The sequence below is a fragment of the Rhipicephalus sanguineus genome, chromosome 7 (genome assembly GCF_013339695.2).
Source record: "Rhipicephalus sanguineus isolate Rsan-2018 chromosome 7, BIME_Rsan_1.4, whole genome shotgun sequence".
Taxonomy (NCBI): Eukaryota; Metazoa; Arthropoda; class Arachnida; order Ixodida; family Ixodidae; genus Rhipicephalus; species Rhipicephalus sanguineus.
The window spans coordinates 54,843,910-54,988,088 of NC_051182.1; the positions used below are offsets into that span (position 1 = coordinate 54,843,910).

The window sequence follows — 144,179 nt, forward strand, 5'->3', positions numbered from 1 at the left end:
GCCGCAATCCAGAGGCCGCCCTGTAGTGTTGCCCTACATTCACCGCACTTCTCACAATCTGAAGAAGGTTGCGGGCAGGCACGATGTGCCGATGGTTTTTTCAGCCCCGCGCAAGCTGCCAAAGCTCTGCCCGAAAATTTTTTCGGCTAAGAAGAGTCATGAAGTGTGTGGCATGAAGCACGAAATGCCTTATGTAGCCTGCGCGGTTGGTGTCGTCTATGAGATTCCGCTTTCATGTGGAAAGTCTTATGTCGGGCAGACCGGCAAGTGCATTAACCTGCGTGCAAGGGCACATGAATTGACCATAATTAATAAAGAGAACGCGCATTTACCAACGCATGTCCGACATTGCATGTGCGCACCGAATTTACGAGCGATCCGAGTTTTGGCCGAAGCCAAGATAGCACCGCACGGTAACTTTTGGAAGCCTATTTTATCTCAAATAGAGGAAACGAGTGTGTTAGCCAGCCTGCTGTTTCCTTATTGAATGGTGACAAGAGATTCTTGCGTGGCTTGTTGTGATCTGACAGTGAAAAGCGATTAGCGTTGTGACTGATGGCATATATTGTTGACAACGAAAATTAAAGTTAGTTGAAAGTTTGCGCTCGTCCTTGTCTCCTGAGTCCGTGTTTTTATGTGTGTGGGCATCAATATTCTTTCCTTGCAAGTATGAACCAACTCGCCCAGCAGGAAGTTTTATTGGAGGCAAAACTTTATCAGATTGGCAGTGTGAGCTGTCGGTGCACGGAACACATAATGTTATTCGATAACAAATACCGACAACGAGAGCAGCATTCGACGAATGTCCATAATTCAGCTTAAAGGTAATTTCGTCCGAGGAAAGGAATACCACGACAACTTCGATGACATGCAGGGCTCTTTGAATGACGGCTCGGGCAGTGCGTAATCCCGAGAAGTGATTGTTCATGTGACGTAGCTGTTTGGGAAAACGATCGCAACGGGAAGTGATCACCTTCTTCAGAGTGCGGCAGTGTTTCTATCTAATCACAGATAATTCAGCTTCAGTGTGTTAACATGGGCGCCTACCGTGACGGCGTCTGCGTGCAGTTCAATTTCGTTCGGAGGAAACATAGTAAGTCTCGAAATATTCGTTGATAACACACCCCATGCCTCTGGAACTGCAAGTACGAATTTTCCTGTCGTAGGTGAGTTTTCGGCGGTGTAGCATTGGAGGAATGAATCGGCGACGTTAAAGCGACCACATCAGCGTGGACAGATTCGTCCAAGACTCGCAGGTGGGCCCGGAGCAGAGTCAGCAGGAATGGATGCACATGGACGTAGTTTGAGGCGCCTGCACTATCCAGGTGGCAGGTGGCATTGGCGAGCGATGTAGCCGGGGACGTCACACGAGAACCGTCCGAGGCGATTATCACGTGTTCCTCATTTATTGCCGGCAGCCGCACAGTGGGCTGAATACGGACCGGTAACCGGACGTGCAGGTGGTTGTGACGTATAAACGGTGCCAGTCGCTTCATGGGGTGCCTAAACTGCTTTATGTGTGAAACTAAAGCTAAAAGGTCGGTGCGGCCACGGCACAAGTCCAAAGATGAAAGATCCACTGCACCTTGAACCGGACAAAGTGTAGAAGCGCGCTGCCTGTGCAGCATATAAGAATCCAGGCAGAGCACGTGTACGTCATCCACGGTCTGAAGATTCTTCGTAGCAAGCATCAGGCTAGTCGACAAGCATGCACAATGAGATAGCACATTTACGATGTTGTTTGTTATGCACCTTCGAAACGGCAATTCCATCTCTGATGTCTGGGCAATTTCAACTTGCCCAGGCATCAATTCTTCTGATGTAGTTTGCGAACGTCTCATCGTTTTTTGTGCCCTGCCACGCACGTGCTGCATAGCTGAAAGCCGGCGCACGGCACGACGTCGAAATATCGCCGTTAAGATTGTCGTGAAATCCGACCTGGTGGTGAGATCGGTTTGATGCACGCTGCACCTTAGGTCGCGACGTCGGTTATGTAAAAGTTGGCATTTGTAAGCTTGTAGCTGGCGTTCCATTTATTACAAGCACTCGCCAATCCATATACAGTTCACATCCAGTTTTACACCTCGTGGCCATCTGTTACGCTAAATATGGGTGGATGGCGCTGCCGGACTGCATCAGGAGGAAGTTAGCCGCAGCTGCGGCATCGGGAGCGGTCTGGAACTGTGCCTGATGTTTCATCACGAATAGTTGTGGTACTATCCAGCTGCACAGTTGCACGATGATCCCCAGAAGACTCGAGCACTTCCATCACTTAAAACGGTGTTGTTTTGCTGGTAGGAGTCGACACAGCTGAACACGGGTTTGCCAACAGCAACGGCGAACTAGACGAGGAAGTTTGTTTGTTTGTAGCCTATCCATATTGGCACATATCCACTGAGGGGAATGGGCCAGCAAGACGTATTGGTGACCTATTAATGATAATTACATTAATGTTTACCTCCCTATTATTGAAGTAGAAAAGAAAATACTAAGATAAAGAGCAATAAAGTGAGAGAGGAAAAGAAAGGAAGGAGAAAAGTGCTTTCACAAAAACGGAAGTCTGAAATTTTAATCCGACCAGACAGCTGAGTTTACCAGACCCGATCAAATTCGACTGTATGTCGTGCGTTTACTCACATTTTATAATTATTGCACGAGACTTTTTTCTAGTATTCCTTAAAGTAGACACTATGTTGGAATACGTTTAGTGGCCAGATGGAAATGACACGCAGCACGGAAAACAGCGATGGCACTTCATCGTCCTCCTCTTCCCACTTCCTCAAGTCTTGTGCCCACTGTCACTATTAAAAGTTTGCAGTAATTACGTATCTTCCAATCGTCTGTTCCATGAAAAGTGACGACCTGCACAAACAAAATGGGGGGACACCCACTAATCGATGTCTGGAGGTACGTTATTGACATTTCTTTAACAGCGCCGCTGTTTATACCGACCGTATGCAGAGCGAATAGAAAAGTATCATCATCATGAACCGCCACGCGCTCTCTTCGTCCTCTTTTCTTGTCCTCTTCTTCATCTTCTGCTTCACTACCAGAACACAAGCGCAGATTGGACCGGCGTGGAATTCAATAATTCTGATGGGCGCGAGAACAAGTACCGAGAGAAAGAGAAATTCTTAGCCATCCGGGATCACCACCCGCGCACCCGCGGTCGCAAGGCGAGCGTAATAACCACTCGGCTGTCCAGGCAAGCGAGTAGAGCGCCGCATAGCCTTGGATGGTATAGTACAGCAAGGAGGTGGCAAAGGAAAGTGAGGGTGAGGAGAAAATATATGTGGGTGTGGAGGAGGGGAGAGAGTAGTGCATAGCATAGAAAGAAACAGAAAGTGCGAAATAGGAAATAAAAGAACATGACGAAAGCAGAATATGAAAGAGAGAAAAAGAGAGAATCAAAGACAGAGATAAAAAGACATAGAAAGAAACACAAAGCGAGAAATCGAGAGAGAAAGAAGGGCAAAAAGAGACCGAAAAGACAGAAACTGAGAAATCAGAGAAAACAAAGAAAGAGAGGAAGAAGAAAAAATAAAAAAAAATAACGGGAAACGAAGACCGCCTCGCTCCGCACTTCCTTCAGGCTTGGAACCACTATTGCGAAGCGGCACTAGTGCGAAGTGCGATGCTGACACACAATATCTGTTTTGGAAACTTGAGCCTGTCAAGCTTTCTCCCCCTTGTGAGCTTCCTGCCAAGTGCATGTTTCGCTTCAGATCCCTCGCGGCGTTCTAAACACTGTGCTGTTTACCGTTAATTAAGTAAATATTTCACTTATATGGCTGCCACAATGTCAATATCACATGAATGTACCATGCAACAATGTCGAAAAAAAATGCGTAGGTAGACATTCCATAACTCATATACCACCGTGATTGACGGCGGTTTTCAGCACTCTCAAACTTGTAGTAGTGCTAATGAATATGGAAATAAAGGATTTATCTAAACGGTCAATATTTGTCCGTAAACATGGTAAAACACCCACGGTGCATTTATGTGATAACCGTCAGTAGCTTTCCGCGCATCAACGCCTTTCAAGTGCGGAGTGATATGATGCTTGAGCATGGAAGTTGAAGTTTGACGGAGGCAGTTAAAAAGATATCAACATTTTAATCCTCTATGAATACGCAGTCACAAATATGATACTGCTCAGCACAACAATGGCAAAATGTGGTTACGTTATTATGGCGGTGAAGAGTTCAGCGGCCAGTACACCAAAGAAAATTGATAGCGATAGAGGCTAGCACAGAAGCCTGAAACATGATGCGTCTGCGATGCGCTCAGGCATTTCTACCTGTGTAATGAGACAATCAAGCGCTATCACTTGCGCTCATGTAAGTTCCAGATTTTACTTATATGTTCGCCTTGTGCATCGAATCTAAGGCAAAGGATTTGAAAATACTCCAGGAGGTTTTGATATCTGCAGGTGTGGTATGCTCCGGGAGATAACACGTGCAACAGGCCTCCATCAGTGAAACACGCTCAAATGAAGAAAGGAGAGTGAGATAAGTGTATAGATATGTTCAACTTCGTGGTAAAAGTTCTTTGATAACTAGCTCAGAAAGAGATGCCTTCTTGTATTGTATAGTTTAGCTGTACAAGAATAAAGGTTTCGGCACACAAAGCTTCGTTTTTCCCTCATGTCACCCACCCTCGATATATTTTCAATAACGTGCCTCTGTTCACGCGTCTAAAAGGTATGTCCCTCATTGAGTTGTTTTCATGCACTGCTACAAATATCGTTCATTCCAGCTTGCGTAAATAGAGACTACAGTGAGGCAGCAGATATGTCACTGTGTATACGCACCTGTTGCAAGGCTTAGCAGCGTACCGAGGAGAACTGTGAGAACAACTCCGATGAATGAGATCCAAAAGAAAGATATCCGGTACAGTGGAAACACAATGGCACTACAACAAAAAGAAGGCCACGTGAAAAATACACTGCCTTCAGCAATACCTCTTTAGCGTATGTGCTTAACAGCAGAAATGGTATACACAGATAGCCACCCCTGCGTAAAGCATCGTCTGAGAAGTTTGAAACAGAGGCAAGCATGCGGAACACGTGATATAATCCGCGCGTTTTATTCTTAAATTGGCGAGGCTACGAAAACAGGCGAAGGCTATATGTTTTAAACAGATTGATTTCCAAGGCCCCGCTTTGTCAATATAAAACTTGTTGCAGTTGCTTACACGGTTTTGGAAACAATTTTTTTTTGTCTACTAGCGCCAAGCTGTCTGTATCATACCTCCCAATGTTCAATGGGAGCAAGTGTTGCAGATACCGGAAGTGACCACGTGGATCACGGCGATGGGCTCATGTGAAGCCAACCTTGCCTCTTATTTTTCTTTGATAAATACTGTGATTATGGGTGCCAAGTGTATTGAGCTCAAAAGGGCCATGTAGTGCTAATTTGATTTTTGATAGCAGCTGATAGTGTAGCACATGTGAACTAGACAAGTCGCCTTCCTGTTTTGCATGCGATTTTATTGTCCTTCGCTGACATTGGGAAATGTGTTAAGTGAAGACCTTTTGTTAAGCGGCCTAATATAACTATCGATGACCATACTACAGGCAGCCAGGACGCCTTTTGTATGGTCATCCATGAGTCCACTAATATGGGCAGCGGAAGTAAGAGAATGATGTTCGCCACACGTTTCTATTTCCTGCATGGTGTGCTTTGAACATCAATTCCTCTTCAAGAGACATGTCTTCTGTAATTACAGAGCATCACAGAAATGTGGTATCACTAAAACAGCGCCCCAACCTAACGACAGCAGCACTTCTGCCCGATCCACGCGTTCTTTGATCTCATCTTTGTTTCAGCTAGAATGTCTAAAGTGACAGCAATACCAGCATTATGTCGGTGAACTCTAGTCCCGCAAGAACTGGACTTCATCCGCGAATCATTAAGCTCTGCAATATGCTACTGTAGGTTGGGCTACCTCTGGAAATAGGCACGTGGACAAAGGAAGATGGGCCGGTCCCCTCCCCCACAATTATTTCTCTTTGCGCTGCGTTCTGACGATAACGGCCTCAGTGCGAGGGGGCCGCAAAGAGAGGAGAGGTCCCTGCGGTGACACTTGGCACCCGTAAGGGAGAGCTCTGCACACGCGTGCGCATCTACAACACCGTTCACTTAAGCGCGCGCAAACAAGGATAAAGGGAGGTGATGACAAATCTCAGTTGGGAGTAAGCGCTTGTGTTGTCATCACCTCCCTTTGTCCTTGTTTGCGCGCGCTTAAGTGAACCGTGTTGTAGATGCATACGAGTGTGCAGAGCTCTCCCTTACGGGTGCCAAGTCTCACCGCAGAGACCTCTCCTCTCTTTGCGGCCCCCTCGCACTGAGGCCGTTATAGTCAGAACGCAGCGCAAAGAGAAATAATTGTGGGGGAGGAGACCGGCCCCCTCTTCCTTTGTGCACGTGCCCATTTCCAGAGGTAGCACAACCTTTAGTAGCATATTGCAGAGCTTAATGATTCGCGGATGAAGTCCAGTTCTTGCGGGACTAGAGCTCACCGGTATAATGCTGGTATTGCTGTCACATTGGGCATTCGGTGATGAAAAACCAACTAGACCGAAAATCACTGCTCCGTGGGTGTCTACAACCTAGCGATACCGACCTGGAGACCAACGCAACCTGGTACACTGGCACAGTAGTGCTGTCACTCTTGATGGTGCCGTTGATAGCCTCGGGGCACCGCTCCAGCGTCCCGGGAATCAAGGGCGAACGCCCAACACCACTGAGCCCCCTTCCCAAGGCATGCCACAATTGCAGTACGCAGACGATCAAGCTCGCCCAGGCGGCACCCTGTATAGACATGGTTAAAACAGTGCTAATAGCTGCAGTTCACTTTTCAAAGTAGATAAACTTCAATTATGTGGTGTGCAGTTATTTAAATATTCAAACATTAGCACACACGTGTCAAATTGTTCTACTCGGTGAGAAAATTTTAATGGTGAGTATTCCGCCGAAACCTCGACTGAAAGTGATACCAGGTTTATTTCTAAATCTCCAAGTTCATTCTAATATTACGTGCGTGAGCATTTCTATGTATGATCAACGAGAAAACTGTGCCTCCGTCAGACAATTATTGTCATAAAAAATGAACTGTACAACCACGCTTGCAGAAGCTGAATATAGTGAAATATGTGAATGAATTGTGTCGCAATGCGAACCACATGTGCACTTTCCATGAGGACCAGGCAGAATGTAGCGGCACTGCAATGTTGTGGGCACTGAATCCACAACATTGAATTACGCGCTCAATGCTCTACCAACTGACATATGACACAGCTCGCTTCCCTGTTCAGTTTGGTGGGTATTTCTCTGCGTGTAACCCCTGGAAATGTTAGTCTGCGCCATACGCGCCATAGGTCGGCAGACTCACTCAAAGTCGACTCACTCAGACTCAGATCGGACCGTGAGTCTGGATGAGTAACATTTTGGTGAGTCAGTCCGAGTGCGCCCGGTTAAGAAAAATTTTAGTCAGTCCGATTGAACCCTAAGCGCAAAATATAACTCTTGAGTGAGTCCGAGTCAGCTACATCCTTTGTTGCCGACTTATTATCTACTCCTCTTCGGCATTATTGGCAGCCTTATAACGGCTTACGTTCACACTTAAGTCTATCCACATATATCTCAGCACACTAGCATTCATGCGCCACCTCAGTATTTATTGACCAGAGGCGTGAGTTAGAAAACGGGGTGCCATGACCTCCCGCCGAGAGAGAGAGAGAGAAATAACTTTATTTATCCCATCTTAAGGGAAAGGGGCTGCGAGATGAAGGCGAGGGATCCTACTCGCGGTAGGCCTCCTCTACCACCTCAGCCCACATCAGGATAGCCTCCTGAAGTGCGGGGTTGTAGCTGCGCATGACAGCCTCCCACAGCTCCTGACTACATAATTATTTACCAAGGCTCCGGGGAGGGGAGTGACGTTTGCATTGTCACATAATGTAAATAAGGTCCGCTCGCCTGACAGAACAAAATTTGCAGTGGAAATCAGGGCGCATCCTCGGGTAAATTTTGAGGCGTAAGGCAGGGGAAAGAAAAGAGCGGGTTTGTAGTCTACGCCATAGAACCTCGCGGCTGCGTGAGGACCGACGTAGTAAAGGCGGGAGAGTTTGGTGACCTAGGCGGTGATGCCCGCAAATGTCGTGGTACGTAACCATTCTCTCTTTAGAGGTAAATGCCGGAGGAAGATTATTGGTTTCTGAAGCGTCCCCTGGCCTAGCCTGCGCTCGCATCGTAAAAGCTCGAGCGCTTGCATGAGCCGCCTCATTACCAATTAGGCCTGCGTGAGCTGGTGTCCAGATAAATATAACAAGTTGGGATGTCGCATTACGAGAGAGAATGGCTAGGGCTGTCCAACGAACCCTACCCGCTCCGAAGTTGTACATGGCAGTTTTTGAGTCACTTACAATGAGAGACGAATTAGCTATTGTTGCGGCGAGTGCCACCGCGGCCTCCTCCGCCTGCTCAAAAGACGAGGCTCGAATGGATGCTACCGTTACAACAGTGCCAGTGGAGTGTTTCTCTTTGCGCTGCGTTCTGACGATAACCCTTCCTATAAGCCGTGTTGTGTGGTCTACGCTCGCAGCAACCGTTTGAAGTTTGTAGGTGTTCAGTTTGTTAGATTGAATGTGCATGCCTAGTACACGTATTTTGTCTACAATGAGAACTTGCTTCCCATTCAGGTTTATCTGAATGCTGGATCTGTCGCGCTTATTAGCTGAGATAAGTAACAGCTCAGATTTAGCTGGCGAGCACTCGAGGTTCATAAGTCCAGCTGTCGTAGCCACCGCATCTGCGGCCTCTTGTAAGCTATCTTGAATGTAGCCATCGGATTCTCCCTTCATCCATATGGTAATGTCATCTGCATATAAAGAATATTGAAGATCCGGTATGTGGGCCAGCGACTCAGAAATAGACCGCATGGCTATGTTAAAGAGGAACGGTGAGAGCACAGATCCCTGAGGTGTGCCAAAGCTACCTAGGGTGATTGGGGGCGAATTTTGGTCATTGAGACTAATGATAGCCGTGCGGTTGGTAAGGAATTCATGGATATAGTCACACATTTGCTTGCCACAGTTAATCTTGTCTTATTCGCGTAAGATATAGCCATGATCTGTATTGTTGAACACAGAGCGAAGGTCGAGCCTCAGGATGGCTTGGGTGTCTTTACTACCACTGGGAGTAAGGATGTCATGTTTGAGCCTCAGCATGATATCTTGGCAAGAGAGCGATTGGCGAAAGCCAATCATCTCTGGTGGGAATAGCCGATTGTCTTCTGTGTACTTATTTAAGTGATTAAGAATGACAAGTTCGAGAGCTTTGCCCAAACATGACGTTAGGAAAATTGGCCTAAGGTTAGCTATGTCTGAGGGCTTATTAGGTTTAGGAATAAAGATTACCCTGGCGGATTTCCCTGAGTTCGGAAGGGAGCTGTTATTGAAGCAGTGATTATAGTAATCTGTAAGGGCGGAGATCGATTTGTCGTCCAGATTTCGAAGTAATCTATTAGTTACATTATCGATACCCGGGGCAGATGTAGTTTTAAGAGAACATGGGGCATGTCGAACTTCTGTCTCCGTTATTGGGGCGTCGAGAAGTTCACTGTCCTCGCCTTTATAATCTAATTGCTCGTGAGTTGTAGTGAGGGAGAGGTGCAATTGTGCAAGCTCTTGAAAAAGATGGGGAATGTTGTCATTGTGTTCGTGCAATAACCGAGTGATGCATTGACTGTGATGAGCGTGGAATGCCGAGGGGTCGAGCAAATGTCTCAGCAATTGCCAAGTCTTCTTACTACTGAGATTATCGTGCATGCTCTCGCACATTTGACCCCATTGTTGATTGACTAGTTGGGTCGCATATGCATGTATGTCCTGATCGAGTCTAGATACACGGATGCGAATGCTGTGGTAGTGACGCTGTCTTTCCAGCGTTTTAGTAGAGATTCCTTCGCTTCCCACATGTGGGATAGTTTGGCATCAACTGTTCGGAACGGGGTATCAAATGGCATAGTTCTTGTGCGTTTGTCAACGTCTGCTTGGAGTTGGCTGATCCACTTTTGTAAATCATCTATAGAACCGGGAGCATTATTCGCGCGAGTTTGCCGAAATTTGTCCCAATCCGTAAGTTTGGGAGGTTGGGTGTTAAAGGGCTTGTGAAAGAAAGTAAAAGAGGTATGAATGACGTAGTGATCACTACCGAAATTGGTTTGAAGGTTTTCCCATTTAGCTACGTTACCCCGAGAGGTGAGGGTGAGATCTGGTGATGTGTCTTTCGAGACGCTATTTCCTAAGCGGGTAGATATGTCAAAGTCATTGTGCAGGGTGGTGATCTTGTATATGGGTCCACAAAGCTCGCGTCCTTTAGGTGTGGATGTTGTGAACCCACAGCTGATTTGGAGAATTGAAATCGCCAACAATGAGGAGCGGATTTCTACGGGCTTCCTTTTAGCACGAGCAAAAAGCACGGTAAACCTGTACTGTTTCGAGTTCAGACTGCTGTAAATATTAAGGAGCTAAGTGGGAGCCGACCTGGTCTTTTTAGGAAGTATTTCTACGAAGTCATTATCAATGTCGATACCATCAAAATAAGTACAAGTAACGGTTAAGTGTTTTGGGGCTAGAATTGCGGTATTGGGACGTTCGCATCTTGTGCATTGGAATGTATTGTAACCAGGGAATTTAATACGACCATGCGTTTCTTGTAGATCAATGACTGCAGGTGGTTGTGTGAGATTTGCTATGTATTGTTGCAGACTAGCTTCCTTTTTCGAAAAGCCCCTGCAGTTCCACTGCCACACAACTATTTCGGAGCGCTTAGGGGACGCGGCCATGCAATCGGTCAAGTCTTTCGATAATTTGACTGAATCGATCATCAACGTGGTTAAATCTCTCGTCAAACTGGCTAAATTTGGCGCTTACATGGGCGCTGAGGTCATGAACGATAGAGGTAAGGGACTCAAGCTTAGCTTCTACGGAATCCATGCGTTTTTCAACGGCCTCAAAGCGATTGTTAGAGTTGCGAATGTGTGCTGCCATTTTACGACTCAGCTTATCGTGTTCTTCCCAAGCATCTCTACCATCATCGCTAGATTTGCGCTTTGTGGAGTTGCCGATAGTGGGAGGAGGAGAAGTGTCCATGGTAGTGGACTGATCGTCATTCTCGCGGATCGAGGGAGTTGTTCTATTGGGTTGTTTATCAGTAGCGAGTTGAGGAGCCGGAACGGTTGTGGAGAGAGACGCGTTTGTGCAGAGCGAAGAGGTTTGGAGGTCGTGAATCTGTTTACGCAGGGCACGATTTTTTCCTTAATCTGTTGTAGGAGGGCATAGATGGGGGTATCGGGAAGTTTAGCGTTAAGTGAGCTGTGGGAAGCTACCGAGAGCCAGCCTACCTGAGGAGGGCTTGATTTGTTGCTGGGGGGAGCAGCTGGCAAGGAGGGCCAGTCGTCTTCTTGCTTCTTCTTAGAAGGAGGTCCCTGCTTCTTGGTTGGAAGAGGCGGTTTGGTCTTGGGTGAAGGAGGCGTCTTGTCGACTTTGGAGGATGGTGTTTTGGGCTTATACCGTAGTGCACACTGAACGGATCCAGTCTCATGGCTTCCACTGCACAGAACGCACTTCGGAATGCATACATGGTCAGGCGGAGGATCCAGAGTTCCACATTTACGGCATCTCTCCTATTTATGCGTAGGGCACACATCTGGCCGATGTCCAACAGTCCAAGAGCGAGTGCAGGCTTCCATCCTTTGTCGGAAAGGCTTGCACCGGAGCATTGCCATTTCATATTTGACCCAATAAGGAACCTTCGTTCCCAAAAAAGTCACGAGGACTGCGTCAGAAGTTTTCCCCATTCGTCTGGCTTCCAGAAAATGCATTTCTGGGTTGCACTCACGAAGCATAGGAAGAATATCTTTTTCGTAGATAACTTCTCCCAGGCATACCCTGTCGATGTAGATGATGCCTTTGCATGTCTCGGAGTTTGGAACGCTGTAGGAGGCGACTTCGTGGTCTTGGCCGTTGACCATGAGCGACTTTATGGCGAGATATTTCGTCAGGCGGTCATAGCTCTCCGTACTGAGGGTAACTGTGTTGGTGGTGGGGTTGATAGTAACGACGTCCAGACGCAGCTCCATGGTGGCTGGAAGACTGGCCGCCGTAAAGAGTAGCTTAGAAAGTTGGAAGTGACTGAAGCGGGAGGCGTTGAAACCTCCTCGAATGCGAAAAATAGCCTTGTGGGAACCTTCGGGTAACTTGGGAGGTCTCACTTTGTTTTTCCTGGAGATCACTTGTTGCCATACAGCAGCTTTGGCAGTGACAGCGATGGCGTCCTTACGAAGTGAGTCTTGATATGCGGCGTCGTAGATGTGCGTTTGTCGCCATTTGAGGATCTCCTCCGGGGAAAGGTCCTCCCCTTCTACCACCTCAACCTGGCTCATGACGCACGAGCCGTGCAACGCCTACGGCGTCGGAGAGCCACCAAGCTCTCGTAGGCGCGGAACCACAGAAGTCAATAAAACGCGTTCTCTTGCACAGATCTTTGCAAAAGATGTCTCAAAACGTAGGATACAGCTTCACATATCTCGTGCAAAAACATCACAAGGTTATCACAAAAAAGATGGGAGTTACACGCGAAAACTCACTGAGCTGAAGAAACACGGCCACGCGCGTCGACGGCACCTTGCGTTCCTACTCTCCCGCCGAGAACTTTTTCATGGGAAGTTTCCGATAAAAATTTCTCGTCTGAGTCGCGTATTTCATAAAGTTGTCCTTACTGAAATGATATATGATAAAGTTGATATAAGATATATGATGGTAACTCGTATTTGAAGGTACAAGATCAAAAGGCGTATCGTAGAGCACCGATTATGTGAGAAAAAGCTAGCTTTAGGCCAATGGACTCCTGAGTCGACTCAATCAGGCTCACTTAGACTCAGGTCAATCCGTGAGTATGAGTGAGTCCGCCTAAATTCAATCATTGATAGTGAGTGATGTGATTTCGTTCATTCATAGCAAGGGTCTTGTACCGGCGGACACATGGCGTGCGCAGGGTTCCCCATCAGGGGTGGGGGTGAAGGTTCGTCGTACCGCCCCCCCTACTAAGTCAATGTACGAGGAAGATTTTGCGCTCCCCTCCTCTTAGGTGATTGGGGGTCAATGTATGGATCAAAATTTGCCGCCCCCCTTAGGTGATTAGGGGAGCGGCCGCCAGCCTCCCCCCCCCCCCCTGTGCGAACGCCTATGGGCGGACATAATGCATTAGGGTAGCATACGAGGTTTTATTGTTGAGCTGCCATCTCACGCAAAGTTCACATGCCTCGTGGTGCCATCAGGCAAAAACAGTGTTCCACATTCGATTCCTTAGTTACGTGTGGCGTTGGCTGAGACTCCCATAGATTACACGTACACAAATACACAGCGAGTTGATCGGGGAAGCTCCTTTCGTTGTAGCTCAATTGGTAGGGCATATGACAAGAAATTGAAGGTAGCGAGTTCGCATCCCACAATTGGAAATTGTGATTTTTTGTGTAATTCAACTCCTTTCAATTTGTGTTAAATACACAACAGCTAAATAAAAGAATTAATGTCTCGTAATATTACTTTGGTCAGTGTTTCTAGGAATAATTCGGTTGTGCCTAACAAAGAAGCGATCGCCTCGGCGAAAGATCCCCACCTTTCGTACACCGTTTTTTGCAAACCTAACTGTACCTAGTCTCGGTAACGCAGCCGTAAGAGCTACACTGTGAATTAAGAGGGCTAGAAAAACTGCTTTACATTTACATACTCCTGTTTCCTTGTTATCACTTGCTACATCATTATTGATTAAGATGTGTTTCAGGTCATCAGTCATGACACATGTCTCTGGAATCCTGCTCAATGAAGTGTAACTACACTTGCATGCTGCCAAAGAATGACCATGCTGTAACTTCTGCATAAAGTAGTACCTTAGAAGCCATTGATAAGCAATTCAATTGCCCGTATACGAACCTTTGCATTGACCCAAGGAGAAGACATGGCCAGTAGCACAAGTCCAGCGAAAGGTCCTGAAGCGCTAGAGTACATGGACATAAACAACTGCGGAGGAACAACGATATTCAGTGCATCGCATCAGGTGAGACGCGCGAAGAGGACAACTTAGATCAGCGTACTCATACTCACTTTGGCAGCTGCTCCAATGTACGGCACTGCGACAGCAAACAGCGTCATCAGAGTACCACTGAAAAACGCTGGAACACGCGGTTTTCGTCAGTAAGCTGGGATCACTAACAATGAACGCGTAAACGAACAATTCCATGCTTTGAAAGAGGGTAAATATCGCGAGGAGATCGCGACTACTCCTCCGTTTATTTCAATAGAAATTTCATAAGCGATTCCTGTTCCGATTATCAATTTTAAGTGATTTTATGAATTTAAGAACTGTACTTTTTCAACATAATCATGGCATTTGATGCGGGAGGCCAATAAACTTGTGAAGTAATACACAACAATATAGCACTTATTTGCTTAGGCAACTAGCTACGTTGACATCTAATTTCTCTGAACTGCTATTAGAACTCTACGCAAAAAACATAGATAACTCTTGACGAACTTTGTCGCTCAAGTACAAATTTTCATTGAGGTAATACAAAACAGCGAAATACTTATCTCTATTAATGCCATCCCAAACGTGCCTAAGGTAAACAAGGATTCAGTTGGAAGTTACAAAGAACGCGCACGGCATTTGTTCTCAATGTCTCGCATAACGGTAGCTGCCCGGGTCCCAATAAGCTTCGTATACGAGAGCTGCCCAGATGCCCGGTCAGTTTCAGATACAGGATTCGACGGGACACTAGTTGTCCTCGCATAGAAGCTTACACCGCTGCCACTGTAAGCTGGCACATACTCTGGTATCACCTTTCCGAAGTCACTCCCGGTGTTATTTCGACTACCGCGGGGCGATTTTCCGAATGAAGTCTGTGGTTCATACCTCCCAGGTGGTCTTACCCGCCGGGAAGAGGTAATATCGCGGAGACTTCTTGTGGGAGCTGCTGTTACTCCACCGGTCACCCACGCCTACGCTGTCACCTAACCCAGGCCGCATCTCTGTAGACCATTCGGTGGTGCCTGTGCTCAGCTGCAATAAAGCCCATGCTATTGGGCTTCATTGCCTAGATCGAATTCGCTGGAGCTACCTTCAATCAGTTGGCTATTATTTCACGAGACCACCGAACTATTATTCTTAGCACTACGGTCCCTACCATAGTGTAGTTCTTACGTGCATCGCTGAAACTGAACTCAATTTATAGTTTTAGTTGTTTAATGCATTTGGAGTAATTTCGAATAAAAACAAATCCGTATTAATCTTTACACTGCAGTAGGTCTAACTACCCTCTCGATATTTACGTTCCGAAGAATAAAAATAAAGCTTTGATTCATTTTTCCTAGCATGTAGCCTCAATAAACGTTACACTGTATATTCAATAATACACCCAACAGTTTTATAGGGGACGTGGCATATGAAAATATTCGGTATTTCAGAAAAAGCGGGCACATTTCTGGAAAGGTGCGACAGATTTGTTCTTAACATTTAACACTATACCTTAAAGCATTGCTTCCGATTGCTGCTTAATAAAAATGTTGCGCTGTGAATGCCTGAATATACACTTAGCAGTGAAGTTGGGATTACATGGCACGCGTTGATAATCATCAGTGCATGGCTGTTGGCGAGTAAGGGCGGATATTCAAGCATGACAGCGTAGCAGCCGCAAATATCAAAACTTCAACGTCAGAAGACTGTGGCAACGCAAGCCCACAATCCGACTCTGGTTGTTCGCAAAACCTCAGGAAAGAAATAAACCAGTTCCTTATAGTCATCACCTCATCACCTCAAGCGCGGAGCCGAACTGCTGACTCCAATGATGCTGTGCGGTAATAATTGCTTGTATCACACAAAAGTCAATTTAATTGTATCTTTGAAGCCCGAATTTGTCAAGACGTATCTGTTTAACCATAAATCGTGTATCATTTGCGGTTGGCATTTTCAACAGTAGAACATAAAATTTGACACGTAAGGACAGGCCTAGCACCCTGCAATGTATCCTACTACAAAAACAGCGCCCCCAGAACAAAGCGCTGTTGTTATATCATGGTTTTCATCGGAAGCAGTAGTGCATTTTGCGCGGCGTCTTAATTCCGGCACATATATGTGGTGAATGCCAACCCTGAAACATGTACGAAGCAGATACCTACCTAAAAGTCGCATCACGACTAGTGCTTTTCGTTCGTTCAGGATGACGAAAGGCGTGACTATATCGGTGTAGAAGACAGCCGCGTGAGAGTTTACAATCGATGACACTGTACTAGAAAGAAACAAAGAACACACGATGAAATACGTACTCACCTTTTAGCTAAAGACCATATAAATATACGCAATTTCCAAAGCGCGAAAGTTCAACACTAGGCGTTGATGTTGATCTGAAATCCTTTCATGTCTTATTTATTGCTTTCAAGCGAGGGCGAGGGGCATCAGGGCTACATGTGTTCCAAGCTGTTTGCCATTAAAATTGCGCACTCCTGTTTGGTCTACATAATCTGGCAAGAAAAGGGTTCTCGCTTAAGTACGGATATGCTCTTTGTAATCATTTACATTAGATGTGTTTGAAAAGCGATTATTGCGTAAAGAAATATTTGCAGCTGAGGTCCAGCAGGCAGCGGTTTGTTTGAACTATGAGGGAAAAAGATATGGCAAGTCGCAGGCATTTTGGGCATTTTTGTGCCGCATTTCTTGTCTTGGAACTAAGCGTTATGAGGCAGATCGGCCTAAATGGACTAATTATGTGCATATTGTGACCTTACCAGGCACGTCGACTACAATGGCGTATAAGGGTCGCATACCTTTGGACATAACGTGGGCACTCATAAGTGCACAGGGTCACCTTTATCGATACGAAGTGCTCGCTACGTTGCGACAATGCATTTACCATAAGCAGTGCTTACCGGTGATTGCTCCGGGTACGGGCAACGCTTGAATATAGCTTGTTGAGTCATACAAGTACATGTGTAATGTTAATTAACGCGCAAGCTTTAACAGGGCTCTGCAAAACATCTTGAACATGGCAAGAAAACGCTGCTGATCTGTGTTTGAGGATCCTGTGAACACGCGAGCTAAACAGCATATCGCGGCGGGCGGCAAGCAATTTAGCAATAGCTTCAAAGTGACCTTGAGCGCACTCTCTTCTCTCAGCAAATCACACCATAGAATGACCAGACAACAGCATTGTAGGAGGAAGAACGTGGCTCCTGACTGATTTGATCACTCCTGTGTTGTATACCTACCTTTGCCGCAACGGGGTACCGCCAGGTCTGCGCGCCGCTCTTTTAGTGTTCAAATTTCTCACTATAGAATTGCACTTGCGCTCTCGTGATCAGGCTGAAACTGAGCAGGCAAGCTTAAAAAAGGTGCTCAATGTCATGACGCGCTGCCTCAGCTTTTCGGCGCTTTGTCCGCCGTTGCTCCGCGCAAAGTTGGTTCAGAAAAAAAGGCGCTTGTTCCCTTCTGGCTGCTAATCTTCAGCAGGTCCATCCTTTCATTTGGGCAGTCTCTGCCGACGCCCCCAATCTCCGCGCTCTGAAAGTTGCGGCTCGAGTTGTCGAAGGAAGCGACATAGAACGCGACGTGTTTCATCGCTGATATTTGTGTTTTTACTTCTGAAGGCTTGTTGGCGTTGGCGACCATTGTAGGAGGCACACTCGCGCTTGGATATGCGCATACGGTACCTCTATGTTTAATTCAAATTATTACACGAATCTTCAAACCACCATGCAGGACTACGAAACGGTGAGCATTGCTTTCAGTACCAGTTGAATATTATGTCCCGGTTCAACGTAAGCAGACCACCGAGACGTTGTGTCCGAGAACCGACGGCGTGTTTTTATGCAGCAGCCAAGAGCAAAGACATAAACAAAATCACGTCGTCTTCTTTGGTCAATGTCCCTTTTCATGAGACAATGGGCGGCCGTGCAAGTATGGGCGAAATTTCATAACTGCCCACACCACGGCGAGGCATTCTTTTTCAGTTGTCGAGTAGTTTGCTTCTGTGCGTGACAGAGTTCTGCTTCCGTAAGCGATCACTCTTTTCTCGTCGTCCTGGCGCTGCACAAGCACAGCTCCGAGGCCAACATTGCTGGCGTCAGTATGGAGCACTGTAGGGGCTGTCTCATCAAAATGGGCAAGCACGGGGGTCGTGTGTAGACGTTGCCGCAAGTCATCGAAAGCAGCTTCCTGGTCGTCGCCCCAAACAAATGCAACGTCATCCCTCGTGAGGCGAGTTAAAGGCGACGCAATGCGCGCAAAATCTGGAATAAACCGCCCATAATATGCGCAGAGACTCAGAAAACGCCTGACTGCCTTTTTATCTGATGGTGTCGGAAATTGTGCGACAGCGGCAACTTTTTCGGGATCTGGACGAACTCCTGCGTAACTGACGACATGGCCAAGAAACTGTAGTTCCTCAAAGCAGAAGTGACACTTCTCCGGCTTGAGCGTCAGGCCTGCGGCCCGTATGGCCTGCAAGACCGCCTGCAATCGTTCGAGGTGTTCGTCAAACGTTGCAGAAAACACAATGACGTCGTCAAGGTATACTAGGCAGGTTCTCCATTTAAGCCCAGAGAGCACGGTATCCATGAGACACTGCAAAGTAGCAGGCGCAGAGCACAAGCCAAATGGTAAGACCTTAAATTCGGACAGTCCGTCCGGCGTCACGAAAGCGGTTTTTTCACGATCCCTGGGGTCGACTTCAATTTGCCAATATCCACTCTAAGTCCATAGAAGAGAAGTAACGTGCGTTTCGAAGCCTGTCGAGCGAATCATCTATGCGGGGAAGCGGGTACACGTCTTTTTTTGTCACCTGATTTAAATTTCGACAGTCCACACAGAAACGCAGTCTGCCGTCCTTCTTCTTGACTAGAACAACAGGTGACGCCCAAGGGCTTTTAGACGGTTGAATCACGTCGTCTTCAAGCATTTTTGTTACCTGCTGTTCTATCGCTTCTCGTTCTTTCGAAGCCACACCGTACGGATTTTGATGGATTGGTCTAGCCGTGTCCTCTGTGAGGATTCGGTGCTTGGTCAAGGACGTCCGGCCAACTTTCGTGGTCGACGCAAAACAATCGTGGAACTCGGCTAGCAGCGCAAGGAGGCGTTCCCGCTGTTGCTGAGTTAAAGTAGGCTTGACGTCAAGGTTAGGTGCTAGGTCATGTGGGTCTTGTGTAGGCGTTGCTTCGAGTGCTGAAAAGCAGTCACAAACATCTGCTATCTCGTCAAAATATGCCCAGCACCTCCACCAGTGTCGCGGTTCAACGTAAGCAGACCACCGAGACGTTGAGTCCGAGAACCGACGGCGTGTTTTTATCCAGCAGCCAAGAGCAAAGACATAAACAAAATCACGTCGTCTTCTTTGGTCAGTGTCCCTATTCACGGGACTGTTTGCGCGCACATCGTCTTCGTTCTCTGTCTATTTCGAGCGCGGTATTATTTCTTTGAACACCAGCGCTTTTCCTTTCGGATCAGGCTGACACTTTCTCTGTATTTGTGACACATAAGAACCTATGCTCAAGGCTTCGTCCCTGTAGCCGTAAAGTACTGGTTTTGATGGCGCATATGAATCGCCCATGAATTGAGCTATGTTCTTTAATAGATATACGTGGGCTTGCATGAAGGAAGAGTGGTTAAGGCTACATCAACTACTCTATTCGTAACTTCAATGTTTCATAATTTTTCCCAACCGGTGTTCTAAAGTATGCAGGCATATGCAAGCATGCGGGAGTTTTTATATTTCGCCCCAAAATAAATGCGACCCTGAACGCCAGGCCTCAAAAGTGCGCACTTGCGCTTGGTAGCTTAGCGGCATCGCCGCTACCGCACCACGGCAGTGAGGTGCCAGAGTGAATTAGAAAAAGAGGTGCTTTGTGACGTGGCGGCTTTCCGCGAGATCTGTACTGGAGGTAGCTTGGTGTGCGGACAGTGAGGATGTTTTATTGGATCAGCATAGATTACGAGCGGTAGCTTAGTAGCAGCTACCATGCTCCCTGCAGACTCCTCATAAGGTCAGGTCAGTATTATGACCAAGAGTGGTGACGTTCTGTGAGGCGCGCTCTGTCGATGAACCTGCTTGTTTGAGCAAGACATAGCACGACGTTTTCAGTGGGAAGTAAATGTTTACAAAAGGTTTATTTCCAATGGGTGCACGAGACGCATCGTGTGCTTAACCAAAAATCTTGTACCAATGTTTTGCGCACCATATTGGTGTGCAAGTGCACAATATTTCTTTTGGGTAAAGTTTTTTCTTTCAACAGCGAAGTTGTTTAGGAAATATTTCCTTGTGAGACGCGAGCGAAACACTATCATATGAACGGGTATGTGCCACAGAAATTGGGTAAATCCCAGTACTCACCACTGGTCCACTATAATGTTCCGTGTGAGTCTATCGCAGGAAATTATCACCTTAACGGGCATGTGCCACAGGAATGCTGCGAAGCGACGGCGGCGCCCGAAGACCCGAAGTGATGGAAGGCCACGCCAACGACGACGTGCCCGTAGATATATGAGAGGTGCGAGCGCTTGGTTTCAGCGCTAGTTTCTCTCTCAGGAGTTTCGACATCCGCGTCGTGTGTGTGACTGTCTGTGATTTAACTCGAATCTATCTGCGCTGAGAATCAACGTACAAGCAACGCAGCATCACGTAACTAAAGCCTAGAAACAGCCTAGAAGCAACCTAGCAACAACCTGCATACCCTAGCTAAGGCCAAGAAACAACCTAGAAACCTCGAGATTAGTCGTCAAAATCGTCCTGTTTCGTTGTTTCAAGCCTTGCGCGCCTTAGTGCAAGCTTCGCCAACGTTCTTACTCGTAATTTTATATCAAGACCATGGTTTAGCTCTATCCGCGCAATGAAGTCATAATTAAACGAGGAGAATGATAGTCTCTAACCTCGTGGAGGCACCCAGCAGACCGGCGAGAAACAGGCCACGAAGCATTGTGACATCAGAGAGGCTGTTTCGTAGAAAGTAGGGAACAATCTGAAAGAAAACGCCGGCACTGACATATGTAATACTTCAGATCCCAAGAGCATCTAATTGGTAACTTGGGGATCTTACCTGTCTTCTACAGGTCCTAATTGAATGTTTAACTTACCTGAATGGTAATATACGTTAGGCAACCTTCAAAAAATGTCTTTGTGAATTTTGCTGCGACTATTGCGTTGGCACGTAGGCTAAGCTAATACTGAGCCAGAGAGACACGGTGCAGGGTCCCCAAAGACAAGCTATGCTGGTGATGTGTGGACACACAGCCCAGGTGTAAAACACAAGTGTGGCGATGGCGTTCACAGACGAAAAGAAGAAAATGCGAAACGAATGGTCAAGTTACTTCCTTTACAAATATATTTATATGCAAAACGACCATGGGCATTTGAGGCGCGCCGTTGTGGCGGGCTGCAGAAATTTCTAGCACCTTGGTTTATTTCGCATGCACCTAAATCTAAGTACACGGGTCTCTAGCATTTTACGTCCATCAAAATGAAGCTCCTTCACACCATTGTATACATTTTGTCTTCAGACTAAAGCAATGGTGAACGCTGCGTCCTTGGATGCATACCAAAAAACGTGAACAACATCGGTAACACGGCAAAGGCATCCAGGACACTGCGCCGGCCAGGAAGCGCACAAGGGAGCTTTTCAAACAAGTGTATCGTGATCTCCGAAACAATACCCTACCACAGTGAAAGAAGAAAGCAAATCCAATACTGATTGCTGGCGGGCCAGTCGGTAAATACTGAGCGAGAAAGACAGCACACCTAGACGGGGCAAAAAAATTAAAAGCACACATACACAGCGTTTCTTTTGGTTTTCTTTGTCCCGTCTCCGGCAGGCCGTTTTTCACAATCGGATGAAAATGATGCGCAGAGATCGTTTTAATGACTATTTTGGTCATTTCGTCGTTGTTACTTTTCACGTCGCCGCAATGACGGCACTAGTCGAGGCGGGACACATACTTCTCGCTGAAGCACGGATATGGAAAGACAGGGTCACATAAGAAAGAAGCGTCAAGATTTAAAGCAGATGAGCCGAGCGGGTTGGGGGCAGACTTCGTTAATATGGCCGACAAACATAATAAATGTGTCTTCAGATCATAGCCCCGATGGAAACGTCGTTATTGAGAATCAAGAGATCAAGCGCGACGTTGTGCCTTAAGTAAAAAAAAAAGTTTTTTTTCGAAATATGCACTCAAGCTAAAACAAAATTTGCGTGGGGCAACACCTGTCATTACTTCCTTGAAATCTATGCCGAGTTGGAAATAAGAACGCAGGCTTATGTTCGTTTCAAATCATATTTCTATACATATAAACGATAATGTTTTAATGTATTGATATTGCGTTTATTTATCTGCGTAATGATAAGCTGCTAGTGTAGCTACTTGAGAATGCCAGAACAATGACACTTTTTGACCGAATGCGACCGCTTTTGCAAGCTTCGAGCAACAAGTCCAGCCGTTGGTCCATGCCACACTGTACCGCGACAGCATCCGAGCACAACATAAGCGAGTTAAAAGCATCACCGCATTGTTGGAGCTACCTGCGCCGACATTTAACTCCACGCCGGCGGTGCAATAGAAACCAACAAGCTGAATTTTCCATGATAGAGTCGGCCACGCCTGTTCGATGAGGTGGCGCACCTTGAGGCTTATAATTTGGAGTTTCAGTGATCTGCGAGATATAACGGGATCGAATGGGCACCATCTCGGAGTCTCCTGGTTGGATTAATATTGTGACGCGTTGAGGCGAAAGCGCTTACAACCTGGGTGCCGCCATGCTACAACCGTTCTGCTGGTCTGCTGATGCTCCCGTAACCACATCCTGATGCGTGATACGGCGTAGGGGACGTTCTCGTTTTACCGTTGCGCCATATCTACTTGCTAATCGGTGTTGTCGTCTTTAGTAGGTACAAGAAAAACGCTAGGCCTGCGCTGAAACCGCAGCACAGTCACAGCGAAAGCTGGAAGAGCGGCGTTTCTAGAGCCCGTTCTAAGCTGCCTTGGGGCTACCCATACAAGTTCACTAGAAAGGCACCCACTACGCCATAAATCACAATTTTTGTGAACTTGGGAAGCACCTATTAAGCCATTATTCGTCATTCTGCGGAGAAGCGAGGCACGAGCTACACGTCTGTAAGGTATTATGTGCCCTTTCTTGACGCGAAGACTGATGACGATGAAGAATTATGGCTCAGCCCTTTGTAATGGGTTGGCCGCTTTAAGCGGCCCACCATTTATGCAATTTGCGTTGGGTGACGCCCGTTCGCTATTTCCATCTCCCGTCAATCTGTATAACATACGTTGACGTGGGAGAGAGACGAGTGGGGGGGGGGGGCGAAGAACTTTACTGAGACCCCGAGGAAATGGATCATGCGCTTATGGGCTTCCTTGGCAACCAATACAAGTGCACTTGCGAGGAACCCACTACGCTATAAATCATTGTAATTTTACTGAGACCCAGAGGAAATAGATCATGCACTTATGGGCTTCCTTGGCAACCAATACAAGAGCACTTGCGAGGAACCCATTAATCATTCTAATTTTTGAGAAGTAGGGCAGCGGGCACTGTGCCATTTTTCGTCATTCTACGGAGAGCCGTCGTACCTGCTAAATGCATGTAAGACATTATGCGCACTTTGTGGATGCTGTGCCTGATGACGATGAAGAATTATGGCGGATCCCTTTGTAATGGGTTGGAAGCATTCAACAACCTACTCGTTGCGCAATTCGCATTGTGTGATGCCTTGTTACAGAATTCGCGTTGTGCGACGTTTGGTGCTTATTTCACTCTTCTATCACGCTATACTGCATATGCTGTGGTTCATTCCCGACATGAAGCCTGTTTAGGACCTTTTTGCAAGGCAGTTTCAAGCACCGGCATGGCTCAGAGGTTGAATACTGGGCTCCCACGCAGAGAGCCCAGATTCGAACCTCGTTCCATCCTGGAATCTTGTTTCGTTTTTTTTCCTTATTTCGAGCGATAGTGGTTACGGACACCGGCGGCGGAGGCGGCAGTGGCGGACAAGTACGGCGCCAAAAACGGCCGGTGAAATGATCTCATAACAGCTTTCGCTGTAAAACATATCGCCATGTCTCTACAGTGCTGCTTCCTTCTTCCTGTGGCAGTCGAGGTTTCCGTTCACTTGTGATGCATCGTGATCTCGTTGTAGCATCAGATCCGTCAATATCTTAGAGCTCACGTGACAGCACATCTGCTTGCACCGGACTTCCTCAGATTCTCCCAGTTCACAATGCCCGTCACCTAAAGACAAATCTGTCGACTTCCTCACTGAGTCACTGCTGCGCATAAGCGGAAGAAAATTTTGATACTCGCTTTTTTGTTCAGACGTGCATTTCTCTTTTCGGTGATTTCCTATTAAGTACCATGACTCGGCGGCTGCCACCGAGAGTTTATAAAACTGTGGTTTACGGGTATTTACAGGATCCTGGGCTGCAACTCCTTGAATTCAGTTGGTTAATACGCTGGTCCACTGCGATGAGCTGTTTTCTGACAGCGCAGATTGTTGAGAGAGAAAACGATAAACAAAGTGGTTTTGAGAATGCGACCAACTTTGTCCAAATGCGTCATGGCGCTGTTCAGGTAGTGAAGAAATGAAAGGAGCCTGGGCGTACAAAGTATATAACTTGGCGAGCTTTCCTTCGGGACCATCCAGAGAGTTTTCCCAAGGGCTGAAAGAATTAGTAGAAGCCGAATGCTTCACTGCACGAAACCCGAAAATTTGACTTATATTTAGCTTGAATGTAGTGCTGACAAGAAATCAATATTTTCACGGACAAAAGACCTTGTATCGACACAGGTCTGTCTTCTGAAAAGCGTGCGGCCTATGACGATGAAGAATTATGGCTGAGGACTTTTGTAGTGGGTGGGAAGCTTTCAACGAAACACTCGTTGCAGAATTCACATTGTGTGACGCCTGATTGTTATTTTACTCTTCAGCAACGCTATATTACATATGTTAACGTGATTCCTTGCTCGACGTGACGCCTGCATAGGGTATTTTTCGCAAAGGAGTTTCAAGCGCGAGCTTGGCTTTGTCGTAGAATGCCTGACTGCCATGCAGAGGCCCGAAATTCAAATCCAATCTGATCCTGGATATTTTTCAGATGAGAAGCAGCTTTTGGTCGGGGCTGTGGCCGCAGTTCAATTGTTGACCGTCCGCTTTCTACCACCTAGCATTGCCATCTGAGTGCGCGCTCGCGCCAATGAGAAGTCTTCTTCCTCTTGTTCTTCGACCGCCTAGATGATGATACGTGAAGAGCACTTTAGGGGCCCAGGCTGCCGTATGCTGTCCTAGCTTGGCGTAACGCAGACAGAAGCACGTGTGCTGGAACACACGAGCGCGTTCGGGCCTGTGTAAGGGGCTGGGTAAGATGCTGTGGCCTCTCCCCCGTACACTCTCTCAGCGATCACGTGATGACGTCGGGAAACGAGGTTCTGCAGACGCGCGATGCACCCGCGTGGCGTGCTCCAACAAGAGTTCGGGACGAGTAACAGCATCAGCAACTACAGTGAATTTATGGTGTGCTCCACTTTCAAGGACGCGTTAACATCGGGCAAGGTACCCGTGATAAACGCAATTTTAAGTCGACCCATGCGCTGCTTCGCATCCATACACGGTTCCCTTTAGTGGGAGATGGTGTAATTTTTAAACGCGAAGCATTTCGTAGCGAACCTTTGGCACTTTGAGCGTTTCTTTCTTTCTTTATATCTGTCTATCTATCTATCTATCTATCTATCTATCTATCTATCTATCTATCTATCTATCTATCTATCTATCTATCTATCTATCTATCTATCTATCTATCTATCTATCTATCTATCTACTCCTAGACTTTGTCTCTCCTGGCCGTTTCAATAATACGATGTATACCAAAATTGGTATGGCATAACATGACTGCATGGCGAATATAAATGGCGGGTTGCAACGTGAAAATTATGATGTGCATGTCCTGAACGGCATGATATACATAACACGGTCCTGGTGTTCTTGCGGCTGTTTTGTTAACTTGATGTATACCAAAATTGGTAAGGCGAGACAAGAGTCTATGACGAACATATGTGCCAGGCTCTAAAGGGGAAATCGTGACGCGCATGCCACGTACAGCATGATTTGCATGACAGGGTGTCGGGCGCTCGGGACCGTTTGATTAAATGAGTGTATACCAAAATTGAATTGACGAGACAATTCTGTATTACGTACATGTGAGAGGTGGTAACAAAAAATCATAACATGTATGTCACGTACGGTATGACTTGCATGCCACCTTCATGGTGCGCTCACTGCCATTTTACTTGCTTGATATTCGTCTAAATTGCTATTACGTGACGTAACTGTATGACCAGCATAAATGACAGGTTGTAACAAGAAAGTCACGATATGCCTGTCATGTGCAGCATCACTTACATGCCCCGCTCATTGTATGCTTGCGGCCGTTTCGTTAGGCTGGTATAAAACAATATGATATTGAGTGACGTGACTGTATGAACATAAACGGCAGGTTGTAACATAAAAATGATGACATACATGTCATCATTTACAGCATAACTTACATGTCCCGCTCATGATGCGCTCGCGGCAACGTCGCTCGCTTTCAACAATGATTTTTTTGCATTTATATAGCATCGCGCTTTTATTAGAGGACATTTCCTTAGAATATTTTTATATTTATCGCTCCTTAGCGCGTAGGTAAAATGCAGAAATTTCTAGAATATTGGAAATTTACAATTATAGATCAAATGAAAAAAATATTTATATAGAACTATCCATGAAACTTGCTCTCTTCTAATTTTTTGTTTTGCTTGTGTGTAAGGCATAGGGTATAAAATAAAATCCTGAATTTTGCACGAACGCTACTTTGACATTTGAGGAGACGTGTGCGGCACCCTAAGGTGATCGAAGAAAAAGTAATCCCCAACGCGCTTACAATTAAGAAGCATAACTTTGTCCATTAATGTTTAATGAAGTAATTTTTGCTTTCATCGAGAAAACGTTTTTGAAATTTCGTCGCACCATTGCATTCTGTTGTTATGGGGGGAGTACAAACAAACTGAATTTGCTGCTTAAAAAAGAGGTAGGGTATTCGAAACACATGGTTTTCGGTTCCTTTTGTTAGTGCTTTAATTTGTATAGCACGTATAAAGGTGTTAATAAACAGAGGTAAAAATATAACAACGCCATTAGCTTAGATGCCACAATTCCCTCAATAATGACTCGCGTTACTTTATTCACTGCTTACGTACCCCGGACGCGGTGGCGGCGGACAACTACACCACAAAAATCGGCCGTTGTGATCTGATGACCGTTTTAAGAGACTGAAAAATCCTAGACGAGACTGAAAAATCCTAGTTAAACAAAAAGTCACAGTTTCGCCGCAAGGGCGAAGCAATGAATGCAATAGCAAGAAAAGTGGCCCGCGATGGAGAAACATCTACCCCCCGGCAGCAACTACCGCACGAGCAGATAGCGGAAAGGCAAGGTTCTCCCTGCGTCAAACATTAGAAGAAGCAAGCGAGCTGGCCAACGACTTTTAAGTACGCTCGCCGTTACCTACCTGAAGGATCTGCGCTTTGTGGCGTAGTGGTTAGCGCCACGCGTTGCTGAGCGAGAGATTACTGGTTCGATTCCGCGCTTCAGAAGCATTTTTCTTAATTATTTTTCTTTGGAACTTTCCCATATATATATATATATATATATATATATGTATATATACTTTTACATATACGGTGCATGACGGCGGCTGCAGAAGTGAGCCGAGATTGTCTATATAATTGCTATTCCAATATTCTGCTACCTGCAACCGCCAAAATAAGGGTGCGAAAAAGAGCTTGGCATTTTCCGCCTCCACGTCACTCACGGATGAAGTAAGGAACGCGTGAAGACGCGTCGCGTTGTCACATCGTGCAGATTTCGTTGCGGCATACATACATGAACTTCGCGTGCATCCACTACAAATGGCCACGCTCACCCCTACTTTCTCCGGTTTACATGAACGTTGACACTCAACTTATTCTCAGGCTAGTTGGTTCTCAGAGCGCCATGCAACAAGTAACCCGAGTAATTATAGGAGAATTGGGGCGTCTCAGCCAATGCCATTGTTATATATTTACCTCTATTTATTATCACTTTAACATGTCATGTAAAATATGAAGTACTAACAACAGGAATTGAAAACCACATGCCACGGATACACTACCTCTTTTTTTACGCAGCAAATTCAGCTTGTACCCCCCCCCATAACAAAATAATGTAATCGTGGGGCCAAACTTAGAAAATATTTTTCTCGAATAAACAAAAACTGCTTTGACTGAGCTTTCTGTGGATAAAGTTGTTATGCTTCTCAATCGCATGCACTTTTTGGTTTTTTCTTACCACCTGAGGGGGCTACAGACGTATCAACAGATGTCAAAGCAGCGTTTTACAAAGTTTGGCATTTTATTTTGCAGCGTATGCACCACACATAGTCAAAACAAAATTTTTTCAATGTGGTACGTTTTATGGACAGTTGTATAAAACAATTTGTGCACTTGATCTAGAATTGTGTTTTGTAAAAAAACAATTCGCGAAAACGCTAAAATTCTCTCAATTTTACTCACCCGAAAAGCGTAAAGCTGTTCTAAGGAACTGTCCTATAATAAAAGCACGGTGCTCGAAAATTGCAAAAAAAAAACAAGTATTGAAAGAATGCGTGAAACGGTCGATCTATAGGGATTTTTTTCGCACCTGGTTTCCCATCACTTCGCGAGGTTCCAATCGCGCTCACGAGCCCAAATAATTTTTGCCGTTCAATATATTTTCAGGAAATACTGTGCAACGATTGTGTATATGTGTGTTTTTTTCTGAAATATTTTGCGAGAAATTGATATTCGTATAGCGCCGCGGCTTGGGACAGTTGGCATGGAATGACCCACTTTGAGCTTTCATATTAGTGATAATATATCGTAGAGTTTCGGCGTCATGATTGTAGTAGTCATGTGTTAGCCGCATGCTAAGCTTAAATCGCGATATTTTATAGGCAGATCATGAGACATAAGTGGCAATGTTGCTGCCCAGCACACCGCCGAACCAAGACACATCTTCTCACGTGATATTCAAAGGATATCACCTTAAACATCAACGCTGTCGTCTAGGCAATGTAGCGACAATATTTCCCATGGCATGCATCATTCGCAGAGTCAATAGAGACGTTCCTGTGGCAAACGTTGCATGAAAGATGAAATTCGGCGTAGTAATAACTACCAGAAGCCTTCGTTCAGCACGCAGCACCTTGATATTTCTGTATCAGCGCCTGACGAACAGATGTCAGTTAAAGATAAGATCTGTGGGCATTTGCAGTTGGGAACGCTGCTAACTTCGTTGCATGATCATAGCAGTTGGATAATCTTTTTCTCCTTACAAAACCACCCTCAGTGCACGATGTACGTGCCATATCTTCACGCAAACGTGCCCTGCCGGGGCACAGCCACCAACTTCTTTCAGAATCGATAAAAGGAAAAGCGACTAACTAATATCGTTTTCCATCCAGCACTCACTCTCTCTATGTCAAACGTAAGAGTTCAGAGGTCGCCTTCTTATGAGAAAAACGTTCTACGTACTTGCGTAGGCCATCCATTAAATGTTCCTACTACATGATAGGACGCCCCACACAAGCGTCAGGGTACAGGTTACAGCGTGACTCACCTGGTCTGGATTTCTAATGGCACCTGATTGGAGTGGGTCGCAATCCCTGTACCAGAAGATCAAGGATAATGCAGCGAGATCAATAATAACAAAGAAAACGATAACTGAAACTGCGCTTGCCACTACGATCCTGGAAGAGGAGAGAAAACGTGCTTGTAGAATGTAATATGGCTTATATGTTTTCTACGGTAAGAGGGCGTTGTAAAACCGCAGGCTACGTACCTTTTTGCATCCTTCATCGTTCTCGCTGCCATGAACCTTTGAAAAGCCATCTGGTCAAATCCTGTGCGTACGAGGGCATAAGGAATGCCCCCAACAAGGCCGCTCCAAACATTCTCGTCACTTGTCAGGTCCAGATCCGTTCTGCGCTTTCAGACATTGCGGAGTGGAGGAGCAAGGCATGTAACAGCTGGCACGATGTCAGACCAGAGTCGCATACGCACTCACTACTTATAAATCCATAGCAGGACAGCCGGGCATATTTTCAACCCCACTTTATGTTACACATCAGTTCTGCAGAAGCCCGCAAAATGATGCAATATTCATCAAAGCAAAAAAAGAACTCCCGCCCACCTGTTAATGGCACGTAGCTACAACAAAAATACCGAATGATATTCCCAAAATATAATCTTTGGAATTAACGAAAATTTGCGATTCACATTCAATGCTATGCTCTCAATTCAGTTTCAGTTTCAGTTTATTCATTCAAAATACAGAATTCGTAAATAGTAGTATGCAGACGAGGGTCCCAAAGTCGAGCGACTGCAGTGGGACCCTCGGTTAACAATAACATTAAAAGGATTTATTATAACAGCATGTAAAATACGCAACCCAAGTGAAAATAAACAGTGAACTTACAAAAAAAGAACAACAAGTAAACAAAAAAGCATCCTGTATGCGACACAAAAACATAGTAATAAGATATACAAGTAAACATAATCACACCATAAGAGAAAATCCTAACTTTGCAAAAACATTCCAATTCCATGCACGTTGACATAACAAATAATTATCGTTGTGAACCTAGTTATGCAAGATGAAGTGTTTAAGTTCATGTTTGAATGCATGAAAAGATGATGATGATTTTAGTTATAGGGCAGGTTATTCCACAATTTAATGACCGCGAAGGCGGACGTCACTTTGCCATAGTTGGTGTTACATTTAGGTAAAAGGAAGTTGTGACTGTGGGCGAATCTAGTTCTATTGGTGTTAGTGAGTAAACTAGGATCGATCAAATCAAACACAAGCTGTTTGTTAAGTTGTTTGAATAACATTATGATTAAGTGAAAATTAAACAAGCCAGACACAGTAAGAATACAGTTAGCCTGAAGGAGTGGGGTGGCATTAGAATAAAATGAACTGTTGGTAATAATGCGAATGGCCTGATTCTGAATGTACTGTACGGACGAAATATGAGTGTTATATGTATTTGATTGGCGAACTTCAAATAAGGGTCTAATTTTACGCCCAGAAAACACACACAGTTAGACGCAGGAATAAAATTATTGTCAATGGACACTTGTGGTATGAAAGGTAACATTTTTTGTGATGTTTTAAAAACCATGAACTGAGTTTTGAGCGGGTTTAAAATTAAATTGTTTAAGCGACACCATTCAATGACATTAGTCAGTTCCTTGTTCAGCATATTGATCAGAGTAGGTAATGATTTATGTGAGATGGAAATTGTCGTATCATCAGCGTAAAGAATAACTTTAGAATCATCAAGGCAGTCAGGCAAATCATTAATATAGATACAAAACAGTAAGGTTCCAAGAATAGAACCCTGTGGTACCCCTTGATTAATTATTTTAACATTAGAACTAACACCCCCGATGCAGACTGATTGTTCACGATCAAGAAGGTAATTTTTGATGAAGGTCAAGGACGGACCAGTGATACCCAATGATTCTAATTTGCTAAATAAAATATTATGACTAATGGTATCAAAGGCTTTCGTGAAATCAAGAAATACAGACCCTGCGAAATTACCGTTGTCGATAGACGATTTCAAGAAATCTGTTAATGATAGCAATGCTAAATTCGTAGAACTACCAGCACGAAAACCGAATTGACAAGGCTTTAGCAACTTAAATTTATTGAGGTACTTGTTAATACGTTTCAAAAATAATTTTTCAATGAGTTTGCTGATGGAAGACAAAATAGAAATAGGGCGGTAGTTACGGACATCTGTCGTATCACCTTTTTTGTGTACTGGGATTAACTTGGCTTTTTTCAGTGAGCTCGGAAATGTACCATGTTTAAAAATGACATTAATTATATTGCTTAAGACTTTTGAGATGTCTGAGATGTTAAGACTTCTGAGATGAATTCATTGATTAGTTCTCACAATGCCTCTTGTGATCCTCACAGTTAGCCGAGATCGTAGATAGAGCTCTTTTGAAAGCATTTAGTTGAGGTTTCGAATCAAGGGTCAGGATTAATTTTTCGTTGTGTGGAAGGGTTCCAAGATATTCCCAAGGTGTTTCGTTGTAGCTTCATCCTACAGATTGCTGAATGACAACCTATTGCTTTATACCTCTCAATTCCTGCGAATTCTTTGCCGGTTCTTGAGACATGTTGATCACTGAACCGGAGCATCTGCTGAACACATTGAAAAAAATGACATAAGAGCGCGTTTTTCCCCTCTTTCCTTACCTGAATGTCAGTCTATGTGTGGTGAACAAAAATTTCCTTCTGTGCTAACAGTTTTAAAGAGAAAACGAGCTTCCACACAATGAAGTTGGCTCATTTCCGCATTGTATGCTATGTTAAGGCGTTTATTGACGGCGGGATTGACGGCGACGATGCACAACGACAGAGCACAGACTCGCAGACTCGCACAAGCACGAGGGGCGTGCTCTCCGAGAAGAGGCGAAGAGGGCGACCTTCTAGGAGGCGCTCGAGAGGACGACCCATTAGAGCGTTCCAATGCTCCTATACAATTACCCCGGGTACAAAAAGGGAGCCGCCTGGCGACCTAACAGCTGGTCACTATGAGCGGGTCATGGTAGGGCTTGAGGCGCACCACGTTGACAATGTCGCGCCCTCGGCGGCGCATGTCCGAAGATGGTTCAATAGGTTCACTCAGGTAGGTGACCGGCGATGTGCGTTCGACGACACGGTAGGGGCCTTCGTATTTGGGTAGTAGTTTGGAAGAGAGGCCAGTTGCAGTGGTAGGAACCGAGAGCCATACGAGCGCTCCAGGGAGGAACGTGGCTGCAGAAGTGTTGGTGGCACTGCGAATGCTCTTCTGCCGCTCTTGGTCCTGCGTACTAAAGGTCTTGGCAAGCTCGTGACACTCCTCAGCAAGTCTGGTTGTGGCAGAAATAGGCACACTCAGATCGATCCGGCTTGTATGGAAGGATTGTGTCGATTGTGTGCCACGGGTGCCTGCCGTACAATAAGAAAAAGGGTGAAAAACCAGTGGTGATTTGTGGGGCGGTATTGTAGGCGTAGGTGACGAAAGGCAGAATCAAATCCCAATTTATGTGATCGGCGACGACGTACATCGAGAGCATGTCGCCGAGCGCGCGGTTAAACCGTTCGGTGAGGCCATTCGTCTGCGGGAGGTAAGCAGTAGTTTTGCGGTGAACAACGTTGCACTCTTTGAGGATGGCTTCGACGACTTCCGGCAGGAAGACACGGCCTCGATCGCTGAGCAGCTCCTGGGGTGGACCGTAGTAGTTTACGCTTTCACCGTAAACTACTACAGCTACCAGAAGGGTTTGTTTAATCATTTAACATGGACGTTAGTCGTCGGGATGGAGATGTACCACCAATCATCAAAGTGGGAGCATACACGTTAGACGGCGCCATTAACTGCCAGACATCAATATACATTGTGCAAACTCTCTCATATCAATGTACAGTAAGCATTCAGTTACTTCTGTAAGGGCACGCTTTACTTTCGTGTTATTCCAATTCCTATGACGGAGGGCTGCTGCAGCAAGACGGTGAGATGGGCTAGTTGGTGAACATTCATGTTGAAGCACAAACATTCGTGTTGCTGCTGCTGAAAAACATTTATTTACAGATGTTATTTACAGGGAGGGTGGGAGCGGTCCTTAAGGGGCCGCCCCGTACAAACACTAGGTGGGCTCCCTCTTACGGGAGCCCATTGGCGATGGCCGCTGCCCGGGCCCGCTCGACCAAGGCCTGTTGGGCCGTCAGGTCAGAGCAGCCGAGCAGGGCTTCCTCCCAGTCCTCCCGCGGGATCAACCGTGTTTTTTTGCTTCATCGCATCAGTGTGAAAGTCCAGCTTTATAAAATATTTATCAAAACTAGAGACCTTTCAAGGCTATCGGAATACAAGGCATATATAAATAAATTGAACAAGGATATAAGAGCTGCCAAGACGCAGTATTAGGCGGACATTTTACAGCGCAGCAGTGGCCGTAGCGACGCTCTCTGGCGGCAGCTATCCACTCTTCTACATCCTGGATGTAAAAGTGAAATACCTAATAAAATGATTTGCAACGGAACCGAAACGAGTGGTCCTTCACTTGCTAATTCTTTCAATAAGTCTTTCCTAGCGCATTCCCAGTCCAGTGGTAGTAGAGACGCATTAAAATTTATTTCACCGAGTGCCCATGGCAGTGTTTTTCTTTCTTCTGTTCATAGCCATGAAGTGGCCACCATATTTCGTAGCCTTAAAAACAGCACTTCGTTGGATGGAGACGAATTACTTGTATTGCTTGTTAAACATGTTATCGACCTCATTGCAGCCCCACTGACCCACATTTTTAACCTTTCCCTTACGACTGCCACTTTCCCTGTTCAAATGCAAGTCGCTAAGGTCATCCCGGTTTTCAAGAAAGGTGATAATAATAACGTTGCTAACTATAGGCCGATATCGCTACTTCCTGTTTTCCCAAGGGCTTAGAAAAAGCTTTTTTAACACGTCTATACAGTTTCATTGAGCGGCGCCATTTAAACACGGTTTCAGGAAAAATGGGTCGACTGAAACTGCGTTACTGGCGCAGAAAGAATTCATTCTTCGAAACTTTGAAGAAAGACGCCTAGTACTTGCCCTTTTTATTGATTTCAAGAAAGCCTTCGGTAGTTTACATCATAAAATACTTCTTGCCAAACTTGAAAACTATGGGATTCGAGGACGTGCCGCTGGACTCGCGAACTCGTATTTGGCGCATCGAAATCAATATGTTAAAGTTAATGGGAACTCATCAGAAACGCTAGGTATTACCTCAGGTGTGCCGCAGGGAAGTATACTGGAGCCTTTTCTGTTTAATTTATACATTAACGACATCGTCAATATTCATGATGACTCAATATATGTTATATATGCGGATGACACCAGTGTATTTTTCAGCGGTAAAAATCCTGACGAACTGATAAGAAAATCTAACGAAATGCTTACCACACTGGAAGGCTGGTCGAAACTGAATGCGCTAGAAGTTAATGCAGCCAAAACGAAAGCGGTCATTTTTCCGCCCTAAGGGTAAAGCTGTATCATTTTGTTAACCTTTGACTTATAGCTCCAGAAACATAGAAATCGTAGCAGCCTTTAAAACCCTTGGCGTTTGGTTTACGGAAAAGCTGCTGTGGGATGTGCATGTCAACCACGTGTGTTCAGCTGTCTCGCGTTCTGTTGGTCTCTTAACCGCAATAACTGCGTTCTTCCAACTAATATAAAATTGTTGCTTTTCAAATCGTTGCGTATGTCCCAAGTGAATTATTGCCAAATTGTATGGGGCACTGGCACGCACACAAACTTAAGGAAGCTCTACGTCCTACAAAAGAAAGCTTTACGCATCATTTATAACTTAGCCAGAGATCACCCTTCTGCACAGCTCTTCCGAGCTGCCGATATCCCAACGGTTTTTAATACGTATAACTTACGCCTTGTTCTTAGATATAATTATGAAATAAAGAACAATATTCCAATGCTTGCAGATTTGGCAGCGTTAGCTGAATACCCTTCTTCGTATCCCTTACGGCTCATGAGAAAGTACGAAACAAGAAGACCACGCACAAATTACGGGGCCCAGATGCTAAGAGTAACTTTGCCCTCTCTGTTAAATCTTTTATCGCAAAATGATTTTGATATTTCTTGTTGCAGGCCTGCGCTTCATGCTTTTTTCGTGAGCTGATACCTAAATTGTCAGCTTTGAACTTATCTTTGATGTATGCTTTCATTGCGTGCACCTGTTGCGTTCTTTTTTGTGTGAATATGTTCATGAATAATGTATGCTCTCTGCGTGTTTATACTTATGTACGACAGTTTTAAATGCGAAGCATTTCTTAGCCAACTTCTGCGACTTTGAGCGTATCTATCTATCTATCTATCTATCTATCTATCTATCTATCTATCTATCTATCTATCTATCTATCTATCTATCTATCTATCTATCTATCTATCTATCTATCTATCTATCTATCTATCTATCTAGCCGCCTACGACTTTATGCTCTCCTGGTCGCTTGGTTAATCGAATGTACACCAAAATTTGTATGGCGTAACATGACTGTATGACGAACATAAATAATAAGTCATAACATGAAAATCATGACACGCATGTCATGTACAGCATGATTTACATGCCACGCTCATGGTGCGCTGGCGGCTGTTTCGCTAGCTTGATATAGACCAAAATTGGTATCTTGCGACGTGATTGTGTGACGAGCATAAATGACACGAGTTTACATGAAAATCATGACACGCATGTCATGTACAGCATGACTTACGTGCCACGCTCATGGTGCGCTGGCAGCCGTTTCGCTAGCTTGATCTACCCAGAAATCGGTAGTGCGTGACGTGACTATGTGACGAACATAAATAACACACGAGTTAACATGAAAATCATGACACGCATGTCATGTACAGCATGACTTACATGCCACGCTCATGGTGCGCTGGCGGCCGTTTCGCTAGCCTTATGTACACCAAAATTGGTATCTTGTGACGTGACTGTGTGACGAACATAGATGACATGAGTTAACATGAAAGTCATGACACACGTGTCATGTACAGCATCACTTACGTGCCACGCTCATGGCGCGCTGGCGGTCGTTTCGCTAGCTTGATCTACCCCGAAGTTGGTATTGCGCGACGTTACTGTGTGCCGAACATAAATAATAGGAGTTAACACGAAAACCATGGCACGCATTTTCCTCAGTGACATACAAGACGATGTATGCAGCTCTTTGCTGGCTGCTTCGCACTACATCGATTCCCACAATGCGTGGAATCTGCCGGATTTTTTGTATACCGTCATTGCATGCTGAAGTGTAATCGGCTGGGAAGACTAGTCAAGCTCACAGGAGCTTTTACTTCCCATGCTCTCTTCTTCCTGAAGTGGAAAATAAAACGATTGATTGATTGATTGATTGATTGATTGATTGATTGATTGATTGATTGATTGATTGATTGATTGATTGATTGATTGATTGACCGGCCTCGCTCAAACGCGTCAGAACATGCCGAAGGCGTTGAAGATGCGTGGAGAAGTCCGGAGCGAAAACCACGACGTCGTCGAGGTAACACAAGCACGTGTGCCATTTCAAGTTGCGCAGAACGGTGTCCATCATGCGCTCGAAGGTCGCGGGCGCATTACACAGACCAAACGGCATGACGTTGAACTCGTACAAGCCGTCGGGCGTGACAAAGGCTGCCTTCGGTCGAGCGTCATCCGCCATGGGTACTTGCCAGTACCCCGAGCCTAAATCAAGAGACGAAAAGAATTCGGCTCCTTGCAGGCTGTCAGTCGCGTCGTCGATTCGCGGCAGCGGATAAACATCCTTGCGAGTGATCTTGTTGAGCCGTCGGTAGTCCACACAGAACCGCACGGAACCGTCCTTCTTCGCAACGAGAACAACGGGAGAGGCCCATGGGCTGTCCGAGGGTCGAATAACATCGCGGCGAAGCATATCGTCCACTTGCTCGTTAATGACCCGGCGTTCTGCGGGAGACACGCGATATGGACGTTGCCGCAGTGGTGGTTGGGCGCCGGTGTCGATGCGATGCGTAACAGCGGAAGTGCGGCCGAGAGAAGTTTGCCCGACATCGAAAGAAGAACGAAATTCTTCCAGCAGGCACAGAAGTTGGGAACGCTGGACCGATGTGAGGTCATCAGCAATGGAGGACCTAAACACATCAGCAGGTGACGAATCGGACGCGGAAACAGCACTGAGCGTACCGGAACTGGGACAGTTCGTGTCATCGGGTGCGTCCATAACTTGTGAGTCTTCGAGGGGTTCCACTCTGCCAAGACATTCCCCTCGCACCAACGTAACAATGTATGGAGATGGGTTGTTAACAAAAATAGCGGTGCTGCCCTGAGTGACTTGGACGGTCGCGAAAGGTACCAGCAAGCCTCTCCTTGTGCAAACGTGGTCAGATGGCGAAATGAGCGCAATGGTGTCGGAGAGACCGGCGCAGTCGGTTGACACAGCCATCGACGAGTTTGGAGGCACTTTGGTATCGTCTTTGACGAGGATCTTGCTCGATACCGATGAAGTGTCCGCCGGCGTCAAATCTGAGAACGGGAAGAGTTCGATTTCGGCTGGTGCGCAATGGAATAGGGCGTCATGGCGGGAGAGAAAATCCCATCCCAGGATGACGTCGTGAGAGCATGCAGCAATTATGATGAACTCAACGTCGTACAGTACGTCCTGAATGACGACGCGAGCTGTGCGTATTGCTGTAGGATGACTACTCTGGGAGCTGGCTGTACGAAGAGACATCCCTGAAAGTGGCGTCCTCACTTTTCGTAGTAATCGGCTCAATTTTTGGTCGATAACGGATACGGCTGCTCCGGCGTCGACAAGGGCAGATGCAGGAACACCGTCGACAAACACGTCTATCACATTCGGTGGGCTTCGCTGAGGGCTTTCGCAGTTCGATAGCGTCGGAGCCCTTGCCTCGTGTACTGCGACGACTAGTTTACCTGGTCACGTGAGACAGGACGTGGCGGCATCGGCGATAGTGAGCGACGTCGTGGAGACGGTGGCCGTTGGGTAGATGTTGCGGGGCACTCGAAGCAGATGGGGCGGTTGTCATAAGTGCGCCAGCGGTTCGCGGGTCCCATCCATGTACGCATAACGGGATGGACGAGACGGCGGCTGATATGAGGCGCTCGAGAGGACGACCGAGGCGCTCGGGAGGACGACCCATTAGAGCGTTCCAATGCTCCTCTACAACTATAACAACCATTTTAAAGTGGTACCTACACGCTGTAGATTTGCTCAGAATCACTTTTGTGCTCTTTCTCTCTCGACTGCAGCTGTAACTTTCTAGCGTACTGCTTAGTTGCATGAGTACCAACCGAAACAGAGAGCTAGGAGTGAGCTATCGCACTGCCCTGAAAAAATTTTGGATTACATTCAACTGCCTCTCAGCACGACAATTACCCTGAGAGCCATACATTCTCCGTATAGAAGCGCAAAAATTAATGCAGTGATTCTGCTAAGCCCGTAACAAGTCAATTTCCAGGTAACTTAGCGACTTCTTACGGTATGTAGCGAACATACCGCTCAGTGTGTTAATCTCTTTGTAACTCTTCGTCACGTCTTGGAGGCGCTGATTCAGTGGCACCTAATTGCACATATTAAGAGCATACGGAGTAGCGACGGTTTCCCGACGGAATGTGATACCCGTCGAATTGCACTAATCTGTGCGATATGAAACAGTTGGCGGCCGACGCAGCACGTGCCAGTAGATCCATGTCGGCGAGTAATGCGGTTAACGCTTCGGATGATAATTTATTTTCACTGTTATAAGACAGAAAAGAAAGTAAAATGGAAAGTTGTCCAACTTCTTGAGCTCGATCTTCGTTTAGCGTAGGCTTCATACTTACCGGGTTAGTGTAAGGTAAAACATGACGCACCCTCATCTTGCGTATGAAATGTAACCCTATCGAAAAAAAAGGGTTTCCAATGCCTCCCAGTGCCTTTGAGCGCACTGGGAGGCACTGGAAACGCTTTATAGTGTGTCCCAGTGTACTACAGAGCGCGGGGAGGCGCTGGGGCACACTATACAGCGTGGCCAGTGCCGCCCAGTGCGCGTAAAGACGCTGGGAACACTGCACCCAGTGGCCCAGTGTCTTACAGCGCACTGGGAGGCCCGATCCAAGCTGTAAGGTGTCTGCCCGCGCACTGGGAAGCCTGGCAACACATTGGAGAAAACTTGCGCGCTGGGTGGAAATCGTATAAATTTGGTATTGGGTCGCGAGAAGTCCAAAGAAAAACTTATCGAATATTTTCAAAATATTATTCCATTCTGTGTCCTACACATATCTAGCTTTAGTTTCAGTTAAGCGATGGACGTACGTATGCGCTAAAGCAAATCATCTGTCGAGCGCGCGCGCTTTTTCTGAAGTGTGTGATCGAGTGTCGCGAAAGTCGTTCCATGTAACTGCATCGACAGAACTTATCATTCGCAACACAATATGACATTCGTATCAGCCTGATAATAACATCAACCTACTCTACCAGTCAGCCTTTCCATATGGGCTCGTACCGCTGAAAGCTTCACCATGGCCGCACGTCACGGGCAACAGTGAGCTACTGTAACGCGCAATCTCGGCGTTTTTAGCTTCTGATTTGTGTAACCGAAAGTGCAAATATGGCCTCGTTTCACACAGATATGATCGAAACTACGTTTGAACGGTTATTAGATTCTTCGTAATTGAATATCCACGTTCTACACAGCGATCGTGGCGCACGGAGTACAGCTCTAAGCCTAATGATTGGTTCGCCTAGGGTGAACTACTGTGGCTGTATGTTACGCGGAACGTAAACAAAAAGGACGGCAAATATTTTTAAACGGATGACGAAAACTAAGTGTTCAGTGTGCAGGTCAGATGCACACTGTTTTTTACAAAGGTACGACCAGGTGCTGAGCGAGTCAGTGCGATCGCCGCAACACATCTGTTGTTACGCTGGTATTTTTTTGCGGCAAAACGTGCCAGATAGACGTCCTGATCCTAGGCAGCATATAACAAAGAAATTAACTATCTTCTGTTAGGTTCTCACGAGCACGAAGAAACTGAAATGTGTTTCTAATCCAGAAAAAATGAAAATACGGCACACGGAAGTAGTTATAACATGAACAAAAACGAGACTGACTCTCGTCTTCATAAAGAAAGAAAAAGAAAGAGGTGCGGCGTAGCAGTAACATGTCAGACTCAGGATGCATGGTTCGCCGAGGGGGTGGGTTCGACTCCCGCTCGCTCGTTTTTTTATATGTTTTTTTGTGGCAGTGCTCGTGTTTCAGCACTAATTACGACCTGGGTATGACCACAGTTTTTATAAACAATTTAAAAGCCAGATTTCGGCCCGTAACGGGTGTCCCAGTGTGCAGCGCGCCAGCATCCAGCGTGCCTCGTGCAGCGTGCCGGCATCCCCGTACCCAGCGCCACACTGGTCCAATAATCATGTATGGCACTGCGACAGTGCCACTGGGTTTCCCAATAGGGAAGTGGCAGCATTTCAGCTAATGTTCTCGTAGTCGGATGACCAAATGTTGTGAATGTGATATCATAAGAGGGCTGACCAATATTCCAAGTTAAAAAAAATCCAATTTTGTCACGGAATTATGCAAACATATCAGACATAGTACGCTTTCAAATACGTCAAAACCGAAGGCCACAGTGTCACAGCTCTTGTCAGTCAGATTATGTGAAAAGCGTCTTATTGACAGCGAACGTTCCTGTAAACAGCATGTAGATCATTCCTGTAAAAAAGCAGAGTGAAACACTATTATGAAATTATTGAAATTATGAGCCAAATTCATGAATGCCATCGAGGTATACCTTACTGGCGACATTAAAAATAAAACGAGCAGCTGAAGTGAATTACCAGCTAAATCTTGTTCTACGAAACATTTTGAATAAAGCCTCCATCAAAACAGGAGCACAACGATCTTTATGCAACCCACGAACCCTTCTTCAGAACGCAGCGCTTTTAACGTTGGCTAACCCGACACGCGGGTATCGGAGCAAGTGGGCCGTTAAGCATCAACTTCAGGATGATGGCTACATGTCAAAGTAATACAAGGCCAAACAAGTGCGCATTTTGGCCTCTAAAAGGGCATGTTACTTTCAGCAAGTCTTGCAATCTTTCAAAACATTTACGTTTTCTGTTCATATAAAGAATTGGCCGCCATCCCGCCTTGTGAAAGTGAATGTCCAGCGAAGCTGGCTCAAACACCCCAAGTTCCGATGGGAGGGAGCGGGGACTATGTTTTACTATTACTTTAGAGTAATGGTAATGATATTAACTCTGCGGTCTCTTTAGTAGACCCTGATTGGGCCCGCGACAACTCTCATCAAGACGCATTTGTTGCCTTTGTCGAGCATTGCATTAACTCTGTTTTTTGGTGTCTTTAATCGCCGTGGCCTACCCTTGGCAGCTTTCCGTGGTCTACGCTTGGCAACTGACTGGATTCCAAGAGAAGGCAAACGCGCGAAGGGGAGAGAGAAAGTTGGGTGGACAGATGGGATTAAGAAGTTTGCGGGTCTAACGTGGCAGCAGAAAGCACATGGCCGGGTTGATTGGCAGAACATGGGACATGTCCTTGCCTTGCAGTGGGCGTAGTCAGGCTGATGATAATGATGATGATGATGACCCCTGGAAGACTTATAATGAATTGAATGAGTTGCTGGACGGGTCTTCCTTTTGCGTATGAAAGCGGGAAACACACGCGGGAAGAAGAAAGGGCCGTTTGACGCTATTCGAAGCCCTCGTGTCAAAAGCCAAGCCTCTGCAACCTAATCTCTGTTGGGAGCACCCGGAAGTGTGTTCCCATTGTTCACAGGCGTCTCATCTGCAGCTTGTGGTTTTGATGATCTTTTGTGCTTTTCTATATTGAAACGTATACTGACTTCTGTGCAGCGTACCTGGTTGCAAAGAAAGATATCCCATTTACCTAGAATTGCTAAAGGGGTCCTAAACCACCCAGAGGTCGAAATTTAGTTGGGGCGTTGCAGTTGTGCACTAGTCTACAGTGAGCGCGTTCGTCGGCTCGTCTGTCCACCTCTCCGAATTCCCTTCTTCGGCGTCAGAGGTGAAAACACAAGCGCGCGCATCTGCTAGCAGAGCAGCACGAGCGCGCGAGCGTCTGTTGATGGTTTAGGGGCCTGGCGTTTTGTTTTCCACCCACGGAGACGGAACCGTTGAGGTTAGAGGTATACAGCTTACCTGTAAGACTGCGCACCACGTGTTCTTACCTAAATTCTCTAAATAGCGCGCTTGGGGTTCTTGCACAAGGAGTATTTGCATTATCAGAATGTAAATGTGCCTAATATGATCTTACACACTAAGAGTTATGTTCACATACTTTGGAACAGTTATGGTCACATACTTTGGTCACATACTAATACATGGCTACGTACTTTGGAAATGATATACCTCATCAACACTTCACATTACTGATGGCAGGTACAACACTTAGGAGCGGCTGGCGATGTGAGTAACTCTCCATTCTAGACTAATGAAACAATGCCAAACTGAGCACGACTGAACATGAGGTAGACAGGACGAGCGCTTCTTTGATTTGCCTCGTCTGAGGTTCTATTTATATCGGCGAGGTTTCCTTATTTTAATGCGCCTTACGAATTGGTTCAATATGCTACCTTTATTAAACAGGCCCCTCAGAAACGCCATATCTGTGTACGTTGCCATGAAAAAAAGCAGCAGCAGGATATGACGCTGATACTGTGTTTCTGCCGAACATATGGTAACACAGCCAATATTCATGGCAGCCTTAGTTTGTTCACCGGAAAACCTATCCAGGTGTAGTAAGAGACTATGTGTGTTAAGAGACTATAACCCACAAGAGAGTATGCCGAACCAGAGACGATGACGACGGTGTGCGCGAGCGAGACGCTCGCGAAGCTCGAGAGCGGCAGAACGTCGCCGGGCTGAAAGAACGCGGCCAGGCAGCCAGAGCGCCGGTCGTTGGGCCGAGAGAAAAAGGGACCGAGCTGGTGCGACCAGGCCAGCCGGGATGAGCTTGCTGTGTCCCGGGAACGAGCAAGCGTGCGGGCCAGGAGCCGAGATCGTGGCCTCGGTGCCACGTACAGGCGGTTCCGGCCCAACCTGAGCTGACCCCGCTCTGGAGCCGAGATCGTGGCCTCGGTGCCACGCCCAAACTGACCTTTTCCCTAGCCGAGATCGTGGCCGTGGTGCCACGTCCGAGTCGGCCGTCGTCAGCGTGGGCCTGTATGTTCCGCGACGAGCAGGCGGTCGTATGTTTGTACACCTCCGCACCATGCACCTGTCCGCTTCGTGCTGGCATCATCGCTACCTGACTGCGGTATGTGAGTGACGTTCGACGGGCCTAGACGTCAGGACGCGCCGATCCTCTCGCGTGTAGGTTAAAACTCTGAGATTTAGGACTTTAAAGGATATCTGTATTGTTCAGTGAGACAAAGCGTGTGTAATTGTTTGTGTGTAATTGTGCGAGTGTCAAGTCGATAAATGTGTTTCTTGTTCGTGCCTTCGTTTCCCTGCATCTGAGGGCCCAAGAACCACCACATTTGGCGAGCCTGCCAGGATGGCACATTAATATTACAGCCATTACTCAGATGCGGGGCTAAGCCATGGACAAGGAAAAGTTTATTGCACTTGGCCGAGAACTAGGGCTTGAGAAGGCTGAGCTTAGAGAATGGGTGGACAAAGAATGCGCACTAGCTCGCGATGAACGCGCACGTGAACGAGAGGAAGCTAAAGAAAGCTCTGAGCGGCAACGCCTACTTCAGGAACAAGAGCCCAAGATTTTGGAGCTGAAGCTTAAACTACAGGAAAGCGCGGGACGACAGTCAGCCGAGGCTAATGAACCAGGGAGAGCTACCTCGAGCGTCACCACGAGCACTACACGTGAACCGGAAGTATATAGCCCTCATAAACTGATACCGCCCTTTGACGAAACACGGGACGATCTCGACGCCTACCTACAGCGGTTTGAGCGGGTCGCGACATGTCAAGGGTGGCCCCGTGAAAAATGGGCTTTGTCATTGAGTTTATGCTTGACTGGAGAGGCTCTGACTGTGATAGGCCGGTTGGAATTGACAGCTGCGTTAGATTATGACCAGTTAAAAGCGGCGCTACTGCAGCGGTTTCGGTACACTGCAGAAGGCTATCGGGAGAAATTTCGCAAAGCGAAACCCGAAGATAATGAGTCCGGCCTGCAGTATGCTTCTCGGCTTGCTGGTTATTTTGACCATTGGTTGGAGCTATCAAAATCCGACAAGACCTTTAATGGCCTTAGAGACCTGATTATCGCCGAGCAATTCATGGAGAGTTGTCTTCCGTCTCTGAGAGTGTTTCTGAAGGAGAGGAACTGCCGAACGTTGCAGGAGATAGCGCAGACTTCGGACAACTTTATGGATGCTCAGTCACTGATCAATCTGGGCAAGGAACGCGCATGTAGAGAAACGGGTCCGACCACATCTCCAAGGATGGAGCTCGCAAGGAAGACGCCTCGGGCGGACGACCGTTGTTTTCTGTGCGATAAAAAAGGGCACAGAGCAGCTGATTGCTGGTCGCGCACGAAAGCATGTCCGCCAGTGCATCACGATAGTGACAAGTATTTCGCCGATAGAGGAGACAGATGTGAAGCATCTTGCGTGATAACAGGTGAAAGAAACCATGAAAAAGCAGCAGGGAATGCAAAATGCGTCATTCTGAAAGATGGAGAAAAGATCCCGGTTGTCAACACTGCAGTCAGCCGCAGTGTTTTATCTAGGAAAATTGAGAACGTGCCCACTGTGGAAGGGTTTATGGATAAACGCCCAGTTACCGTACTGCGCGATACTGGCTGCGATACGGTCATAGTGCGACAGGCATTAGTTCCAAAGGAAAAATTGACCGGTACGTATCGGCCGGTACTCTTCCTTGACCGCACAGTGCGTAATCTACCAGAAGCTGTGGTTTTCCTGGATACACCAATTTTTAAGGGAGAAGTTCGTGCTCACTGCCTACGAGACTCACTTTATGATGTTGTCGTTGGAAACATCAAGGGAGCCGTGCCATTGGACACCACGAGAGTGATGGCAACCCGGACTACCAATCCCAGTAGCAGCGCAGACATCGAGGAAAAGACGCCTAAAACCCCTACACATCGTCGTAGTAGGCGACAAGACCAGGTCACCGTAAGTCGCGTCGCGAACCTACTACGTGCACCTAGGCCCGAACACAGTGACAGCAGTCCATCTGCAGCAACCAGCGGTGCTCAGACGGCATGCGCGAAGAGATGGCAAGCAACGGCACCTCCATCTGGATCGTCGCAGCTATCGACCTCGCCGTGGCCGAATTCGCGACCGGATTCGACACGTTACCGCGGTACACCTACCCCACAAGATGAGGCATTGTTGCCTCTGGACACGACGCCCAGGGTACCACAACGTCGTCGACCCAGGCAACACTCCTACTTCGAGGAATGCAATACCGGCCGCCTCAATCAATCTCGTCCGGGGTATCTTACGCTCCGCAGTGATGGCACGGACAGCCTCAGTGCACAGATGGATCAATCGCCATCATCGCCTCAGGCGCCGCTACAACCACCACGTTCCCAGAGTCACTTTCAACGTCACAAGACTAAGACGTACAACGACGTGACAACAATACTCACTGACGACGACTACCGGTGACGGTGACTATCTGGAGTGTGGTGTCGTCGCTATGCAAAGAGACAACTAGACATCTACGCTGTGAATCGTGCATTGTGTGTGTGTGGTGTGCGTCGGCGCGTGTTTATTCACCAGAGCCGGCAGTCTGTGCGTGCCTCGTTGTGACGTGTACGCGGTACGCTGGTGTATAAAACCGTATATGCCACCGCCGGCCGTATCAAACGTGCGATTAGCGCGTTTTATCTTCCGTGTCAGAGTGTGCCGGGCAAGTGATCAACAATGTTTGTGTAGTAATAGAAGGCTTGCAATCTTGTCATTCTTATTCTTTGCATATGCCCGGTGATTTCTTTTGCTGTGTTCCGTTGCGTCGCGTTCGTACTAACGTTATCCGCGGCACAACGTACTGAAAGTGGGGGGAAGTGTAGTAAGACACTATGTGTGTTAAGAGACTATAACCCACAAGAGAGTATGCCGAACCAGAGACGACGACGACGGTGTGCGCGAGCGAGACGCTCGCGAAGCTCGAGAGCGGCAGAACGTCGCCGGGCTGAAAGAACGCGGCCAGGCAGCCAGAGCGCCGGTCGTTGGGCCGAGAGAAAAAGGGACCGAGCTGGTGCGACCAGGCCAGCCGGGACGAGCTTGCTGTGTCCCGGGAACGAGCAAGCGTGCGGGCCAGGAGCCGAGATCGTGGCCTCGGTGCCACGTACAGGCGGTTCCGGCCCAACCTGAGCTGACCCCGTTCTGGAGCCGAGATCGTGGCCTCGGTGCCACGCCCAAACTGACCTTTTCCCGAGCCGAGATCGTGGCCGTGGTGCCACGTCCGAGTCGGCCGTCGTCAGCGTGGGCCTGTATGTTCCGCGACGAGCAGGTCGTCGTATGTTTGTACACCTCCGCACCATGCACCTGTCCGCTTCGTGCTGGCATCATCGCTACCTGACTGCGGTATGTGAGTGACGTTCGACGGGCCTAGACGTCAGGACGCGCCGATCCTCTCGCGTGTAGGTTAAAACTCTGAGATTTAGGACTTTAAAAGATATCTGTATTGTTCAGTGAGACAAAGCGTGTGTAATTGTGTGTGTGTAATTGTGCGAGTGTCAAGTCGATAAATGTGTTTCTTGTTCGTGCCTTGGTTTCCCTGCATCTGAGGGCCCAAGAACCACCACACCAGGTGTTCGTACGGGTGCCGAATTTTGCCAATTTAATATGCATGCATTTATTTCGTTTGCATTGGTAACTGGCACGTTTCCTCTAGAATTTAAGCCTCTATTGCCAAACCGAGTTCATAAACGCGGTGGTATGAGGAGCATGTAAAGGCGTTGGCCAGTATCCGTACTAGCCACGTTACCTAGCATATGTCCAGGTGGTATTCACGACAAATAGTTTAGCATTATTTATTATGTAAGTACGTGTAGTTATTGAATGATGTGGCCTACAAAAAATAGGTATATCATACGATCATCTACTGTAACTGCAAAGAATTCAAAGCACGGACAAAAGGAATAACACTATAGTTGGTACTGCACATTGCGGAAATAAACTGAATGCGAAATAAACCAAGATAGACGACAGAATTTCTTCAGTTTGTTCAGTGCACAATGATCCGCTCATTACGTACAATGACCAGAAAACTAGAACAGGACAGGCATCACCACAGCGACTAGCCTACTATTTGTCGAGTGAGTTGGTACAGCTGCCCCTCGGTAAACCTTGTTGTAATATATTTGTAATTCATGAAAGATGAATCATATCCTCGTTATCGCGGCGGGGGCCGAGAACTTACTTTGAGTGCTTTAAATTTATAATACACCTCATAGAATCGTAATCTGTAAGACAGCGAAATTATGCGCTAAAATAAACTGTGACGTATACAAAACTGCGGCACAGGCTTCCATTGCAGTGATGCTGTTCAGAAGCGTTTACTTATGGTTTTGGCTTCATAGTGAAATTTCATGTATAAGCATGAGTCGACGCACGCGCGCACACACACGCACACGTACGCACACAAACGTGCAGGCGAGGCATGTTCAGATTCACGTGAACTTGGAATTGTGATTTGGACCTTTTATTTCTTTTATTTATTTTCAATACTGTCGACCCCAGTCATGGAGTCATTACAGTGGGCATATTGTACATTGTATTCATTCATAACGAGCAAAGAATAACATTCCAAGTAACATACGGGTTCACTTACACTATTGGCAAACAACAACGAAATACTAGGAACAATGAATTTTCTGTATTGACAAACAAGGCGATATTCGTACCAAAATTTGTTATACACTGTTATGAAAATATATGGATATGTAGCGCATTTTTATTATCGGCAGATCCATCGCTATCTACAAGTGCGTCCGACAAACCATTCCGCATTTTATTTGCGTAAGGAAAAAAAAGAGAGACTGAAACCAGAGGCATCAATTTGAAACGCGCCAAATTTTTCGGTATGCATATCAGAGAGAAGGACAAATGACGGTGACAGAATCAATAATATGCGCAGTTTCTAGCAGCAAACTCAGGAGACTGCTGACTTGCGCATACTAACCCAGGTATTTGAGCGATGGATTAAATGAATTTAAATTTTTCTTTTCTTTTTCCTTCCATCCCTTCATTTTACCAGACAGAGGCGAAAAGTTAAGCCTGGCCAAGTACTGTCTGGCCTGCCACAGTGCACTGTGCCAAAAAAAAGAAAGCAAAAAGGAAAGAGGAAAATAACAAAGTATGTGAAGCATTGACACACTATTGTAGGTTACGCATGGTTTCTAACACTGCGGTGAATGCGGATAGTGTGTCGGCATTAGTAGCATTTGCCTTCAGTTTATTCCATTTGCGTATTGTTAGTGGGAAAAACGATTTTCGAAAAACGTCGCCTTTTGATGAATATTCTTTCAGACTGTATTTGTGCTTATGTCAGGTAGGGCGCGACTGTGAAAATGTGACGTACTTAGAGACATCTACCTTGTAGTGGCCATGTAACAACTGGTACGAGAACCTCAGGCGCGCCTCTTTTGCCCTAGTATCTAGTTTAACAATGCCAGATGAAGCCAGAAGGTTAGTGGGTGACTCCCTCTGACGTCCATGCAATGCATGGACGTCAGAGGGAGCGCTTCATTGCAGTGTTTCTTTTAGTGTCTGGCCTTTATGAAAAATGTAGATTTTGAGCGTTTTTCGATTCATCTATTGCAGCAAAGACAATCAACTCTATTTTCTGAAGCCACGGCAGTGAAGGATAGTACCATACACCTCAGCGATTGTGGCCTATTAGGAACCAAATTTTCTTAATTGTTTCCTTAGCCGCTGTTCTTACCTGAGTATGTAGTCTGTAGCATTCAAATCACTCAACGGCCTGAGCGCAGGGTTGACATTGTCAGAATCGTAGAGGACCTTCCCTATGATGATTAGGGGTGAGGCAAACATCACCAAAGCCTGGACACAGTCTGCCCAAACAACACCACGGAGGCCACCCTGTGATGTATGAAAGGCACCTCCAATTAGTACGCGCGACATTCACAATGATAGGATATGCAAACATGCACACAAGAAAGAAGTCAAGGCACCACAAACGCCGCCTAACTACTGAAGAGGAGCACAGCGGCGGAAAAGAAAGAAGACACGAAAACTTATCGGCGCATGCCCAGAAATATGAGAACTTATCAATCCTGCATGCGTGGGGGTCTACGTGAAAGTTAACTATTAATGCATTTGATTTTTTGTATGCAAGTTAATCGGTGGTTGACTCACCCATGCGCTACGCTATTATCGATATATCATGCCTCAACATTTACATATTGAAGGTGAAGGTAGAAGTTGAAGTCTATTGCCACATGGTTACAATACATGTATAAACAGGAAGGATGATAGGATAAAAGCGGCATATAGGCAGCTTGACTGGTCCCACCACCCCGTACGATAACAGCAGCAACATGACAAGTATTCATATTTGTTGAAATATCAACATAGAAATACACAAAGCAAAGCGATAAACATCAGCAGAAACACATTTTCAAGAAACACAAAAGCTTGACATTCATAATATTAGTTGACGCACTGCGTTTTTAGGAACATGACGTATGTTTTCATCGCATAGTTTATATTTATTTAGTTTGGAGGGAAGACAGTAGGAATGTGTTTGAAGACCATAGTTTGTGCGTGGTCGCGGAACTGCCCAATGTTCGGTGTGTCGGTTTAAGCGAGATGATTGGTTGGTTAACAGGTTTGCCATGTTCCTCATATGAGTAGTACCCTGAGCCGTTTCACGTTTAAAAGAACACATAAGCTGATACTCATATAGAAGGTCTACTCGGATGATTTTGAACTTCAGAAAAACAGATCATGCGTATGTTCATTCTAGGGTACATCAGCAACAGCCCGTAAGGCTTGCTTCTGCAGTATGACTAGATGACCTAGTGATTGTTTTGTGCCGTTTGACCAAACGAGGTGACAATAGCGCTTCTTTGTTGCTGTGCTGGTAGAAAACTGCGCATTCATCGAATTTCGGTGCGCACTTACAATCTGGGCAAGGTAACAATAGCTTAGAAGGTAAGCCTCTGGTTAGCGATCTCTTGTGTTCTAGTAGTCTCTGGTGAACACAGCTCGCAGTCTGTCCTTTGTAGAAGCGGCCGCAGCTAAAAGGAACCTTATACACAACACCCCTAGGGCAATCAGTGAATTTTCGGTGTGTTATAAGAAACAAATATCAGCTGGCTTCTTGTCTATTAATCGTTCATCCTTTCTCTGCACATTTTCTATTACTGTTCATTCTTTCTTTGCACCTAGCATGTTGGCAACTGTAAAAACTGCATCAACGCAGTATCTACTTCTCACTTTCTTTAGCCTGTGAGATTCGCATTGAATACGAGGAATACCTACGACACGCTTCTTCCTATTGCTTTTTGCAACCATTCTCCACACCCGTGTGTTCAGATTTAGCTGCACGTTAACGAAAGAGAGATGGGCGCGATTCATTAGGAGCCCGCGGTTAGGCGTGCTCATAATCGTATCGTGGTTTGGCAGTGAAAACGCAGGAATTATTATTACCCATATAATGTATTCAATTACTTAAATTTAGCATTGGAAACACTAAATGCACGATAGAAGGGACGCCTTAAAAATCACCAACCATGTGCTGTAAAAGAGAGCGAAAGTACTGCAAGGGCGAACCACATATTTGGTACTTTCGCCGCACGTTCCCCTGCTGAATACAATATGACACTTTCGACATCTAGCCGTCGCGGTTGCATTTTTTTCATGGGTCCTAAGCGCCAAGACGTCTCAGCACCAAGTGTGTCGAATTTAGATGTTGAGGAGCGCCGCAAGATGCACAGTATTTCTAAGCACTCGGATAAGGAGTCCGCTAATCCCATGTAGTTTACGACGTAATTTAAGGGAGGAGGCAGTAATTCCTTACGCTGTCGGCATAATGCTAAAATGCTTTAACTCTAAGACCAAAACACGCAGTAAGAGATGTGCATGCAAATATGAACAGACTGCCAAGTACTTTAAAGGGGCCCTGCAACACCTTTCTGAGTTATATTGGAATAGTCTCATGATTGACAAATGACTCTTCAAGAGTCACATGCCGCAAAAATTTTTCGAATCCGTCAAGTCTAACTGGTGTTACCAAGCCGGGCTCCTTCCGTAGACCAGCTTGTACGGCGTCATTTCCGTCGTTTCTTGCATGGCCGTGTTGTATGCGAAGGTCACATACGGAAGGATGGCATCCCACGTCTTGTGTTCGACGTCGACATACATGACCAGGATGTCGGCGATGGTCTTGTTTAGCCGCTCGGTGAGGCCATTGGTCTGTGGGTGGTACGCTGTGGTCCGGCGGTGGCTTGTTTGGCTGTATCTCAGTATTGCCTGAGTTAGGTCAGCAGTAAACGCCGTACCTCTGTCGGTGATGAGGACCTCTGGGGCGCCATGACGCAGGAGGATGTTCTCAACAAAGAACTTCGCTACCTCGGCGGCACTGCCTCTAGATAGGGCCCTTGTCTCGGCGTAGCGGGTGAGGTAGTCGGTAGCTACGACGATCCATTTGTTTCCGGTATTGGGCGTCGGGAACGGCCCCAGTAAGTCCTCCCCAATTTGCTGGAACGGCCGTCGAGGTGGCTCGATAGGCTGCAGAAGTCCGGCTGGCCTAGTCGGCGGTGTCTTGCGTCGCTGACAGTCCCGGCAGGTCTTGACGTAGCGAGTTACGTCGGCGACAAGGCGCGGCCAGTAGTACTTTTCCTGTATTCTTGCGAGCGTGCGAGAAACACCCAGGTGTCCAGACGTCGGGTCGTCATGCAGAGCCTGGAGGACCTCTGATCGCAATGTCGAGGGCACTACGAGAAGGGAATCGGCTCGAAGCGGCGAGAAGTTCTTCTTAAGGAGAACACCGTTGCGCAAGAAAAACGACGTCAGTCCTCGCGTGAATACCTTGGGAACAACGGTTGTCCTGCCCTCGAGGTATTCCACAAGGCCCCTGAGTTCTGGGTCCGCTCGCTGTCGTTCGGCGAAGTCTTCGGCACTTATGGTTCCCAAGAAGCAGTCATCCTCCGTGTCGTCCTACGGCGGTGGGTTGACGGGGGCGCGGTACAGGCAGTCAGCGTCGGAGTGTTTTCTTCCGGACTTGTAAACGACGGTTATGTCAAATTCTTGAAGTCGTAGGCTCCACCGTGCGAGGCGACCTGAAGGGTCCTTCAAGTTAGCTAGCCAACACAAGGCGTGGTGGTCGCTCACAACTTTGAAGGGCCGGCCGTAGAGGTAAGGGCGAAACTTTGATGTAGCCCAGACGATGGCCAGGCACTCCTTTTCTGTTGTGGAGTAGTTTATTTCTGCCTTTGATAGCGACCGGCTAGCATAACTGATCACCCTTTCGAATCCGTCGGTCTTTTGCACAAGGACGGCGCCGAGTCCTACGCTGCTTGCGTCGGTGTGGATTTCCGTATCGGCGTATTCGTCGAAATGCGCAAGTATGGGAGGCGTCTGCAGGCGTCGTTTCAGTTCTTGAAATGCTTGAACTTGCGACGTTTCCCACCTGAATTCGACGTCGGCCTTCGTGAGTTGCGTCAGTGGCTCGGCGATCCGTGAAAATTCCTTGACGATACGTCTGTAATAGGCGCACAAGCCGAGAAAACGGCGTACGGCCTTCTTGTCGGTGGGCGTCGGGAAGTCTGCGATGGCAGCTCTTTTCCGCGGGTCCGGGCGAACACCATCCTTACTGATTACGTGACCCAAGAACAAGAGCTCCTCGTACGAGAAGCGGCACTTTTCAGGCTTCAAGGTGAGTCCGGAGGTCTTGATTGCTTGAAGTACAACTTCAAGGCGCCGAAGGTGTACGTCGAAGTTTGAGTAAAACACAACGACGTCGTCCAAGTACACGAGACACGTCTGCCACTTCAAGCCGGCCAGTACTGTATCCATAACCCGTTGAAAAGTCGCAGGTGCCGAGCAAAGACGAAAGGGCATGACCTTGAACTCGAACAGGCCGTCTGGTGTTATAAAAGCAGTCTTTTCTCGGTCTCTCTCGTCGACTTCTATTTGCCAGTAACCGGTCTTGAGGTCCATCGACGAAAAGTACTTTGCGTTGTGTAATCGATCCAGGGTGTCGTCTATCCAGGGAAGGGGATACACGTCCTTCTTCGTGACTTTGTTCAGGCGACGATAATCGACGCAAAAACGTAGAGTCCCATCCTTCTTCTTCACTAGCACCATCGGGGATGCCCACGGACTCTTCGACGGCTGGATGATGTCGTCGCGTAGCATTTCGTCGACCTGTTTCTTCACGGCCTCGCGTTCTCGCGTCGAAACTCTGTACGGGCTCTGACGGAGTGGTCTGGGGCTTTCCTCTGTTATGATGCGATGTTTTGCCACGGGAGTCCGCCGAATTCTTGACGACGACGAAAAGCAGTCCTTGTATTGCAAGAGCAGGGTTTTGAGCTGTTCTTGTTTGTGCTTCTGAAGGCTGGGATTGATGTCGAAAGCTGGTTGCGGTGCTTTATTCGTCGGAGTAGGCTCGGGAGAATCGGTGAGGCCGAAAGCATTGCTGGCTTCTACGATTTCTTCGATGTAGGCGACCGTCGTGCCTTTGCTCACGTGCTTGTACTCGTTGCTGAAATTTGTGAGCATAACTGTTGCTTTCCCTGCCCGCAGCTCTGCTACTCCTCTTGCGACGCAAAATTTGCGGTTAATCAAGTGGTGCTGGTCGCCTTCAACAACGCCTTCCAGGTCTGCTGATTTCTGAGTGCCGACGGAAATGATGACGCTGGAGCGAGGGGGAATGGTGACCTGGTCTTCCAGCAAATTCAAGGCGTGCTTTCTTGGCGGAGTGTGCGGCGGCAGTGCCTTTTCCGTGGACAGTGTTATTGACTTAGACCTCAGGTCGATGATTGCACCATGAAGGCCTAAGAAGTCCATACCAAGGATGACATCTCTCGAGCAACGCGGCAGGATTACGAAGTTCGCGGGATAAATCCGGTTGTTAACGGTGAGTCTCGCTGTGCAGATTCCCTCCGGGGTTACCAGGTGACCTCCAGCTGTCCGGATTTCGGGGCCTTCCCAGGCTGTCCTAACTTTCTTCAGCTTCGTGGCGAACGGTCCACTGATGACAGAATAGTCGGCTCCGGTGTCGACGAGGGCTGTGACGCTGTGGCCGTCGATAAGAACGTCGAGGTCGCTAGTTCGTCGTCTTGCGTTGCAGTTAGGTCGTGGCGTCGGGTCACGGCTACGTCGGTTTGTTCCGCTGCTTCCACGTTGCGTCGTCAGGTCTACTTCGGTCCGCGAGGTTTCGTCGTCAGGGGTTCGCGTCGTGTCCTGAAGCCTTCGTCGTGGCGGTGGCGTCGGCAGCGGAGGGTCTTCGGTATTTCGTCGTACAGCAACCGCACCTCCATCGGTTGCTGCCCTTAGTTTTCCGGATGCGGGCTAGGTGACCGGCCCCTGGTTGGGCCAGTGTATGGTAGGCGTTGGGGAGAGGCGTAGCGGCCTGGCGACGGCGATCGGGAAGGTCCTCGGGGGGTCCACTGCGCTCCTGCCAGGTAGTCGGCGATGTCACGTGGTCGTTCCCCCTGCTGTGGACGCGGCGCGTCGACGGCGAACCCACGCAGTCCCATCTGTCGATAATGGCAGCGGCGGTAGGTGTGGCCGGCTTCTCCGCAGTGGTAGCAGAGTGGACGATGGTCGGGGGCGCGCCAAACGTCGGTCTTCCTCGGCGCGTATCGCTGACCGGCTGGCGGGCGGTATGACGTCGGCGGTGGCGGCGGTGGCGCCTGGCGGCGGAACTGCTGGGGCGGCGCGGCGTCTTGACGTGGGCGAGGAGGGGGGGCGTTGCGTCGGGCTGCAGCAGCATAGCTCATTGCTTGCAGCTGCGGCGGTGCCGGTTGAGGAACACCCAGTGATTGTTGGATTTCCTCGCGTACAACGTCCGCAATCGACGTCTCTTCGGGCTGTGTAAAAGGTGCGAGCTTTCGCAGCTCCTCTCGCACGATGGCTCGTATGGTTTCGCGCAAGTCGTCGGAGCCGAGGGCGCGAACTGCTGCGCTGTCTTGGAATGCGCGGCGATTGTACTGCCGAGTGCGCATCTCGAGCGTCTTCTCGATTGTTGTTGCCTCCGCGAGGAATTCTTGGATGGTCTTGGGTGGGTTTCTGATTAGTCCCGCGAACAGCTCCTGCTTGATTCCTCGCATGAGGAAGCGAACTTTCTTCTCCTAGGGCATCTCAGGGTCTGCGTGGCGGAAGAGTCTCGTCATTTCTTCTGTGAAGAGTGCCACGTTTTCGTTTGGCAGCTGCACGCGGGTTTCGAGCAGAGCCTCGGCCCTCTCCTTGCGGACAACGCTGGTGAATGTTGCCAGGAACCTGCTGCGAAAAACGTCCCATGTTGTCAGGGTTCGCTCTTGGTTCTCGAACCATGTTCTAGCTGCGTCCTCCAAGGCGAAGAAGACATGCTATAGCTTGTCTTCACTGGTCCAGGAATTGAAAAGGGCGACTCGGTCGTAGGCTTCCAGCCAGCTTTCCGGGTCTTCGAACGACGATCCGCGGAAGGTGCGCGGCTCCTTGGGCTGGCGAAAAAGGATTGGCGCAGGCTGCGCGTGGTCGGTCATCGTCTCTGTGGTCGATGTTGAGATCTGCGGCTGCCTGGCGTTTTCGGGAAGGAGCCCGTGCTCTGGCTGCAGTCCCTTCTGCCTGCGGCTTGTTCGACGATCCGGGACTTCCTTGCCGTCGTCCTCGTCGCGGCTTGGGCTTGGGTCAGCGCTCCGTGGTGGCGTCCGGATCATGAAGCAGCACCTCCACCAGATGTCACGTGATCGTGACGTCGAAGAAGACAGCAGTCGGCGTTTGCAGGATGAAACTGTTTATTTGGCCGAACTTGTGGCCGGAAAATCAGAACTAGAACTACACCAATACACGCTGTACAATGATAGCGGCGAACAGGGCGTCGTCCGTCGATCAATTGACAAGCGGTCAAGCGCGTCGGCTTTTATACAGGTGCTATGGAACTTTCCCGCAATATCGCTGGTGGCGGCGTTATCTCTCGACAACGCTGGAACATTCACGTGCGGCGCGCAATCTTAACAAAACGATCTACCAGAATCGTGAAGCTTCTCGAACACTGCTTCGGGGCCAGCGTCGAGCGTTGATAACCGTCCTTGCTGGTCAAACTCGAACACATCAAAATAAAAGCATAAGCGGGCGTGGCAATATATAACAGGTGTGATTTTTGGAACATGTCACGTGACAAGTGTTACGTGAGAATCATTGCTTGCCACGCCAGAAAAGTCTGTGCACGTGTTCTGGCAGCAAAGCAGAAGATAAAGAGGAGGACGGATTACGTGCCGGTTCATGATGATGACAATTTTTATGCGCCACTAACGGGGATTCTCCAAGCTTAAACAGCTCTGCTTTTAAAAGAAACAGAGGTACCAGCGCACGTAATTGTATTAAGGCCACAAAAGCGCAAAAGCGGGCGTATACACAAGCGGCTTGGGGATCTCGAGCCCTAAAATTCCCTATTAGAGAATTTTAGTGGCGGGACCCCAAAGTGCCTTGCGTACGTATGCCCCTTACGTTCCTTTGTATAGTCCATGGGTGCGGCTGAGAGTACAAGGCAACGTAAGAGGGTGAATAAGGAAGCGGCTTGGAGTCCCCGGCACTAAAACTCTCTGAAAAGAGAGAAAAAAAAACTCACAAGGTCCCTTATGCATTCGCCTAGGACCACTCGAAAGCGAAAGCCGTCTTCCTTTTCTTCACCTGATGCATTGTTCCTCACCCCCCCCCCCTCGAAAGCTTGTGTGACCTAACATTGTTTTGCACTGCCTCCAAGATCGGAGGCACTGCAATCTTTCTACGCCACATCTGGTCATGTGCTGACGTCATCGCGTGAAGTCACGTTATTCGACGTCATGATGATGTCACAATCTTTGGTCGTATGGTCACGTCGTTACGTGATGACTTTTGACATCCCTCGTGTTGACGCCGCCGACGCGGGACGCCGATGCCGCGGATGTCGGCGGTCAATTTTCGCGCTTGCTGAGGCATCTAAGGTCTTCGTCAGAGCAGGTGCAGGGCCCCCAGTAGGCGCGTGTTAAATGAAAACAATACCTCGTTCGCCTAGTCTGATAGCGGTCATCCTGTTGGTTTACGAAATCATTTTTCTGCTCAACTTCTTCGCGCTCTATCCTAATCACGAAATTTCATCGATCACATAAGGGCCCCTTGCAATAGTGGAAGCGCTTCCCGCACGAGCACAGACATCGTGCACTATACGTGCATGACTAAAAAGCGTAAGGCACATTCGCTTAGCACAGAGGCGCAGATTAATTTACATGCGCGAAATAAACGTGAAACTGGTAGCATGTACACAAGCGGCAACACAGCGGTAAATGACACCATAGGCTAACAGCCACGGAAACGCGGACCACATAACGTACAACACATGCCAGTTAACCGCTGTAGCTTACGCGCGGCGGCACTAACCTGCGATATCGAAATAAATCTTCCCCTCACAGCATCACGGTAACATCCCAAGCTCGTGCTCGGAACGCGCAATAAATTACGTAAATGCAACACATCACGCTTGGCACTTACAGCGTGATCGCTGCAAAATTTCACTCTGCCCAAGCTATCGAAACGCGAACCATAAAACTCCTCTTTTTCAGCGTGACAAAACTATTTTTAAAGTTTGTGCGCCTGAGAGGGCCCCATTGCACAACAAATATTAAGTTTGTGTTAATCGTACGCTGTTCATATTACCAGTAATATTCAAGCTAAATACTCAAGTACGTATCTCGCATAGCACGGAACAGTCGGTCGGGGTCCATTTGCAGCGTCTGATGTTTCTGATCTAAAGGCGTCGTCGCTTCTTTTCCTTCGGAAGCATAAAAAGGCGGAAACCCTCCGCGCTGCTGTTTGAACAGCCAACCGCGCAACAGCAGCCCATCGCACGCAACAAATTCATGCTTGAATGCGAGGAGCAGTCGCCATGAATACGCGCAGCTTCGCACAAGAGCTTCGTAAAATAACGCGCGCTCCTCAGCGACCGTGTAAGTGCGGCGCGCCGGCGTCTCTCCGTCGCGGCAGCGCCGCACTCCGCGCCGCGCTGTCGCCACTGCCGCCCGCCGCCGTCGGCGAGTAGAGAGGGTTTACGTCACGAGAAGAGGGCGGCGCTGGGGCGGTGCTTGGAGAGCGGCGAGATGAAACAATCGCCAAACTCTCCCGAAGGGTATATATGGCTCTGGAGCGGCGGAGCTCATCGCATCGTGTATCGCGCGTGCTTGAAAACTGCGAGTCGGTTTGGTAATGTTGGGTGTGCACCTCGAACTGCCGCAGTGTTTTCATAGCTCTGCCAACCATGGACGCAATCCTGCGTGCGCGTGTGGAACGAATGAGAGCTGAGATGGGTTTCGACCCACACTCCGATACACCGCCTCGTCGCACTGCTCGCGCTTGAATCGTTTCCCCCACGGCAAAGCTGTGCACCCTTCTCCCAGTGGCGGTACTTCGATGCTGTTTGCTCTTCGAAAGCGGGCGCACAGCGAGTGCGGGCTGACAAAAACGCCAGGCCTGCGCTGAAACCGCAGCACAGTCACGGCGAAAGCTGGAAGAGCGGCGTTTCTAGAGCACGTTAAGCTCTCTTGGGGCTACAATACAAGTACACTAGAAAGGTACCCACTACGCCATAAATCACAATTTATGTGAAGTTGGGAAGCACCTCCTAAGCCATTATTCGTCATTCTACGGAGAAGCGAGGCACCAGCTACACGTCTGTAAGGCATTATGAGCACTTTGTTGACGCGACGACTGATGACGATGAAGAATTATGGCTCAGCTTTTTGTAATGGGTTGGAATCTTTAAACGGCCCACCAGTTATGTAATTTCCATTGGGTGACGCCCGGTCACTATTTCCCTCTCCCGTCATGCTGTATAACATACGTTGACGTGGGAGAGAGACGGGGGGGGGGGCGAAGAACTTTTCTGAGACCCCGAGGAAATGGATCATGCGCTTATGGGCTTCCTTGGCAACCAATAGAAGTGCATTTGCGAGGAACCCACTACGCTATAAATCGGTATAATTTTACTGAGACCCCGAGGAAGTGGATCATGCGCTTATGGGCTTCCTTGGCAACCAATACAAGTGCACTTGTGAGGAACCCATTACGCTATAAATCATTGTAATTTTTGAGAAGTAGGCAGCAGGCACTGTGCCATTTTTCGTCATTCTACTGAGAGCGTTGGTACCTGCTATACGCATGTAAGGCATTATGCGCACTTTGTTGATGCTGTGCCTGATGACGATGAAGAATTATGGCAGAGTCCTTTGTAATGGGTTAGAAGCATTCAACAACCTACCCGTTGCGCAATTCGCATTGTGTGACGCCTGATTACAGAATTCGCGTTGTGCGACGCTTGGTGCTTATTTTACGCTTCTACCACGCTATATTGCATATGCTAATGTGGTTCCTTCCCGACATGAAGCCTGTATAGGACCTTTTTGCAAAGCAGTTTCAAGCACCGGCGTGGCTCAGAGGTTTAATACTGGGCTCCCACGCAGAGGGCCCAGGTTCGAACCTCGTTCCATCCTGGAATTTTTTTCTTATTTCGTTTTCTTTTTCTTATTTCGAGCGATACTGGTTACGGACACCGGCGGCGGCGGCAGCGGCGGCGGCGGACAACTACGGCGACAAAAAACGGCCGGTGAAATGATCTCATAACAGCTTTCGATGTAAAAAGTGCTAAAGACTAGAAGAAAGGATCGTGGGGCATCGGGCCGGTGCGGACCCATCCCCCGGCTGTTTGCAGCTACCGTGAAAGTGCGAGTCTGCTTGGTTGCTGTGTCGCGGTTTCTCGGGAACGTGAGACTACGAGGAGGATACGCCGAGGTACGGCTCGATGACATACTGAACAGACAGTGAACGGGACTCTCGCCATACAGCGAAGACAGGTATCCTAAACTAGCCAGCGCCAGCATTGTTATCCGAGAAATGCTGCACCCCTGCCTCGGTCGGTCGTGAGAACGTGCCGACGATGCAGTTTCCAGCTGACGAGGCAACACTCGAACGGCTGCCACTCTCAACAGAAACGGGCTATGTTCAAAAGCACAGAAATATTCATGATTTCGGCACTGCGCATGGAGAAGAAAACGCAACCACGCAACTACGAGCAGACGAGCTGTCGGTGAGACCGGAAGTGCTAATATTAATGTTTGTTCGGTGTTTTAGCGGCATAACACAATATAAACATACATATTATCAACTTATTGAACTCAAAATTAACAACGAAGGTAATAATGAGGCTGTTATCGTGATTATAACATCACTCAATGGTGGAACTGCGACAATCTCGTCATATATTGCGCACTAATACATCATTTGTCAAGAGAAGAGGGAGCGATTTTCAGGTGATTTTCAGAATTTATTATAAATTCCAGGCCGCTCGCTTCGCTCTATTTGGCTCGCGTGTTCTCGGGAGCCTCGACTACCGATTGGCAGCGCTTTTTGACCATGCTCAAAAAGTGTTGCAGGGCTCCTTTAAAAATTTTCTACGAAGTTTTATGAATACGCCATCTTGATAGAGTCACACTAGTTTTGCATAACATGCTTGATCGCTTGTCAAAAGGCCAAAATTAAAAAAAAGAACTTTCAAACATTTAGAGTTACATGGTGAAATAAACGAACAAAGTTAACGAACGGTAATGAGCGTACGACGGTAAAATTAAAGACAATATTATTCTCAAACAATAATGAGTGATACATTTCTAAAGTGAAATTCTACCTATATTTCCTGCAAAATTGTTTGACCGAACTTGGAAGTAGGTGCGTTTATTTTTTTCTTACTTTCGCTAAAGTAGTACATCAGTAAGTGATGAGTTCGTTACCAGAGCCGTGTAGACTGTGCCCGCCAATCCAATAGATATGTTGGCGTACAGCAGTGGTATTGAAAACACTGAAAAGGAAAAAAAATTTCGCCATCGCATAAGGCAAGTGATGAAAACCATAGATTACGTAATGGCCAAAGTGCCTACATGCTTGCTTCATTCAAACATCTCTAAATAATCTATGGTGCTCAGCATCACAGCTACACAGATACACAAATACACAGCTACACTAACGGAAATTTCTTGAACACGAGTGTTCAAGATATTTTCATCTCTTCAAACTTTCATCTTCTTCTGGACTTCTGCCTAATTCGGAGTAAGGCTTACAAAACTAATGCCTATTTACCTGCTAAAAGAATTGTAGAGCTCGCCTGAAACACGTATTGTACCAACTATTCAAAACGCCTTTTGAAATATGAAAAGAAGGATGTAAATTCTAGTGAGTACTTCGATCAGATATCTACAATTACGCCGTTATTAGCGGTACGATTAGTGGTTAAAATGAATTTTTGAGCACTCTTTAAGCCCTGAGAAAAGTCGCATTTGTTGCCAAAAGAGAACGCTACCTGCTTGACTATATAACGAATGCAAAATTCTCTAACATGCACTATATGATGTGGCCGAATATGTAATATTCCTCAATCAAATGAATTCTTGGAAACAAGTCAAGCGACGGATAAAGCCAAGCTGCATCAAACACCACACTTGCTGATGCGGGGGTAGACGGGCCTCCCTATTTCATATGAAAGCGGGAAATGCACGCGGTCAGAGGGAAACGCCGTTTCACGTCATTCGAAGCACTGGCGTTTTGCTTTAGTCCACGGAGACGAAACCGTTCCGGGGTAAAGGTTGCTTTGGCAATTTTATAACACTAATCAACAACCTTAATGACATTGTTAATGCTAATGCTGATGTCTTAATGAGGGTCTCCTTCTTGCAAAAATTATGCCTCCAGGTACTATCCGAGTGCTTGTCGGTCAGCCGCCACCTCCTAAAACATCATGTGCTACGTGACGGGAACAGGTAATTGAAGGGTGTTCCACGTTGGCCGTCATGGCTACGAACGGCTCTAAAACTCCCTCGTTTTATATTGAGTTAATTGTTGGGAAAGTCGGTATACGGTTACACTCAAAGGAAGCCACTAAAAGGTCGCAATAGGAACTGAGAGGCAGAAGTAGAGGCAGTCATAGCCGTGCGCAGTGTTCCCCATCATGGGGGGGGGGGTCGAAGGTTCATCGCAGCGCCCCTTCTCCCTTACGAAGTCAATGTACGAAGGAGATTCTGCGCCCCCCCCTCTTATGTAACTAGGGGGGTTCATGTATGGGGCATATTTCGTGCCCCTCTCTTAGGCGACTAGGTGAAGCGGAGCCCCCCCCCCCCCCAGCCCCGCCGTGCGCACGCCTATGGAGACAGTGACACAGAGGTGGCTTAGGTTCGAATGCCAGGTTTAAACATGACTCCCAGCTATAAATGCAGAGATATACCCGGTAAAGTGCAAGGCAGGACGACCGCCATCGTAGGTCAATTGGCACAGCATTGTATGCGTTATTCGAAGGTTTCACGATCGGTACCTGCCGGCGGCAATTTGACTTTTTACCCACAATAATTTTTTCACATGCATGTTAAAAGTACTAGAATTAATGTTCCCTATACCTTACGTGGCCTGATTGTATCTTGGCTGCCATTATTGTTGTGTCTAGCAAAGAAAAAGGCCCCTAAATTCGCATTGTTTCATTCAATCAGCAATGTAGTAAGCTTGAGCTGTATCATGTTGTACGCACCGTGTGACAAACGCCGAAGGATCAGATTTACGGGTTTCATTGTGTATTGGTGTGAAGTGTTCTTAAGTAAGAAGAGGGAGTATACCAGATCGATAAAGCTTGTCTAAAATCCGCATTAAGCTAAGATTGTCTCTCCACATAGGTTGCACGACCTTATAGGAATTGTGCGTCGCAAAGGGCTCTAAGGAAAGGACAAACAGCAAAGACACTACAGCGCTGCAGGCAACCTCTGCGTCTTTCATGGTAAAATGTGTAACGTGGAACTGAGATGCGGGGTGCGTGATTTCAGAAAAAATACGCGCCGAGAAAATGAAGGGCCCTGCGTATTTGTCTACCCTGAGACGTTTTTCTCTTGGTTGCCCTTCCATTACCAAGAGTTGATGCGGCGATTGAAGTGATAACGAAGACCATCGGTGATAGCGTTTACGTGAGATAGGAAGTTGTGGGTAGGAGAACATAATCTTGCCAAGCAGTCGGCATACGCAGAGTGGTAAGCAGAGTTAGGGCGAACACATGTGAAGCGCCGGGCAGAAGACGTGGCCACGCATCAAAGCACGCTGGGCATACACAAGGGCATAGGTGGGCAAAATCACTCATAAGTCTTGTGCCTGAGTTAGTCCGAACGCTTAATATTTCAGTGAGTTTGAGTCCCAGGAAGTATGGCCCAAGGAAATGTTAGTGAATCTGAGTCGGGCGAGCCTAAGCGCCAGATGTACTTCATGAATGAGTCTCAGTGAGCTCCGCATTTTTGCCGACCTATCCTCTTATCAACTTAACATTAGCATTACCATCATCCTAATGTCGACTTACGTTTACACTCCAGTCTACTCACAAATGATTGAGCGCGCTCGCATTCATACGCCATCTCATTATTGCTGCAACTTGCAAGCCACCAGTTGCTGATGCGCAGTCGAACGCTGCGCATGCCTCGTATCTTTCTGTCTTCCTTCTCCCCCACCCCGTTTCCTTTAAGTTAGCGTGCTTCGAATAAACGCACGTCTTTTGCTGGTCGACGCCTGTCCGTTCACTGCGGAGCGGCCTAGCCGCCCGCGTTTGCAACAGTGGCGACGAGAACTTCTCTCACGGATGACCAAGACGACAAAAAGGACCCACGGAGCACCATGAGTCAAGCGCTACCGGAGTTCAACGAAGACAGAGATAAGTGGTCGTCCTACCTTATCAAAGTTGAAGCTTATTACGAAGCGAATGAAATTACTAATGATTCTAAGAAGAGAGCACTGCTGGTAGCCGCACTAGGATCGAAAACAGTCGATATTCTGTGTGGAAGACTTACGCCAGAGAAGCCGAGCAAGGCAACGTATGAGCAAGTGGTGAACGTGCTGAATGACTATTATGATCCCACTCCGCATGAAATTGCAGAAAGCTTCAGGTTCTTTAACCGATGTCAGCAGGAAGGCGAGCCACTTCATGCATTCATAGTAAAAATTCGGAAGCTGGCCCAAAACTGCAATTTTGGCACAATGAGGGAAAGGATGTTAAGGGACCGGATAGTATGCGGAGTGAAATCAAAGAATCTGCAAACGCAGTTGTTGTCGAAGAAAGAATTGACTCTGAAGGAGGCGGAGTTACTGGCGCTGGCAGCAGAAAGCGCAGAACAAGATGCGGAAATTATGGGCACGACGTCAGCAGAGCAAGGAAAGATTCTAAGGTTAAAGCAACAGCAGAAGTCGGCAACTCGGAAGTTTGAACGTCACAACAATGAAAAACAGTGCAAATGCTGTGGTAGATCAAGTCACCGCGATACGGCATGCCCGGTTCGCAAGCGCAGGTGCTTCAAATGCGGCCTTCAAGGGCATTTGGCACGGATGTGCGAACAGCACAAACCAACGAACCGAACGATGGCCGTGATAGCACCGGGCACAAGTGGTGAGAGCGATAGTGATGCGTCGCAAATTTGGTCCGTAACCACTGCTAGCACGCTGGTACCACCCATTCAAGAAGTTTTCAAGTGGAATGGCGTGGAAATAAAAATGGACATAGACACTGGCTCTCCAGTCTGTGTGGTACCGAAGAACGTCTACGAAGCCCACCGTCAGCAGTGGCCACAGCTACAGCCATCAAAGATCAAGCTGTCTAGTTATCTTGGGAAGCTTCCAATTCTCGGAGTGCTGCCTCTGCAAGTTTCCTACAAGGCGGCAACCGTTCCGTGCAGTTTAGTGGTGTTAGGCTGCCATGGTCCTAATCTCTGTGGTCGTGACTTGTTACAGAAGCTGAATGCCGAAGGACACTCCCTCTGTCATGTTGCTGCACTCACCCTTCCGAAGAGCACGGACACTACCATCAAAGAAGAGTTCGCAGACCTCTTCACAGAAGGCCTTGGGCTCGTTAAGGGACCACCAGCGCGTCTTCTTCTCCGGGATGGAACATCGCCTAAATTTTGCAAGGCAAGGAAAGTTCCATTTGCATTGCGCGAAAAAGTTTCGAACGAGTTAGACAGGTTGGTGGCCGAAGGAATCTTATCACCCGTATCGCACTCTGAATGGGCCACGCCGATAGTCCCGGTGCTAAAAAAGAATGGGGCAGTAAGAATTTGTGGCGATTTTAAAGTCACGTTAAACCCCGCGTGTGATGTAGAACACTATCCGCTGCCCGTGATAGATGACATGTTTGCTAATTTGCGTGGTGGCGAGCAGTTCAGCATCTTAGACTTGAGAGATGCATACAACCAAATACCTTTGGACGAAGACTCCCGTAAATTGGCAGTTATCAACACTCACAAAGGACTTTTTCGATACAACCGGCTGCCTTTTGGTATTTCTTCCGCTCCCGCAATTTTCCAGAAAACCATAGAAACCATCTTGCAAGGCCTAACGGGAGTGCAGGCATACCTAGACGACGTTCTCGTGTCCGAGAAGAATGGAGAGCACAGAAACTTAAGATCGGTGTTACAGCGCTTCCGCGAACATGGCATTAAGCTGCGTTTAGACAAGTGCAGTTTCCATGAGCCAGCCGTAGCTTATCTTGGCCATCGTATCGATGTGAAGGGTTTACACCAAATCGAGAAAAACGTCGAGGCTATCAGATTAGCTCCGGAGCCGCGGAACGTCAGTGAACTTCGTTCATTCCTAGGCTTGATAACGTTTTACAACAAGTTCATGCCTAACTTGTCTACGATGCTAGCACCATTGTACAAGCTTCTGGAAAAAGCCGCCAAATGGGTGTGGGGTGCGAAGGAACAAACTGCGTTCAAGAGTGCTAAAGACTCGCTTTGTTCAGCGCCTGTGCTTGCCCATTTCGATCCTGACCGGGAGCTTCTGTTAGAATGCGACGCGTCGCCGTACGGCATTGGTGCCGTTCTCTTCCATCGCATTGACGGTGAGCAGCGGCCTATCGGATTCAGATCCCGAACGTTGACAGCTGCCGAAAAAAAACTACTCTCAAATTGAGCGAGAGGCACTCGCACTTGTATTTGGTGTCACAAGGTTTCGAGATTACCTGCTCGGACGAGAATTGTTCTTGTTACTGAGCACCAGCCGCTGCTCGGCTTACTAAGGCCAGATCGTCAAACACCCGCAATGGCCGCGGCAAGAATTCAAAGGTGGGCGCTCCTCCTAGGCGCTTACAAGTATCGCCTGCAATACAAGCCCGGTAAACAGCTCGTAAATGCTGATGCACTGAGTCGGTTGCCTCAACCTTTGCAGCACGAAGTCGGTGCCGAGGAAGACTCGACTGAGTGCGTGCTCATGCTACACCAGTGGGACGAACCGGCTATTCCAGTGAAGGAACTACAAGCCTCGACGGCAGCGGACGTCACGCTTGCTGCGGTTTACAGGTATGTCGTCGATGGCTGGCCAAGAGGTGCAAGTAGCTACGAGCGAGACCTTTCAGAATACCACAAAAAGCGGCACGAGCTCTCGGTTCATCGGGGGCTGCTGTACCGAGGCCACCGGGTTGTAGTGCCCTCAGTTGTCCGAACGAGGCTTTTGAAATTGCTACATGCTGCCCATCAGGGGGTTTCTACCATGAAAGCAGTTGCGAGGTCAAAGTTCTGGTGGCCCAGGCTAGACGACGACATTCAGAGAGTTGCCTCGAGTTGTAGAAGCTGCGTTCAGGCGTTACCAATGCCACCTGCACAGAAGCCAGTAAGCTGGCCTGAAACGCTTGAGAGATGGTCTAGGCTACACGTCGACTTCGCAGGACCTGTTCAGGGCAAGATGCTGTTGATAGTCGTTGACTCTCACTCTCACAGTAAATGGTTAGAGGCCATTCCTTTGGGGCAGGCAACATCCCGGAGCACTGTCGATGCGCTGCGCACCCTGTTCAGCCGTTTCGGGCTACCACGCACAGTTGTCTCTGATAACGGTCCGCAATTCGTCGGCCAGGAATTTGTTGAATTTATGCACCGAAATGGCATCATTCACATTCGCACCCCTCCCTACCACCCACAGAGCAACGGTATGGCCGAGCGCGCGGTGCGCACTGTAAAAGACGGCTTGAAGAAGGCGGGTACGACAGACCTTCACAAATCGTTGGCGAGGCTGTTATGTCATTATCGGAACGCGCCGCAAGAATCTGGACTTTCCCCCTCTGAAATGCTTCTGGGTTACAAAGTGCGAACAAGGCTTGATATGTGTTTTCCTCCCAGGGAGCCGCCAGCATCTCGGACGACAGTGGTGGACTGCGAGCAATGGACGATCGCGCCCGGTGATGCCGTGTATGTTCGAAATTACGGTGCCGGTGACAAGTGGACCCCGGGCAAGGTCAAGTCAACGGAGGGCTCAAGAGTGGTGTCTGTAGAGACAGACAATGGTATCGTGCACCGTCACGCAGACCAAGTTCGCAAACGAATGCCAGACAGACCATCCGCTACAATGTCAAACAATGACTCCGAGGGAACTGGTGCACAGCCCAGTGACGGAACTACAACCCTTCAGTCAGCACCGCCGGACGTCGCAGCAGATGTTCAACCCCAGCTACGTCGTTCCACTCGTGAAAGAAAACCCGTGGAGCGTTATGGATTCTAAGAAAAGGGAAATGCTGCAACTTGCAAGCCACCAGTTGCTGATGCGCAGTCGAACGCTGCGCATGCCTCGTATCTTTCTGTCTTCCTTCTCCCCCACCCCGTTTCCTTTAAGTTAGCGTGCTTCGAATAAACGCACGTCTTTTGCTGGTCGACGCCTGTCCGTTCACTGCGGAGCGGCCTAGCCGCCCGCGTTTGCAACAATTATTTATTTATCAAGAAAAGAAGATTACTTTTGAGGGCTCGTTGTTCTTTCATAGACAAAATATTAGTGAGAACTAACAGAGAATAATGCCAAGAAACGTATAGCGGATGTTATTTGCAGTAATTAGGATATAAATGCGAAGAAAGTGAAGTGGACAGAGAGATAACCTGCCGGCAAACCGGTTATATTTTCGTCCACTTTAATTTCTTCACATTTATACCCTAATCACTACAAATAACATCCCCTATACGTCCCATGGCTATATTGTCCTTTAGTTCCCATCAATATTGGGTCTGTCAAAGGAAAACGATCCCTTCAAAGTAACATTCTTTCGTTCATTCATAGCGAGGGTGTCGTTCTGGCAGACTTCATGCCTGCAGGTAGCTGCCAGCTCGTAAAAACCTCGCGTGCTACTCGAGGGCAACGAGAGAAAAACAGTGTTCCGCACTCACCGCCATGGCTGTGATCGGCGCTGACTAACACTCCAAGATTTAAATGCACATAGATTACCCATAAAGTAGACGGGAAGATGACCGCCGCCGTAACTCAGTGGCAGAGCATCGGACGCGTTATTGAAAGGTCGCGTCTTCGCTCTCTGCTGGCGGCAGCTTATCTCTTCCTCCACCTAACTTTCTTCATATTTATATCCTAATTACTACAAAACACATCGCCTATACGTTCCTTGGCAATATTGTCTGTTAGTTCTCAATAATATTATTGATCAGAGGTATTAATAACGAAGGGGCGTACCTTTACCTTCCTGCCCCCATCCCCGCACGCAAACTCATCACGGCAAGTTCTTGATAAAAATATTTCGTGTGAGTTGTGTTTTTCCATTGAAATGACGTTACAGGATTGCAACCATTGATAACTCGTACTTGGAGATACCAGATCACAAGGTGCCAAGTAGAGCAGCGACTGTGTGAGGTATTAGTGTGAAAGAGCATTGGCACCATGTTCGAAACTGTGGCTTTTTACACTGACAGACTGATGCGTCGACTCACTCAGACTGAGATTGAGACGTGAGTCTGAGTTTGAGTGAGTCCGGCGGAGTATTTGTTTATTGATATTTAGTCCTAGTGGAGTCCGATAGAGGAAAATGTTTGCGTGTCTGAGTCCGAGTGAGTCCGGTTTTGAGGAAAACGTTGGTTAGTCTGAGTCCCAGGGAGTCCTAGGAGCAAAATGTTTCTTGAGTGAGTCTCAGTGAGCTATACATTTTTTTGCTGATCTATGCTGAAGGCTAACCGCAGACGTGACTTCATGTGATCCGCTACTGTTCGTTTCCTTTATTTTTTTGCTTCGGCAAGCATGGGTTGAATAACCCTCTGTTGAACACAACAGTGGAATAATTGTAACAGTCTTTATCAACATTCCAAGTGAGCGGTTGATCAATTCTACATTATAGAAAAACAGTTCTACTCGAAATCATGAGACTGCGCGACGACAGCTAAAAAAACATACTTGAAAAATAGGATTTTACCTTGATCTGGTGCAGCTTTCAGTACTGCGCCAAGTGTTACGTCAGCGGAGTGCAAAACATGTGTATGACGTCAGACAAAACGAAATCATTTATGTTTTATCCAGTCTATCGAACTGACTGAGGATGTTTGCGATGTGATCCTTATGGTTAATGAACTACCAAATTTGCCCAAAAACACATTTTTGCGGCCGTTATCTTTTACTCGTTCAACGACAGCGCGCCATTTCGTGCAAGAAATGCGTTGCAAAGTGCTGCAAAGAGGCGTAGTCAAATTTTCTTTTTTTTTTGGGGGGGGGGGGGAGCCGCACCTCCTTGAACTGCAGTGCGGGCCGGGCAGGCAGATGTGGTCGAGTGTCATTTTGGGCTCTATATGCCACGGGAAAAAATATCGTGAGAGGGGGAGGGCACGGGCCCGATGTGCCATCCCCTGGCTACACCACTGGTGTAGCATAGCTCTGAAAAAAAAAACATTCACTCCTACACCTGCTTCTCTGAGATTGTGCAACGATATTACGAACCGCCGCTTTCTTTACAGTCACTTCACACTCTTTTTGAGCGTCAGCAGCCTGTGAGTAAAGTGTGAGTGAGGCAGTGAGGAAGAAACAAAATATTAATTCTCGCGATCCAGCGCAGGTGCAAATGTTATCAGCTTCGAATGCTTTTCCGAAATGTGGCGATTGATTGGAATCGCCGGCGTGGTATTCTGCGTTAAACTTGATCCGCGATTACCGATCAGGAGAGAAGGTTATAAGATAAATTTCAATAGCTATTTATGAATTTGGTGCAGAAACAAAGGGAGAATTCTGTTTTGGTTTGAAACTTCCTATATTTCTGCAAGATACAGTATACTGTATTCATGGGTGTCGAGGGGTTTCCGAATAGAATGAGAAGAATTAACCGCACACTTACTCGTTGAAATTCCGATAGCAGCACTGTAGATACCAACTGCGCCGAGCGTCTGCTGCACATAAATAAAGTTGCAATTCATAATTGGCTTTGAAGAAACGTAGAAGTAACGAGGAATCCGGCAATGCTACAATGACAATCTTTGGCTTGCAATATCGGGATTAACAACCTCAAAATAGACCATCATTAAGAATACATTGTTTATTCGGGTTTTACGCGAAAACTACTTTTTTAGTTTTTTAAAATTTTTCTTTGTTACCTCAAGCAATTTACAAAAATGTAATAGTTGTAGAAACGCTCGTAAATGCCTAGAGCAAGGCTAGTTGGACTTCACTGAATTGTAATTATGAAGAAGAGCATGTCACAAGCAAAATAATAAGTCTACAACCAAAAAGAGTCAACTCACACTACACCACATTCAATCTCATTATAATGTGTAAGTTATGTACAGAAAATATCAATTCATGACACATAAGCACAAATCAACCAACACAAGTATGTAATATGGCGTAATATAGCCTGTATGTAATATAGTATGTAATATAGCCTAAATTAATATCGGGAATCTTCTTGTCATGGTGCTTGTCAAAAGTTCCTTTAAGCGACTCCATGTGTCGTCTCTGGTTCTCTGCAGTCTTCTTGGTCTCCTCGAGGTGAAGTTTTTTATTTATACCCAGCGTGGTCGCCTGTGGGCACATAAGCGGGCTCATCGAAGGCGGCATACTGGGGACTGTATCCCAAAGTACTTGTATAGGAGCTATTGTGATGAAAAACAGCTGCTTGAAGACAATATTGCCACCCTGCTGGGAATATCGGGTACTTACTTATGCACTGTTTTATGCCTCGTATGAACCGCTCTGCGAGCCCATTGACGAAGGGTGGTGCGGGGCTTTAAACTTCAGAGTGATGTTCTTTCCTTGTGGCTACTTTGCAAGTTCCTGTTTTCTGAACGCAGACTCACTGTCAGACACTACGCACTTGAGTCCCTTGAACATGTCTCTATTAAACAGCCCTGACAGTACGCGCATTCTCCCTTCCTGGCTTAACAGCTAGTATCCTTGAACATTCGCCAATGGACACTCAGATTGACTGAGTTTTCCTCACACCTTAGTTTTTCTTGTTTAGCTCGGGGAAGTCAACATGTACTGTCACACATGGCACCCTCGCATGAAGCGGAAATGTCTTAGTGTCCGTTTTCAGCTTGTATTTGGCCTTGTTGAGTTGACACTCATGACAGGAGCTGAGGTAATCACCAACGTTTTTCTTCATTCCTGGCCATTAAATCTTCTTTTTAATTTGTAATGGGTTCACCAAACCCCGTCGTGTCGTCCTGTATATGGGCTGTCCTGGTACAGCTCAAGAACCTTTCATACCAACGCAACTGAAGCACAAAAGTTTCCTTCTGCGGGCATCAGTGTCTTTGGTAATACCTTCCCATATTTGCAGCAAGTTCAAGCTTTGCTTTTCCCACAGCCACTGTTATATGGATGCCGAGAAAGTGCATGAGCATCTGATAATTCCTGCCCGCTTCTGTGTGCGATTTCAATATCAAAGTTCCTCTTGAGGGATAGTGGAAGGTATATAACAGCTGCATCTTACCGGTACTTACCTACGGAGCAGAAACCTGGAGACTTACAAAGAGGGTTCAACTTAAATTGAGGACGACGCAGCGAGCGATGGAAAGGAAAATGATAGGTGTAACCTTAAGAGACAGGAAGAGAGCAGAGTGGGTCAGGGAACAAACGGGGTTAAGGACATATATATATATATATATATATATATATATATATATATATATATGCCATCTGCTGGCGATTCAAACAAATGCACTATTGCACACACTCATATTGCACCAACGCCATCTAGGAACTGAGACGAGAAATGGTGATGACGACACAGATTGTGTACAGCGCCATCTAGAATATCATCACTCAACTGCAGTTTGTATGTACTTCTAGAGTTACTGTATATGCTACCTTTAGGTAGCAGAGTTGCGCCTCTGATAGAACTCGCCGCTCGCGCCACCATTCGCCCAGGGCGCTCACGTGCGCAAAAAGCATCCGTTTTAGGGAAAGCCAACTTCACGGCCGCGCGGGTACTGGTGATCGCCGCGCCACCACCGCTGTATCACGCCAAATCAAGCCGTGCGGCGAAGCGCAAGACGATCCAGCTGAGTTCGGATTGTTTGTCGTTGTTGTGTTGGTGTCTTCTGCTGTCCGTTTTTGCGAACATCTGCGCGGCGCAGCGCCCTGATTCAGTGTTGCGAAGTTGCGACAATGACAGGATGCTGCGCTCCCCACTGCATGAACCGACAAGGACGCGGAAAGGCCTTCTCGATTCCATGAGGCAAGTCTGTATCCATCGTCCGTCGCCGTCTCAAGTGGCTGCTGCGCATGAGACGTCTGAAGCCGGCGATAACGAACAGGATATATATCGATTCTCTCCCACTGGCCAAAGGTTGGCTAAAAATCGAACGGGACAAAATGGTAAAAATATGCGCGAGTGACTGTGATCAAAACAGCATGATTCATTCCGAGCACTGCGCGGCATAAAAGTTTGAAGCATGACAAAGTGTTTATTATATGCCACATCTACCTAGACGTAAGCGAATGCTCGTTAGCTTGCGCTATTTGTAAACACAGTGATAATTTTAGCACTTGCTTTCTCGAGCTATTCACTTAATCGTTTTAAGCGCTGCATCAGAAACTACGTGAAACGAATAATTGGGATGAATTTATTTTCGTGACCGTCGCACTTTTCCTATTTGCCATTTAAAACAAAAATATTACTTGCGATAGTGTTTCATCTGCACCTGTTCTATCTCAAATTATTGTTTCTCCGAGCTTTCCATTCTTTTTTTTTCTTCGTATGGAAAGTCATTGCGCCAGCGACGCGTTATGAACGAACGAGAAGACACGCTGGGCCGAGAGGACAGCAGCAGCAACAGCAGCCGCGTCGGCTCCTACATTCCAGAGAGGTGGCTTTCCTGCTTAGCGTGAATGCCACGGCGGCCAAGATGGCGGACCTATGCGCAACTCCGCTACCTAAAGGTAGCATATACAGTAACTCTATGTACTTCTATGAGACAGCGCCATCTATTACACTGTTCGGGAGATACTGCCGGATACGCCTGACGCCGGACTCGTGACAAGGTTAGACTAAGAGGAGCTTCGCCCCTAAAACGCGGTGGCATCCCGTGTCACAGCTTTTCAGAGCCGAAATCGACAGCGTTGCCAGGTTTGGCTTTATATTGCCACGTGCGTTTCTTATTGTCACTTTTGCTGTATTCGGTTTTTGCCCACAAACTGTCAGAAACGTTCAGCGCAGACCGCGCCTCATTGTCCAAGAAGCTTCGCTATTATTGTAGATCGTTTTGTTACGATTGCGCGCAAGACGCGAACACTGGAGCTTATTCTAGAGCTTGCGCGACAACCAACGATAACGCTGGAATATTCGACGACACATGTGTAAATGCCCACGCGCTTCACCGCTTATCAGTTGATCGACGGCCGACGCTCCGTTCGCCGCTATCAATGCATACCGTGTGTATTGCTGTAAATTAACTCCCCTTTTCTCGGCCACAACTTCGGCCAAATAAAGAGTTTCATCTTGGACACGTCGCCTGTGGTCTTCGTCGACGTCACGACCACGTGACAACTGGTGGAGGTGCTGCTTCTTTCATGTACCGGACGCCCCCGTCAAGACGTGAACTCATCCCAAGTAGCGGGGAAGTCATCGACGGCAACACTGAGCAGCAAGCAAGCCGAAGACAACAAGGTCTACGGCCACAGTACGGGTCTTTACATGAAAACAACCGGTGTACGAAGACCCCGACCTTGACTGCAGCGACGATGACAACCCCTGTGCCGTCTGCGCCTATCCTGTTCCGGCAACCCAAGGAGCCGCCGACCTTCCGCGGTTCAGCACTTGAAGACCCGGAAGGCTGCCTCGAAGCGTACGACCGAGTCGCCGTTTTTAATGATTGGACCAGTGAAGACAAGCTTCGAAATGTGTACTTCGCCATACAAGACGCCGCTCGCACCTGGTTCGAGAACCAAGAGCGAACCCTGACAACGTGGGGCATATTTCGCACCAGGTTCCTCGCTACATTCACGAGCGTCTTCCGCAAGGAGAGGGCCGAAGCGCTGCTTGAAACCCTTTTGCAGCTACCAAAGGAAACTCCGGTGCTCTTCACCGACGAGATGACCAGACGTTTCCGAAACGCCGATCCCGAATTGCCGGAAGACAAGGATGTTCGCTTCCTGATGCGAGTAGTAAAGCAGGAGCTGTTCACGGGTCTGATGCGTAACTCACCGAGTACTGTCCAGAAACTCATCTCCAAAGCGACGACGATTGAAAGGACGCTGGAGATGGATACCCCACAATTCAAACGCCGCTCGACGCCAGCGTACGCAGAAGTTCAACCACTCTGCTCCAACGACCTGCATGAAACGATTCGAGCGATGGTGCAGGAGTAACTGCGCAAGATTTTAGCCCCACCACAGCCTCAAGTGGACTCGATCAACGAAATTGTTCAGGAAGAATTTCGACAAGCGTTAGGAATTCCCGAACCACCGCAGCCTCATCCGGAGGCCATGACCTACGCTGCTGCTGTCCGCTCGTCCCGTGCCCGCTCCGCGGTAACGTCAAGACAGCGCATCGCCACAGTTCGGCCGCCAGACGCCGCTGCCGCCACCGCCACCGACGCACGCCCTACCGTCCTCCTGTCGCCTATCGCTATGCCCGCGCTACTGCGCCAAGGAATACTGTTGAGTTTACCGCGGCAAAACGTTGGCGGGAAATGCCATGCCGCGCACAAGACGCGCGAAGAAGCGGGCGTAAGGCGGGGCTGCTCGAGAGCACGCAATAAAGGACAGAAGTGTTCAACCAGGGCACCACGGGTGTCGGCCTCTTCTCTGTTGCTACATTATTGGTGCCGAAAACCCGGGAGAAGGCCGACATCCCACGTATCGTACCGAGGATGGACAAGCTACGTAGGCATCGAGGCGCCCTTCGCGGTGCCACTGCCCGACTCCTGTCCGAGGCCACCGAGATCCCCCTGTAGGGCACAGTACCGTCTTCCGCCGACTTGCAGGAACTCATCGACGGGCTTCGCGACAAAGACACAGCTCTTGCCGAACTGGGCAAGCAGATCACCGACGCCCTTGACGGTGAGGATTTCGACGAGGAAATTATGGGCGCTGTTGATTGCCATGAGAAGATCGTGAAATCCACCAGCAGGGTTCGGTCTGCAATGAACTCGCGTGTAGCGGTTGGTTCTACCGCCACCGAAACGAACCAGCCGAGGCATGCGGGTACAATTGACGGAGCCAGCAGCTCCATGGGAGCTGCACACTGGGAGGCCATCGGCCAAGACCTCGCCGATCCCACTAGACCACGAGCACCGGGATTGCGAGTCGCCTTGCCGAAACTTCAAGTGCCGGTCTTCAGCGGAGAGAACCGTGAGTGGCAGGGGTTCTGGGAGCACTACGAGGCGACCATTCACACGCACCCCGATCTCACCGGTATCGAGAAGTTCAAGTACTTGAAGACGTACTTGGCCGGCGCTGCGAAGCGGGCCATTGAAGGAATAAGCCTTCCAGAAGCGAACTAAAACGTCGCCGTCAAGGTGCTCACCGAAAGGTTAGGGCGAAAGGATCTAATCATCGACGACCACATCGACAGCCTCCTTGCCATCGAACCAATCGAGGCATCGTCGCAACTAGCAAGGCTGCGTGACCTGTACGAGCAAATACAGTTGAGGACCGTCTGTTCGGAAAGTCTTGGCATGCCGTCTTCAGAGTACGCCGTTGATGCGCTCATTGCCAGAGTGCCTGGCGATCCAGTACCGAAAGCGCACAGACCGGCGCAGACGCCGCGGACTCTGCAGTCCAATCGCGAGACGAGCAAGTCAAGGCAATCTTGAAGTTCCTGGAAGTGGAAGTCGAAAGTAGAGAGGAGAGTCGAGCGTCACGCGAGAAGGCCACTTCAGGGAAATCGTCTACGAACCGCAAGGCTGCGGACACCTCATCACTGCCACATCTACCGTTCGATTTAGGCCTAACAGCATGGTCATCATCGCCCGGTGCCTGCACAGACAATATGTCGCCTCTGCGGCATCTCAGGCCATTTGACGCGTGATTGCCGGGCCGAATAACACATTTTAGCTTTCCTTTGGTGAGAGCGCGCTTACATTAGAATGCTCAAACGTTGTCGAAAACAATTATAATAAGCTACTAAAATATGTAGTCACGAGGACATTTTCAGTTGAGATCTGGATGTGACAACTTGTTACAGGTATGCTGGGAACAAGGCCACATTTCGATCTGTAGCCCAGCTATTTGGGATGTCAGAGAGCATGCTCCATGAAGTGGTGGACCGGGTCGCCGACTTCCTCGAGGCTGTTGCTCCTAAGTACCTGAAGATGCCGCTCACAGAAGAGGAGAAACAGCAGACGAGTGTCTGCTTTGAGGCGGTAGGTATGTATTCTGTGCATGAACGATTGTGCAAGGGCCACCATACGGTCAGCCCACGTAAGCGACGCTGAAGCGCATGCCAATTGCAGTATCTAAAGGCAAGAGCTCATCGCGGTTTCATTAACGGTCAGCAAAAGTAAAGAGCAGTGCTCGCCTCAACAGTTTTCACGTTGGAAACTTGGACAGTATCACATACGCAGGGTCTAAGCTACCAACGATTACTGTTCCCTGTTGTATTTTATTTCAGATAGCGGGATTCCCGAACGTCCTTGGCGCAATGAACGGGACACATATTCGGACCCGGTGCCCTAACAAAAAAGTCAAGACCAGCTTCGTCGACAGGCACGACACCCCGACGTACACACTGCAGGGAAACTGCAATGCAGATAGATTATTTTTAGATGTATTTTGCGGACCGCCGGGTCGTTGTCATGACTCAAACGTCTATGAGTTATCTTTTGTGAGCGCGAAGCTGCCTGTAATCTGCGAGGCTAGCCGCTTCCACATAATTGCAGACGCGGCGTACCCACTGCGTGAGTACATCATGACGCCGTACCGCGACCACGGACATATGACCGCCGAGGAAAAGCGATTTAACTACAGGCCGAGCCGAACGCGCGTGCGTATCGAGAACGCCTTTGGAGTTTTCAAGAGTAGGTTTCGGCAACTTTTGTACCTCGACTTTCACACACCAGAGATGTCAACAAAATTCATGCTTGCATGCTGCGTGCTGCACAACATATGTATCATGAACGGGGAACGGGATATGGATGCCGAGTCGGGGACAGGTGACAGCTCCGACGAGCAAACCACGCAAGATAGCACCGCCACCACTCGGTTGCTGAGGCGACTCGGGGAGGCAAAAAGGCGCGCCTTGGCGCGATCTTTTAACTGAATGTTACTGATGTTGTTAATTATAGCAGACCTTAGGGCCATGTTTACTGCTAAAGTATAGTAAAATGTCCGAGGCCTGTGAATGTTCGAGGCCCGTTCGAGACTCGCGAAAATGTTCGAGACCCGTGTACTTAGATTTAGGCGGTGCACGGTAAAGAACCCCAGATGGTCGAAATTTCCGGAGCCCTCCCCTACGGCGTCTCTCATAATCATATCGTCGTTGTGGGACGTTAAACCCCAGATACTATTGTTATTGTTATCACTTCGTTGTTTCGTATTCCTACTTATGTGTACTTCTTAGTTTTGTTTAATGTTGATTTGGTAAATTAACTTTTTCTATTGCACTATTCATCCCTAGCAAAAATGTTCTCTATTGAATGCATTTTTTATTTTTGTTTGCAGTTTTAACTTTTGCTGCTGCTACTTACCTTTTATGTACCATGCTATTAGGAGGTCCCCCTGACAGTGTCTCATTTTGGGACCTCCTGATGTGAGCTCGTTTTGTACACAATAAAAACGAATAAACAACGGAACAACGAATTATGTCTTCCTTAAAAGTTTCGGAGGTCAGGAAACCAGTAGGCGACAAGTGCCACAGATGATACCCAAATCACGATCTGCTAGACGATGCGAAAACGCATGTAAGTTGATACGTTCTTTCCGCTGAAGTTGCAACGAGCGGACGCAGCTAGACGAACCCACAAAAAACCTTTATTACGTTTTCCCTCAACGAGCAAGAAAATAAACTATTTTATGTTGGCTGACTATGTGCAATCTCTCGCACCTGTCAATACATCTTAATTTTTTTCGGAAAACAACTGCCGGATGAGGGCCATCTTTTCTTGATGTCTTTGCTCCCTAGCCTCCTCTCTCTCCTTGTGGATCATCGACAGAACGTTGGCGAGCGACTGAGAGGTCCTCGGTCGCTTTGAAGCTGACGGTGTAGCTGCGACGTCACTCTCTTGAACAGCACCCGACCAGTGGTCAACGGCAGACGCTTGTACGTTCGCTTGGCCAGCGGAGGCGCTGACTTGGCTCATATGAGGCGGGTTCTGCTCTACGCGCCCGACACCTCTCATTACTTCTGGGAACACGCTGTAATCTACGGCGGCGAGCTTGCTCATTTCTTCGGCAGAGGGGACTTCTACGGGGCTAACCCCAGACTGCCTGTTGTGCTTTCGGGCATTGCTATAGCGTTTCTTCACCGTCTTCAAGCTGTTTTCGCACTGCAGTGGGGTCCTCTCGATGCCGGTTTTATGGCGCAGTTCTGCGGCGATGGCTGTCCACATGGTCTTCTTGTCTTTGAATTTTTTCATCGGTCCAACTTCTGGCATGCAATTTGTGAATTTCTCCAGCATCTTCCGCATTTCACCCTCACTCCATAAGGTTGTATCATTCGACTGGGCTTCTGCAGTTGTGTCCCCTGCAAAGGATGTAGCGATACACCTTAAGCCTTGACGTAGTTTTCTTTGCACAATAAAGACGTTTCGCTCGCACAAACATATGCACGCGTTTATTTATTTGTTTATTTCTTCCTTTATTTATCTATTTATCGCGTACATGTGTGACAGTCTTGTTAGCATGGCATGCCTACAACTTCATTATGATCCATGAACGTTGATCTCTTGAAACAAAGCAAAAAACAGTATCTGATCAATGAGAAAGCATCGCACAGCTTACCATTTGCAAAACTCTCCGCCGGTCCCTCGGTGCTTTCATGACCACTCGCTTGTAATGAAGCAACAAAACCAGGAACTCGAGATGGATTTAATATTTCGTGCAAAGAGGGAAAAAGCCCAAACGCAAATAGAAACACTTGATATCCGCAAAAGTCGAAGCATGCGCATGTTATCTCCGACACAGAAACATGTCAACTAAAATGTTATGCTTACCTGCCTCGAGGTTTTCCAACTGTTCATTTGCCAGTTGACATCTAAAACACTTGCCGTCGACGTATAGCTCCACCGTGTTCATTGCAACGCGATCGAAGTTCAGGTTTCCGTAATGCGAAGGGGCAGTGTCTGCTAAATGTCGTCTGCTAAGACGCGCAGCATAGGGGGCGCCAGCAAATTGGACGTACGTGGGGCATCGCGCGGGGCGCGGAACTCGTGTCGTGCTTGACGTAATTTCCGGCGTACTGGCACTGTGCCCGTGTGGCTCAGCCGAAGATCCCATTAGTCATTGGCGCGTCTTCCGAAGAAGCGGAATTGGAGATTTACCGAGATGCGACTGCTAATGTTACCGATGCGGGAATGGAATTGAAAAAATGGTGCTCAAACTCCCGCCTTCTCTGCGACCGGTTCTTGAACTACGGCCTCTCACTAGAGAACGTCACCGAGCAGAGCTCTATGTCCAAGCTGCTTGGTCTGCTGTGGGACCGCTCATCAGATGACATCATCATCACTACGCAAGGCGTACTCACGTTCGTTTCCAGTCAACCGTCGACGAAGCGAGCCGTTTTGCAAGCATACGCCAGGCTATTCGACCCACTGGGCTTCGTCGCTCCATTTCACGTGACAGCTCGTATCCTCTTTCAGCGGTTATGGACGAGCCTCTTCCACCTGACATTGAGGAAGAAGTGGGTGTCGGAACTGCCTGTTCTATCTACCGTTCGTATTCCACCTTGCCTCGCCTGGGCATCACAAGATCAGGGACGCACTACAGTACATTTGTTCGCTGACGCCAGCCCTCATGCATATGTAGTCGCAGTGTTCGTACGCCCACCACTAGACGATAGCCGTATTACCGTCCAACTGCTCATTAGCAACTCTCGCCTTGCACCGCTGATGCCGATGTCTCTACCACGCTTAGAGCTTCTTGCATGTCTTCTAGCGGCGAGATTATAGCATTACATACAGAAAATACCCAAGTTTCCGTCATGTGTCGCCTCCTTCTAGAGGGATTCAACGATAGCGCTACATTGGATCTCTGGCGATGCTCACCGTTTGGAGACATTCGTAAGGAACCGTGTGCAAGAGATTCGGACTTTGACTCGACGCTACAATTGGCGGCACTGCGTGAGCGCAGACAACTCAGCAGACCTGACCCGCGGACTATCGGCAGCGGGTTTAACACGAGAGACGAAGTGGTGGACGGGACCTCCTTGGTTGACCAAACTCGAGGGCAGCTGGCCTTTGAATCCTTGCTCTGCGCTGACGGTTTATGACCTGAACGGCGAACTTGCGTCCGTGTGCCGAACCGCAGTCTCACCGCAAGCCATACATCCACACACACCGCTACTGGACCTCAAGAAGTACAGCTCACTCTCCAGGCTTCTCAGAGTAGCCGCCGGGAGTTTGAGGTTTGTCTGCAACGCCTCCCGAAGGCAGGCGTCCTTGTCTGGGCCGCTGACGTCACTGGAAGTAGATCACGCGGAGAGATACTGGATTAGGTTGTTCAGAAAACCGCATTCCCAGTAGAGGTCGCTACACGGCACGGGGGCCAGCCGTTGCCAGCACGTTCAAGTGTCCTAGCACTACGGCCGGATATTGACCAGGATGGGTTGCTCAGAGTTGAAAGCCGCTTAAAGGAACTTCAGGGGCCAGAGGAACTTAAACACCCCATCCTATTACCAAGTGACCAGGTGTTTCCACGGCTCCTGATATCCGCTACACATGTCCGTCTTCTACATGCCGGAGTTCAAGTTACGCTTCTGGACCTCCGATCAAGATTTTGGATTTTAATGGGAAGACGAACCGTTAGGAAGTGCTTCAGTCGTGCTTAGCATGTCGCCGCCTACGCTTGCATCCAGCGTCAGTCCCAGTGGCACCACCACCGAAAGACCGCATAGTGGAGGCGTCACCGTTCGACGTCATGGGAGTCGACTTTTGCGGCCCTCTTCATTACCGATCTACTCGACAGTCTGTGAAGCTTTATATTGCCGTCTTCTCCTGTGCGGTGACACGGGCGGTGCACCTAGAATTAACCTCGGATATGACAGCACGCGCATTCATCCTTCCCTTTCGTCGGTTTACATCCAGGCGTGGCATTCCATGTACAGTTTACTCGGATAACGCTAGGACATTCCTCAGCTCTTCCGAACAACTGCGATCGCTGCTCAGGGAGAGCGTCCAATACCACGCAAGTGCCCACCGAATCAAGTGGAAGTTCATCGCCGAACGAGCTCCGTGGTGGGGAGGTTTCTGAGAGCGCGTCATCAGGAGAATTAAGGATTCGCTCAAGCGCTGCCTTGGACGAAGCAGCCTCAGCTACGAAGAACTGCTCACTGTGTTGGCTAAGGTAGAAGCGATAGTCAACTGTCGCCCTCTGACGCAACTATGCGAGGACACGGATGATGCAGAGGCGCTGACGCTGTCGCACTTCTTAATTGGCAAGCGTATCGTGGGGCTACCAGCAAAGACCAGCGGCTGTTTGCCTAGTTCTACCGCACCTGACTTGCGAAGGCGGGTGGAATACAGAGACGAGCTTCTGCACCGATCGTGGAAACAGTGGAAGAAGGAATATCTGCTTCTCCTGCGCTCCTCTCATCCCTTGCCGCCGTCGTCTTCATCCCAGCTGCTCGTTGGTGACTTGGTGATTGTTAAGGACGACAGCATGCCAGCGCGGCAAAGTGGTCTAGGCGTTTCCAGGCCGGGACGGAATCGAGAGGTATTTCAAGACTACATTCCTAAACGTTCAGCAAGTACGTCGCGCTGCTCAACCGTTGTACCCTTTGGAGGCAGGGGACCACACCGCGGCCCCGCTAGGATGTTGAGTTTACCGCGGCAAAACGTTAGCGGGAAACGCCATGCCGCGCACAAGACGCGCGAAGAAGCGGGCGTAAGGCGGGCCTGCTCGAGAGCACGCAATAAAGGAAAGAAGTGTTCAACCAGAGCAACACAGGTGCCGGTCTCTTCTCTATCGCTACAAATACCGACGTTTGACGCGCCCCTGACAACCGCCCGCTCTGCTACCACTGCGTGGAAGCCGGCCTCCCCGCATGTGCCAGTACCGACAGATGTAGCTATGCGTATTAGCTGTCAACGAGCCGCGCCCCAGCCAGGCGAACGGCCTCGTGACATCGACGACTACCTCACCGGAACACTATGGCAAGAACGACGACCATCGCCCGGCCGCTACATGTCACCGCACCGCCGGCAGTACACTGGCCCAAACCAGTGCCGGTCCCCTAGCCCGTATCCGGGAATGTAAGGGCAGCAACCGATGGAGGTGCGGTTGCTGTACGATGAAATGCCGAGATCGTTCACGGCCGCAAACGACGACAAGGCGACGAGACCTGCAGAACATGACCCGAAGCAGACGAAACCCTGCCGACGAAACCTCGCGAACCTTAGAAGACCTGACGACGGAGCATGCAAGCACCGCAACAAATCGAAGCAGCCGTGATCCGATGCCCTGAACTAACCGCAACACAAGGCGACGGACCAGCGACCTCGACGTTCTCAACGACGGCCACAACGTCACCGCTCCCGCCGACACATTGGCGCCGACTATTCCGCCATCAGAGGGCCATTCGCCACCAAGCTGAAGAAAGTAAAGACCGCTTGGAGTGGACCCGAAATCTGGACCGCTGCAGGCCACCTGATAACACCGATTGGCGTCTGCACGGCGAGAGTCACCATCAATAACCGGACTTATCCTGCGAGCTTTGTGATCCTCCAAAACTGCTCCATGGATGTGATACATGGAATGAACTTCGTAAGTGACCACGGCGCCGTCATCGACCTGAGGTCTGAGTCGATAACACTAACCTCCGACAAAGCGCTCCCGCCCCACGCGACGACACGGAATCATGCATTGAATGTGATGGAAGAGCAGGTGACCGTTCCGGCGCGCTCCACGTTATTATTTCCGTCAGCACCGAAAAACCTGGGAACCTTGAAGACGTCATCAAGGGCGATCAGCACATGCTCCTAAACTGTCAACTTTGCGTCGCAAGAGGTATAGCCGAGCTGCGGGACGTTAAAGCAAAGGTAGTGCTGACAAACTTCAGCCACGAATATAGGCACCTCCACATTGGTACGACGATCGCATAAATCTACGAATGTCTGACCGCCAGGAATGCTTTCGCCCTCTTCGATGCTGCCAAACCTACTTGGATGAATAGAGGTCCCGAGCCACATTTGGACGTCAACCCGAGACTTCCGAAGGTCAAGCAAGATCAGCTCAAAACCCTGCTCCTGCAATACAAGGACTACTTCTCGTTGTCCTCAAGAATTCGACAGACCCAAGTCGCGAAACATCGCATCATAACAGAAGTAAGTGCCCGACCAATCCGTCAGAGCCCATACCGAGTTTTGACGCGAGAACGCGAGGCCGTCAAGAAACAGGTCGACGAAATGCTATGCGACGACATCATCCAGCCGTCCAAGAGTCCGTGGGCGTCACCTGTGGTGTTAGTGAGGAAGAAGGATGGGACCTTACGTTTGTCCCTCGATTATCGTCGCCTGGACGAAATCATGAAAAATAACGTGTACCCTCTCCCACGTATAGATGACATCCTAGATCGACTCGACTACACGAAGTACTCTTTTTCGATGGACCTTTGTTGAGAGTTCAGCGCTGTTGAGAGTTCAGCGCTGTGTGCGTCCCCTTCCTGTGTGTCCTGTGGTTTTGCGCTGTTTTTTTCTAATCATGTACAACCAACAAGCCCAGCTCTCCGCACTTTTGCACCTCAAACCCCGCTACTGTAAAATCGAAGTCAACGAGACAGACCGCGAAAAGACTGCCTTCATAACCCCGGACGGCCTTTTCGAGCTCAAGGCACCTGCGACTTTCCAACGAGTCATGGATACAGTATTAGCTGGCTCGAAGTGGTGAACTTGCCTTGTTTACTTGGACGACGTCGTTGTGTTTTCCTCGAACTTCGACGAAAACCTCCAGTGCCTTGAATCCGTACTTCAAGCAATCAAGAACTCCGGGCTCACCCTTAAGCCAGAGAAGTGCCGCTTCGTGTAGGAGGAGATCTTGTTTTTGGGTCACGTGATCAGCAAGACTGGAGTGCGCCCAGACCCGCAGAAAACAGCTGCCATCGCCGCTTTCACGCCACCCACCGATAAGAAGGCCGTGCGCCGATTTCTCGGCTTGTGCGCCTATTACAGACGCTCTGTCGAATACTTTTCACGGATCGCCGAGCCACTAACGCAGCTCACGAACACCGACGTCGAATTCAGGCGGCAAACAGGGCATGTCTAAGCATTTCATGAACTGAAACGACGCCTGCACACGCCTTCGGTACTTGCGCATTTCGACGAATACGCCGATACGGAGATTCACACCGATGCAAGCAGCGTAGGACTCGGCGCCGTCCATTTATGCTAGCCGGTCGCTGTATAAGGCAGAGGCCAACTATTCCACAACAGAAAAGGATGCCTCGCCATCATCTGAGCGACATCAAAGTTTCGCGCCTATCTCTACGGCAGGCCCTTCAAAGTTGTGAGCGACCATCACGCCTTGTGTTGGCTACCTAACTTGAAGGACCCTTCAGGTCACCTCGCACGGTGCAGCCTAAAAGTTCAAGAATTCGACATTACCGTCGTGTACCAGTCCGGAAGGAAACACTCCGACGTCGACTGCTTGTCTCCTGCCCCCGTCGACCCACCACCACCCGACGACCGGGATGATGACAGCTTTTTGGGAGCCATAAGTCCCGATGACTTCGCCGAACGACAGCGAGCCGACCCGAAACTGAAGGGGCTAGTGGAATACCTGGAGGGCAGGGCCATTGTTGTCGCAAAAGTATTCAGGCGAGGATTGGCATCATTTTCTTTGAAAAACAATGTCCTCGTAAAGAAGAACTTCTCTCCGGCCCGAGCCAGCTACCTTGTTGCCCACAAGGCCAGCAGGCTTCCTTCAGCCGATCAAGCCTCCTCGGCGCCCATTCCTGCAGATCGCGATGGACAACCTGTGGCCGTTCCCAACGCCGACATGCGGAACTAAATGGATCGTCGTGGCTACCGACTACCTCACCCGCTACGCCGAAACAAAAGCCCTGCCCAGAGACAGTGCCGAGAAGAACTGATGCCTGGGCAAGTTGGAATTGGTTATGCATGTTCGAAACGGGCGGCGCAAAAACGAGGACAAAGGAAAGACAGTGCCGCTGAGGTAGCCAAGTTCTTCGTTGAGAGCATCGTCCGTCGACATGGCGCCCCAGATGTTTTCATCGCCGACAGAGGTACGGCGTTTACGGCTGACCTAACTTAGACGATCTTGGAATACAGCCACACAGCCACCGCAGCACCACCGCGTACCACCCACAGACCAACGGCCTGACCAAGCGTCTAAATAAGACCATCGCCGATATACTGGCCATGTACGTCGACGTCGAACACAAGACGTGGGACGCCATCATTTCTCACGTGACCTTCTCGTACAACGCGGCCGTACAAGAAACAACGCAGTTGACACCATACAAGTTGGTCTACGGACGGAGCCCGGCAACGACGCTCGACGCCATGTTACCATACGTGACCGACGAGGAAAACATCGACGTGACCACCTACCCAGAGCACGCTGAAGAAGCACGACAGCTCGCCCGCCTACGGTTCAAGAGCCAGCAGACGACTGACAGCCGTCGCTACAACCTTCGACGACGCCACATGGAATACCAACCCGGTGAACGTGTATGGGTATGGACGCCAATACGCCGACGGGGACTTAGTGAGAAGCTTTTTCGACGATACTTCGGACCGTACAGGGTACTTCGACGCCTCGGCGCAATGGACTACGAGGTTGTCCCTGACGGCATTACGAACTCTCAGAAGAGCCGTGCGTGACCTGACGTCGTCCATATCGTGCGCCTCAAGCCATATTACGCGCGTTAGTGAATCTGAGGACTGTGCTTTTGCTTCATTATCGTACTTTCTTGCTTGTGCTTATTGTTTATTCTACTATCTTGGTTGTGCTTATTATTTATTGTACTTTCTTGCTTTCTTTTCGTTATTTTTTCTCCATGCATTGCCCCTCCCGCTCGTGTTCTGTTTAAGCAGCGGAACGATGCTTTTTAAGACGGGGTCATTGCCTAGTGCGTTTCTTATTATCGCCCACAAAGACTGTCAGCAACGCTCAGCGCAAACCGCACCTCACTGTTCGAGAAGCTTCGTGATTATTGTAGATTGTTTTGTTAAGATTGCGCACAAGACGCGAAAACTCGAGCTTATTCTAGAGCTTGCGCGACAGCCAGCGATAACGCTGGAATATTCGATGGCACATGTATAAATGCCGACGCGCTTCATCGTTTGTAATTTGATCGACGGCCGACGCTCTGTTCGCCGCTATCAGTGCATACCCTTGTATTGCTGGAAAATAAATTTCCGTTTCTCGAACACAAATTCGGCCAAATAAAGTGTTTCATCTTGGACACTCATGCTACTGTCTTCGTTGACGTCACGAGCACGTGACAATATATAGGCGAATTGGTCTACACTGTGTATGGCAGCGACTTTGGCGAGTTGGCTATGTGGCATTATTTGGGCTACTGAAAATCAGTGACTTCGCTTTCTTTGGGCTATAAGTGGTGCCATCATAATCAACGTTCGAGATGTGCCTCTGATCGAGTAGACACAAACCTCTACAGTTCACAATTGCTGTTCAAGGGCACTATGGCGGCAAAATTCACCGGAAACCCGCTTGCTTCGTCACCCAGGCGGACGGAACACCGGGCTACGAGGACCATCGGCCTCTTACGAATTTTTTTTTCTTCCTCGTGATTGTGAAACGCCTTTCCGCCTCTTCGGATGCAGTACGTTGGCTGCACTAGCATAAGAACCACGTGATGTCGGCCCAATATTTCCGACTGGTGGCCAAGGAGCTGGATGTGTAATGGCATGCACAAAGGCGCGGCTTCTACCTATAGGTAGAAGGCGCGCCTTCGTACATCGGAAATAGAGCGCTCCACGGGCTCGGGCCTACCCGAAATCCCGGGCCTGGCCCGGCCCGTGGGCCGGGCCGGGTAAAGTGCTTTTCATGGCGGGCCCGGGCCGGGCAGGGGTCTGAATCTCTGGGCTTGGGGCCGGGCCCGGGTTTGAGGTGACGGGTACGGGTCGGGCCGGGCTAGGACTTTGCTCAGTTCTTAAAAGGACACTAAAGTGAAAGACTGAATCGGTTTACAGTGACAAAGTGTACTCTGAGAACTCGAATGTCATTCATTTCACCACCACAAGTTTATGACTAGAGGAGAATATCAAGCTCAAACTTCGCGCTGAAATCTCTGCGCGTGACGTCAGGGATTTCAAACTGTATTTATCGTATTGTCGCGACATTGGCTCAAGGAAAGTTCCTGAAACTTGGTATGTTAACTCTATGGCCCGTCAATATACTTCAGTTTTACCGATTAGGAACTACGTAGGCCCCAGTAGACGCCGTCAGAATCTATGAGGTCATGGCCCCTGCTGCGCAAATTTCAAGGTGGACCCGCATTTTTCTATTTGCGCGTTATTGCGTGTACCAAGACCCTTATCGCGGCGACCGTGGGGATTTTGGAATTATAAAAGAGTAATTTAGTGATAATACAAAAATCCCTTTTTCTCTTTCATGTCCTTTTTAAGTTTGTTTGATATACGTTGTGCATAAATAATGTTTCACATTTTATCTTGAAATAAGCTTTTTTTATGCCGGGAAAGCTATTCGGAGAAGTTTTATGAGAGAAAAGTACTGAACTTCTTTTGCTGCTTGCATATGGTGCTACTTGATTTATCTAAAACGGACGAGCCTAAAGCAAATAGACCAGGCACATATAAAGTTACCATCTCCCTATTCTGTGGTTTATTTGCATATGCTAGTGCTTCATATCCAAAATTTATTTCTTTAATCGCAGTAATAAATGTAAAATAATGCATTTATACCTATACCTTGTCATCGTAAGAGCAATCACAGAGATCCAAAGCGAGAAAACGTTCCTGACAGTTGCAATGCTCCACTAAAACGAACCAACTGCACGGAGACTCGTTACATTCAATGAGTATGAAGACACCTTCGTTTTCCGTGGCTCCTTCACTGCTCTCAGTGGTCACATGTGACACGAGATGGACATGCGCAGATTGCTTTGTGTGCCTACATTCTTAACATCTGAGGTTTCTTCTTGTTCCGCTATATCACGGATCTCAAACTCTCCTCAGCTTACGGACCGCGTTCACGAAAGTTTACTCCAGCAAGGGCCAGGACACTTACGAAATTAGGAGCTGGAAAAGGGGGTGGGGGGAAGAGGTTGTACCAAATGTCAGCTAACGTTGCCATTTGAAAGACATTTTTTATATCTCATGTATGGGTAGTCTCTGAAGGGTATTTGGAGGGAGGATTCCAGAACGTACCAACACCTATCTCCGAAATGACTAAAAGCTGGACACCGATTCTGAAATATAGAGCATTGTTGCACGGTTATGTATCAACTCGTGGTGGCCGCAGGGGGTACCTCACCAAAAAATGTTTTACACCTGTCAGGCCTGCGTAGCTTAAGAACGTACTTATATCGAAGCTTAAAATAAATGGGACGAAGACAGTCATGTGCGGGCCCCATGTTTGAGGGCACTGCGCTATATAGCGCGAAAGCTACAAGATACTGCCGCAACAGCGTTGGAATGTGCAGGAAAAGCATAGGCCCATTAAACAAGCTGTGGGGCAAAGTATACTCGTTTGACGAAATATCTGGCTTGGGAAAAAACAATCATGAATACCGTGCCGGGTGATGTCCCTTTATCGTGAACCATATGCATCGAATGAGTAAAGCCCTTACCAGATGTACGCGGTACAACGTATCAGCGCGTAGCGTTCCCTCTCCCTATGTGCGCCCTCTCCTTTCCTAGGGAGAGGGAGCCGCACTGAGTCTACACGCGACTCGCTGACGCGTTGTAACACGTGCGTGCGGTTAGGCCAGGGACCCTGAAACAGCCGCAGACACGTGGATCGTGGCGTGGAACGGATAGCGAGAGCGCGACGCTCATTGCAGCGACGAGCTGAAGGGATTGCGCTCGCCAGATGCCTCACAAACATTGCACGACACCGCAGCTGCAGGTCACCAATTGCTAGATATGTGGTACACAACACGGCTAGGGCAATTCATTTTGTCCAAGAAAGTAAACTTCCAGATAAACACTGTTGCTCAGCTTACATCAACACGGAGCAGGTTGTAACACATGCAGACGAAGCTCGTTGCCCACAGGAGGATCGGTAACGTGGACTGGACATATTGTCACGTGGTCGGGACGCCGACGAAGGCAGCCGTCAGCAAGTCCGGGATGAAGCTCTTTATTCGGCCGCACTTTTGCCCGGGAAACTCAAAGTTAACTACAGCAGTACACTGATAGCGGCGAACAGAACACCGACCATCGGTCAACTGACAAGCAGTCAAGCGCGTCGGCTTTTATACAGGCGCTATCGAATTTTCCAACAATATCGCTGGTGGCGGCGTTATCTCTAGACAAAGCTGGAACACTCGCATGCGGGGCGCAATCTTAACAAACCGATATACTACAGTCACACAGCTTCTCGAACACTGCTTCGCGGACAGCGTCGAGCGTCGATAACCGTCTTTGCCGGTCAAACCCGAATACATCGAAGCAAGACAAGAAGTGGGCGTGCAATTGCCCCCCCTCTCAAAAAGCATCGTCCCGATGCTTGTGAAAGAACATAGAAGAGAAAAAACAAGTGCATACACAAATAAATTACAATAACAAAGGAAAAAAGTAGAGTCCCGAGGTTCGCTAACGCGCAAAAAACGGCTTAAAGCGCACGGCATGGACGACTTGAGGTCGTGCGCGGCGTCGCTGGGAGTTCGTAATGCCGTCCGGGATGACATCGTAGTCAAGAGCGCCGAGGCGTTGAAGAACCTTGTATGGCCCGAAGTATCGCCGAAGGAGTTTTTCGCTACGCCCACATCTGCATATTGGCGTCCAGACCCAAACACGGTCACCGGGCTGGTATTCCACGAAGCGTCGTCGAAAATTGTAGCGACGGCTGTCGGTGTGCTGCTGGGTCTTGATTCGCAGGCGGTCGAGCTGTCGAGCTTCTTCGGCACGTTGTAAGTAAGCGGCGGCATCGACATTTTCTTCGTCGGTGACGTGGGGTAGCATGGCGTCGAGCGTCGTCGCTGGGTTCCTTCCGTAGGCCAACTTGTACGGCGTCATCTGCGTCGTTTCTTGGACGGCCGTGTTGTATGCGAAGTCACATAATGCCACGCCCACTTCTTGTCTTGTTTTGATGTATTCAGGTTTGACCGGCAGGAACGGTTATCAACGCTCGACGCTGTCCGCGAAGTAATGTTCTAGAAGCGTCGCGATCGTAGTAGATCAGTTTGTTAAGATTGCGCCCCACACGCGAATGTTCCAGCTTTGTCTAGAGATTACGCCGCCACCAGCGATATTGCTGGAAAGTTCGATAGCGCCTGTATAAAAGCAGACATGCGTGACCGCTTGTCAGGTGATCGACGGACGACGCCCTGTTCGCCGCTATCATTGTACAGCGTGTATTGCTGTAGTTCTAGTTATCACTTTCCGGCCACAAGTTCGGCGAAATAAACAGTTTCATCCTGCAAACGCCGACTGCTGTCTTCGTCGACGTCACGACCACGTGACATCTGGTGGAGGTGCTGTTTCTTCCATGATCCGGACGCCCCCGCGAAGCGCTGACCCAAGCCCAAGCCGCGAGGAGGACGACAGCAAAGAAAACCCGGATCGTCGAACAAGCCGCAGGCAGAAGGGACTGCAGCCAGAGCACGGGCTCCTTCCCGAAAAAAACCAGGCAGCCCCAGGTCCCAACACCCACCGCAGCGACGATGACGGACCCCGTGCAGCCTGCGCCGATCCTACTCCGGCAGCCCAAGGAGCCGCCAACCTTCCGCGGGTCGTCATTCGAAGACCCGGACACCTGGCTCGAGACTTTCGAAAGGGTCTCAACATTCAACAACTGGGACTCCGAGGACAAGCTGCGACACGTTTACTTTTACCTTGAAGACGCAGCAAGGACCTGGTTCGAGAATCGGGAGTCCACTCTTCGAACTTGGGACGCCTTTCGAAGCGCTTTCCTGCAGACGTTTGCAAGCGTCGTCAGAAAAGAAAGGGCCGCAGCCTTGCTAGAGACGCGGGTTCAACTTCCAAATGAAAGTGTTGCCATCTTTGGAGAGGAAATGACCAGACTGTTCCGCCACGCCGACCCAGCCATGCCTGAGGACAAGAAAGTGAGGTTGCTCATGTGAGGGGTAAAGCAAGAGCTCTTCGCTGGGCTGATGCGGAACCCGCCCTCAACAGTCCAAGAATTCATCTCAGAGGCGACGACGGTAGAGAAGACGCTGGAAATGCGCAACCGCCAGTATAATCGCCGTTCGATTCAAGACAGCCCAGCTGTTCATGTCGGCTCCGACGACCTGCGTGAAACGATCCGAGCGATCGTGCGCGAAGAACTGCGCAAACTTTTACCCTTACCACAGCCTGAAGTTTCCTCGATCGCTGACATCGTCCGAGAGGAAATACAGCAGTCTCTGGGCACCTCCGAGTCAGCGCAGCCACAGCTGCAAGCAGTGAGCTATGCCGCTGCAGCCCGACGCAACGCCCCCCCTCCTCGCCCACGTCAAGACGCCGCGCCACCCCAGCAGTTACGCCGCCAGGCACCACCGCCGCTGCCACTGACGTCATACCGCCCGCCAGCCGGCCAGCTATACACGCCGAGGAAGACCGACGTTTGGCGCGCCCCCGACCACCGCCCACTCTGCCACCATTGCGGGGAAGCTGGCCACATTTACCGCCGCTGCCAGTACCGACAGATGGGACTGCGTGGGTTCGCCATCGACGCGCCGCGTCCACAACGAGGGGAAAGACCACGCGACATCGCCGACTACCTCGCGGGAACGCAATGGACGCCCCGACAACCTCCCGTTCGCCGTCGCCAGGCCGCTATGTCTCCCCCCAACGCCGACCATACACTGGCCCAACGCGAGGCCGGTCACCTAGCCCGTATCCGGAAAACTAAGGGCAGCAACCGATGGAGGTGCGGTTGCTGAACGACGAAACTTTGAAGATCCTCCGCCGTCGACGACGACGCCGCGACGAAGTTCCGAGCCCCCGCCACACGCCGAACGACGTCCTGAAGACGAAACTTTGCGACCCGTGGCAGCAGACCTGACGACGCAACGCGGAAGCAGCGGTGCAAACCGACGCAGCCGTGACCCGACGCCGCGACGTACACGCAACGCAAGACGGCGGACTAGCGACCTCGACGTACTATTCGACGGACACAACGTTACCGCTCTCGTCGACACTGGGGCCGACTATTCCGTCGTCAGTGGGTCATTCGCCGCGAAGTTGAAGAAAGTTAGGACTGCTTGGGAAGGTCCTGAAATCCGCACCGCTGGAGGTCATTTGATAACGCCGGCTGGAGTCTGCACAGCAAGAGTCAGCATTAGTGACCGAACCTATCCTGCGAGCTTTCTTATCCTGCAGCACTGTTCCAGGGACGTGATACTTGGGATGGACTTCCTAAGTGAACACGGTGCCGTAATAGACCTCAGATCTGTGTCAATAACACTAACCTCAGAAAAAGCGCTGCCGCCACACACGACGCCAGGAAAGCCCGTATTGAATGTGATATAAGAGCACGTCACCATTCCGCCTTTCTCCAGCATCATCATTTCCGTTGGCACCGAAGAACACGCAGACCTTGAAGGTGTCATCGAGGGCGATCAGCACCTACTTCTCAACCGTCAGATTTGCGTCGCAAGAGGCATAGCCGAGCTGCGTGATGGCAAAGCAAAGGTAGTGCTGACAAATTTCAGCCATGAATATAGGCACCTCAACATTGGTACGACGGTCGCCTACATCCACGAATTCGTGGAATCCAGCAATGCTCTCGCCCTCTTCGATGCTACCGAACCTGCTTCGACGAATCGACGAAACCAACCAGATTTCGACGTTAACCCGAGCCTCCCGAAGCACGAGCAAGACCAGCTAAAAACCCTGCTCCTACAATTCAAGGACTGCTTCTCGTCGTCGTCACGAATTCGACAGACCCCAGTCGCGAAACATCGCATCATAACAGAAGAAAGTGCCCGACCAATACGTCAGAGCCCGTACCGAGTTTCGACGCGAGAACGCGAGGCCGTCAAGAAACAGGTCGACGAAATGCTACGCGACGACATCGTCCAGCCGTCCAAGAGTCCGTGGGCGTCACCTGTGGTGTTAGTGAGGAAGAAGGATGGAACCCTACGTTTTTGCGTCGATTATCGTCGCCTGAACAAGGTCACGAAGAAGGACGTGTACCCTCTCCCACGAATAGACGACGCCCTAGATCGACTCCACAGCGCCAAGTACTTTTCGTCGATGGACCTCAAGACCGGCTACTGGCAAATCGAAGTCGACGAGAGAGACCGAAAAAAGACTGCCTTCATAACACCAGACGGCCTGTTCGAGTTCAAGGTCATGCCATTTGGTCTTTGCTCGGCGCCCGCGACTTTCCAACGCGTTATGGATACAGTACTGGCCGCCTTGAAGTGGCAGACGTGCCTTGTGTACTTGAACGACGTCGTTGTGTTTTCCTCAACCTTCGACGACACCTTCGACTCCTTGAAGCTGTACTTCAAGCGATCAAGACCTCCGGACTCACCCTGAAGCCTGAAAAGTGCCGCGTCGCGTACGAGGAGCTCTTGTTTTTGGATCACGTGATCAGCAAGAATGGTGTTCGCCCGGACCCGCGGAAAACAGCTGCCATCGCTGCCTTCCCGCCACCCACCGATAAGAAGGCCGTACGCCGTTTTCTCGGCTTGTGCGCCTACTACAGACGCTTCGTCAAGGAATTTTCACGAATAGCCCAGCCACTAACGCACCTGACGAAGACCGACGTGCCATTCAAGTGGGAAACGGCGCAAATCGAGGCATTTCAAGAACTTAAACGATGCCTTCAGATGCCTCCATTACTAGCACATTTCGACGAAGACGCCGATACGGAAATCCACACCGACGCAAGCAGCCTAGGAATCGGCGCCGTCCTCGTGCAGAAGACTGGCGGGCTGGAGAGGGTCATCAGTTATGCTAGCCGGTCGCTATCAAAGGCAGAAATCAACTATTCGACAACGGAAAAGGAGTGCCTGGCCATCATCTGCGCTACATCGAAGTTTCGCCCCTACCTCTACGGCCGGCCCTTCAAAGTTGTGAGCGACCACCACGCCTTGTGTTGGCTAGCTAGCTTGAAGGACCCTTCCGGTCGCCTCGCACGGTGGAGCCTACGACTGCAAGAATTCGACATTCACGTCGTTTACAAGTCCGGAAGAAAACACTCTGACGCCGACTGCCTTTCTCGTGCCCCCGTGGACCCGCCGCCGCAAGACCACCAGGATGATGACTACTTCTTGGGAACCATAAGTGCCGATGATTTCGCTGAACAACAGCGATCCGACCCGGAACTCAGAGGCCTTATGGAATACCTCGAGGGCAAGAACGCCGTCGTTCCGAAAGTGTTCAAGCGAGCACTGGCGTCGTTTTTCTTACGCAACGGCGTTCTCCAAAAGAACTTCTCGCCACATCGAGCCAAATACCTTCTCGTGGGGCCTCCAGAATTGCGGCCAGAAGTCCTCGAGGCCCTGCACGACGACCCGACAGCAGGACACCTCGGTGTTTCCCGAACGCTGTCAAGAGTACAGGAAAAGTACTACTGGCCGCGCCTTGCCGCCGACGTCACTCGCTACGTAAGGACATGCCGAGACTGTCAGCGACGCAAGACACCGCCAACAAGACCAGCGGGCTTTCTTCAGCCGATCGAGCCACCTCGGCGACCGTTCCAGCAGATCGGGATGGACCTCCTGGAGCCGTTCCAAACGTCGACTAGCGGTAATAAGTGGATCGTCGTAGCTACCGACTACCTGACCCGCTACGCCGAAACAAGGGCCCTACCTAGAGGCAGTGCTGCCGAGGTAGCGAAGTTCTTTGTTGAAGACATCGTTCTGCGTAATGGCGCCCCAGAGGTCCTCATCACTGAAAGAGGTACGGCGTTTACAGCGGAGCTAACTCAGGCGATCTTGAGGTACAGCCAGACAAGCCACCGCCGGACCACTGCCTACCACCCTCAAACCAATGGCCTCACCGAGCGGCTAAATAAGACCATCGCCGACATGCTGGCCATGTACGTTGACGTCGAGCACAAGACGTGGGATGCCATCCTTCCGTACGTGACCTTCGCATACAACACCGCTGTGCAAGAAACGACGCAGATGACGCCGTAGAAGTTGGTCTACGGACGGAGCCCGGCAACGACGCTCGACGCCATGTTACCAAACGTGACCGACGAGGAAAACATCGACGTGACCACCTACTTACAACGTGCCGAAGAAGCTCGACAGCTCGCCCGCCTGCGCATCAAGTCCCAGCAGTACACCGACAGCCGTCGCTACAATCAATCTTCGACGACGCTTCGTGGAATACCAGCCCGGCGACCGTGTTTGGGTCTGGACGCCGATACGCCGACGTGGGCTTAGCGAAAAACTCCTTCGGCGATATTTCGGGCCATACAAGGTTCTTCGACGCCTCGGCGCTCTTGACTACGAGGTCATCCCGGACGGCATTACGAACTCTCAGCGACGCCGCGCACGACCTGAAGTCGTCCATGTCGTGCGCCTTAAGCCGTTTTTTGCGCGTTAGCGAACCTGGGGACTCTACTTTTCGTTTGTTATTGTAATGTATTTATGTATGCACTTGTTTTTTTCTCTCTTCTTTGTTCTTTCACAAGCATCGGGACGATGCTTTTTTTCAGAGGGGGGCAATGCCACGCCCACTTCTTGTCTTGTTTTGATGTATTCAGGTTTGACCGGCAGGAACGGTTAGCAACGCTCGACGCTGTCCGCGAAGTAATGTTCTAGAAGCGTCGCGATCGTAGTAGATCAGTTTGTTAAGATTGCGCCCCGCACGCGAATGTTCCAGCTTTGTCTAGAGATTACGCCGCCACCAGCGATATTGCTGGAAAGTTCGATAGCGCCTGTATAAAAGCAGACACGCGTGACCGCTTGTCAGTTGATCGACGGACGACGCCCTGTTCGCCGCTATCATTGTACAGCGTGTATTGCTGTAGTTCTAGTTATCACTTTCCGGCCACAAGTTCGGCCAAATAAACAGTTTCATCCTGCAAACGCCCACTGCTGTCTTCGTCGACGTCACGATCACGTGACAATACGGAAGGATGGCCTCCTACGTCTTGTGCTCAACGTCGACGTACATGGCCAGCATGTCGGCGATGGTCTTGTTTAGCCGCTCGGTGAGGCCATTTGTCTGTGGCTGGTACGCTGTGGTCCGGCGGTGGATTGTTTGGCTGTACCTCAGTATTGCCTGAGTTTGGTCAGCAGTAAACGCCGTACCTCTGTCGCTGATGAGGGCCTCTGGGGCGCCATGACGCAGGACGATGTTCTCAACGAAGAACTTGGCTACCTCTGTGGCACTGCCTCTGGGCAGGGCCTTTGGCTCGGCGTAGCGGGTGAGGTAGTCGGTAGCTACGACGATCCATTTGTTTCCTGTATTGGCCGTCAAGAACGGTCCCAGTAAGTCCATCCCGATTTACTGGAACGGCCGTCGACGTGGCTCGATAGGCTGTAGAAGTCGGGCTGGCCTATTTGGCGGTGTCTTCCGTCGCTGACAGTCCTGGGAGGTCTTTACGTAACGTGTGACGTCGGCGGAAAGGCGCGGCCAGTAGTACTTCTGTATTCTTGCTAGCTTGCGAGAAACACCCAGGTGTCCAGACGTCGGATCGTCGTGCAGAACCTGGAGGACCTCTGGCCGCAATGTCGAGGGTACCACGAGATGGCAATCTGCTCGAAGGGGTGAGAAGTTCTTTAGGAGAACACCGTAGTGCAAGAAAAACGACGTCAGTCCCCGCGTGAATACATTTGGAACAATGGTGGTCCTGCCCTCGAGGTATTCCACGAGGCCCCTGAGTTCTGGATCCGCTCGCTGTCGTTCGGCGAAATCGTCGGTACTTATGATTCCCAAGAAGGAGTCGTCCTTCTGGTCGTCCTGCAGCGGTGGGTCGACGGGAGTGCGAGACAGGCAGTCAGCGTCGGAGTGTTTTCTTCCGACTTGTAAACGACGGTAATGTCGAATTCTTGAAGTCGTAGGCTCCACCGTGCGAGGCGACCTGAAGGGTCCTTCAAGTTAGCTAGCCAACACAATGCGTGGTTGTCGCTCACAACTTTTAGTGGTCTGCCGTAGAGCAGGGGCGTAGCCAGAAATTTTTTTCGGGGGGGGGGATTCAACCATATTTTATGTATGTTCGTGCGTGAGTTTGTATGTGTGCGTGTATATATAAGCAGGCTAAACTGAAAAATTTCGGGGGGGGTTTGAACCCCCCCAACCCCCCCCCCCCCTTGGCTACGCCCCTGCCGTAGAGGTAGGGGCGAAACTTGGATGCAGCCTAGATGATCGCTAAGCACTCCTTTTCTGTTGTGGAGTAGTTCGTTTCTGCCTTTGATAGCGAACGGCTAGCATAACTGATGACCCTGTCCTGCCCGTCAGTCTTCTGCACAAGGACGGCGCCGAGCACTACGCTGCTTGCGTCGGTGTGGATTTCCGTATCGGCATATTCGTCGAAATGCGCTAGTATCTGAGGCATATGAAGCGTCGTTTGAGTTCTTCAAATGCTTCTATTTTAGCCGTTTCCCACTTGAAGGGCACGTCGGTCTTCGTGCGGTGAGTTAGCGGCTCGGCGATTCGTGAAAATTCCTTGACGAAGCGCCTGTAGTAGGCGCACAAGCCGAGAAAACGTCGCACGGCTTTCGTGTCGGTGGGAGGCAGGAAGGCAGCGACTGCAGCTGTTTTCCGCGGGTCTGGGCGAACACCACCATTGCTGATCACGTGACTCAAAAACAGTAGCACCTCGTATGCAAAGTGGCACTTTTCAGGCTTCAAGGTGAGGCCAGAGGTCTTGATTGCTTGTAGTACAGCGTCAAGGCGCCGGAGGTGTTCGTCGAAGGTTGAGGCAAACACAATGACGTCGTCCAAGTACACAAGGCAAGTCTGCCACTTCACTCCAGCCAGCACGGTGTCCATAACGCGCTGGAACGTCGCAGGTGCCGAGCAAAGACGAAATGGCATAACCTTGAACTCGAACAGGCCGTCTGGTGTTATAAAGGCCGTCTTTTGTCGGTCCCTCTCGTCGACTTCGATTTACCAGTAGCCGGTCTTGAGGTCCATCGACGAAAAGCACTTCGCGTTGTGGAGTCGATACAGGGCGTCGTCTATCCGTGGAAGAGGGTACACGTCCTTCTTCGTGATTTTGTTCTGGCGACGATAATCGACGTAGAAACGTAGGGTTCCATCCTTCTTCCTCACTAACACTACGGAAGACGCCCACGGACTCTTGGACGACTGGATGATGTCGTCACGTAGCATTTCGTCGACTTGTTTCTTAACGGCGTCCCTTTCTCGCGTCGAAACCCGGTAGGGACTCTGACGGAGTGGTCGAGAATTTTCTTCCGTTATGATACGGTGTTTAGCAAGGGGCGTTTGCCGGACTCGTGATGACGACGAGAAACAGTCCTTGTATTTCTTCAGAAGGCATCGGAGCTGTTGTTGTTGGCGGGCGGGAAGGCTTGGGTTTATGTCGAAGGATGGCTCAGGCATTACGGTTGTCGTTGTAGCTTCGTCAGAATCTGAAAAGGCAAACGCGTCGCTGACAGCCAACATTTCTTCGATGTAGTACGCAATCGTAGTAATCGATGTAGTACGCATTGACATGGGTTCGTATCCGGCGGTGTCGCTTTCTCCGACGATAGGGTTATCGACTTGGTTTTTAAGGCGGTGACGGCGTCGTGGTCACTTAGGAAGTCCATTCCAAGTATGACATCCCTGGAGCAGTTTTGTAGGATTACAGAGCTCGCAGGATAAGTGCGGTTGTTGATGGTGACTCTCGCCGTGCAGACACCAATCGGCGTTATGAGATGGCCTCCAGCGGTCCGCATCTCGGGGCCTTCCAAAGCAGTCCTAACTTTCTTCAACTTTGCTGTGAACGGTCCACTGATGATGGAATAGTAGGCTCCAGTATCGACGAGAGCGGAGACGTTGTGGCCGCCGATCAGAACGTCGAGGTCGCTAGTCCGCCGTCTTGCGTTGCGGTTACGTCGCGGCGTCGGGTCACGGCTACGTCGGCTCGCACCGCTGCTTCCCCATTGCGTCGTCAGGTGTGCTTCCGGTCACAAAGTTTCGTCTTCAGGACGTCGACGTCGTTCGGCGTGTGGCGGGGGCACGGAACTTCGTCGCCGTGTCGTCGTCGACAGTGGAGGATCTTCAGTATTTCGTCGTTCAGCAACCGCACCTCCATCGGTTGCTGCCCTTAGTTTTCCGAATATGGGCTAGGCGACCGGCCCCGGTTTGGGCCAGTGTACTGCCGGCGGTGCGGTGACATGTAGCGGCCGGGCGACGGCGAGCAGGAAGGTCGTCGTTCTTGCCACTGTGTGCCTGTGGGGTATTCGTCGATGTCGCGAGGCCATTCGCCTGGCTGCGGGCTAGGCGCGTTGACAGCGAATCCGCGTAGCCCCATCTCACGGTACTGGCAGCGGCGGTACGTGTGGCCGGCCTCCCCGCAGTCATAGCAGAGCGGGCGGTTGTCAGGGGCGCGCCAAATGTGGTCTTCGTCGGCGCGTAGCGCTGGGCGACAGCAGGACGGCAGGGTGTTGGTGGTGGTGGCGGCGGTGGCGTCTGGCGGCGGATCTGCTGCGGCGGCGCGGCGTCTTGACGTGGACGAGGAGCGGGGGCGATGCGTCGGGCTGCAGCAGCGTAGCTCATTGCTTGTTGCTCAGGCTGCGCTGGTTCAGGTGCTCCCTGAAATTGCTAGATTTCCTGGCGTACGACGTCGGCGATCAGGTCCACTTGAGGCTGGGAGGAGGGCAACAATTCACGCAGCTCCTCCCGCACGATAGTTCTGATGGTGTCACGCAGGTCATCAGATTGTAGCGCGTGAACCTCCCCGAAGGTCGTCGTAGGAATGCGGCGGTTGTACTGTCTCGTACGCATTTCCAGCTTCTTCTCGATCGCCGTTGCTTCCGTCAGGAATTCTTGGACGGTCTTAGGTGGGTTACGCATCAGTCCAGCGAAGAGTTCTTGCTTTACCCCTCACATGAGGAAGCGGACTTTCTTCTCCTCGAGCATGTCGGGGTCAGCGTGGCGGAATAGTCGGTTCATTTCTTCGGTGAAGATGGCCACGTTTTCGTTCGGGTGTTGCGCCCGTGTCTCCAACAAGGCCGCGGCCCTTTCTTTTCGGACGACGCTTGTGGACGTAGGCAAAAAATTGCCGCGAAAGAGCTCCCAGGTACGGAGTGCGGAGTCCCGATTCTCGTACCAGGTTCTTGCTGCGTCTTCCAAGTAAAATTACACATGGCGCAGGTTGTCGTCTGAGGTCCAGTTGTTAAATGTCGAGACCCTTTCAAACGTCTCCATTCGGGTCTCGGGGTCTTCACATGGTGAACCACGGAATGTCGGCGACTCCCTGGGCGGCTGCATCACTATCGCTGCAGGGGACACTGCGGCCGTCATTGTGCTTGTTGTCGTCGTCACCGCGGCTCTAGGCTTGTCCGGTAGGAGTCCGTTTGGGGGGGGGGGGTAGTCCTTTCAGTCTGCGGGTGGCTCGACTGTCGCTGGCGGTGTCTTCTTCGTGACGTGGGCTGGGTTCACGGCTTGACGAGGGCGTCCGGTACATGAACGAGCAGCACCTCCACCAGATGTCACATGGTCGTGACGCCGACGAAGGCAGCAGTCAGCAAGTCCGGGATGAAGGAAAAAAAGAGCACGGTGCAAACCATGCATAACATACAACGCTGAAAACTGCAAGGGAAAGCCCTAAAAGAGGAGTTTTATAAATGAGATTGAAGAGTAGCCCGATGTTCGGGAACGAGAGAAATGAAGGGATGAGCTGGACAGTTATATTCATTCTTCAGAACTCCACAAAGGCATCCTACATTTGCTCCAGTGGCGGAAGTTAAGAACAAAGACTGCCGACGCCGAGCAGTGTGATAAACTTTAGCGCAGCAGGATATGTGATGCAAGAGCGCATGGCGTGCTTAAAGGCGATATCTCTTGATAATTAGATTTTTCGCACAATAACATGTGAAGAAATAAACATAACTAAATAAATACTGTGAAGAAATAAAGCAGCAAAAGACTTATAAGCTGAAAGTACCAGCAGTGGTGTGATATATGAAAATAAAGCAATGACCAATGCCTTTCTCTTCCTTTCTTCATGCATACACGTATTTCTAACAGTACACGTGGTGCACGTGGATCGTTATAACTTTTACCTAAATTAGTGTATTTACTACAAGGTATAAAATTTGGCTTTCTTCTATTCATCTTGCTGTGGCAAGGTGCTACTCTGCTGAAGACAGGTGCTGCATATCCGGGAGGGTGTACGATTGGCTTTGTCGTCAGAGCATGCTTTAAATTTCAGTAGAGTGCAATGAACAGAAAGTGAAGAGAACCCCCCCCCCGAAATTTTTCAGTTTTGCTTGCGTATATATACACGCACACATACAAAAGCACGCACGAACATACATAAAGTATGGTTGAACCTCCCCGAAAATAATTTCTGGCTACGCCCCTGGTAAGGAGGGTAGTAAAGGCCAGAACGAAGCAAATCGAAAAGGAGCCGGATTATTTTATTCCTTCATTCGACGAACTCTTTACAGCGGGGACGATGCAGCTCTTCAGAAACACTGCGAGCCCGCTTTCACGGTTTGAATATTTGTTGTTGCAATAGACATTACATGCACACTCTCGAAGGGTTTTCGCTCTCGCCGTCATGTTCCGTATAAAGTCGAAATTGATAACATCCCTTCGCTCATCGTATGTTCTGCCGGCGAGTAAAAGGTCGCGAGCCCTAGCGAGGAACACGGCTGATGCAGACACGAAACAAGGTGGCCGTCTCCGTCGCACGGAGGGCGCATGAGAGGCCTGCCGTCGATTGTTCCTACGTAGAGAGCAAACGCCCCACCCGTCTTTCGCTGAGTGAATGAGCTTAAGAGACGCCAGGAGACAAGGGGGGGGGGGGAGTAGATCTGCGTTGCTCGAACAGCAACTGCGAACTTTGACTATATCCGTTGGATCAGGCGATGAGGACCGGACTGGCAACCAGCACTTTCCTCCTTTCTGGATCGTGCACGACGGCGCGGACTGTGCGGGCTGGTGTTTCGATTAGTTGCGCTTTCGAACAATTTTTGCGTGTTTTAGGTCAACCTGCGGATTTTGATGTCTTTTATTGTGATGTCAGCCAGCGCAAGGTCAACGGGAAACCACTGTGCCGTATTTGGTCGTTCTAACAATTACTGAAAAAATCCACAGCATATCCACCCTGTGAATGATGATGAGTGTGGTGAAGCTGCGGAGGGAGTCATCGGTAAACCGTGAATATTCTGAGTAATTCGCCCGTATATGATCAAGTAAACAGGTGAGAAACACCGTCTATATATTAAACATCTGTAAAGGCGTTTATTGACGGCGGGATTGACGGCGACGGTGCACAACGACCACAGTCGACGGAGCGCAGACTCTCAGACTCTCACGAGCACGAGCACGAGGAGCGCGCACTCCGAGAAGAGGCGAAGAGGGCGACCTACTAGAAGGCGCTCGAGAGGACGACCCATTACAGCGTTCCAATGCTTCTCTACAATTACCTTGGGTACGAAAAGGGAGCGCCCGGCGACCTAACAGCTTCTTACTATGAGCGGGTCGTAGTATGCCTTGAGGCGCTCCACGTTGACAATGCGCGCCCTCGATGGCGCATGTCTGAAGATGGTTCGACGGGTTCCATCAGGAAGCTGACCGGGGATGTGCGCTCGACGACACGGTAGGGGCCTTCATATTTGGGCAGCAGTTTTGAAGAAAGGCCACTTGCAGTGGTAGAGACCGAGAACCATACGAGCGCTCCAGGGAGGAACGTGGGCTACGAAGTGGTGCTGCCATCACGAATGCTCTTCTGCAGCTCTTGTTCATGCGTCGTAAATGCCTTGGCAAGCTCGCGACACTCTTTAGCAAGCCTGGCAGTGTCAGAAATAGGCGCACACTCCGATGAATCCGGCTAGTATGGAAGTATCGTGTCGATGGTGTGCGACGGGTGCCTTCCGTACAGTAAGAAGAAGGGTGAGAAACCAGCAGTGCTCTTAGGGGCTGTGTTATAGGTGTAGGTGACGAAGGGCGGAATCGCATCCCAATTGGTGTGATTGGCGGCGACGTACATTGAGAGCATGTCACCGAGCGTGCGGTTAAAGCTTTCGGTTAGGCCATTCGTCTGCGGGTGGTGAGCAGTAGTTTTGCGGTGAACAGCATGGTACTCTTTGAGAATGGCTTCCACGACTTCGGACAAGAAGACACGGCCTCGATCGCTGAGAAGCTTTTGGGGTTGACCGTGACGCGGTATGAATCGGTGCAGAAGGAAGGAGGCAACATCGGGTGTTGTAGCCGCTCGGACGGCGGCGGTTTCCGCGTATCGCGTTAGATGGTCAACAGCGACTATGGCCCAGCGGTTACCAGCCGAAGTCAGAGGAATGCGGTGTCGAATGCGGTGGTAAGTTTTGGATACCCCAGAGTGCGCGCATTGCGGGTCACAGTGGAAGGTTTCGCATATTTCAGAACGCAGACTGTGGGGTATCACTAGTAGCCACTGGCGGCCGTCGGCGTTCTAATTACGTCGGTGCAGTAGGTCTTCACGAATGGCGAAATGGTGGGCTTGAAGGCGCAACGCGCGAGTGGATGGTGTTGCCGACGGCCAGTGAGCAAGTCGATCACCGAGGTGACCCATTTATCCTTGCGCTGTTCGGTAGCGATGGTGTGAACATCGATTGAAGCAACAGCTATGTGAGATACTGAGCAGGGGGCATTGTCGTCAGGCAATGGAGAGCGCGAGAGGACGTCGGCGTCAGCATGCTGGCGCCCGTTGCGGTACAGCACGCGGATGTCGTAATCTTGCAGGCGAAGTGCCCAGCGGGCGAGACGGCCTGAGGGATCCTTCAATGACGACAGCCAGCATAGTGCATGATGGTCGCTGACGACATCAAGTGGTCGACCATACAAATGAGATCGAAACTTTGTAAGGGCCCAGATGATCGCCAAGCACTCTTTTTCTTTGTGTAATTGGTATCGGCTCTGGTAAGCGTACGGCTTGCGTATGCCACGACGTATGCCACGACCCTGGTTTGCGCTGCGCAAGGACAGCGCCGAGGCCTACACCACTGGCGTCCGTGTGTACCTCCGTTGGAGCCGCAGGATCGTAGTGGCGTAGTATGGGAGGAGACGTCAACAAAGACGGAGCTTTGCGAACGCGTCGTCACACTCGGAAGACCACGACTCTAGGGATCCGTTACTTTCAAGGAGCTTCGTCAGCGGCGCTATGATGGTGGCAAAGTTTCGTATGAAGCGTCGAAAGTACGAACACAGTCCTACGAAACTGCGCAGTTCTTTGACGGACGTAGGTTTGGGAAATTCGGCCACAGCCCGAAGCTTGGCCGGATCGGGAAGTATTCCGTCCTTGGACACGGCGTAGCCGAGGATTGTCAGCTGGCATGCTGCAAATCGGCACTTCCTCAGATTCACTTGAAGGCCGGCGTTGCGCAAACGCGTCAAAACATGCCGCAGATGTTGGAGATGCGTGGGGAAGTCCGGAGCGAAAACCACGACGTCCTCCAGGTAACACAATCACGTGTGCCATTTCAACTTGCGTAGAACGGTGTCCATCATTCGGTCGAAGGTCGCGGGCGCATTACACAGACAAAACGGCATGACGTTGAACTCGTACAAGCAGTCGGGCGTGACAAAGGCAGTCTTCGGTCGAGCGTCATCCGCCATGGGTACTTGCCAGTACCCCGAGCGCAAATTAAGAGATGAAAAGAATTCGGCTCATTGCAGGCTGTCAATCGCGTCGTCGATTCGCGGCAGGGGATAAACATCCTTGCGAGTGATCTTGTTGAGCCGTTGGTAGTCCACACAGAACCACACGGAACCGTCCTTCTTCGCAACGAGAACAACGGGGGGCACCCATGGGCTGTCCGAGGGCCGAATAACGTCGCGTCGAAGCATATCGTCAACTTGTTGATTAATGACCCGACGTTCTGCAGGAGACACGTGATATGGACGTTGCCGCAGTGGTGGCTGGGCGCCAGTGTCGATGCGATGCGTAACAGCGCAAGTGCGGCCGAGAGAAGTTTGCCCGACATCGAAAGAAGAACGAAATTCTTCCAGCAGGCACAGAAGTTGGGAACGCTGGACCGATGTGAGGTTGTCATCAATGGAGGACCTGAACACATCAGCAGGCGACGAATCGGACGTGGAAAATCGGACGCGTACGGGAACTGGGACAGTGCGTGTCATCGGGTGCGTCCATAACTTGTGCGTCTTCGAGGGGTTCCACTCTAGTGAGACATTCCCCTCACACCAACGTAACAATGTATGGAGATGGTTCGTAACAAAAATAGCGGTGCTGCCCTGAGTGACTTGAACGGTCGCGAAATGTATCAGCAAGCCTTTCCTTTTGCAAACGTGACCAGATGGAGGAATGAGTGCAATGGTGTCGGAGAGAGCGGCACAGTCGACTGACACAGCCGTCGACGAGTTTGGAGGTACTTTGGTATCGTCGTTGACGAGGATCTTGCTCGATACCGATGAAGTGTCCGCCGGCGTCAAATCTGAGATCGGGGAGAGTTCGATTTCGGCTGGTGCGTAATGAATTACGACGTCGTGGCGGGAGAGAAAATCCCATCCCAGGATGACATCGTGAGAGCATGCAGCAATTATGATGAACTCAACGTCGTACAGAACGTCCTGAATGACGACGCGAGCTGTGCATATTGCTGTAGGATGAGTACTCTGGGATCTGGCTGTACGGAGAGACATCCCTGAAAGTGGCATCCTCACTTTTCGTACTAATCGGCTCAATTTTCGGTCGATAACCGATACGGCGGCTCTAGTGGCGACAAGGGCAGATGCGGGAACACCATCGACAAACACGTCTATCACATTCGGTGGGCTTCGCTGAGGGCTTTCGCAGTTCGATAGCGTCGGAGCCCTTGCCTCGTGGACTGCGACGACTAGTTTTCCTGGTCGCGTGCGACCGGATGTGGTCGTATCGGCGACATTGAGCGACGTCGTGGAAACGGAGAGCGCCGAGTAGATGGAGCTTGGGGTGATGTCGGTGACAGAGGCGTAGGTGGGGCGTAAATTGTGCGGTTTGACTGGAGGGTGGCGGGCGACAGGACTTGAGGCGGCTGGACGCGATTGCAATAACGTGCCACGTGGCCGACGTAACCGCATGCGAAGCGTATGGGGCGGTTGTCAGGTGTGTGCCATCGGTTTGCTGGATCAAGGCCCGCCCATGGCGCAGGACGTGACTGACGGGGTGGCGACTGATATGACTGCATCGTTGTCTGCGGTCGTGGCCTCTGCATGACGTCGGCGTAGGTAGCCGGCACAGCCGCTTCGAAGGACTGATGTCCAGCGGCGGCTTCGGCGTAACTGTGTGGGGCTGCTGTAGGTATGACTGGGGACGTCCTTGCGACAACTTGGGCGTAACTCAGTGGTGCAGGAGCCAGATGGCGCTGGTGGGACTCGGGCAATGACCTTCGCGATTTCCTGCTCAATCGCTCGACGGAGGGGAAGGAGAAGAGTGGTTGACTGCTGTTGAACGTACTGAGGTTGAGCAAAGTCCAGCAGAGAGAACTGGCACGCGATTTCCTCGCACACGAAGGACTTCACCTCTGCCAGCAAGGTGGAGTGGTCGGATAATGTCTACAAGCCAGCGAGCTCGGCTTCGCGGGATGGAGAGCGACGGGTCATCGACCGCTGCCGGCGGAGCTCCTCGTAGCTCTGGCAGAGCGTTATGACCTCGGCCACTGTGCTGGGGCTTTTGGCAAGCAGCATCGTGAAGGCATCGTCGTCGATGCCCTTTATAATGTGCCTCATCTTGTCAGACTCCGACATGGTGGCGTCGGCTTTCTTACACAAATCGAGGATGGCTTCAATGTAGCTGGTAAAGGTTTTCCCGGCCTACTGAGCTCGTACTCGCCAACGCTGTTCGGCCTGCAGCTTACGAACGTCAGGGCGGCCAAACGCGTTGATAATGGCGGTCTTGAAGTCGGACCACGTCGTAAAATCGGATATTTGGTTGTTGTACCACAGGCCGGCCACACCCGCAAGGTAGAAAACCAGGTTGGTCAATTTTCCTGCCTCGTCCCATCTATTGGGGACACTCACGCGTTCATAGATCGCGAGCCAGTCCTCCACGTCGGTTCCATCTGCGCCAGTGAAGACTGCGGGGTCGCGGATACAAGGGACACCGGGACAAGCGGTCGGAGCAAGGTGCGGCGTTTGCTGAGCGGCGTCTTGCGGCATGGTAGATGGCACGGTACGGGATCGAAGCTCCAGGGGCATCAAATGGAGGCCGAAGTTGTGACGGTACAGCACCTCCACAACTTTGTAAAGGCGTTTATTGATGGCGGGATTGACGGCGACGGTGCACAACGACGACAGCCAACGGAGCGCAGACTCGCAGACTCTCACGAGCACGAGCACGAGGAGCGTGCTCTCCGAGAAGAGGCGAAAAGGGCGACCCACTAGAAGACCCTCTAGAGGACGACCCATTACAGCGTTCTAATGTATCTCTACAAATAAAACTTATTGTACTTTACGTGGTCCCTTCATTACAACGATCCCCCTAACGTATGTCGCCGCACTAAATCGAACGATTGCCTTCCACCAATGACACGCGCCATATGCGGATCTTCCGTGAATTCCGCATCGCGTCACGTCGCGAGGCGAGAGAGGGGGGGGGGCTAGAGCACGCGTCTGCAACGCTGCGAGCGCGGAGCGTCGGCGTCACGAGGCGAGAGAGAGGGGGGGGGGGGTACTAGAGCACGCATCTGCAACGCAGCGAGCGCCTCCGCGCCATCTAGGGACCTGTCTGAGAACTAGAGGTAGCTACGACAGCGCCATCTAGTGAATACTCCAAGAACTAGAGGTGGATATTACATACTACAGAGGAGGGACAGACCCACACCCTAAGGATCTTCGCTCCTAAATGGAAACTTCTGTCTGCATAAGTTTGCGACATGCACCACCAAACGGGGAGTTTTTGCGCTTGTGCGCACTCTTCAATGTAGATCGCTTCTGTTATGTTACGGGTTCTAAATCGGCAAGTTCCGCAGTATATCTGGAATTCCCAGTGTTTCATGCAGTCAAATGTCATTCGGATATGACCAGATTTGCGAACAAGCATAAGCAGTCTAGTACGGCCCTGTTCGGTAATGTGCAAAACATGAAAGCAACACTCGAGTAGCCACCTCAGTTGTTCTCGCTTCTTTTATATCATATTTTATTATGGTGTGTTTGAACTAACAATTAGCTTCGTAGCTTGGCTCAACACGGTGATCGCTGCAAGTTGATGTTTACCGGTATTAGCACGGAGGACAAATCTCTCACTTTGTAGTGGGGTAACCGGCATCATACATTTCATTTGTTCTCCGTACCAGCATTGTAAAACCCGAACATTCACTGAACGCTACATGAAAAGGATGTGGCGAGGTGTTTGTCGTGAAGTTATAACTCCCGTAAGACAGCGGGGTGTATCGTATACGATGAGCCATATGAAATCTGAATAGTAAAAAAAAGAGTACTGTCACTTCGTGTGTAGAACTACTACCTTGGGAAGAAAAATCTTTAGGTGGTCAGGAACCGTGTCCGACAAGTCGCGCAATGATATACAACGCAGTTAATTCTTCTCTAAGCGCGATACAAAAACCACGTTGTTACGCTTGTCCAGTTTTTATTGAAATGCCACTTTTGCTGCTTAGCTTTGCGAACGACAGCAAGAATTTAGCAAGAACAGTACATCTGGTAGTTACAAAGGAAAAAAGAAAACGCGAAGCACCTCCGATGCCTATCGAAAAGGCTCGAGCCCGGGCGCGACCCGTGTCTCACCTGCAGAAGAAACTATCTAACCATCTTCAGCTTATCGGTGCCGAAATCCAATCAAATATCACGATTCTTAAAAGAACAAAGATGAAGAAGCGTGCCGGCATGTCAACATCAGCAACGTTTTTATATGTACTAACACATTTCTGTAAACAGCTCTAACTTCGTCCACGCTGGTGCGCAATAAACGAGCGAGTAATAAGCGGTCACTTAAAAGGCGAGAAACAAGATAGGCAACTGTTCGCGAGCAGCAAACAAATGCCGTACGCTCTACGAAATCGAGACTGCGTGCTTGCGCACAACCGCGTGTACGAGCGGTAGCCGGCGCGACAGCATGAACACACCGTGAATGAAAAAAAAAAACATACTAAAAGATTACAGTACAAGAAAAAAAATTCATTGTATCCGCTAAGAGTTGGGGCGCTTGCTTGCCCTGCTAGAACAAGTCGAAATATTCACGTGGTTTTCCAACAGAAAATGCCGAAAATATATGACGTCGACCACTTGCAACACGTTCTCGTCGCCGTATATGAACATCATTGACCCTGAATAGATCACACCGTTTCAGGACGTCTCACAGATTCATTTCCTGTATAGACCGCACCATTTGATGCGAAATTCAGTGCGCCAGAACGAAAAACGGCTGCAACTGCAGCCGCACGTATGCCTTCCATACAAACGCGCAGCTGCGAACATGCCAGTGGGTGGCCGGACCAGAGACGGCGCCGCGCGCTAGGCAATATGGCGGCGCCCACGAAAAAAGGGCCTATAAGGGAGACATTAGCAAACGGCTCGTATGCTCTTCTAAGTGCTAGGACCTCTGATAGTTACGCGAGATCGGTTCTAAAGAGTTAGCTGCGAGCCTTACTTTTTATAACATTACGACTTGTTGCTATAACATTCACTACTTCGCCCTTACGGAGAAAGTTTTTTTTTTTACAATTTCAAGGGACAAATTTTCCCCCCAGACTCTCCAACATACCTCCACCCTCGCCCTACCCCACGCCACACCACAGCCGATCCCATGAACCCCGCGCCGTTCAAGCGCCGCCGCCTGTGGTGGAAACACCGGCGCGCCGCGGCCGGCGATAATGTGACGAGCGCACGTGTCTGAGTGTGACTGAAAGCGAGAGGAAGATGCCGACTGGCGTTTGCGGAAAGTAGATCAACCGGAGAGGAGGCAGCTAGATTCCTTGTCCGCGTTACATGGTTTTCTTGAGCGAATGCGTTTCGCGGTGGCGGAGTCGGCACTTCTGTATATCTTTCTCCGTGGGTGCGACGCATGGAGGGCTGCATCGTCTGTTCTCGCACAATATGTCAGAACAATTGCGCCTGCGGCTGGACGCTGCCAGTGCGGCCGTGTACTTCACGAACACCAGCAGTACTTGAAATCCTGCTTCCTTTACAGTGCAGACGCGGTAATAATAATATTAGTAATTTCTGGGGTTTTAAGTCCCAAAACCCGTTATGATTATGAGAAAAGCCGTAGTGCAGGGCTCCGGAAATTTCGACCGTCCAGTGTTCTCTAACGTGCACTGACATCGCACAGTACACGGGAGTCTACCATTTCGCCTCCATGGAAATACGACCGCCGCGGCTAGGATCAAACCGGCGCAGACACGATAGTAACAAGGGTTTGGTAAAGTGGACGGGTCGAATACGTACGGTCACGCGGGAACGCTACCCTTTCGTTCAAGCGCGGCCGTGAGAGAGCATATCATCGCGCCGTCTCCAGATGGTTCCACATGGTTATGCGGGATCCACACCATAATTTACTGCATCGGGACAGTGCGCAGATGCGCAGATGCATGCATTATCTTACTAGCGCGGGGTGCGTACTTCGGCTCTGGCAAAATGATGAATTATGGCGCAACAGATACTCCGTGTGGGAGCATGACTGTGCATGTACATGATGATTAGCAAAAAAAAATTCAGTGAGCAGTGAGGCATTTAGTGAATATTATTTATATGGTGATGACAAAAGGAAATTACGTAGGCACTGAGTTCAGTCAAAGATACATTAGAGATTGTCAGTTAGTGAGCATTGGCCATGGGTATAAAGAACATGGTAGCATAGCCTCACTAGCCCGTGTTCATCTCGATGTATCCTTAAGCGAATGCATAAAAGACCTAGTAAGTCCTATAGCCTCCCCAAGCATCACATACTGGCGCTGCTGCTCTTGACAGGCAGCGCCATCGTTGGCATAAGAATACAAACTAGAGGGCAAACAACGCGCGTTTTTCGTTCTCTCCAATGATCTGCCGCTCGCTTCCGTGCACGTGCAGAGCTCTCGCAGTGCACCTGCGGCGCCTCACAATGTACCGCTTGCAGTGCGGCTTCAAAAGGACCTTCAAGCTTGACTGACACTTCCGAAAAGCGAACTTGATAAAAGGAGCAACGCTCGTCCATCACGTTCACGCTGAAGAGCAGACGATCGACGACAACGACGCCCGACTCAAGGCTAAATGAATGTCCCAAGTCGCCATTACACCGTGTAGGACGTATGCCTCGAGGTAAGTCTCATTCTTTCGTGTTAAAAATGGGCAATGGGCCACATGCACCCTGAAATGCAGCTGTGCACGCCTTCTATGTTCAGCGGTGTGAACTATGAATCATATGATTGCTGCTTTGATATGACATGCATGCAGTAGGAGCCGTGTACTGTCGTGAACAAACGTTTGCGGCGTGCGAAAAAAAGAAATTATACGGCCATGGCACTGTTTCCTGATAAGGTTAGAGTCAAGTCCTTCGTGCCGCTGGAGAATCACCCGCCGATTAAGAGGCGAGGAATCTAGCTCAGCTTTAGCCACTGTGAAGAAAGACGAACTGCTCGCCTTGTTATTGCAACCCTCGCGTCATGCTTGCACTCTCTTTTTATGAGGATATCGATTTGACAGGCTTATAAAACCTGTTTCGCGAACGCGGCTAGAAAATCGCACAAAGTCAGAAGGTGGTTACTTCACGGCTGCAATTACAAAGCATGTATTAAGTCCCAGTTATATTTAGCAGCTTAAATATCACCCAAATGAAGTGGCAAGAACAAAGCAAACCTGCAGTACGATGTTAAAGCTTGCTCAAAATGCACAGACGTCCATTGCGGCGTGATAAAGCAGCCTTCCCGACGCGTGAATTGCAGGCGCCGAACTTCTGGCAATGTGCCGAGTTCAGTTGAATTCAGCCAACTGCGTAATGCTAACCGTATAACGCAAGTGTGAACGTTCAACACCGACGGGTAGGTCTCACGAACTCGGGGAATCAAAACACAATGTTGTTTCACCTACAACCGTAACTGGACTTTCACAATGCGAGAAGCTAGCGAGTAATCATTACTGTAGTCGCTGCGTGCATGCGCCGCGTTACTTACCGATTCAGGTAGTCGGAACGAACGAAAGCGATGAACTCAGACAGCCAAAATAGAAGGCGAGACAGCGCTGTCAGCTATCCACGCTTGCCGCCTTTATTTCTCGTGCGACACGCCCGGGAACCGATACAGTTTAACACGTGAATCGTGTGCCTTGGTGTTGTCTGCACTGTTGTGGCTGGCCACCAAACCGCAATACTTCGGACCACACATGCGCTTCCGCGGGGTCGCTTCAGCCAACGTGGAAATACAGCTTCGCACAGGAAGCCTCTAGGTTCAGCTTGCCTTGCTGTCGGCACGGCGCCCCAGTTAACCGCACCGACTGAAAAACGCGCGCGCGCGCGTGTGCCCGCTGCCGACAAACAGGCTGAGCCGGCTGCGCCTGCCCCCAGTTGCGTCAGAGCCTCTCTCCAAAGTGAAATTAGAACAAATATAATGGGCATTATTGTCATAAAAATAAACGTCTTTCAATCTCAGAATTGATCGGTAAGGATTATATTCAACTCTATTTGCAAATCATCATCACGCATCCCAAATTACGTTGGAACAGAAGTTTGCAACAATTTATAGCACGAAATCACACAATAACATGTTCTTTGTTTGTAAGTTTGTCCGTGAACGTCATGAAAGATTCCTGCAAAATACTCACGCTGAGGACGAAGTAGACGATGCACGCAGTGATGCCCACCTTGTTGTCGAAGCGCAGGCGTAGATACTTGGGTAAATAAAATGAAAGTTGCACTCAGACATGTAATTTTCTGAATAGAATCACAGATTCCGTGATAATACAGGTTAAAATTATGATAGTGGTGGCAAGGGGTGGGGGCGGTGGCGGATGGTGCTTAGATATCACCCAGCTAGGGATGCGGAATTTGGCGACATTGCACTTTTACGGCAGAGCTGTTATGCCCGCCGTTTGTCCGGTTCGCGATGTAGACATTCACTGATCCCTTTATTAGGGAGAGCAATCACCGGGCAGAGTCCAAGGGCTGACGTATCGGCCCCCTGAAACGCACCACGAATAGCGTGGAGAATTTAGAGTAGTTTCTTTTAGTGCGCCAGCGAACGCCGGTTGTGGACGAAAGACCGAGTCAGAGCCAAGAGTTGATAACATAAACAAAATATATGCATGGCTAGGGCAGATGAGGCATCGCTCAAACATGCACACTCGGCTTGTATCAATTACAATGCCCAATATAACATAGATGGTGTTTATACAAACGGGAGCAAAACAAACAGATCACCAGCTACAAATGAAATCTCATGCATTGCAAACTATTATTGCGATAGCAAATATATGGACAGTCTCGGCTGGATTTTGCCGTCGCCGCCGTCATGCAGCGTATATGTATTATATATATATATATATATATATATATATATATATATAGGAAAAAGGTATACGCTTCTAAAAAACTGTTTATTTGTCGACGTTTCGATCGGAGGCCGATCTTCATCAGGATGAAATTTACCAGGCTTCGATGCGCTTTTATATCATCGTTCTCCGAGCCGAGAGAAAGAGGAAAAGGTTAAGAAAAAGTACATACAGAAAAAAAAAAAAAACTACAGGAATGTACCTCACCTGGACGATCTTTGGATATCAGCGGAGTTTTTGTTTTCTTTCTTTTTTCTGCTTTTCTCTTTTTTTCTTTTATTCGGGAAACACGTGTGTTTCGTAGGCCAAAGTGTGTGCACGTGGGGTGTTGACGATTTTTTCCTTTTTTTCAAGAAACACGTGTTAATCTTATGTCAGTCAAAGCATGTGCACAAGCGTATTCGCGACTTTCGTAGGCCAAAGGATGTGCACGTGGGGTGTTAACGATTTTTTTTTTCCCATTTTTTTCCATTTCTTTTCCTTTTTGTTCCCTTTTTTTTCTTTATTTTTCAAGAAACACGTGTTATTCTTATGTCAGTCAAAGTATGTGCACAAGCGTATTCGCGACTTTCGTAGGCCAAAGTATGTGCACGTGGGGTGTTGACGATTTGTTTCTTTTTTTTTCTTCTTTTTTTTTCAAGAAACACGTGTTATTCTTATGTCAGTCAAAGTATGTGCACAAGCGTATTCGCGACTTATTTCGGCAGGTTTCTTACCTCTGTCTCTCTTTTCCTTTTTTTTATTTTTTTTATTTTTTTCTGTATGTACTTTTTCTTAACCTTTTCCTCTTTCTCTCGGCTCGGAGAACGATGATATAAAAGCGCATCGAAGCCTGGTAAATTTCATCCTGATGAAGATCGGCCTCCGATCGAAACGTCGACAAATAAACAGTTTTTTAGAAGCGTATACCTTTTTCCTAATTATTTTACGGCAACCGAAGACAGACTCTTCATAATCTACGTATATATATATATATATATATATATATATATATATATCAAAGTACCAAAGAAAAAGAATTCAGAAAAATGCTTCCGAAGCGCGGAATCGAACCAGCGACCTAACGTTCCGCAGTGCGAGGCGCTAGCCACTACGCCAAAAAGCGCAGATCCTTCAGGTAGCAAACGGCGATCGTTATATACACACCCTTTACCGATGGCACGACTCAGAGACGGCAGCTGCTTATAAGCGTTTTTTCATTACCAGCGAGATGGCGCGAGGAGCGCGACGGGTGCATTTAAATGTCGCCGGCGAGCTCGCTCGCTTCTTCTTATATTTGGCAGGGAGAACCTTGCCCTTCCGCTGTCTGCTCGCGCGGTTTTCTCGTGGTGAGGGAAGAGGTATGTTTCGAGCTTTCACCGTGACGTCCGCGCTCATGTTACGGAGCGTACGAAAGTCACTCGAGCTCAAGAGACGCCGCTAAACGAACAAACAGAAGATGAACGCGAACTATCAAGTGTCACTGCTCGACACTTGAAGCGCGCTAGTTTCCTTCGCTGCTTCGGCCGCCTTTGCAACAGGAGAGCTGTTTAAACTGAGCAGTATCCATTGGCGATCCTCAGTTCGTATAGCATTAGTTTCTTGCTATCGCATTCATTGCTTCGCCCTTGCGGCGAAACTGTGACTTTTTACAGAACACTTAATGTCTTGAATAATCACCAAACGTATCCAGTCCATAGTTCTTGGAACGTAACTTGAATGCTTCTCTTCAAGGAAACACTCCCGCAAACTCCTGTGCTGATCGCCATTGTTCTCTTCCGTCTTCTGTCCAGAATGTTTCTCTTTCAAGAAACACTCACGTAACTTTTCACTGCTCACACGGCGTCATCACTCAGTTCTTCCAGATCGACAATCCGACTGACTGCACTACCTAAACACCGATGGCCGATGGAAACACACTCAACATATCTTCTTCACCATCTCGGACCGACTTTTCCTCCCGACTTCCCGTCACTACACGCCTATATCTTCTCGCTACCGGGTTCCAGAAACTTCAAGTTCCTTCTTTATCTTGCAGCACAGGCGAAGCTAGGGAAAGGGAAGATTCTGCTCGATAGTTCCACTCGCGGTGGCGTCACTCGGCTTCGCATCATATTTTCTTTCGCGATGTTTCAGACTTTGCCGGGCGTTTGATCCGAACCGCCTGTTCGACGGTGGCTGTTTCGAATGGGGGAGGAGGAGGCGCGGCGCCGGCGCCATTTAATATTTGTTTTTTTTGTTGCGCGCGTTTGTTAAGCCAACGGCTGGCGCCTTGCTTTCCCGCTGTCGTCTGAAAGCGGCCGCGCGCGCCTTAACACCTTCGTTTGTGACATAGACAAGACATTATCATACCGGCGCAGCAAAGTCAAGCATAGTTGTGCCTAGTGAGGCCAAATTAATCGTAGCCAAGCCTAATTAAGCCTAGTTGAGCATTCTGATACATAATTAAAAAAGTATAACTAAGCTATTTAAGTCACGGCCTAATTAGGAACAATGAAGCCGAGTTGAGACTTTGATGTGCAGTCATGCCCAGCTAGACAAGATGAGCCGAGTAAAGACTAAGTAGACTAAGCTAATGTAGACTAAGCTTGCAATGTGCAAATTACACCAAGTAAGCTAATTATTCTAACTAGAATAATTAGGCTATGTTTAAGGCTAGGCTGACTTGAGATGCGAGCTAATCGCGGCCAATCCTAGAACATAGAAATAGGACTAATTAAGCTAAATAGCCTAAATAGGCTAATTAAGGAAATTTAGACTTAGTGCTCTGAGTAGCAGGCGATTTTCAGTCGAACGCAATCGATACCTAACACATACTCGTGGTCTACAATACGATCACGTGAACACTTCGTGCATCGGAGCTTGAATGCGCTTGTGCTTAGTCAAGCCAGCGCCAGCTGAGTGCCGACCAGCTGTGCTTTGTCACATCCTTGCGCTGCTCAGTGCAATATGCGCAAAATTCTTGCCATGAGCTATTTAGCAGCTAGGGTAGCCATTGAAAATGAACAGTTCTTGCCAAGAACGCGAGTTCTCGTTAGCAGTTCTTTCAGGGTCTTGATTTACTTTGCAAAAGTACAACTGCTCCATTTTCTGCAACCCTGGAGGAATAATGGCTCAACGTCATGACACCCTCACACGTGCCTTTTGTCAAAGTAACCCAAAGCGGTACTCCCACTGGGCACCCCTTCTTTTGTAAGTCCCTTAAATTTAATAGTGCGCATATCTGCAATTCCCCTCATACAACAGGCGAAGCTCACTTCAGTACACCGTAACTGCGCTAGTCATGATAGCATCCTTTTGGCATGCATTGCACGTCGAATATAAGGTCCTAATTTTGCTCTATTGAAATGCAACAATCCGCACTAACCATGTGTCGATAAATACCTGCTTCTTGTCTAAATTTAAAAGAAGGCACTTTTTGCCCTTGAAGAGATAAATGTTTACGGCCACCCAGTTAGCCCACAAATACATGAACCGCATCTTCTTGAGTCCTCTTTGACCTGTATGCAGAGCCCTCCATATATGCGCATGGCTGTGGAGGAAGTGGTATTAATGGTGGCGAACACAGGATTGGAAAGTTATAATTTCCGCGCACTTACCTGAAATACAGATGCTGCCCGCATGTCGTACAGCAGTGGTACCAGCGTTGTGGACGTTGAAACCATTGCCAAAGGTATCGCGGCAATGACCCACGCCATGTGAAAACCATGGGCATAGAAGTGGCCAACGAAGCCCACGACATTCAATCCAGTCACAACAGACGCCACCAGTGAGACGGCCAGCGCAAACGCCGGTAGGCTGCGGCCTCCAAGGAAAGCCTCCACCTCCGCGCTGACTTCTCGTACTTCGGTATGACCAACCTAGTTTATGAACCACTCTTTATTTATTAACGGCAATTTTTCATTGGATGTAACTGCTGAGTCTGTTGCACCAAACAAAAAAAACACGAACTTACATCGGTCAAAAGCGAGTGGCTGATGTGTACCACGCTGGATGTCGCGGTTTGTCAACGAACTGGCCTTGAACTACAGCACAATGAGCAAATTGATTCTTGCGACATTTCATGTTGTCAAGGGAATAAGTGGCTTTAAAACACCGCCTGTTTTAAGGACAGGTTCTACAAACGGAATATTTAATTATGAGGCGCCTTCCAAGACGTGTACACTGCTGCGTTTGTCGACTGATTTTAAGTTCATGGCCAACTTCTGTGAGTAGTTTTCGCACTAAAATAACTTGTGATGAGACACGTACTAAACCCTCACGCTGTGAAAGGATGACTGCGCTTAGATTTTTCATCATAGTAGCTTTCGTTGTAATATTGTTTGCTGAGGCTACCAAATAGAATGGAAAGATATATTATAGTCGTTGGAGTTTCGCGCCCCAAAACTACGATATGTGTATCAGGGACGCCGCATTGAAGGAGTCTGGAAATTTTCACCCCCTGATGTTTTTTAACCTCCACTTAAATCAAAGTACACGGCCCTCTCTCATTTCGCCTCCATCGCTTCACTACCGGAGCATTCAGGTCAGCAGTCGAGCACAATAGGCATAAGATCACCAGGGCGGTTCGATATTCAAAGGCTATGGTACTTATAGTGCTCTTTCGCATTGGGGTATGCAATAAGGCGTTCAGCATTGCGAACGATCTTGTGCACAATTTCTTAAAATTATGTGACTAACCTTTTAGTTGACAATGAGATGTCAAGCGATTTATTTATGTATTTATTGATTTATTCACTCAATAATTTATTTGTTGTACCCTCAGGGCCTCAGGGTATTACAGCAGGGAGTGTGAATACATAAAGAATATAGTACAAAAGCAAGGACAGCCTAAAATTAAAGAAAAGTGTGCAAGTAGAAAGCACCTGGCGCAAAGGCACAGCAACACAATGACTTAAAATGTCAGCGTGCTTAAAAATGCACATGTAATTTGTTTCAAGAACAATACGCAGCGTAGAGCTTACCTGACGCTTACGGCGAGGCACAGAGAAATAGATACCGATCAGGTATCCCAGAATTGTAAGTACTCCGAATACGGCACAATCAGCGGCATCGAGGCTTTTGGGGGAAGTCATTGGAACCGTCTTGACCTTCGAAAAAAGGCTCTCTTACGACTTGCACTGCGATTCGGCACACACAATTTTCAGTTTCTTTAGGAGTAATGATTTATTTCACTTCCGCAAAACAGTCACCCGCAAATTTCACTACAATAGGAAACCCTTGTAGTACCAGAAATATACCCTTCTACAGGCTACCTCACATCTTTCATAAAAAAATGCGCAGTTGCCTAATTATAAAGATTTCCCATACGAACTTTCGCACTTTTGTACGCCCTTTCTAAAGTAAAATTTATGAATTACAACTGAAGAGATAGGTTCTTTCAACAAAAATGCCTGAGGCTGAAAAATATCAGTTTTAAATCATATGCGACATGCATGGTTTTTATGACAGTAATCGCCCCGACTTTTTCGGGAAGTCGTTTTAGTATGAATTGCATTAGATAGATAGGTACCAACTTTACGACGCTAATAAACACGGTCTAATATAACGTGATGTCTTTAAAAAGCTTGCGTTTGAAATGCTGGAGGATGGTTGAACCCACAAAAGATGTGCAAGGCGAACAGACTAGAAAGGAACACTACGATACGATGTCATGAAAGCAGCGCTCGCAGTTTTATTTTAATTACAAAATATAAAAGGAGCCAAGTTGTTTTGCACAAGTTCTAAGGCCGTTATCAGGCTATCCTGGTCTTCTTCCCACATGGCAGTCACATATTGAATTTGGGACGTGTTAGTGTTTTATAGACTACGTGCTCATGTTTATATGGTGCCTGGAAGAGTGAAGCCAGTAGATAGCCTATTATGGTTAGCGTTCCTTATAAAGGTATTCGGTGTGCTTTGACAATGATAGGTCTGTGGCTACATCGACACCTAACTACTTGTAAGAATTGATTGCTTCAAAAGGAACGGTGTTCAATGTCTAACTGTATTGTTGGCAAAAAACACAGGTCGCATGCAGCAGTTTCCATTGGGTAATATCTAGTTTCATTAAGTATACACTAGTTCGATATTCTATTCACATCTAGATGTAGCATGTCAAGATCGCCTTCATTGATTCTTCTAGGCAAAATAAAAAAAAATTGAGCGAACAAGTGAAGGCTGGGGGATGATGTAAGCAAAGTAGTTCTTATAAATTGCCAATATGGGAGGTCCGAGAATTTAAGCTAGGTGTACTGCGTAATCTACAATTTGAAAGGAAAACTGTAAGAATTAGCTTTATGCTACTTTGTGCGATTTGGTATAAAGCACATTGCCCACGTCAGGAGGTTAGTATTTTGAATATGCTTAAATAATTCCTGCAGGACAAATAGGCGGCAAGCACTGTGATATCTTATAAACTGCAGTCAAAACGAGAAAACAATTCGCAATGCAATTCAAGTAGTGAGGTTTGTTTCACTCAAAAAAACTTTGCGACAGTCAGGCTGTTTCAAAGAAATAATCATACTCGGGCATATTAAGACGGTTGTGAAAATGAAAGGGTCGAATCCTTCAATTATGGTACATGACTTATGTGAGGAATCTCGTTCGCAATCGTTCATTTTTGAGTGTTCACGTATACAGGGAGTGCTTAAAAAGCTACGTAAGGATAAGTAAAGTGATAGCATTAGCAGGTTTTAAAAAGTTTGTGTTGAGTGATACAGAAAAATATTTACGTCATATGATTATTTACCTTTATGACACGCTAAATGTCATCAAAACTTGGAGACTTTTGCATATAGTAATAGTCACGAGTAATAGGCAGGACACTTTTACACTTATTAGAAATTATTTTAACAAAAGTTAGGTCTAACAGGGTGGCACACTGGTCACGTGGAATACGGCTACCCGGGAAGTTGTCCAAAGTGATGTGGTCACTAGGTGGGGGATCTATAACAATAAACAGTTAATGGATTGTTGAAAGGAAGTCAAAATTGCTTACCTTCTCCTGCGAAGCGATGCTGTCGGCTTTCTATATGTGCAGGCGATGTTCTCTTTAGTAAGCCAATTGGGTACAGCAATCGAGACGAAAGCCAAGGTGCCAACACACAGTGTGAAAGCAGTTTATGGCCCGTTCGCAGTCATTGCGAAAGCGATTCAACAAAGTAAATGTTTTGCCAAAGCTGCTATTTCTGGCTAGCGCCGAACAAACAAAACCTGCGGTTTTGATTTAGCCCTTTTCAGCCTTCCGTTCCAGGTGTGCCTTAGCCGAGGTTGCATACATACATACATACATACATACATACATACAAATACATACATACATACATACATACATACATACATACATACATACATACATACATACATACATACATACATACATACATACATACATACATACATACATACATACATACATATGGTTTCGTCGGGGCCGCAGGTGGCATCCAGCTAGCAGGCTTTGTCAAACCGTTACTACAACCTTCTCGGCACGTGTAAACAGAACACCCGAGAGTTTTCCAGCTGAGATGCGCTCCGACACCAAGCACGTGACTAAGGAAGTGGTTCTAAAATTATTAATCACGATTTCGTAGCACGAGTTGAATATGGTATGGTCGCAGTAATGTGTGCCCGTCATGCGGAATTTCGTGAGCCCACGATGTTCACGCCTCCTGGGACAGTCGCAAACGCCAGATTACGTGGGGAGCTTACCGCCACTTGCGTCGCAAGTCGCGCACATATTCTACGGCAGCTGCTTGTGTGCCGATTTCTGTGCGACATCTGCGTCGTAGTAGTCAGCAGCGTATTCCGCAAAACTGGAGAAGTTGGTGGCAAAGTTCAGTCGGAGATGAGAGTCTGCCCTGGTTCACCAGGTGTTCAGGTAGTCCTACGTGTACGGTGTCTAAAACAGCGCCTGACGCCTGCGTGCTGGGCAAACTCAGTGTTTACAGCAATAAAATGGACGTTTTCGTAAATCCAAGTGGCTTTCTTCTCAATTTACTGGTGTGAGCTTGAGACGTCTCTCGCTTGACCACTGAGCCACGCGCAAGAGCGTGTGGCTTTAGTTGCGGCGGGTGGAGGTGGGAAGGTGTCTATCTCGACGGCAGGGACTTTGTTTCGCTACTAGTGACTCATGTGGTCTATTTTGCTACCATTAGGCGAACACGTGCTGAGAAGATTTCTAAATGCAAGTATTCCGATTTCAGCCGCTGGAAGTCCGCATTGGAAGTCAATGCGGGTTTGGTGCTCCACGGTTTCGCGCTCAGGTTTCTAGACGCGAGAAGAGATGCGCCATTCATTCATTCTGTGGATAGTGCCCATTTCAGTGTCTTGAACTATTCTTCTCCAAGGTGATTTCATTGAAAGGTTAGTTAGGAAAATTATGCAGTTCAACAGCTAGCCTCAAAATTATGCTCGTTTGAGGGGTTGGATTGCCAACGCAATAATACGTATCAGCGTATGTGAGCTCGTATGTGCGCCTTTCGAGTTTAACAAAGGAACGGATAGGAGCTACACACCAAACACGAATAATAAGCGTTCCAATGGGGTATTTAAGACGGCTTGCCGTTTTTTCTGACCATATTTTGATGCGACGCTCCATTGGCCAAAAATGGTCACGTGAACTACCGGCCTGACGTAACGGGGCTGACGGATTTCTCGCACAGCCGGTGCGGTTAGGTTGATTTTCACCTCAATCGGGGCCTTGAATTTCGGTGATTATTATCTCATATTACGCGCGTTTATTGGGATTTGAAAAAAAATGCTCATGCCATAAGTTGTCACGTCCTACAACTTCTCCATGTAAACATCGACCCTAAAGTTAACAATTGAAAAGTTAAATAACGACTTTTTGGTAATTACTCATTTGATTGTAACTTAATGTGCGGCAAAGTTTTTCCGCCTCGGCGTACAGTTCGTTTGCGGAGACGACAAGGGCCGGAGTGTCATTGGACCTTTATCGAAAAATGTTTACTGTGTATAAACGGACCATGTATATTAACATTAGATTGGCGGATTTAACCGAGAGCTCAGCTACTATATACAAGGAGAAACATTGAAGCATTTCAGCTCACTGATACCAGCATTTAGCCGGGCATGATCACGCGGACTCGCAAGTTTTTTTGCATCCTTCCAGTGTCTCGAGCTGAAGATAGCAAATCAGCCCAAATTTTAGAATCAAGCCTGCTCACTAGTACTCAGGCTCACTTAGTTAAGTTCCAAGAGTCATCTTTCTTCGGTTTCCCAAGAATATTGCACCAGAATAGCTTTGCCTCTATTGAATGAGTCACATGCTAACGGGGCCCCAGTATTATTGAGCGAGACTTGCAGATTCATTTTCATCAAGTTCAATCAAATATTGCCAATATTCGGCAAATATTCGGATGGATGTTTATGCAGCGCTGCTGAATTACATGAAGACATCTGAGGAAACCACGACATCATTCACCACACCGCACAGGCTCAGGGTCTACGCCAGAGCCAAAAACACCTGGTGGTGGTCAGAAGGCAATCACCTGACCCAGAATAATGTACGCGTTCACTGACCCTAGAGGACACGATACACACTTTAGTGACATTTATCAGAGAGTGAGGCGCGACCCCACGGTCTTGCCCAGCGGTCACTCTGCTTTCAAGATGTACACGAATGTTTTCAAAAACACCTTTGCAGTTTTTATCGTGCGTTTTCTTTTTTTTTCTTTTCTTGCGCATCGGTACGTGCCTTAAAGGAAAATATGTGTGATTAGTTGAATGAATCGACAAGGAATTAGTCAAAGCTGAGCGAGAATTTTACAAGGCAGGTGGATCTTAAGGATGTATTTCCGTCGACATAGCTACTATTTTGTCTTTCACATAAAAGGCGAGATGTCTCTCAGAAATTTTGTTCTGCTGTTTTTGAATATAGGTGAACGAGATTTATGTGGGCGTTCGAATTCAGGATGAATGAACGTGGTCGAACCCGCATATATCGAAATCGCAAATACACAGCAATTAGTTCGACATATCGCATGATTCCATATACAACGTTTGATGAAATTATTGAACTTGCGGTGCGAATTTGGATGCGCAAGTTGGCTTCCCGGCACTGCCTCACGACTCATGATTGTTAATTTGGTTTCTAGTTGGGGATGCGACGGTATATGCTGAAGCATGTTCTACGCCAGAAAATATGGCATCGATTTAAAAAGCAACTATGCGTACTCGTAGGGCGCCGGAGGCGTGAAATCTGCGTTATTCCTAATGTCAGCCGTGCTTTTGAATATCATGCTTAGCGCGATTCTTGGGATGCTGTACGCAGGGTTGCCGTCAGGCTTATTTTATCCTAGTTCCATTGTATGATTACCGCCAGCTTTGCGAAAAACGGTGACCGTGCACGAGTGGCAGGTGACGCGACGACGAGGAATCGGGAAAGTCCCCTTTCGTGCGAAAAAAGTCACAGCTTCGCCGCAACCGCGAAGCAATGAATGCGATGGCAACAAATTGGAATGTAACGCGAATAATGGCAAACAGCTCGAAACTGCCAGCGGGCTGCTCACGTACAAAGGACGCATGAAAAGAACACACAAGACGAGCACGAACTAAGAGCTGTCACAGCTCGACACTTCAACCGCACTGCTGGAACACCAAAAAGGACGAAAGAAACGAACGCACATGTATACAAAGGACGAGCGTGAACAAACAACTGTCACAGTTGTTACTTCTTTGTGTCTGAGCAGTTCCATTACTTTGGCAGACCGCTTACACAGAAGACATTAGTTTAGAGAATGCTGCTGGCTTCCAGGTTTCCGTCTTGAACGCGGAAGCTCTGTGAGAAGTGCAACACATACCTCTGCCTCTCAAGCGGCAGACAATCTTTTGTTTTCTATACGCTGCCACGAAGATATATATTTTTTCGGCGTGTATGCCACTCTAAGTGTGCCTGTCGTTGAAGTCTATCACACGATATAACCTCAGCCCACATCTATGTTTGTTTTCTCGGTCAAATACTTCGATTCCTGCAACATCACTTTTCGAAGGTTTGTTAAAATGAAGGAAACAATTATTTTTGAACAAATTAAAGTTCACAATCGCGTTTTCATATTTTTCTTGGGCAGGAGAGGGATAGAGACCACACAGCTTTTGTTCGACGGGCTTTATGAGCTGTATCCTTACTCAATGTGCTGACATGGCGTGCATAGCTCTTAGATTAGGAAGGTCTGTTTCAACAAATAAAAAATCTAGCCTAGATTGTTGCCGGAGTTGTCAAACATGTCTTCGCGTATAGAAGCGAGAATTGAAATGACAATAAGAGCTAAAGCAGCAGTTCTGCATGTAGCTATGCTGTCGAACAAAGGTTTCTGTATTGTAGTGGCTGCGACAAAGTGGCGCACAGCGCCCCGCTAAAGATCGATGACGTTTGACATTTTAAGAATAATCCACGGAAATACAAACGTCCACATAAACTCATCTGATTAGTTTCCGTTTTAAAATACTCAGTTAGTTCTCCGTAAAGTGATGGCGACGTAGGGATTGTTTTCTTCATTTTTAATTTCCTGGAATATACATACATACCACGGAGGTAATAGCTTCAAAAGAACTGCGCAATGTCAATGTCCTAGTGACAGCGTACTCAAGCGTGGACGTATAGTCGCATCGGGGAGTACCTAACGTTTGAAAAGGTCAATTTGTTTAGGGTCTCCATGGTTCTTCAGCGCTCCCCTTTTTGCCGGTCTACGCATATTGCCATGCTCAATTGTGCTTTTATTTCGATGCATTGGGGTTTGACCAGCTGGGACGGTTATCAACGCTCCACGCTGTCCGCGAAGCAGTGTTCGAGAGGCTTCGCGACTGTAGTAGATCGTTTTGTTAAGACTGCGCACCGCACGCGAATGTTTCAGCTTTGTCGAGAGATACCGCCGCCACCAGCCATATCGCTGGAAAGTTCGATAGCGCCTGTATAAAAGCGGACGCGCTTGACCGCTTGTCAGTGGATCCACGGTCGACGCTCTGTTCGCCGCTATCAGTGCATTGCTGGAGTTTGTCTTTGAGTTTCCCGGCCACAACTTCGGTCAAATTAAGAGTTTCATCTCTGACGTGCTGACTATATATATATATATATATATATATATATATATATATATATATATATATATATATATATATTTATAGAGAGAGAGAGAGAGAGAGAGAGAGAGGCTTTTGCTATTTTTATAAAGGCTATTTTTGCTATGAAGACGCATTTACTGCCCCGCGCTTAAAACAAGGGCATGGTATTGACCAGTATGGTAAAAACATCGTCCTGGTTTAGTAATGCATTTTTATGCATTTGTTCTTTTCGCATTTTCTCATTTGTGCGTGTTGTTGACAAGACCTCAGAATTGCAGGAAAAATTGAATATAATGGAGGCATGCGTGCATAATAAGGCAACACCATTTCATTTCAACGAACATTCTGCTTGGCAAGCTTGACTGTAGTGTGGCACGTGAATTGTATTTGCTTCATTGCACATAGCGGAAACGTCATGCGTGATTGCATCCGTGCATCCATATGCTGAGCAGACGGTGGTAAACCATTTTGACCAATCTATTGTTGTTATGTGGGACGAAGATCAAAGCGCTTATCACGACACGAACGCAACATATAACCATTTTGAAGTAGGGTAACTCTTCGTGTGTTCTCAATGTTCGCGTTAACCTGAGGGACTGACAAGTCCAACCGTCAACCCTTCACATATGGCACGACTACCATAAAACGTCGCTTCAAGGCAGATGCGGTGCTTGGTGTAATTGTTAATGCTTGGCAAAAAACGATTGCGTGTATTTTACTGCGCGAGCTCTGTTGGGCTCATAACTTCAGATTTTTCCGGCATAGTTCACCGCCTCCGTCATTAGAGCCGGCGTCCGTGACAGCTATCACACGCCATGCGAAAAAAAAGCGGGGCTCGAGCTTTGCGAATGGCGCGCACTCATTGTGCCATTCAAGTATTCTACCACAGAGTGACGCCGGTGCTTGGAATTTCGCTGCAAAAAGACACTACACAGGCATCATGTCAGGCGAGGAATCAAGTTAGCAGATGCAATATGGCGTTAAAGGCAGCAGAGTAAAATTACACCAGCTTACAAAATGTGAATTGTGTAACAAGTGGCCGGTTTAAATCTTCTCTCAGATTAAAAATGGCTCAGCCATAATTGCTCATCGTCATCAGCCACAGCAACAACCATGCTGGCAGCGATGTAGGTGCGCGCATAGTATTACAGACGTCCAGTGGGTATCTCGCTACTATTCAAAGTGATGCTAAATGTGTAGTGTGTACTCCCCTACTTCGCAAAATCATGATGAATACGGGTAGTGGGTACCTCGCGTTTTTTTTCTTCACTGCCTCTGGTATTGCTTCACATTTTGTCACTTTACTTGTTGCAGAAAACGTGATGTCAATGCGCTGCGGAACGCGATCTCTGCTAATGCGCTATGTCGACGCACAACCATGGCAGCCAACCAGGTGGCACAAGATTTTCTGACATCTATTTGATTTTATTTGATATCGCTTCATCTTCCTGGTAGCGCAACTGTAGAATGCAGACCACACAGCAGCCGCTCTCAGCAAAACCCTTGATTATGGCCCGAAAGACACGCGAACTATGGTATATTGCGCGTGACCGCGCAAAACATTGCTCGCTGCGCTCATTGTTTGCTTGAAGAATAGATAGAGAAGTCAACATTAACGAGTTAACAATAATATTTTTACGGTTCAATTGCGGTTAATTGTGTTTATGTACAGATGAGGTGAGACAATGACAGGTGGTGATGACGTCCGTAGGTCGAACCAGCTGACCTCCTCTTCTTCTCTCGTGGCTCACACCATGACCCGGTTCATACCGTAGCATTCTCCGGTTCACAGACGAAGCCCGCTAGGCGAGTCACAATCGCTGGCGAAGTGTGGGACAGAACTGCTTGAAGCGAGCAACATCCGTCAACTGGGTCCGACGAGACCGACGACCAGCTGACGACAAGTGTGCCGCCACTTAGGTCGTCACTCAAGCGATCTACGACAACGAATGGGCCAGCATACTCGGATAAAAATTTCTGGCATAAGCCACGTTTGCGTTGGGGGGTCCACAGCCACACAAACTCACCGTCTTCGAATGACACGCCGTCGTGGCGTCGATCATACCGCTCCTTGGATCGGTCTTGCGATGCCAGTGTGCGCAGACGAGAAATTTAGTGGGTTTCCTCAGCACGGCACAATGTTTGGGCAACTGAGTCATACGCATGAAGCTCGAATGGGAGTATTGTATCGATGCAGCTGCGCGGAGATCGAGCGTAGAGCAAGTAGAGAGGAGTAAAATCTGTGGTTGCGTGCTTCGCTGTATTATAAGCATAGGTTATAGATGGCAAGATATCATCCCAGTTCTGGTGATTCGATGATACGTACATAGCCAGCATATTAGTGATGGTGCGGTTTCTACGTTCGACAAGCCCGTTTGTCCGGGGATGATATGGCGTTAAGTGGCGGAACTGCGAAGTGCAAAGGCGAGGCAATTCTCCCACAGTGTCGGCGACGAATTGGCGACCACGGTCACTAATGATTACACAAGGTGGTCCATGGCGAAGAACAACGGAGCGTAACAGGACGGAAGCGACGAACGCGGCTGCGGAGGTTTGTATCGCAGCGGTTTCCGCATATCTGGTGAGGTAATCGGCACAACCCTGACCCAGCGGTTGTTGTTCGAAGATTGCGGAAACGGTCCTAGCAGGTCGATACCAACTTGCTCTATAGGCGTAGTGGGTGGCGCTACAGCGTGAGGAAGGCCGTCAGGAGCACTTGGGGTTCGCTTGTGACGCTGGCACTTGTCGCAGCTCGAGACGTAGTAATTCGTGCATATTCGCATTATAGGCGAGTAAAACCGCTTCTGCACTCGGTGCAAAGTGCGAATGAATCCAAGATGGCCTGATGTCGGATCATCATGCATGACACGGAGAACGTCGCGTCGCAGACTTTCGGGAACAACCAATAAATACCGCGCACCATTACCCGAGTAATTTATCTTCTATAACAGTTCATCTCGAAGGCAAAATCGACAACTGCCCTTACGACTGCGAGCGCCGGCGAACAAAGGGTCCAAACATAAATCATCGGGCTGTTCCCACTAGACGGGGTTGGCGTCAGGAAACGTGTGAAAGACATCAGCAAAGCAGACGTCGGAGGTGTCCGCATTATCTTCCGTTGTTGATAAAGTAAGACGAGAAAGGCAATCCGCGTCGGAATGACGCCTGTCACATTTGTATGAAACAGTAAAGTTAAATTCCTGGAGTGGCAAAGCCCAGCTCGCAAGGCGTCCAGACGGGTCTCGGAGGGTAGGGAGCCAACACGGGGAATGATGGTGGGTAACAATCGTGAACGGACGCCCGTACAGGCAACAACGAAACCTCTGAACAGAAAATACAGCTGCCAAGCATTCTTGCTCTGTCAAAGTATAATTCAGTTCTCTCTTGCTCAGAGAACGACTCGCATAGGCGACCACATGATCTTCATCATTATGGCGCTGAACGACCACGCCTCCGATGGCAATAGACCCTTTTCGAAAAAGGGCGCCCCTAGCGCCGCGCACGCAAACTACAGTCCGCCGCCATTGTGAGGGCACTGCAGCAGACGACGCAGGCTTCGGCAACGTGCCAGTGCGTCACATTTCAGCACCGCTGAATCGTGAACTGTCATCAACGTTCTTCGTACAGACGGCGTGCTGCAATGGTGCAGACGTGCTGCGTTCCCATGTGCCACCGTCGAGGATATCGCGACGAGAACTGCGATAAGGTACGCGACAAAACATGAACAACAAACGCACGTGCTCTCTCTCCTTACGTGATGTCAAACGGACGTGCGGAAGGCCGCCGTTTTGTAAACGCGCTACAGAAACGGACGTGCTTATTTCACAGCGCCATGTGCAGCATTGCTTTTACAAATGAATAGTCTTCACCAGAGTGCCTCCATTCAGTGAATTGCGATAGATTGTTTGTGCACAAATACTGCGAGGGTTCGTAAGGCCAACCAGAAAAAGAAAAATCAAGTTGCGTACCGTTCATTTAGTAGCGACAGTACTCGCATATCGTAGGCCACGTGTCAACATTTTTTAGTACATACAAACGGGCGTATGCAGAAATTTTTTTCTGGAGGGGGGGGCACCTTGATCTGAAGTGGGGGCCGGGCAGGCAGATGTGAGCGGATGTCATTTTGTGCTCTGGGTGCCATGGCAAACAAATTTCGGAGAGGGGGGGGCACGGGCCCGGTGTGCCCCCCCCCCCTCCCTGGCTACGCCACTGCATACACATGTACCCAACGCGCGGCGTCCGGAAAATAGTTGCGTGGTGTGGCTTGCGGCAGACAGGATTTTCGCCGGTTGCGGTCGCATAGTTCGGCGACAGTGACGTCCTTCCTTTCCTTCGGTGAGAAGTGTGTAGCTTCGGCGAGCCTTTCTTTCCCGGTGCGGGAACGCACGCGAGTTGGCTGTGGTCACGGTCCCGCAACCGCGGCAGTCGAGCCAAACTGCTCGTCCACCCTGTTGAAGGGTACAAAATGTTGCTCATTGTGCATCGGAAGCACCTCAGAAAGACCAACGGAGAGTACTAAGAGCTCGTTCAAGCACGCAAACGGTGAGCTTTCAGCGTATGACACGGAGAACTAGCCGCCAACACAAACATCACAGCACTCACGCATTTGACGGCTCGCTTTCCATGCCCTCACGATGGCGCTGACTATCCCACGCTCCTTTGCGAAGCGAAACTGACGAAAAGCCGACCGTCAGGTGGAGTATTTATGAAAAGGGTCTATACCGCTTCCGTCACAGTGGTTCTTACGTCAGGAGAAAATTTGGTAGAGAGAATGCAGCATCACATTCAGATGTCCATTCGAATGGGCTGTGTTTTCGCAAGAGGTTGTTCAATAGATACACGGTGTCAGCGAATCTCGGCACAAAACGTCGAAAGTAAGAGCATAGCCCCAGGAAGCTGCGAAGTTCCATTACAGAATTGGGTGACTTAAAGGTGCTGAGTGCTTCAATTTTTTGAGGGCTGGGCCTGACACCATCTTTTTCGACCAAATGGCTGAGGACCAATGCCTGTCGTTCACCAAAGCGGCAGTTTGAGTTCAAAACCAAGTCAGCCTTTTTTACACAGCCAGATTGAGGCTTAAGCTGGTGTTATGCTCGTCCAATATGCGTCGAAATATAATCACGTCGTTCAAATAGCACAAACACACCTCCCATTTAAGACCGCGAGGAATCGAACCCATAAATCTTTAAAAAATTGCGGGAGCAGTGCGAAACCCAAATGGCATAACAAATAAATTGATACAGTCCACCAGGCGTCACCAACGCGGTGTTTTACTTGTCTAAAGGGTGCATAAGGATCTGCCTTTACCCTGATCGTAGGTCAAGTGACGAAAAGTAAGATGCTGAGTGCAGGCAGTCAATGACGTCGTCGATCCGAGGCAGCTGTACACAACCTTTTCAAGACGATAGTCTTTTTTGGGGAACTTAAACGCAGAAATTTTGGTCTGTCTGTCTTTCCATTTGTCCGTCTGTCACCCGATTCAGCGACCCGGCCAAAGTTGAACCACTTGCTTACCGCCCACCCATCTTGAACAATTACGGATGTTCATACTTGTGAATGTTGTGTATCAAAAAGTAAATGTTACGCATATCTGAGGCACAACATCACTAGGCAAGTGTTAGGTGATGTGTTCATTTAATAGAAAATACAAAGATACGTAATTCTAAAGACCCTAGTTTCTTAAGCTGCGCTGAAAATGCCATATGCGCGTCGACGAACGCCCTCCGCCACGGAGGAAGGAAACCCTCTGCACAAGCTCACGTTTCCCGACGTATTGCCAGATGGCGTCCATATCTCACGCAGAGCCTCCTCTATCGTCTTTATACGGCATTTGCAGCGGAGCACGCAGATACGCGGCCGATATTTTAGTTAGGGCGTTCAATCGTCTATAATCAACCCAGAACCTCCAACAGCCGTTGTTTTAACGAAAATAACAGGCGCTACCCACGGGCTGCACGACTCTTCCATAACTCCTTTGTGCAGCATATCCTGAACGTGGCCATCAATGACTTTCCGTTCCAATGAGGGCACTCAGTGAGGTTTTTTCCGAACCGGATGAGCAGAACCTGTACCAATCCTGTGTTGGGCTCGAGAACACGGTAAGGACAGTCGCTCCTCCTTTACGCCAAAGTGAAACACGGACGCATGTCGTTCTAATAGCTGAACGAGCGTTTGTTGCTCATATGACCGTAGTGTCTTGCTGACCATGCTCAAAATGTGTGACTCGTAGGAGCAACTGGGTTTAGAATTCTTTAAGTGTTTTTTTTTCACTTTTTTTGTCGTTGATGGCAGCAATAGAACTTTCTGTGGAATCATCGCGCAGTGCGAGCTTCATTCCCCGAGGAACAATAACCGAAATGTTGTTCACAGAAATGTTGTTCCGTTATGAATCGATACACAACGAGGTACTATTATGCCTTTCTTTGCACACGTAGCCGTGAGAGTTTGAACGACGGCATCAAAGGATGTCACGGCAGCAACTGAAGATGATACGGTAATTGACCTCATGGACCATGGTGCTACTGTGAGCTCTTCGTAAACAATCAGTGTGTCTTCCGCAGGTGTCGGCTCGGCAAAGAGATCACGAACAATGCCACCAGTAACAGAAAGCTCGCCGGTACCACAGTCGACGAAAGCACCACACTCTTGGAGGAAGTCAATGCCGAGAATAACATCGTGCGTGCACCGCTGCAGAACCAAAAACTCAGTTGGGAACACCGGTCCTGCCAACAGCACGTTAACGGCACAGACTCCTACATGTTGAAGTACGTCACCGTCGATGCCACGAAATCTAGTACATTCCTGGAAGGGGCACATAACGGTGGAGCCAATGCGATCTTTGAACGAAACACTCATGACTGAAATCATCGCACCGGTGTCCACTAAAGCCGTTGCACATAGTCCATCTATTGAAACGTGTATCCTGTTTTTCAACATGATAACTACGGATGCAAATGAGTCGAGTCATTTAGTGCGACCTCACCTCCATCGGTCGTGCCGGCTAGTTTCCCGGCTGTGGCGGTGACGACAGCCGCCGTCGAGGTAAAGGCGAGCGACGCGGTAGGGCAGGTGGACGTGTCAAGCTACGAGCAGAAGCGGGAGAGCTATCATGCCGGTTCTGCTGTCGTGAGGCGCTCCTGGTATAGGCGGACCACGGATTGCTGTAAGCGTTGCGGCCACGAGGAAATGCTGACGGAGGCTCGTATCGCGATGTCGCCTAACTACGCCGGCGACAGAATCGAGGTAGGTGTCCGGCAGCACCACAAATGCAGCACACAGGATGTTGGCGATATACATTATACTGCTTGAAAGCGTCGCCCCGACGCGGCGGCACAATTGCATATTCGTTCGAGCCCTGATAGCTGGCGACTGGCTGACGAGGATAACTGAAGCGGCGATCGTACCTTGAGTCTCGATAGTGATTGCGTTGCGGCCTCGGTCGTGAGCCAGAACCGTAGTTGTCCTCCTCTATGCCTGTTGCAGCAATGGAAACATGATGGTGAGCGGGAACCGACATAGGTGCAGCTTCACAAGGCATCGCGCGAGCGTGTCGACTAAGTTCTTCACGTACGATCGCGCGTATTGTAGACGCCAGATCAAAAGGCGCGTAGTCGTCAACACTCGCTACCGTGGTCACATTCAGCAGTCTGTCCATTTAGGAGCGATACGCCGTATCTTCAGTGTGTCAAGTTCGCGGCAGTGCCTATGACATCGGCTACTGTAGCAGTGCTGTCAATGCCGACGAGAATTGATAAACGTCCTCTAAAATTCCTTTTAACAGGTGGCCGACTTTGTCCGCTTCATACGTGCAAGAGTTGACGGTCTTGCATAGGTTCAACATTCCTTCAATGTGCATCGTGCACGTTTCGCCTGCTACCTGGTCTCTTTGCAGCAGCGTTTGTTCGGCTTGCTTCCTCTTGGCCACGGGGTCCCCAAAACACTATTTTACTTCACACACGAAGCGATCCCACGTCGTGATGATGTCCTCATGGTTCTAATACTGTGCTAGTGCCGCGTCCTCCAAGAAAAACACTACGTTAGTCATCTGAGTTGCCGCATCCCAACGATAGTAAATAACCGCTAACGCGATAGCGTTCATGAGCTCGTTTCGCAGAAATTTCAGCATCGGTGTCGGTGTCCTAGGTTGTGAGCGAAATATCATGTGGTCCGTGACCCAAAAATAGAGAGATGTGCTAATAAAATAAATATTAAAAAAGCTTCGCTTCGAGTGAGAGTCGACCCCAGGCCGTCTGCGTGGCAAGCAGGAAGAGAGCTTCGCTATTGCTCGAAACTTCTTCGGAAAAAACTCTATATCTGTGTGTGGTAGTGGAAAGAGTGTCCCTAACGCATGTAATATTGCGTGGCAGAAGCCTAGAATCGCGCCAGGCGTCAAAACATGTGAATTGCGCAACGAGTGGGTGTTTGAAAGGCCCACCCATTACGAAGCGCTTAAACATACTTAATCATCATCAGCAGCAAAAGCGTCAGCAAAGTGATCAGCTGCGTTGATTTGCGTGTTGCCTTACGAACGTAGTGGGCGCTTCGCTGATTCGCAAAATGAACAATTATGGTGCAGTGGGCACCTAACAACTGTAGATGCAGTAGGCATTCTAGGATAGTTTGAAACGGTCAATGTTACGAGCACAGTCATTCATTTCCTTGTGTCACTGCTGGGGGATGCACAGAACCGAAGCCAGGCTAAAAATTGAGAGGGCGATGCGCCCGGCGCCCGATTACCTTACCGCGTTCTACTCTTGAAGCCAAAGCTCAAGCGTCCTCCTGTTTTTCTGCGTGCATTCCATGCTTAGTGCGCCTCTCTCTGAAGTCAATCATACCATTAAAACCTAAGCCCACGCGTATGTGCGGGCTTTTTTTCTGAGTAAAATACTTTGATTCCTTCAGTTTCTCTTTTCGCAAGTTTATTAGAATAGAGCTAATAACAAATTTCGGGAAATTAAAGCTGCCACTTTCTTTTTATTATTTTTCTTGAGCAGGAGAGGCATAGCAGCGCACAGATTACGTTCTGCATACTTTATGGGCTCTCCTTACTCAATTAGCTGACATAACGTGTTTTGCTCTACGAAGAAGCTCTGTTCCGACAAATAAACAACTAGCGTAGATTGTTGCCGGATTTGTCACAAACATTTCTTCGCATATGGAAGCAAAGAGTATAAGGACAATCACACTTCAAGCAGCACCTAAGTATGTAGCGAGGAATTCTACCTTATCGTGCCTTCGACAAAGCGGCGCAGAGCGCCCTGCTAAAGGCACATGGTGTTTGACAGTTTGAGCACAATCTACAGAAATACAAACGTTCACGTAAACCGACCTGATCAGTTCACTTTTTAAAATACCCAGCATGAAGTGCTCCATAGAGTGATGATGACGTAGTGATGACGTTGTTGCCACTTTTCATTTCTTAGAACAAACAAGTCTGCCACAGAGGTGACGGCTTCAATAGAGCTTTGAAATGCGCATGTCCTACTGACATACACAAGCGCACACGTATACACGTGTGAGGAAGTACCAACCTTTGAAAATGTCAATTTCTTTATCGTATCCATGGTTTTTCAGCGCTCCCCTTTTTGCCGGTCTTCTTAGAGGCTTTAGCTTTAAGTATTGCAATTTATATTTGCTTTGAAGACACGTTTATTGACTCGCGCTTAAGACAATGGCATGTTATCAACCACTATGGCAACAACGTCGTCCTGGTCTCGTAATGCATTTTCATGCATTCGTTCCAATCGAATTTTCTCATCCGTGCATGTATTTTAGACAATGCCTCTGAATGGCAGGAAAGGACGTCTGTGTGCAAAATAAGACAACACGCTTTCATTTCAATGAACATCTCGCTTGGCATGCTTGACTGTAATGTGACAGGAGAATTGTAAATAAATTATTGCTTCATTGCACATAGCCCCGCCACGGTGGTCTAGTTGTTATGGCACTCGACTGCTGACCCGAAGGTCGCGGGATCGAATCCCGGCCGTGGCGGCTGCATTTTCGATGGAGGCGAAAATGTTTGAGGCCCGTGCACTTAGATTTAGGTGCACGTTAAAGAACCCCCGGTGGTCGAAATTTCCGGAGTCCTCCACTACGGCGTGTCTCATGATCATATGGTGGTTTTGGGACGTTAAACCCCAGATATTATTATTATATTCATTGCACATAGGGAAAATATCCTGTGTGACTCCGTCCGTGGATCCATATGCTGAGTAGACGGTGGTAAGCAACTTAGAGGAATCTATTGTTTCAATGTGTAACGAATATCAAAGCGGTTATCATCACACGAGCTCAAGATATAACCATTTAGAAGTAGGGTTACTCTTCCTGTGTTCGCTATATCTTAGAAAGCTTGATCAAAATTTTTATCGCGATTTTTAAAATTTTTAACACCCACTGCACATGCAATGGGTGTTTTAGGATACTTTAAAACGGCCAATTTTACGCGCAAAGTCGTTCGCTTCCTTACGGCGCGGTTGAGGCCTACGCCAAAAACAGAAGCAGGGCTAGTATTCTAGAAGACTATGCGCAGATTTGCTACTCACAACAACAGGAGCAGTTCTTTGGGCTCACAACAGCAGACGTACGCCACCGTAGTGGCCACCGTGGTGCCGGCGGTGTCCGTCGCAGCTGTCAGGCGCGATGCGAAAAGAGGAAAAGAAAAACAAAACCGGGGTTTGAGCTGAAATCGAATCTACGCACTCTGTGGGTCATTCGAGTATTCTACCATAGATTAACGCCAGTGCGTGAGACTTCTTCCGAAAAAGATACTAAATGGGCATCATGTCAGGCGAGGAATCAATTTTACAGATGCAAAGTGCGTCTCAGAAGACTAGAATCACGGCAGACAATGTGAAATTACGTCACACAATGTCAATATCTTAACCAGTGGATAGTTGAAAGATTCCCACCTATCACTAATTTCAGCCATAATTATTCATGAACAACCACAGAATAAAAAAATTGTTGATCTACGTAGGTGCGCGTTTTGCCGTAGAAACACGCAGTGTCTACGTCGGCACTACGTATAATGATGAATTATGGTGTAGTGGGTGGTTCCCTACTTTGCAAAAGTATGATGATTATGTACAAGGGGTATCTCACAACTGTACTTATAGTAGTCGGTGTAAGAGAATTTACAACGAGCTCTGTGAAGGTGGCTCCACCAGCTTACGATGTGACTGTACTGGGCCTTCCGCGCAGGCCTGGCGTTTTCCTATTCACTGCCACTTGCGTTGCTTTCCATTTTTCTGCTGTACTTGCAGTTGAATAAGTGATGTCAGTGCACTGCGGAAGCGCTCTGTGCTAATGGACCAAGTCGGCGTCCCATATTGTGGCCGACTGTTCTGCACAAAGCTTTCCTACATATGTTTGATTTTCTTTGATATCGCTTCAACTTCCTGATAGCGCAGCTGTAGGCTGCAGACTGCACAGCAGCCCCTGTCTGCGAAGCCTATGATACTGGTCCGGAAAACACACGAACGATGGTACATTGCGCGTCACCGCGCAAAACCTCGCTTTCTGCAATTGTTGTTTGCGGAAAGTTTAAACAGTGCCGAGCCAACATCATGGTGGGCTTGTAGGGTGTGAATATGTTTTATGCTAGAACAGGAAATTTCTGCATAGAAAAAGGTACTGTTTGTATGCTTGTTGTGCTAAGGCAATTATACAAAAAGAAAAAGCCCTATCCAACATAATGCCAGTCACTGGAATAAGGTCAATTCTGAGTATATAACCACGTCAGAGTAATTTTGCGTTTTGGGTAGTATACCTTCGAAGGCCTTGAAGTCATTTTCATTTGCATGCACTACCAAACCCATTCATGCAAGCACAATTTGAGCACAATTTTTCCTCATAGATACCCCCTGAGCTCTCGCCTGCTGCACGCAAAATTTCGCGCTACATCTGTGGCTCGTTTACGGACGCATGGAAATCATATTGGACAATACATGCATGCTGAAAACTAGGAGAAGCACGCGCACTGTGACATACAATTGTATCGGTAAAAGTCAACATACGCTGTAAGGACTGTATAAATAGTCACAGGGTCCCTTATCCTTCGTCAAGGAAGGCACCAAGGCGAAAGCCATCTTCTTTTTCTTCTCATTCGATTGTGTTGACTGCCCCCTCCCTCCTCTCTGTTCCCCGATGCTTTCTGTACCTGAAGTGGTGTTCCACTTTCTTCGGTATCGGCCTACCTTCAACCAAGCGGCGTAATCACGTGATCATGTCCTCTTTAGTCGGAATCACTGAATTTATGGAAATACACGGTGATAGTTACATGATATGTATACAGGGTGTGCCGAACATCACGCAGTACGCTTTTAAAAAAGACGAACGCCGTTATACGAAGCCCACCTAGCGCATATTTTTCCCGCTATACTGCAGTAGCCACTGATAATTATTTCATTGATGATGTTTAGTTAATTATCAATCAATAAATCAATGAAATAACTTTATTTTCAACACAAACAAAAACATTTACGGTGAAAAAAGGAGGCCTGGAACAAAGCTGTCCAATCAGGGGCGTAGCCAAGGGGGGGGGTTGGAGGGGTTCAAACCCCCCCCCCCCCGAAATTTTTCAGTTTTGCTTGCGTATATATACACGCACACATACAAACGCACGCACGAACATACATAAAGTATGGTTGAACCCCCCCCCCCCCGAAAAAAATTTCTGGCTACGCCCCTGTGTCCAATGACAGCTTGACAAAGCCCCAGCTACCCATCGTTGCTGAAACGACAGGGTACAGCATTTGATAAAAGTGAAAAAAAGAAGTATATTAATAGTTGCTCAACAGTTTTACATTGATATCGCAGTGCATTCGCTACGGGTGCAGGTGCACTAGCTGTACAAGGTAAAATATAGCTAATTATGCCGATTATACAATTGCTAAGAATAAAATAAAGAGGAAGAAAAGAAAGAAAGAAAAAAAAATGTCAGAGAAGACTAAACAAGAGAAAATGCAAAGCAATATACTAAGCACTTCAAGTACTTGAAAACATACAATGCGCAGTTATGTACAGATAGGCATGCGCATATGATACACACACATATATATATATATATATATATATATATATATATATATATATATATATATAGAGAGAGAGAGAGAGAGAGAGTATATGAATAATGAAGGAAAAGGAAAACACAATTAACTTGCGAAACACGTGTATACTCCAATATTGGAAAAGGAAAGTTTGAATTGTTACGCGAACAGACCTCTAATTTCTGTTTTTGTGTGGAATAAAACATCTGTTCCTTGCATTTCGAAATAGTTAAATGTTGTTTGGACGATGTGTCGGATGCGTTGCGTTCCATAGTGTGTGCTTGAGAATGGAACGTGCCAAGGCGGTTGATATCGGACATGATAGGAAATTAAGTTTTCTTTAAGGCTCGCGAGTTTAAGAGATGTGTCCGATTTCCCGAGTGCTGCCTTTTTGTAGCACCACAGCAATATGTATATATATAGATATGATATTTTCACGATCTCATGCTGTTTGAAAAGTGGGGCGGTATGTTCTAGAAAGGGTGCATTTGAAAGAAGTCGAACCATTTTCTTTTGTACCACGCTCAGTTTTGACATATTAAGGGCTGTAGTTTTACCCCATACCAGGAAGCAGTAACATAGGTGGGAATTAAAAAGCGCGTCGTTAGTAATCTCTTTATTCAAGCTGGTAGTACGTGTCGATGACGGCTAATTAGTCCTACACACTTAGCCAATTTCAATGTAACCGCGTTTACTTCGTCATTCGATGACATATTTTCGTTGAAGATGATTCCAAGTATTTTAACGCATATTTCAATGCGAACAGTGAACGGACCTAGGTCAAGCTCCTCAGGTACAACAGCAAGCGCTCCGCGAGCACGATATATCACACACTTAGTTTTGGCTGCATACCATATAGGGCTTTTCGCCTTGCACCAGTCATTCAGCTTCGAGCAGAATGCACTTGCTTCAGCTTGAATGCCACATAATTCCTGGCCTTTAAAAAATACGGTGCAATCATCGGCGTAGATGATGAACTGACAACTGGTGTTGGATTGTATTATATTATTAATGTAAAAGAGGAAAAGTAGTCGCCCTAAAAGGCTGCCTTGTGGTACTGCACAAGAGATACCAGTCTTTCTTCTAGGTAAGTGCGAAGAAGTTGTGATGCAACTCCCCGAAATCCATAGCATTCCATTTTGTGTAAGAGAATAGCATGATTGACACGATGGAAGGCTCTGCTAAAATCGAGATATAGTCCTACTGTCAATGTTTTGTTTTCTATGTTTTCTAATATGAGCTCTTTTTGAAGTAAGAGTGCGTCCTCTGGGGAACAATTTTTTTTCTAAATCCGAATTGATAGGTAGTTAAGGGAATACATCTTCTACTAAAGCTCTCGATGCGGGTATTAATAACTTTGTCAAGGCCTTTCGAAAACGCTGGCAATATTGAGACTGGACTGTAGTTGAAGCTATTTTTCTCGCCTTCTTTATGAATTACTATGACTCTAGCAGCTCGCATGCTACGTGGAAAAAAGCCGCCTGAGACAGCTTTGTGAAATATGTGTGCGATGACAGGAGCGATCAGATCTGCTACATGCTTGACGTGTTTAAATACTAATTCGTCTGCATCAAGGCTACCACTGCTCCGAAGGCCGGAAAAAAAGATTAATCACCTCAGAAACCGAAGTAGACTGAAAAAATAAAGACTGTGATGAGCTTGGAACGTATACAGAAGTCACCGGGTAAGTATCAGTGCTTCCTACCTGTACAAAAAAAGTCATTGAAACTGTTCGCAAGTGTTTCCCCGCTAAGCAACACATTATCAACCACCATACAATCAACGGTGTCTGATACTGGCTTTCTATTCAAGAGATTGTTTATTTTTTTCCAGACTACGTCACTGTTTCGTAGGCAGTCATTGTCGAAAATTGTTCTAAAATATTCTTCCTGTGCTTTCGAAATGCCTTTGTTCAATTTGTTTCTAAAACATTTAAACTCCTGCAGTGTTTCTCTTTGCGTGCCTTAAAGAATGCCCCAAACATACTGTTTTCACGTTGAATAATTTTAGCAAGTCTCGGGTGAATCTCGGGTGAAGAGGGTTTGCGAGCCCTCTTGCACCACTGGTATGTTATGACTTGGAAGGAAGCGTAATAACACTGTTTAAACATCTGTACAAACTTATCGAACGCATTATCCACATTTGTAAGGGCCGTTACGTCACTGTAATGATTAATGAGCAAAAGTAAAATATTTGCCTAAAATCCTCAAGTGTACGTGTTGATATGTCTCGGTATGCTTTCTTTTCACTTAGTTTTTTAAGCTTTCATTGCTGTTCAAGTATTAGCATGATAGGCAAATGATCGCTCAAATCGGAGGATATGACGCGGAAAATTACGTATTCAGCAACCGTGTATGTCAAGAACAGACCAAGAAAAGATGTGAATGTAGTGGTAACACGCGTTGGCGCAGTGATTTCACTGCGGAACCCATTACATTGCAGCCTGAGTAGCAAGTCAACAGTAGACGCTGAATCTTTCAATACATGAATATTCAAACCACCACCTATAGTTAGGCTGTATGCGTTGTTGCTCGGAAACGAGAGAAATTTGTCGAAAAAACCAAGGAACCCGCGTATGCTACCATGCGCTGGTCGATTAATAACGCCAAACATTTGGGAGCCTTTCCTAACGCACAAAATGTCGTAGTTTTCCATGGCAACAGTGTAGTTATGAAACAACTGAAATCCAGAAAAAAAGTTTGCAAGGCCACACCACCTCCTCTACTTTCTTTACGACTCAAGAAGAAGTGGTTGTACCCGGGCCTCACAGGATGCTCAGTGTCATCATCGCACCATGTTCGGGCAAGCATAACTACATTACAAGAATAGATAAATGTCATTATGTCATCAATTTTGATGTGATCGATCTAGCGTTAGCATGCAAACGTTTAACAGATTTGCTGGTTTTTATCTCTGCTGTAATTTGCGCAACGTGCGCTGGGCAAATTGCACCGTTCTTCATCGTTCGGACGCAGCAGTGACGGTTAGCACGCCACGGGATGTCACGCAGTGATCTTGTCAAGATCGCTTTCGCGCTGAACTAGCAGAACAGGTTATGTCTCAGTTCGACCAGCGTAAATGAATCCGTTTTTGGACCATGCGTATTTCCACCCACAATCGCGCCTGCGCGCAGTCGTCTTTCCCAATTGTTTCTTGAGATGTGGGCAGAGATGCTCATTAATGTAAATTCGTGGGTGTTCGGGAGCTTCTCCTGATCATGTCAGACCAAGATGATTGCTAGTCAATCGTTCCTTTTGTGCCTTTTCCAGCACTTGGTCGCGCTTGCTCCGCCTTTGATACTATACAATAATGTTAGTGCTCGTTTAAAGACGATATTCTTTCTTGGGGAACTTAGACGCAGACATTTTGGTCGGTCTTTCTGTCCGTCTTTCTGTTTGTGGGCACGTCACCCGATTCAGCCACCCGGCCAAAGTTGAACCACTTGCTTACCGCCCACACATCTTGAACAGGTACGGCTCTTCACATTTGTGAACGTTGTCGATCAAAAAGTAATTATTACGCATATCTGAGGCGCAACATCATTAGGTAAGTATTAGGTGGTGCGTTCCTTTAATAGAAAATACATAGATACGCAATTTTGAAGACCCCAGTTTCCTAAGCTGCGCTGAAAATGCGACTGCGCTGAAACTTGTCTTCCTCCGTGCCCTCTGCACAAGCTCATGTTGTGTTTCGGTTTTGGTTCAGTATTGCCACGCCCACTTCTTGTCTTGTTTTGATGTATTCGGGTTTGACCGGCAGGGACGGTTATCAACGCTCGACGCTGTCCGCGAAGTAGTGTTCTAGAAGCGTCGCGATTGTAGTAGATCGGTTTGTTAAGATTGCGCCCCGCACGCGAATGTTCCAGCTTTGTCTAGAGATTACGCGGCCACCACCGATATTGCTGGAAAGTTCGATAGCGCCTGTATAAAAGCCAACGCGCGTGACCGCTTGTCAGTTGATCGACGGTCGACGCTCCGCTCGCCGCTATCAGTGCATACCACGTGTATTGCTGTAAATCAACTTTCCGTTTCCCGGCCACAAGTTCG

The 144,179-nt window shown here is 48.4% G+C and overlaps 1 protein-coding gene across 1 annotated transcript; it reads right to left on the reverse strand.

Moving 5' to 3' along the window:
* Positions 1-15,075: 15,075 nt before the first annotated feature.
* On the reverse strand, positions 15,076-114,367 carry LOC119399448 (putative sodium-dependent multivitamin transporter). Its single transcript, XM_049417394.1, has 9 exons — positions 114,311-114,367; positions 71,071-71,122; positions 61,715-61,782; positions 49,675-49,832; positions 30,005-30,145; positions 29,783-29,912; positions 20,982-21,070; positions 16,244-16,353; positions 15,076-15,128 (listed from the first exon to the last, which is right to left on the reverse strand). Coding segments are annotated over exons 2-9 (750 nt in total). The 5' UTR covers positions 71,072-71,122; positions 114,311-114,367.
* Between the last annotated feature and the right edge of the window lie 29,812 nt (positions 114,368-144,179).

Coding starts and splice junctions, on each gene's coding strand:
- LOC119399448 (XM_049417394.1), bottom strand. Junction 30,146..49,674: donor GCTACAGACTACATACTCAG/GTAAGAACAGCG, acceptor CTGAAAGCGCAG/AACGGATCTGGACCTGACAA. Junction 21,071..29,782: donor CCATTAGAAATCCAGACCAG/GTGAGTCACGCT, acceptor GTTTTCTTTCAG/ATTGTTCCCTACTTTCTACG.